This window comes from Sorex araneus, chromosome 2, assembly GCF_027595985.1.
Source record: "Sorex araneus isolate mSorAra2 chromosome 2, mSorAra2.pri, whole genome shotgun sequence".
Lineage (NCBI taxonomy): Eukaryota > Metazoa > Chordata > Mammalia > Eulipotyphla > Soricidae > Sorex > Sorex araneus.
Window position 1 is genome coordinate 328,405,549 of NC_073303.1, and position 144,179 is coordinate 328,549,727.

Below are 144,179 nucleotides of genomic sequence, written 5' to 3' on the forward strand. Positions count from 1 at the left end.
ATCCACCTAATTAGGAGCGCTTTCCACTGTTGTCTCTCTGCGGGCCGGAGAGATCTCCAGGGGAACGCGCATGAACTCACAGAAAAAAAGGGAAGTTCTTTTTTCTAAAATCGGGGGGAAATTCTCAAGACATCAGTAGAGACTTGGTAGTCTTTGCTTATTAGACTGTTAATGCTGAGGCTTATTTAATCAACATGTATTTTCTATAATCGTTGTGTTATCAGAGGGTCTGAATAACTGCCTCAGGCTTATGGTATGTGACATTAACCTTCTTCAGAGTTGGTACCATATTCATAAATGGTTGTGCTATAAAGTGGACTTGCCAGGTGCTTCCTTTACAACTGAAGGATGATTAAAAGGGGATAAGCATTCATTGTGGATAAACATTCCACAATGAATGTGGAACACCCATTTGTTGATACTTTGTATGTCCTCACTCAAAGATATCTTAAATCACTTTGCAATCAATACTTGGTGATATTAAGAAATTAAGTCACATCACATGTCTAACAAGTAAATGAACTATATCAAGATGTCCTGTCTATATGATTGTTAAGATTCTTAGATATATTTTTGAAAAATATGAAATTAAAATGAGCAATTCTAGAGTTACTAAGTCAGAAGAATGAATTTTCAAAGAATTTTCCTGAGCATCATGAGAAATAAATAAGGATAAATATCCATAGGGAAAGAGAGTGCTTCTTAATTCATACTTCTTTTATACAAGATGTTATCATCAAAAAAGCAGGGAGGATCTTCATATATCAGTTTAACCATTTTAGCATTTTAAATTGAAATAATATTTTGCATTAAAATATTCAAATAGGGTCCCACACTGGTGATGGATAACAGTGAAACAGAGGGGAGCTAACTATGCAGAACAAAAAAGGTCAATTCAACTCAAAATAAATGCCCAAGATATGGTAGTGTCCATTCTGATGTACTTGTTTTTTTAAATTCTTTTGTTATTTTCTTATTTATGTATTTGGTTCATGAACCATTTCTGGCAGTGCTCAGGGATTATTCCTTGCTCTACACTCAGTAATCACTCTTGATGGGCTCAGGGACCATATAGGGTACTGGAATAAAACTGGATCCACTACACGCAAGCAAATGCCCTATCCACTGTTTTATTGTTACTTGACACCCACCTCCTGTTGCTTCCCATCTATGTCTTCTCTCTTCACTTTATTTTTTATGCTTGTCTTTCTTTCTTTGTCTCTTTCTTTTTCTCTTTCTTTCTTTCTTTCTTTCTTTCTTTCTTTCTTTCTTTCTTTCTTTCTTTCTTTCTTTCTTTCTTTCTTTCTTTCTTTCTTTCTTTCTTTCTTTCTTCCCTTCCTTCCTTCCTTCCTTCCTTCCTTCCTTCCTTCCTTCCTTCCTTCCTTCCTTCCTTCCTTCCTTCTTTCTTTCTTTCTTTCTTTCTTTCTTTCTTTCTTTCTTTCTTTCTTTCTTTCTTTCTTTCTTTCTTTCTTTCTTTCTTTCTTTCTTTCTCTTTCTTTCTTTCTTCCTTTCCTTCCTTCCTTCCTTCCTTCCTTCCTTCCTTCCTTCCTTCCTTCCTTCCTTCCTTCCTTCCTTCCTTCCTTCCTTCCTTCTTCCTTCCTTCCTTCCTTCCTTCCTTCCTTCCTTCCTTCCTTCCTTCCTTCCTTCCTTCCTTTCTTTCTTTCTTTCTTTCTTTCTTTTCTTTCTTTCTTTCTTTCTTTCTTTCTTTCTTTCTTTCTTTCTTTCTTTCTTTCTTTCTTTCTTTCTTTCTTTCTTTCTTTCTTTCTTTCTTTCTTTCTTTCTTTCTTTCTCTTCATTTTTTTCTAAATTTTATTTTCATAAAGTTGTTCACAATAATTGATTACATTCAGTATTTCAACACCAATACCACTACCATTACACCTTCCGGCCACCATTATTTTGAAGTGTCCCTCCACCACTCAAGCCTACCCCACAGGCAGATGAAAGATAATTTATTTTGTATTGCTTGTTATGAATAGTATTAAGATGTCTGTAAGGGTCTACCTCACAGTGATTCAACAAAACAACAACAACAAAATAGTGGTATTAGATGTTGCATGGCCTGGGATTCTAAAAATTAATATAATGGGGTCTGGAGCTATCTCTGCAGTGAGTTTTGAAATTGTTCTCTGCTTTGTTCTGAAATTCATTTGTGAGTCTCTGGATCATGGCCATTAATGCACTTAAATGGCACCTGGGCCCAGGACAAGTCTGTGAAGATTGGCTGTGAGGGATGAATCTGTTGATTTCTGGAGGTTCGGGGCTGCCAGGGTTCATCTGGTGCAGGCAGAGAGAGGATATACCTGCTCCCATCTGTGGTGCCCTGGTGAGATCAGCCTGGCGTATGGTCTGGAGCCATCCCTGCAGTGAGCTGCTCGGTTCCAAGATTCATTTGTGAATCTCCCATCAGTTTCTTTTCTTCCCTTCTCCTCTTTATATTCTGGGGTCAAGGGTGATTTAGACTGTCTAGTATGAATAAAGTACATTTCCTCATCCAGTTATTCTATATACCACATCTGGGACTTTCTCTGCAGATGAGAGCCTCTTACTAGGGTGCTGTTGAGAAAAAGGATAGTTCAGGTGGTTTCCAGTCAGGCTTGTCAGACCTTTTGAGTCTGCTTTAGCACCTCCTCTTACTGGAGCCTAGACATCAATGCTTGGACTGGCATTATTCAGAGTTCTAAGTATACTTTTCTTCCCGCTGGAATTATTTCCAATGTGAGTCCAGCTTTCAAAACTTTGGGTATGGCAAAAGAGTAACTCCTTTTAAGATTGCCTTGGTTTCCAAAACCCATTGCCAAGGGGACCTCCAAAGTTGGCTACCTACTCAGTTTGATTGACCGCCTTGAAAACCGATTATTTTATTTTATTTTATTTAAAATTTTTATTAGTGAATCACTGTGAGGTACAGTTACAAACTTATGAAATTTCATGTTTGCATTTCATTTACATATGTCCACCAGTGCCCATTTTCCTCCACCAATGTTCCCAGTATCCCTCCTACCACCCCACCCTGCCTCTGCAGCAGGACGAAAACCGCGTATTTTTTATTGGCTGTATATTAGAAGTTCCTTTCTCTCTAGTCTTCCTATTGAGTTATCTTCCTACTATTTTTCTTCGGTGTAAAACTCATCTCTTTACTATCCATACACCGTTCTTGGGTAATTCCAAAGGTTAGCAATCTGATATACTTTATCTCCCATATAATAGATAGCCCATTAACTTCTATTGTATTTAATATTTAATTATTATTGTATAATTTCTGGAAAATGTATTTGATTTCTTTTAAGTTATACCAGTTGGGTAACCTTTTCATATTCTCTTGTATACCTTTTATTTCCTTTAAAATGTTAAGTATGCTTAATCATATTTTGTAATGTGGGGTTATTGTATATGTTTTGTAATACAAAGATTCCAAGTTTTCCTAGTATTGTCCTGATTTTTACACCAAAAGTTCAGTATTTTGAAAACACTTCAGTTCTGGGAACTCTGGGATTGCTGGTCACCTTACTAAGTAAAGCATATTCTAACAAATCTGTTTCTGATATATATTGTCTCTGCTGCTTTTCTCTTATGTTGACTTCTTTACTATTTTAAAAAATATTGATGACGATATTCTCATATTCTTTGACACTTTATTTGTGAGCAATTGAGAGGCTAATGCGAGCAATAATTTAATAAGAGAGTTGGAGTTTCCTTCAGCTAGCAATCTGGGGATACTACAGTTCATTTAATTATTTAATTATTTTTAAACCCTTAGTAATTTCAAATTTATGAAAATGTTTCAAAAATTATAGAAAGAATATATACACAATTACCTAGACTACTCATAACATTTTCTCACATTATTTTAATATTCAGAATTGCTTCCACTTTGCCCTTGATATTGAAAAAATCCATTTTTTAAAAATGTTTTTGTTTGTTTGGTTTTGGGTCACACCTTGTGATGCTCAGAGGTTACTAAATTATGCCTGGCTCTGCACTAGGGAATTACTCCTGGCTGTCCTTGGGGGACCATATGGGATGCTGGGGATTGAACATGGGCTGGCCATGTGCAAGGCAAGTGCCCTACCTGTTGTGCTACTACTCAAGCCCATATTCCAGTATTTTTAAAAGATCAAGGACATTTACAAAGTTTGTTAACAAATTCCCTTTGCTAGAAAAAAAATTTAATGTTGATACACAGATAATTTCTAAAATAGTCTTGAAGTTTACATTTTTCCAACAGTTACAATAATACAACATTTTAACTTTTAACTTGTTTAACTTTTTAACAAGAAAATGATCCTCATTTTTTATTAGTCTTAATGGCTTAGTAGTCCCTTAACTCTTTACACTTTTATTATATATATATTAATTTGTGGACTGGAGTGATAGATAACATAGCGGGTAGGGTGCATGCGGCAACCCGGGTTCAATTCTTCTGTCCCTCTCGGAGAGCCCGGGAAGCTTCTGAGAGTATCCTGCTCGCACGGCAGAGCCTGGCAAGCTACCCATGGGGTATTCAATATTCCAAAAACAGTAACAACAAGTCTCACAATGGAGACATTACTGGTGCTCACTTGAGCAAATCGATGAACAACGACAGTGCTACAGTGCTACTGCTAATTTATATTTATATATAAATAAAGCACATTTATATAATTATATTTATAGGTTTTGCCTATTAATATATAAATAATATATTTATTTATAATCCTTCTGTGCTCAGGACTTACTTCAGGCTCTGAACTCAAGGTTCACTACTAGCAGTACTCAGGGGACCATATGTGGTGCCAGAGGTTGAACCAAGGTCAGCTTCATGCATGACCTTGGTACCTGAACTGGATCTATAATCCTGTTTTGTTGATATTTCTAATCAACCACTTTTTGGTATTCTCAATATCTGGGTTGCTAGTGTTCTTATAATTAATTTCCAGTGTCCTGTTATAACTTTGTACATTGTGTTTTCTCTTTGATATCCAACGACCCTTTCGTGTATGTCATTTTTTGATACTATATAGCCATATGCATCCCCCCCTCCTCCTAGGCAGAAGACTGACTAGATTACTAGAAATCCAGGAGTCCTGGTATCACAGGAAGTGCTAAATCAAGATCTCTTCATCTTCTCCTATAAGGAGAATTTTTTAAAATTTTATTAGAGAATCACCGTGAGGTACAGTTATAAACTTATGAACTCTCATGTTTGCATTTCAGTCATATAGTGATCATTTATATTGCTCCACCAGTGCCCATTCTCCTCCACCAATGTTACCAGTATCCCTCCCACCACCCTCACCCCACCACCCACTACCCCATACAGCCTCTGTGGCAGGGCATTCCCTTTTGTTCTCTATCCTGTTGGATGTTGTAGTTTGCAATAGAGGTATTGAGTGGTCACCATGTTCGGTCTACAGACTACTTTTGGCATGCAGCTTTCAACCCGAGTGGATCCTCCCAACATTCCCTTCTAGGTGTTCCCTTCTCTATCTCAGATGACTTTTCCTCAACTGCATGTGAGGCCAGTTTTCAAGCCATGGGGCAGACCTCCTGGTCCTTATCTCTACTACTCTTGGGTGTTAGTCTGCTACTTTATATTCCACAGATAAGTGCGATCTTTCTATGTCTGTCTCTCTCTTTCTGACTCATTTCACTCAACATGATACTTTCCATGTTGATCCACTTATGTGCAAATTTCATGACTTCATCTTTTCTAACAGCTGCATAGTATTCCATTGTGTACCAGAGTTTTTTTTGAACTAGTCATCTGTTCTTGGGCACTCTGTTTTTTTCCAGATTTTGGCTATTGTAAACAGTGCTGCAGTGAACATACAAATGCAGATGTCATTTCTACTATAGCTTTTTGCCTCTCCAGGATATATTCCCAGGAGTGGTATTGCTGGGTCAAATGGGAGCTCAATTTCTAATTTTTTGAGAATTGTTCATATTGTTTTCCAAAAGGGCTGAACCAGTTGGCACTCCCACCAGCAGTAAAGGAGCATCCCTTTCTCCCCATATCCATGCCAACACCAGTAGCTTTTGTTCTTTTGGATATGAGCCAGTCTCTGTGGCGTGAGATGATATCTCATTGTTGTTTTAATCTGCATCTCCCTGATGATTAGTGACATAGAGAATTTTCTCATGTATCTTTTAGCCATTCAGATTTTTTCTTTGAGAAAATTTCTGTTCATTTATATCCCCTATTTTTTTTTATGGGGCTGGAAGTTTTCTTCTTGTAGAGTTCAACCAGTGCCTTGTATATCCTTGATAGCAACCCCTTATCAGATGGGTATTGGGTGAATTTTTTTATGTGCCTTTTTTTTTGTTTTTTGATTTTTGGGTCACTCTTGGCTTTGTACTCAGAAATTACTCCTAGTGGTTCCCAGGGGACCATTTGGAATGCTGGGAATTGAACCTGGGTTGGCTGCATGCAAGGCAAATGCTCTACCCGCTGTGCTATCACTCCAGCCCCTTTATCACTCTAGCCCCTTTATGTGCCTTTTGACCATTTGTATTTCTTTTTTGAGGAAGTTTTTGTTCATTTCTTCTCCCCATTTTTTGATGGTGTTGGAGGTCCTTTTCTTGTACAGTTCTACTAATGTCTTGTATATCCTGGATATTACCCCCTTATTTGATGGGTACTGGGAAAATAATTTTTCTCATTTGGTGGGCTCTCTCTGTGTCTTGGTCACTGTTTCTTTTGAGGTACAGAAGCCTCTTAGTTTAATGTAGTCCCATTTGTTTATGTTTGTTTCCACTTGCTTGGTCAGTGGTGTTTCATCCTTAAAGAAGCTTTTAGCTTCAATGTCATGCAGCGTTTTGTATGGATTCAGGTCTAATATTGTAGTCTTTAATCCACTTTGATTGCATTTTTGTGCCTGGCATTAGACAGAAGTCTGAGTTCATTTTTTTGCAAGTAGCTGTCCTGTTTTCCCAGCACCACTTGTTAAGAGGCTTTCCTTGCTCCACTTCACATTTCTTTCTCCTTTAAAAAGATTAACTGATCATATATTTGAGAGTCTGTGAAGAATATTCAACTCTGTTTCATTGGTCTGTGGGTCTGTTTCTATTCTTCAGTAGTGAGCTGTTTTTTTTTTTCCGGGTTTTTGATTTTATTTTCTGTTTGTGTGTATAATTCACTTCTATTTTCAGCACATCATGGTCTGAAAAGATCGTTGATACCATATGTATCTTCTTTATTTTATGGAAGTGTGTTCTGTGGCCCAACATATGATCTGTCTTGGAGAAATGTCCCACGCGCACTTGAGAAGAACATTATTCAGCTTTTCAGGGATGAAATATATATATATATATATATATATATGTACACTAAACTATATATCTACTATATATCGACTGTATATCTACTAAACTCCTTTCTTCCTTTTCTTCCCTTAGATAAAGAGTGTCCTTGCTAAGGTTTAGTCTGGTTGATCTATTGACAGGTGATAAAATGGTGTTGAAATCTCCCACTAGTATTGTGTTGCTATCAATGTCTTTCCAAGTCTATGAGTAGTTGTTTTAAGTATTTTGCTGGTCCCTTATTAGGTGTGTATACATTTAGGAGTGTGAGTTTTTCCTGATGTACAGATTCCCTGATCATTAAGAAATGACATTCATTGTCACTTGTGGTCTTCTTCAGTCTGAAATCAATGTGGTCTGATACCAGTATGGCCACCCCAACTTTTTTTTGTGGGTATTGTTTGCCTGTAGAATTGTTTTCTAGCCTTTGCCTTTGAATCTATGTTTGCTCTGGCTGTTCAGAAATGTTTCTTGCAGATAGCAGAATGTTGAGTTCAGTTTTCTGATCCATGCTGCAACTCTGTATCCTTTAATTGGTGTGTTTAGCCCATTGACATTGAGATATATTATTGATATGGGGTTTTGTCCCATCTTTCTGCCGAAGTTTGGTATATTTGAGGGGCTTGTCTTGTCTTAACATAGTCTGTTTAGTTGTTCTTGTAACCATGGTTTTGAGTCTATGAAGTTCCTGAGTTGTTGTTTGTCTGTGAAACTGTATTGTTCCTTCTAATATGAATGAGAGTCTAGCTGGGTAAAGTCTTTTTGTTGAGGTGTTTGTTTCAGTGAATATTTTCAGTATATCCCACCACTGTCTTTGAGCCCTTAGGGTTTCATCATTTAAGTCTGCTGTAAACCTTAACGATGCTCCTTTATAGACAATTTCTTTCTTCGATCTTGCTATTCACAGAATTTTACCTCTTCCTATGGTTTTCGTCATTTGATCAGTATGTGTTTGGAATATTTTTATTTGGATTTCTTCTAGCTGGTACCCTTCAGGCTTCCTGAAGAGAATGTGCTCTTGAGCTCTGGGAACATGTTAGCAATGATGTCTTTGACAGTTTCTTCTTCATCAGGGTTTTCTTCCTGTCCCTCTGGGACTCCAGTGATTCTTATGTTATTCCTCTTGGCCTCATTCTGATTTTGTCTTGATAATTGTTGCTTTATTTTGAGGTTCATTTCCATTTTCTACAGTTGTCTGAAGATTTTCTGCACCTCATCTTGGAGTCTCTTGCCTGTATGCCTGGCTGTCTTCACCGGGGCCCCTTGGAGGGGATGGGTTCCAGCTTCCCTCCCCACCCCGAGCAGAGCTCCCGGCGGCCGAAGACCACTGGAACCAAGTTACAGACATGCTCCAGGCCCCACTCCACATGTTCGGATGGGCCTCACGCATGAAAGTACCGGCAGAGGAACCCAGGTGTGTGTAATCCCATCAACAGCCAACATCCAGAGACTTAAAAGCAAGCTCCCAGAAATGCTCGGCCGCTTCGTGACCATGACCATGCAGTATCTTGTAGCCTACTTCTCCCTCTGGGAGAAACTGGCAAGCTTCTGAGAGTTTCCTGCCCACATGGGACAGCCTTGCAAGCTTCCCATGGTGTATTCATATGCTAAATCCAGTAACAAGCTGGATCCCATTCCCCTGACCCTGAAAGAGCCTCCAGTGCGACATCGTTGGGAGGGCCGAGTGGAGAGAGTCTTCTAAAATCTCAGGGAAAGGACGAATGGGGAGGTTACTGAGCCCACTCAAGAAATTATTAACAGGATTTCGTGATCATGATCTTGGAGTTCACTGATTCTGTCCTCAGCAGCTGTTACTCTACTGCTGAGGCCTTCCACTGAGTTTTTCATTTCAACTACCTGGTTTTTCAAATCTGTCATTTCTGTTTCTATTTGTGTTTGCATTTTCCTCCTTTCTGCTTTCAAATCCTCCAAATGCTCTTGTATTTTACTGGCAGTGCGTTTCATTGCTGCTTTCACCTTCGTATGTATCTATCCCTCATAACTCTCTCCTAAATTCTTTGTCAGAGAGGTCATATATCTCATCATTACTGACTCTGTCATCTGTGCTAGCTTTTTCACTCATGAAGCTTAGTGGGCTTCTGTGTTACTTTACCCATTGTGACTTGTGCAGTTTGGACATTCACACTCACTATTACTATTGAGTTTTTGGTGTAATATTTATTGAGGTAGGGCTAATAAATTATTGGCATAATGTGTTTTTGGAGATCAAGCTGCCCTAGTGAAAGTTCCACAAAAGAGGCTAACTTATGGTTCTTATTGGATATTGAGGGGGAGATTAACTTGCAGCTATGTTAGCAGCCCTGATTCCAGACGCCTGGCTGGACCTCTGATCTGGATTAGGACCTACTGGTTCTTGTGGCTCAAGTCCTAATGGTGGCAGTCATAATATTAAATTTAATGAAGGGATTTCTGTAACATATAAGGTAGCAACTATTGTATAAGTGTATGCATTCAGTTTCAAGAAAGGTAGATTTAATTTGTAAAAGTAAATATTTTTTTGCCATCTTTTTAAGGAACTAAAATTACGAAGTCCAGAACTGGTCCCAACATTTTCTCTCCTCATGGCTATCTCTAAGAGGGGGCTTCTTTCTATTCTTCATGTCACATAACTAGGCTGTTGGTACTCTAATTGTCTCCACCCAACATAATGCAGTGCTAGAATCTCAATTTAGGCAGTACACGTTTCTTCTGCCTATTTATTTATCTTTGTGTGACTAGCACTGGCTGCAATGAAGATTAAAAGATGTGGAATTATCCTGGGTGGTCTTACCACATAAAAATTAAGAACTCTGATGGAAGAGGGATCAGTGACTGTTGGAATAAAATTAGTAACTGCTGCTAGACCTAGTTTCAGTTTTTTCTCATTTCTAGACCAGTAAAAAGGAAGTAAATAAGGACATTACAATATTTCTTAAAATTTCCTATGTGAACCCTGGACAAGTGTTATACAATAACGACAATGTGAATATTAGTTTTTGCTCTGAGAGATTCTTAATATTAGATTCCAGGTTTCAGGGAGGGAGAGTGAATCCTCCTGGTGGAAGTGAAGCAAATGCCTTTGTTTCTTTGACAAGATATCAAGCACACAGACGTCTGAATCGCAATAATACAGAAGGTGCACAGTGGCTATAAGAAGTTTATAACAAATCATGGATAAAATTTGACTTTTTACATACTGCTAATCTCCATTACTAGGTCCTACTTAGAGTAGTATTTCAAATTCTAGTGATACTACTTTGGACCATGCATCAGTTAAGTATTATCACAGTAATGCTGTATTACAAAGCCACTTCAAAACTTAATAGCTCAAAGCAAAACCCACTCATTTATCTCACAATTTTGTGACTCACAAATGTTGGCTGGGCTCTCATCATCGGAAGTCAGATGCAGTCAGAGGAACTAGGCTGCTCTTTTGCTCTTGGCTGGGGCCCTTCCATGCCTGTGCTTGGCTGTGGAGCCCAAACCATTTGGCTATGCTCTCAGTGGACTCCCATCCTGTTGCAGGCTAGCCAGACAGAGGTCTAAATGAGAGGACTCATACAAGGAACTGGACCTGGCATATCACTTTCTGGCACATTCTCTCTGGAGAAGTGAGTTACAGTCCAGTCAACATTTGAAGTATAGAGAAATAGATTCAGTCATTTGGTTGGAGTCTGCAAAAGTCACATTGCAAAGACCTGGTACTTGGTTGGAGTGATACTACAGTGGGTAGCACTTGCCTTGCATGTAGCTGACCTGGGTTTGATTCCCAGCACCGTATAGAGTACCCCAAATCCTACCAGAAGTGATCCTTGAGTGCATAACCAGGAGTAATCCCTGAACACTGCTGTGTGTGACATACCCTATCCATCCAAAAAAGAAAAACCCAAAAAGTTATTTTACCTTAGAATGAATCATTTTCTAGCTTTTTACCGAGTAAAAGAATTCTAGGTAAAAAGGGATGTTTGCTGCCTTCTCTGGTCTACATAGAACATGTGGGAAGATAGATATTTCAGAACTATGTACTTAAGATGTATTTTATAACTTCTGATTTTTTCTTAAGGTTTAACTCTGTTAATACATGTAAAATATAAGTTTATAGAGAAAATCATTTTTGCTAATGTTATTGATCATGAATGTATATTGCTTTAAGTTGTGATAAAAGATTTATATCATTATAGTTTATTCTTGGATTCTGAAATAAAAGTACATGGATTTGAAATTTTTTCTCTGCTTCACAGTAAAATGATTTATAACACTGTTTTTTTTTGTTTCTTTTGCTTTTTGAGTCACACCCAGTGGTGCTCAGGGGTTACTTCTGGTTCTGTGCTCAGGAATTACTCCTGGCGATGCTTGGGGGACAATATGGGATGCAGGGGATCGAACTCGGGTTGGCCATGTGCAGGTCAAATGCCCTACCCTCTCCAGCCACCCAAAATAGTTATCTTGTTATGGAAGACATTATGAATGCTCATTAAAAAGACTAACAATAAAGCTACTTTCTATAAGTTTCAACAATTTTATTTCTGAGTAGCTATCCAAAATAATTGAAATCAGTATCAAAAAGAGAAATTCTCACTCCCATGTTCATTGAGGCACTACCTCAAAAACCAAGATGTGAAAAATTACCTAATAGATAAATGAAATGTAAAGCAGTAGAATTTAAAATATTCAATACGTAATAGGATGGATGAATCTGGAGTACATCATGTAAAATGAAGAATGTCAGCTATAAAAAGATAAGTACTATATTTTAGAGCAAAAGGTGTCATGGTTGGGGACAGAAAGATAACACAGGGGTTAAGGCATTTGCCTCGCACATGACTAATCCCAGTTTTATCCCCAGCACCACATAAGATCCTCTGTGCCAAAGCGTATCTTGAGCCCAGCCAGGAGTAAGCCTTGAGCATAACGAGGTGTGGCCCAACAACTGAAAAAAGAAACAGAATGATCTGATGCTTAGTTTTGCAGTTCAGTCTGGCTGTTCTCAGCATTCCTCGGATAGGTAGTAAAATATAATTTCTGGCTACATATGTGAGAGTATGTCTAGAAGAGCATTTGTGTTAGGAGATTAAGTAAACAGACTCACTTTAGCAAGTGGGTGGGTATTGATCAATTTTGGAGGGCTAAACTAGAGCAAACACATGAAACTGTGCTTACCCTTTCTTTTCTATCTGTCCTCCACTACAACATTGGGCTCTGACTTAGACAATGCCTCTCCAGTTCTTAGAAATTCAGAGTTGGACTAAAACACTAGCACTACCCTTTATTCCACAGTTTACAGACAGATACTTGTTGCATGTCTTTAGCCTCTACAACTACTGTGCACAGAACCAGAGTTATATCAATCTTTAAAGTATAAACTCTTAACCCTTGTGCTTTGATAAACATATTGAAGATTCTGCAATTAGGACATTTCATTAAGTAACTTCCAGTAATATAATCTGGCACATTTCAAAGAAGATATATAGTTTACTAAATGTGTATTTATTTTTATTAATATTTATTATTCAAAGAAGATAGTTATGTATTTATATATTAATTTCTATATGTTTTATATATCAACAATCATCATCTTGATCATCGAATTTCTCGAGTGGTTTCAGTAATGTCTCCATTCATCCTAGCCCTGAGATTTTAGAAGCCTCTCCTTACTTGTCCTTCCCAATGATGCCATTGTTGACATATATATCAACAATAAACAAACATAATTAAATTTAAGTAAATAATGCTATATTCTAGACTCTTATTTATACTTATGTCTGTGTCTGTGAGGGGAAAAGGAGAGGGAAAAAAGAAATAGAATGTGTGTGTGTGTAGAAAAGAAATATATGTGTGTATGAACACACGCACACATAATATATACATGTAGTTGGAAAAAAAAGTAAGTAACTGACTTCATTTCCAGAAAAGTGTGATGCAGGAGACTTGGAGTCAGGTTGATTAAGCAGTAGCTATACAGACTGATTATAGTTAGGAGTATATTATAAAAGGAATATAGAAGGAGTACATACAGACTTCTTCTAAAAGTGCACACAGGGCAAATTGGTTGATAGTGTACATGAAGGATAGAGAAATTTATCCCTGCCAGGTCAAATAGGCAACCCAGGAAATGTCCCAACTCAGAGTCCAAAGTATGGGAAACCCATTGAAAATTCTTTGAAATGGATCAGATTATGTTACAGAAAGTTACTTGGTGGAATGTCCTAATTGCAGAATCTTCAACAACATATTTATTAAAGCACAGGGGTTAAGAATTCATACTTTAAAGATTGATATATCTCTGGATCTGCGCACTCTCCTATACTAGTTGTATAACCTTGAGTATGTGATTGGATTTTCTGAGGATGAGTTAAGGAGTTTTTATACCATAGTGCTGCAGGTGTAAGAAGACTACAATGATGTTTAGTCATAGTCATCATTTATTTAAATTTCATGCAACCTGAGAATTGCTAGTACTTTAAATATAATCAATATTTTCATATATATTCAAAATCTAAATGTCAGTTTTCTTTTCTGTAACAATCACAAATATAATTAATTAAATATAGTCAAAGTGTATCAAATAGATATCCACTATATATTCAACATATTAATATAGTCAAAATTAAGTATGTTTAAATTTAATGTACTCTAATTTTGAATGTCAGTTTTCTCAACTGTGAATATCAATTATGTTGATAATTATTTAATTAAATATACTCAGATTTATTAAATATATATTTAGCATATATTAAACATATTTATATAGTCAAAATTAAGTACACTTAAACTTTAATTTATTCAAAATTAAATGCCATCTTTCTCATTTGTAAGTAACAATCATATTTATAGTTATTTCATAATATTTTGAGTATCATGCTTGTCATACATCACTGTATCACTGTCATCCCGTTGCTCGTCGATTTACTTGAACAGGCATCAGTAACGTCTCTATTACACTCAGCCCTGAGATTTTTTTGTTTGTTTGTTTATTATTTTTTATTAGTGAATCACCATGAGGGTGCAGTTACAGATTTAAACATTTTTGCTCATGTGTTTCCATCATACAATGTTCAAGAATTCATCCCTCCATCAGTGCCCATTCTCCACCACTGATGAACCCACTATCCTTCCCACCCCCCAGTCCCATCCCCCCACCTGGGTTCCGGAGATCCTCCCTACCTCTGTGGCAGGGCATTCTCTTTTGTTCTCTCCTCTCTTTTTGGGTGTTGTGGTTTATAATAGCAGTATTGAGTGGCGATCATGTTCAATCTATAGTCTACTTTCAGCACTTATCTCCTTTTCCGAGTGGGTCCTCCAACCACATTTTACTTGGTGTTCCCTTCTCTATCTGAGCTGCCTTTTCCCCCAGCATGTGAAGCCGGCTTCCAAGTCATGGAGCAATAAGTACTCCTGGTACTTATTTCTACTATTCTTGGGTGTTAGTCTCCTATTCTACAGATGAGTCAGCCCTGAGATTTTAGCAGCCTCTCTTTAATAGTCTTTCCCAACAATTGGAGGCTCTTTCAGGGTCAGGAGAATGAGACCTATCGTTACTGTTTTTGGCATATTGAATACACCAGGGGTAGCTTGCCAGGCTCTCCTGTGTAGGCAATAGACTCGGTAGCTTGTCAGGTTCTCCAAGAGGGAGAGGTAGGCTATTAGATGTCCAGGAGCTTGGTTTTATAGTCTCTGGATGTTGGCCATTGATGGGATTACATGATGTTGGGGGCAGTTTCTGGGTGTGACTGCCTAGCTACTGGAAAATGGGAGATCTGGGTGGAAGAGGCCCAGTACATATATAGCTCAGAACATACTTATCATACATATATAGCTCCTGGAAAATGTGGGATCTGGATGGAAGAGGCCCAGACCTGATCCAAACATCCTTGGAGATCTCAGCCCTGGGTCCCTCACACCTGGGTTCCTCTGTCGGTTCCTTCATGCATGAGGCTCATCCGAATGTGTGGAGAGTGGCCTTGAGCATGGCTGTGGCTGGGTTCTGGAGGTCTTCAACTGTTGAGGCTCTGCTCTGGGTGGGGAGGGAATTGCAAACCAGCCCCTCCGAGGGGCCCCGGTAAAGACAGACAGACGTGGGCACAAGAGACTGTTTTGCTCTCTTCTGGGAGCTTGGTTTTATAGTCTCTGGGTGTTGACCATTGATGGGATTACACGGCACTGGGGGGCAGTTTCTGGGTGTGACTGCCTAGCTACTGGAAAATGGGAGATCTGGGTGGAAGAGGCCCAGTACATATATAGTTCAGAACATACTTATCATACATATATAACTTAAAATTTTAAAGTACTTTTGATGATTTTAACAATATTACTTTTACTCAGGTGATTAATGACTATATTTAGGGGCCTTTTTTGCCAAACATTTCAACTGTAGGTTAATAATTCTGTCATTAATAAGTGGCCTTTATTTATTAAACCATTCAGAGCTTGTAGCCTCTCTGGTTGTCAAACATCTAAATTCCTTTAAGCAGTAAAATATCATTTTAAGTTATTTGACATTCAAACATATTTTTACTAGAGGGAGCTAATTATTACAATTTATTACATAAAAATTGTTATTCTAGGGCATTAAATCTGAATTACAAAAATAGGAAGAATATATACAACTCACCACCCAAGTACAAACATTATTTTTGACTTACTGCTCTCAAAGAATCATCCAATTTACTGATATATATGAGATTGAGGTGAATTTGTGTCTATGTTTTCCCCTAAGGGAAATGACTCTATCAAGGGAATATTTGTTCTTTAAATAGGACAGTAGGACTGTTGTCCCATTGTTCATCGATTTGCTCGAGTGGGCACCAGTAACATCTCCATTGTGAGACTTCTTGTTACTGTTTTTAGCATATGGAATACTCCACGGGGTCACACCTGGGGATTCTCCTGCTCTGCACACAGGAATTGCTCCTGGTGGTGCTCAAAGGACCATATAAGATGCTTGAGATAGAACCCCGGTTGGTGCCTTCAAGGCAGGCTCTCTTCCTGCTATACTATCTCTCCAGCTCAGTCTTGTAAATTTTGATTTACAGCTATGTATTTTATAGCAGAGTTGAGGGGGACACTTGCTAGGTCTTCGGAGTGGCAAGCTGAGTCTTTCAGGTAAATGATCTGACCTGGGTTTTTCTATAGTTTGTTTCCTTTAGTGCATTCTAGATTTTACTTTCCTCCACCTGGAGACTGGGGATGTGCTTTTCAGTTTGTGTCAGGAGGTCTCAGATATATAGAACTGTCATATTAGCTCCCACCTGGCATTTACAAATTAGTTGAGAGTTCAGATTACTATTTATAAATTGGCAGTTTTTTCCGCCTATGCTTTCTTTTATTTTTTAAATTTTTTAAAAAATTTTATTGAATTACTGTGAGATAGTTACAAGCTTTCATGTTTGGGTTACAATCAAACAATGATCAAATACCCATCCCTCCACCAGTGCATATTCCCCACTGTAAAAAACACGCAACCCAGAGATTCTTCTTGCAGCAATTTATTCAGAGACATTCTCATGCATTGGGAAGGAGGGGAAACCGGGAAAGAAGAGAAACGAGGAGTAGGAATGAGGGACAAACGAGAAGGAGCCTCTAGCTAGGTGACTTCCCCCCTTTAATCCCTCTCGCTGCTTGTTTATGCCCAAGTGTCTACAGCTGATAGGCTAGTTACACCTTGTGGGCGTGACAGGACATCCTGTTTCCTTATTAGGAGTTGTTTTCGAAGCACAGTGCAATTAACAAGAAACAGGTGTTGTTTACGAAAATAAAATGCTAGGCACAAAAGGTTCAATAACAATAGCAGAACACCTATTCTCTAGGACAGATACTCTTTCAGCAGGACCCATCATTGATGAAATCCCATGGTTGTGTTTCTCCTCTCCTTGTCCAACAAACATATAAGCATTCATAATATTAATCGTTTTGTATGGGCATAGCAAGAGATGCATTAAACTTTTAGAATTTCTCTCCTGGGGTCATCTCAATCTCAGACCACAGTGCCCAGGCCAGATTAGTCTTTCCTATCCCTAGCAGGGTCCTAGTCTCGTCATTACTTTAAGATCATGACAACACTTGTCCATGATCAGACTCTTAACTTATAGTCAAGAATGAGGCACTTTGGCCAGGCCCATCTTGATGCCAGGGTAGCACATAACTTACTGCTTGCCCTGGGTCCATCTCGTCCCCCGTTGGGACCCTGCCTTTTAGAGGGCTAGGAACTGAGGGCAACCAAGGCTATAGTCAAGAAAGCAGATGCCTGGGAATTAATAATATTCAAAGCCAATTAAATTCCAATTGCAAAGGCATATTAATAAATGTCTTTCTTTGTCCATACAAAAAGGACTTGCTCTGAATAAGCTATGCAAAGGACTCAAGGAGAAGAGAAAAACATTATTTACAAGTCAACAGAACACTAAGAAAGAAGCTACAAATGAACACAGAGGAATGGGAGCACTGTAACGGCAGTAACTCAATAAACCTAAACTACCTGAAGCTATGTAATCCTACATATCCCCCTTTTTCTTTTTACAAAAACACAAAAATTTGAAAATGAGGAACAATTCCAAATCACAACACAATTTGAAATCACAATACAGTCTTATAGTTGTGCCAAGATTTCAGTCCGACCCTGGGTCCAGAGCAGTGCTTGTAGTAAAGAGTCCAATTGTCCTGCACTGTCCAGGGGTGATAAGAGTCACCAATGATAAGAGTCATTTAGTCACAGTTTGAAGAAATGAAGTGTCTGGATCAAAATTGAAGAGTTGTCCTTGTAACAGCAGCAGTAGTGGTAGCAGCAATGAGTCTCTGGAACGCAGCTATTAGGAGTCCAACAAACTTCAGGAAGCACTGGATCAGTCAGGGAGCACTGGAATAGGAGCATCACAACTTCTGGCAGGAGAACTTCAGCAGGGGAATACAGCTATTCTCTGGTCTGGTTCCTCGGCAGTCCTAGGTACAACCTAGCTTATGTTTGGAAAAAACACTTTAAAGTTATTAGAGGCTTTCACAGTTGGAGTTTTGTCTCCATGCCTGTGAATAGAAAGAGTCAGAGGGAAGCTCCAATACAAATGGATATCCTAGAGGGAAATGAAAAGGTGTTCCTGTTCAATCATTCCTTTCTCCTTCAGGAACCTGTGAATTTCAAGGAAAGCGTAAAAGTAAAGTATTGTTAATTCAAATATGGAGGTCTGGCGTTGTCCAATCCACAACCTGTAAAATAAGAGTATAAGGAGGGGCTGGAGCGATAGCACAGCGGGTAGGGCGTTTGCCTTGCACGCGGCCGACCCGGGTTCGATCCCCAGCATCCCATATGGTCCCCTGAGCACCGCCAGGAGTAATTCCTGAGTGCAAAGCCAGGAGTGACACCTGTGCATCGCCGGGTGAGACCCAAAAAGCAAAAAAAAAAAAAAAAAAAAAAAAAAGAGTATAAGGAAAGGTCTTAATGTGACCTCATGAAATGTGTAAGGAGCTAGAGGCCTTTGCTCTAGGTCCTCAGATGCTGGTTCCTCTTCTTTCCTTGTGAGACTCTGTTGGTCTGAGATCCAAATCAGGTGGTTGAATTCTGCTTCTGATAAGACGTAAAGGGACCCAAAGTTTCCCAGCGGGGTTATCATCTGTTGAAACAAAAGCATACCCTTTTCCTCAAATGAGGAGTTTCTCTGCTACCCATTCTTTGTCAATTTTAATCCAAATGGGAGAGTTAATAGTTTCTTGAGTCTGTGCATCTTCCTGAAAATGCCTCTCAGCTGCTGTATAGGGTTCTCCCTGAGGTAAATTTAAAAGGTTAAAGTAAACAATGTCAAGGACAAGGAATCAAGTGGAGGCACACCTCCTTTTTTGTTTTTCAATAACTGTGTTTTGAGGGTTCTATGGGCACGTTCGACTATGCCTTGACCTTGAGGGTTGTAAGGGATTCCAGTAATGTGTTTAATCTGCCATTCATCACAGAAATCCTGAAAAGCCTTACTAGTATAGGCTGGGCCGTTGTCAGTTTTAATAGCAGAGGGAACGCCCATGACAGAAAAACATTGTAGTAGGAAGGAGCAGACTGCTTTGGTTCTCTCAGAAGTCATGGGAACAGCCCATGTGAAGTGAGAATAAGTATCTATAGTTACATGGAGAAAAGGATTCTTGGGGAAGCACGTGACGTAATACCCATTTTCCATAATTCATTGGTCTGCAGACCTCGGGGATTGGCCCCTGCCACATGGGAGGTACAGTGTAAAGGAGCACAAACGGAGCAAGCACGGACAATATGCCTGGCTTCTCGAATTGGGATACGATGATGAATATTAAGACTCCAGGCGTTTGTGTGTAAGGCCTGGTGCTCTTCTGCAGCAGAGGTAAAAATTGGTGCTGCCAAGAGATCAGCGGCTTCATTTCCCCGGGCCATAGGTCCCGGAAGACCAGAGTGAGATCTGATATGAGTAATAAAAACAGGTTCAGAGCGCTTTTGTAAAAGCACTTGTAGCTGCTCAAGCAATTGTTGGACTATAGGATTGGGGGCATTTAGAGCAGCCATCACGATGCCAGGGAAGAGACCAACCACATAAGCTGAGTCTGAGACTATATTAGCAGGTTCTGGCACATGGGAGAGTATTGGGAGAAGGTTGATGCAGATGCGGAATTTAAAGGAAGCTTTACAAAGATTGTCCAGAGAGCCTCAGAACCTTATGCAGACTTCATAGGAAGATTGATGGAAGCCATAGAAATGCAGGTTGAGGGTAAGGAGACTCATGAGCTGTTGACTAAACTATTGGCCTTTGAAAATGCTAATGAGGATTGCCAGGCCATTCTGTGCCCTCTTAAGGAGAAGGAAGACATATGGGGTACTTGGACGCATGCAGGAATGTTGGTTCTGTTAGACATAAAGTGCAGGCTAGGACTGTTGAGACTGGTACAGTACAGAGACAAGCTCAGAAAGGATATTTTAATCATAGAGGACCGAACCACTTTCGTAAAGATTACAGGGCACCTCCAGACAGTGCTACTGTGAGAACACCTCCTGGGCCCTATCCCAGGTGTGAAAAGGGAAACCACTGGGCCAAAGATTGTCCCTTCAATTTTCATGCAGCTGTTGACTCCAATTCGGGGAAACTTGCCAGGGGGCCAGCCCCAGGCCCAGCAAAATCCGGGGATGTTTCCAATTGCTGTCTCTCTCCCCAAGGTGGAGTCTCAGAACTCCAGTCAGCTGAGCTCCGATCAATAGACTCACTGCAACCAGTGACGGCAGGAAGCGCAGCCTTGAATATTTCCTGCCCTGATATGATTACTATAGCCTCTGCCCAGTGTCCCTACAAATTAAATTCTGGTATAAAGGGACCAATTCCACAAGGCACTATAGGCCTACTCTTGGGAAATAACAGTTTTATTATTAAGCGAATTATTGTTCATACCGTGGTCATTGATCCTGACCATACTGGTGAAATAACAATTGTTATCACAGTGCCTACTGTTTGGACATTTGATAAGGGACAACACATAGCTCAGCTTCTTTTGCTACCTTTTGTTGTGCCAGGTCTATCCACTCGCCCTAATGGGGGAGATTTTGGCAGCACAAATCCTATGATTGCCTGTGTTGCCCGTCTGAAGAAAGACAACCACCCACTTTTAACTATTGAGATTCACAGGAAGAAATTTACGGGAATGATTGACTCAGGAGCCGATGCCTCTGTCATTTCTTCCCAACATTGGCCCAGGAACTGGGCCGTGCAGGCAGTATCCTATGGTTTGCATGGAGTAGGCATGATGCCTTCCTCCTCTGTCCGGCAAAGTGCCAGGTGGCTAAGATGTATTGGCCCAGAGGGCATTACAGCCATTTTCCAGCCCTACAGAGCACCTGTACCTATGAATTTATGGGGACAGGATTTACTTGAGCAATGGAAAGTGGAGATTAGGATTCCCGTTCCACTTCCCACTGTGGGCTTTGATTCTGAGGCCTCTCCTTGTTTAATCGGAGCTGCGGTTTCATGCCCAGCACCCCTCTGTATTCAGTGGAAATCCCACGATCCTGTGTGGTTCTCCCAGTGGCTCCTTAATAATGAAAAACTAAGGGTGTTAGAATCCTTAGTAGAAGAACAACTGGAGTTGGGACAATTGAAACCTCATTTTCAGAATGGAATTCCCCTGTCTTTGTTATCCAAAAGAAGTCAGGCAAGTGGCGTCTGTTGATTGACCTACGAAATGTTAAGGCCACCATGGTTCCCATGGGGGCTCTCCAGCCAGGCCTTCCTTCCCCTGCTGCCATTCCTAAAGATTGGCCACTGGTTGTCATTGATTTAAAAGATTGTTTTTACAACATTCCCATCCACCCAAATGATCGTAAGCGTTTTGCATTTTCTGTCCCCTCTCTTTTTTTTTTTCTTTTTGCTTTTTGGGTCACACCCGGCAATGCACAGGGGTCACTCCTGGCTCTGCACTCAGGAATTACCCCTGGCGGTGCTCAGGGGACCATATGGGATGCTGGGAATCGAACCCGGGTCGGCCGCGTGCAAGGCAAACACCCTACCCACTGTGCTATTGTTCCAGCCCCTGTCCCCTCTCTTAATACCGTGCACCTATGCGCAGGTATCAATGGACTGTTCTACCCAGGGAATGACCAATTCCCCTACCGTGTGTCAGTATTTTGTTGACTTGGTCTTGCACCCTTCCCATGTCAAGTTTCCTCAGGCTTATGTTATTCACTATATGGATGATATCTTGCTTGCATGTTCTAATGATGGAGAACTCCAGAGATTGTATGAGAAAGTTATAACTCGTCTACCCGCAGCTGGGTTGCAAGTAGCCACAGAAAAAATTCAGGTGTTGTCTCCATATGAGTATCTGGGCTATGTTCTTGAGCATACTACCGTACAACCTCAAAAAATTTCTATTCGCCATGATACACTGAAAACCCTTAATGACTTTCAAAAACTGCTAGGAAATATTAACTGGGTTCGCCCCTCTCTGGGCATTCCCAACTCAGACCTCCGTAATCTATTCCTGACCCTTGAAGGCGACTCTGCCCTTAACAGTCCTAGGCAGTTTACCCCTGAAGCTCAGAAAGAATTAGAATTTTTTCTAGATAGACTCCAGAGATCCCATCTTTCCTGGTTTGCTCCGGGAGAAAAATTGTGGCTTTTGCTTTTTGATACCCCCCACTCGCCCACTGCTGCATTAGCACAGCTTTCAGGCCCAATAGAGTGGCTTTATTTGCACAACAAAGGGTCTCGCACTCTTGTGCCTTACCTTGAGTTAATGGCTAAACTCATAATCAAAGGAAGACTGAGAGCCCTTGCCATGCTGGGATTTGATCATCATATCATTGTTCTCCCCGTCCCTGAGAAAGAGATTGCCTCCATCCTGCCCCTCAGTGATACTTTGCAAAGAGCTGTAGCTGATTTTTCGGGAGAAATTTCCTCCCACTATCCAGCAGGAAAAACTTGGTATTTTTTCAAAAAAAACCCTACTTATCATTTCCTGCATCATTCGCCCCTCTCCCATTCCTGATGCTCCAGTATATTATATTGATGGCTCTGCCTCAGGGAAAGGCGGAATTTCTGGACCCGCCCTGACCACAACAGTAAACACTAACTATACCTCTGCCCAGCAAGTGGAACTTGCCACTTTGGTGTATCTACTCTCCCATGTGCCAGGACTGTGCCACGGACATGAGCAAGAACAGCACGAGGCAAGGTGACTTGCCATTCAGGATGGCACCATTTTCCTTCACCAATTAACATCTTATGAGTCAACTTAATCTCTGAAAAGTTTCGTCCAGCATGGCCTAGGCCTTCAAACTCTGCGTTGGCCTCCTTGCTGAGCCACATTCTCCACTGCAAGTACTGAGAAGGGCTTAAGCACATCTTAGCAACCATGTGAAAATCTTGAGGTGCCCAGTAGGCCTTTTTACTCCAGTCTGTAAGATACTCTCTACAGTACGGAGATGTAGGCCCATATGAGACACAGGCCTGTTTGAAAGGACTGAGAGAATCCATTCTTAACCTGCGAAAAGATGGAGGCCACCGCCTCTCTGCCTTGACTGGGTGATTGGGAGCACGTCCCAAGCGGCCTGGAGGCTGATTGGCTGAGTCACTCTCGGCCTCAGAATCTGAGAAGGCAGCAGCAGATTCATAATCTGCATCACTTTCATCTAATGCACTGGACGTGGAGCTATATTCATCAGTCTGAGAAATATTTATACTATGACAACCTTTTTGAGACTTAAGTGTGGGAAGAGCTGAGGCCGTATTATTCCTAATGTTCTCCACATCACTTGCACTATTCAAAAACAGGAGAATAGAATTAACAATCTCCCATGTAGTCCGGAATTCCCAGGGGATCTTAGTCCCTTTCTTAGATGCCTTATAGACATTTTTCCTAACTTGTCTCCAAATCTTGCTCTCTAGAGTTCCTTCATCTGGGAACCATGTGTTAACCTTATAAACTACTTTAAGGCAGGACCGAAGTTGGTTTCTGGAAATGTAGAGTTCCGGGTCTCCTTTTCTGTGTGCGAGAGACTGAATCAAATTCATAAATGACTTCCCTCTTCAGTCAGGCTCAAGAAAATATGAAAGCTTTTGGGAAGGCCCAGAATCTGTCCCATCTTAGTGGGGGATTGCTGCTAGGATTCTAATCCGCAGCACACTAAAAAAAAATCCTGATCTCCCGCTCACTTTCTAGAGTGGGGTGCACCGAACGCTTATTCTTACCTTTAGTTGGTAGTTCGTGCCTGCTCCAGGGACGCCAGCTGTAAAAAACACACAACCCAGAAATTCTTCTTGCAGTGATTTCTTCAGAGACCTTCTCATGCATTGGGAAAGAGGGGAAACCGGGAAAGAGGAGAAACGACGAGGAAGAACGAGGGAAGAACAAAGAGGAGCCTCTAGCTAGGTGACTTCCCCCCTTTAATCCCTCTCCCTGCTTGTTTATGCCCAAGTGTCTACAGCTGATAGGCTAGTTACACCTTGTGGGCGTGACAGGACATCCTGTTTCCTTATTAGGAGTTGTTTTCGAAGCACGGATGCAATTAACAAGAAACAGGTGTTGTTTACGAAAATAAAATGCTAGGCACAAAAGGTTCAATAACAATAGCAGAACACCTATTCTCTAGGACAGATACTCTTTCAGCAGGACCCATCAATGATGAAATCCCATGGTTGTGTTTCTCCTCTCCTTGTCCAACAAACATATGAGCATTCATAATATTAATCGTTTTGTATGGGCATAGCAAGAGATGCATTAAACTTTTAGAATTGCTCTCCTGGGGTCATCTCAATCTCAGACCACAGTGCCCAGGCCAGATTAGTCTTTCCTACACCCCACCACCAATATTCCTGGTTTACCCCCCTTTCCCACCCTCCCCCTGCCTCCATGGCAGACAATATTCCTCATACTCTCTCTCTACTTTTGGGCATTATGGCTTGCAACACAGACACTGAGAGGTCTGCCTATGCTTTCAAAGGCATGCCTGTTCATGTAATCCCAGCTTCTTAAGTGATGTTGCCAAAGCTTAAAATTCAGGGGTTGTATTTGCCTGAAACTTCAGTTCTCTGATGGACTGAAGACAAATTATGAATTAAAGTAGGCTAAATATTCTCTTGTATTTTTAAATACTAATCAGAAGTTTAACCTACTATTTTAAAGTAAAGATTGACTTTCTGTAAAGATATGGAAATGTTCCTATTTATTTGCTTCTGTGAACGATTCTCTGTGAGGACCACATATGTTTTTGTTTGTTTGTTTTTTACTATTTTTTTTTACCTGAAACTCCTTTATTTTTTTTTCCTACTAGAAATGTCTATTTATTTGGTTTTTACTATTTTCTTAGTTACTTCCTAAATATAAATGTACGAGGAAGAATTGCTGGTACAGTGTTGTAGCATCATCAATATCTTTGAAATACATTAAAACATGGAATTTCAATGTGATAATATTCTTACTGACACAGTACAGTAGTGGTAGTATATGTAATAAGAAAAGATTATATCAATCTTTTCTAATCTTATTTATATCAAAATTTTTTTCAGGGTGTCAAAGATATAACACAAGTAGTAGATTATTTGATTAGCATGTACAGGGCCCTGAGTTTAATCCACAGCACTGCACATTGCCCTTCCAGCATCACGGAGAATAACCTTGCTAACCCCTCAGCAACTTTGGGTTTGGCCGTATGGCCTCCGAGCACTGCCAAGCTTAAGCACCATGATGCAGCGTGGTCATCAAACTATTGCCCTAGACAGCTTGACCCTCAAAATTGTTTTAAGTGGCTCCTATTAAAATATTTGTTAGCATAGTAGATACAAATAATATAGACATAATTTCTCAAAAATTTAGATTTATTTTTAATGAAGTGTAATTGGTACATTCTGTGTCTTTCTACTTCTTAATTTATCACTGATGTGTGTTTCTTTTATTCATTAAGTATCAGGTTTAATAGGGATCTAGGTAATTTTAAGCTTGGTGAAACTTAAATAATAATAGGGACTAGAAAGATATTACAGGAAGAAAGTCACATACTTTGAATGTGACTAACCCTAATCCAAGCCATGGCATCACATATGGTCTCCTGAGCACTGCCTGGAGTAATTCCTGATCCCAGAGTTAGGAGTAAGCTCTGAACTCCCAGGGTGTGGCCCAACATGGCCCAAATAAAATAAACAAGAAGGGCATCTTATATATAATTCATCTATACACTGTATCACTGTCCTCAGGGGCCTAAGAAGTGGCTATTTCCTACCTAATTTCTAGGTCAGAAGTAGAGTATCAATGGTCAGTTTTTTGTTCCACTGCTTTCAAGTTCATGATGCTTTCTAAAGATCCTCAAACAATATCTGAGCATCAACTAATGTTGATTCCTGGAGGTGTTGTAATTTTGAAATTTTATGGAATATAAAAAGCATTTTCCACTGCCCTTCTGGAAGATGTGACATCAGGAAGTTGGAGGGCAGTCATCTTGGTTTTATAGTTGGCGAAGGACAGGCTTTACCCGGCTTCTGCCACATCGGCCAACACTGCTGCTCTTCTCTCTTTGAGGTCTTCCTTTATCACTTCTCTGCACAGCTTTGCGAGCTTGGACATTACCTTGTGATTGCCTGAGACTCGTGCCAAACCATGTTGGCAAATGAGTTCTAGAGTTTCCAAAGACTTCTTCCAGAAGGGCAATGGAAAAGGTTATCCACAACTTCTACTCAGTATCTCTTCGATAGCCAATGTCCACCTGCCCACATACCAAATTCTGCAAAATGGATATGTTGTTTCCAGTGTTCTCCCTTCCGAAATCTGACATGCTATTTAGTCCATAAAGAAGCATACAGCATGAGAGCCAGACAAGGTCAGACTCGAACACCTGAAGAATCTGCCACCAGTATACTTCAATACACTGGTTCGGCTCTTCATACACTACCTGTCTGAATGCAAGCTTCCATTCCAGTGGAAAAACCAGCAGGACCATTCTGTTGTATAAGAAGGGAGACATCCATGACATTGGCAACTATCGCCCAATCTGCCTGTTGTCCGTCGTCTACAAGTTATTCACTTGAGTCATCCTGAATAGGATTGGCAGAACACTAGACAAAGAACAACCATGCCAGCAAGCCGGGTTCTGAAAAGGATTCAGCACAATCTACCATATCCACATGGTGACCAAGCTCACTGAGGTTTCACGAGAGTTCAAGATGCTGCTCTGTTTAACATTCACTGATTTAAAGAAGGCCTTTGATTCTGTTGAGACCGAAGCAGTCATCGAAGCCCTAGCCAAACAGGGCGTTCAAACTCAGTCTATCAGGATCCTCCATGAGCTGTATTACAGATTCACCACCAGGATCTCACCATTCTACAGGTAAGTGATCATCGATGTAAAGAGAGGTGTTTGGCAGGGTGTCATCATTTCACCGAAACACTTCAGTGCCACCCTCAAGAAATGTTATGTGATGAATGGAATGGGAAAGAATGGGAGTGAAGATAGATGGTCAACTGTAGGATAACATAGCCTCACGTAGTTTAGGTTTATTGGGTTACTCCCATTACAGTGCTCCTATTCCTCTTTGTTTATTCGTAGCTTCTTTCTTAGTGTTCTGTTGACTTGTAAATAATGTTTTTCTCTTCTCCTTGAGTCCTTTGCATAGTTTATTCAGACCATGTCCTTTTTGTATGGACACAGGAAGACTTAGCAAATGCTATGCTTTTATAACCTGGGAGTCATTTGACTCTACATGATATTTTCCTCCTGGGCATCTGTTCTCTCGACCTAAGCCTCAGCTGCCCTTACTTCCTAGCACCCCCAAAAGCAGGGTCCCCACGAGGGACCGGACAGACCCAGGGCAAGCAGTGAGTTGTGTGCTACCCTGGCATCGAGATGGGCCTGGCCAAGGTGCCTAATACTTAACTATAAGTTAAGAGCTTGATCATGGACAAATGTTGTCATGATCCAAACAGTGATAACTAGATTTGGACCCTGCTAGGGCTAGGAGTGATTAATCTGGCCTGAGTGCTGTGGTCTGAGTCTGTGGCAAGATGTTGCCAGGAGAGCTGCCTTGCAAGCCTCAATGTATCTCTTGCTATGTCCATACAAAAATAACTAGTATTAAGATGTTAATAAGTGTTTGGACTAAGGAAAGGAAAAAATACCTTAAGAGTCAGGAAGGGCTTTGGAATGCCCTGCCCTTAGGAAGGGCTTTCTTATGTTGATTTTGCTACCTGGCTGGGTGTAGCCTAGAGGGCAAGGTGGGAGAGACAAGTAGGAGGAGAGATGAGAGAAGTGAGAGAGGCTGGCGTAGATCCAGAGAGAGGCCGGAGCTGGGAGTGCGGGAGATGAGAAAGATGGAAGATCGAATAAACGGTAACTAATCAGCAACCAGCTTGGTCCTTGTTCTTCCTTCGCCTGTCCTTGACCACCGGCCGTCCCGATCCAGTCCACACACTGCAGTTCCAGGGCACCGAACGCGGGCGGTAAGACAGAGCCGCCCGGAGAGCCCACGAGTGCACTCGCCCCTCGGCGAGCTTTAGTTTTTTACAGTCAACAACTACACCACCTCTGCTTCGATGATGACATCGTTCTAATAACACCAAATATCAGCCAAGCAGCATGAATGCTGGCCGACTTCGATTGCTCTCAACCGAACAAATATCTCCGAATGCAGTTATGTGTACCTAGGTTGAGAACTCAACATGACAAACGAACTGGCACCTGAGCTGCACAGGAGAAAGAGAGCAGTGTTGAATGACTTCAAGAGCATCAAAGAAGTTGTTAAGAGGAAGAAGACCTTCAGCTTCAGGCACATCTTTTCAACTCTGCCATATTCTTCCTGGGCTAACTTACGCCTCAGAGACCTGGGCCCTACAAAGACAGAATAAGAATGCTATTCGGGTCTCCCAAAGAGGAATCGAAAGAGCTATGCTTGGAGTATCAAGTTTCACTCAAGTGAGAGAAGGAATCTGGAGTTCTGACCTCCATCAACAATAGTGATCAGGGCCGCTGTCTTGTTTGCCAAGGTGTCAAAAATCAGATGGGCCGGACATGTGATGCAATTTTGAGATGACCGCTGGACTAGAGCTGTTACCGACTGGATTCCACAGGACGTCAATAGAACATGTGGCCGCCCACCTATGAGATGGTCAGACTTCTTCTTCAAGACCCTGAACGAACGATTTGAGGATCTTAGTGTTCCTGGAGTAAGCAGACACCACTGGGCTACACTAGCACGCGGCAGGGATGAATGGAGATGTTACTCCATTCATCGTGGAGCAAATCGATGAGCAACAGGATGACAAGTGGTACAAGTGATTAAAAAGCCATTTACTCCTCTCCTGTCATCCTAATTCAAGCAAATAAACTCCAAATAAAAATCAAGTTTGCTGAGTCCTTCTGAATCTCTGACTTTAGATTTTAAGTTTTGTTTTCAAATTTCAAATTTTGTTTTCTGTATTCCTTTATTATTTCTAGGAATAAGCTGGTTTAGACTTTATTGTTTGTTTGCTTGGTAGAATGAAAGGAACAGTGATTTCTGTTTTATAATGTAATCATGTTAAATTCACCACCAAAGCATCAGTTTCCTGTGACACTGTCCCTAGAAATTTTCTGGTCACCACCTCCTTTCTGCCCTCCCTTTCCTTATGATTTTAGTTCTGTTATCATTATCTATTTAATCGTACTTTGTCTATTCCCCTATGTTGTTTATTTATAAGCCATTTGTGAGTGAGATCATCTGAAATGTGTCCTCTGTCTGACATATTATTATGTCATTAACATGACATATTCCGGTCTATCCATGTGGTAACAAAAGACAGGATTTAATCTTTTCTTTAACTGAGTTCTAGTCCATTATTCTTAGATACCACAGTGTCTGTTGAACCTGAGCTGTTTCTAGATATCTTGTCCATTGTGGAAGGCACTGCAATGAACGTAGGTGTGCATCTATCTTTATGAATTAGTATTTTTGTGTTTTAGGGACAAATACCAAGGTGTGGACCTGCTGGAGTATATGATAGTTCTATTTTTAATTTTTTAGAAGTTATCTTACTGTTTTTCATAGAGGTTGAGCCACTTTATAAGCGTGCTATACTAAACGAGGTTTGGCCTTTTGTTTTCCTCATTCTTTCCTACCCTGCATTAGTTTTGAATAATGCAAAACATATTTTTAATATCTTTTTCCTATGCTGATGAATAACCAGGTGAATAAGCATAGACAATTTTATGAGCTACATCCACATGGTATAGAGTATTCATTATGATAATATTCTAAATAATGATTTGAATACCTTTTACAGCTACATTTTCTTCTTATTTATATCACAAGTACTGAAATAGAGGCTGGAAAAAGATAAAAAAAATCTGAGGAACAAAATTTATCTAGAGAATTTTCACATAAATTATTATTTTTGTTTTTATGCAGCTCTTATCCTTTAAGAAAGAGCTCTCACTTATTTTCTCACTTTTTAAATTTATATTTACATTCTATTTATTTTATATATAATTTACATATTCAGGTTTTTAAAAAGATAATAAAATTTATGATAAATTAATAATTTCTATTGTGATTCAATAATAAAAATTAATAAAAGTCAATGATTTCTTTTTAATGTTAGTTAAAAAACTACAATATATACAAATTAAGCCGTAGCATAGATATGCAAACATTTGAAATCCTTTAAAAAATACACACATTACAGAAATTTTGAAACAAAGTTAACTTTTTGGGTGAATACTACTTTGATCATCTAAATCTTTTCTTTTCTATATTGAGACTAATTTTACAAATATAACAGAACTCAAGAACATAACACATTCTATGTGGGTGATTTTTTGTTCCTTTAGGTTTTTTTGCATTGAAATTATTAATGAAATGTTAAGCTAATGCTTTTGCATTCAAGTTCTTTCGAGGTTTATTTTTAAATGAGAAGGTGGGATGAACAGAGTCTGTACATAGCTTTCCACCTCTGCAATAAGGGAGCAGCGTGAATCCACAGCTGCAGAACAAGGGCACGCTTTGAAAATCCTGTAGTCAGCAGCATGATTATATAATCCAGAATGTGCCTGGTATTCTAAAATTCTATGGAGAGTCCCATGTTCCAAATATGAGTATTTTTCTTCTATTCCCTAAAAGTTTTGCATGATGATCATCACATATGATGTAGTAGTAGAAGCTTAACTAGTTCAAAGTAAAACATTACTACAAGCTTATAGGTGTATGAGTTTGACTATAAGAGTTTTAAATCGTGTCAAGGGATTCTAGTAGGGAAAGTTAGAAAAATTTCTCACTTAGGGAAAAATATTTTTCTAGAAGGATTTTTCTTATTTTATACCAGAATATTGTAATTAGTATAAAGAATATGTAGAATTTTTAGTTTTCATTTTTCGTTTTTATTTCTATTAGAATTGACTGATTGTCACATTGGGGTCATAAATGAAAAATACTGTAAATATCAGGCTTTATAGGCTGCTTCCTTTCCAAAAATATTAAAGGTTATAATTTAATGCAATGTTATCAACTTTTATCTATCTGTCAGAACTTAGTACAATTTGCTCTGAACTCAAGAAGAAAAATGTTCGGAATAAAATTAAAGAGGAGAACCACAATCACGAAATAGCTGTTTCAAAATTTCTTAAAATAATGTATTAAGATAAATTTCAAGGAATTCATGTCATTTTCAGTAGGATTTGCTTCAGGAAAATGATATAGTACATGCTTTCATCCCCCTGAGAATTATAAATATAACTATTTCATTTGGAAATTTATTCAGTAAATGCATTGCAGTGGATTTTGTCTTTAGTTTTACAATACTGACTATTTGAGGGGAATGCTGCCAGCAGGTCGATCTGTACCTGTGAGGTGAGTATCAGCAGCCTGATGGTTACTTCAGGTTTCCTGATTCCCCCAAATTGCTGCTGTGCCTCTGGAAGGACCCCAACAATGCGGGACCAAGTTTCCCGAGAAATTAAATGGCAAATAGTTACATATGTGGGAGCCACACTGAAAAACCACCTCTGGTTTAGCTAAATAAGCAGTTCATTGGCCTTACTCTCGAAAGAGATCAAAAGCTGGAGTTAATCCTGGACCCACACAAAGCTGAGCAGATCGGAGTAAATCAGATGGGAGCAGTTCAACCTGGCGCCTGTCCAAGCAGAGCTCCTGGCAGCCACTTGCTCCCACAATACAAAATCGCCACCATGCCTCAAGCCAGACTCCAGTCTCAGGACAAACCTCACTGAGATAATAACATGCTGAACATTCAGATATGTGGGTTTTGTGACCAAAATCTCCAGGCTTTCTCAGAGTTGGTATGGGCTATCCCAGCTACTACCCTATACTCTTGGAAGCACTTGCAGTCACCCCCAAGGACCAATTCCAGAGCCACCATGTAAACTCTTCTACCAGCCTTGCTTCAGAGACCCATAAATAAATCTCAAAAGAGAGCAAAAGCCACAATTAATCTCAGACCTGTGAAAGACAGAATAGACCAGGGTATGTCAGGGGGTGAGGTGAGGGAGGGTCAGCCTGATGCCCACCCAAGCAGAGCCCCCAGCAGCCTCTTGCTTCCACAATTCAAAATTGCCACCATGACCTCAGTCATAATCCACCATCTGAGAATGGAACTCACTGAGATATATTCTGCTAAAAATTTAATTATGTGGATTTTGTGACTGAAATCTCCAGGCTTTCTTGGAGTTGGTATTGCCTACCTTATTGAACCTCCCTGTACTTGTAGAAGCCTCTGCAATCACCCAAAGTTACCACTCAGTTTAAAAAGCTACTCGCCTTACATTTCTGATAAAAATACTGATTGCCCTGAATAAATATGATGATCTCTTAGTAACTTCTTAGTAACTGTATCAAAACATAATGTGTGTGTGACAGAGAGAGAAAGAGAGAGAGAGATAGAAATAGAGAGAGAGAGAGAGAGAGAAAGAGAGAGAGAGAGAGAGAGAGAGAGAGAGAGAGAGAGAGAAGAGCCTGTTATAGAAGCAGGCTGGGTGGGGCAGGAGGAGATGGGGATGGTGTGAGGGAAACTGGGGAGGACATTGTTGGTGGGAAATGTACAATGGTGGAGGGATGGGTGTTGGATCATTGTATGACTGAAACCCAATCATAAGCAGCTGTGTCTTACAGATACTCGATTTTTTTTAAAAAAGTGAGGGGAATTTATGTCAGCTTCACTCAGCTTAATCAGTGGCTGAATTAAACATTCGCACTCCTACTTTTAAAAAATAGTTTCTTTTAATTAAGACCATTTCTTCTCAATGGAGAATGTAGTATTCATCCACAGTGCACTGTTAATTAGCACAAAAGAATCTTTTTTGATAGGCAGTAAAGAGAACATCACTAGTGTATGCCACAGTCTGTACAAAAGATACATCTGGGATGTCACCTTCAATTCAACTAGTTAAAGGACTAGTTATGCGTAAAAGAGGATCCTTCAGTTTGGGATGGGAAACACACCCTGAAAGCAGACTATAGACTGAACACGATGGCCACTTAACATCTCTATTGCAAACCAGAACACCCAAAAGGAGAGAGAGAGCAAAAGGGAATGCCCTACCATAGAAGAGGGGTGGGAGGAGGAGGAATGGGGTGGGGGTGGTGGGAGGGATGCTGGGACCATTGGTGGTGGAAAATGGGCACTGGAGAAGGGATGGATACTCGACAATTGTATGACTGAAATGCAAGCATGGAAGTTTGTCTGTAACTGTACCTCACGGTGATTCATTAGTTTTAAAAAAAAAAAGAGGATCCTTATTCTATTTCACTGTGTCTTACTCTTGAATCTCTTGAATACATCTGTACACATCAAACTCTATGTTCTCTAATATAATCGACACTGACACTTAAGGAGATAGTATTGCTTTATGAGCCTACATAACTCTGTCTATGCATTGACAATCACTTTGAACATCTGATCCTTGACATAGGTGAATGAGGTAACTGCCTACAGCCTTGATTCTAGCCCAGAAGCCTACTTAGGCAGACAATAAAAATAAAGTCTATCTACCATTTGTTGGGGCAGACACTTTACATATTACGATTCGTTAATGTTCAGAAGTACTCTTCCAGTAAAATTATTTCCCCTTTACAAAGAAGAAAAGTGATAATTAGAGTGGCTTAGTAATTTATCCAACTAAGTGACAGAAGTGATACTTCATTTCATTTACACCTTGTGGTTAATACTCTATATGTAGTCAAGAGTGTCCATGTTGTGTCCTTTACCTGGAAAAATAACTCTAAATAGCCTGGCAGCCCAGAAACTGCCTCTGGCACCATATAAGCTCATTAGCAGCCATGATTCAGAGACTCAGAAATAAATTTTTCAGAAGATAGCAATATGAGCAACATGCCACAAAGATGCCTCCCAACTCCACGCTAGGCTGTCTGATCAGGGGCAACTCAAAGGGGGGCGAGTGAGTCCCCCCCACCCGCCCCAGTAGAGCCTCTGCAGCCAAAAATCTCCAGAGCTTAATCACCACCGTGCTGTGGCCAAATTCCTGGAGAGACATCTCATACTCAAAACCACTGATGTACCATTAAGCAGTTAATGGCTCCAGGGTGAAATGCAACATTCTTTACACGCTTTCCTCTAAGGAAACTCTGTGTTACTTTTAGTGGATAATTCATAACAAGCAATACAAAATAAATTATTTAGGTCCTATTTTGGGGGCAGGTTTTGGGAGTGGGGTGGAAATATTTGAAATATGGTGGTGGGAAGGTAGAATGGTGGTGGGATTGGTGTTGGAATATTAAATGCAATAAATTATTGTGAAAAACTTTATAAAAAATAAATTTAAAGATAACTCTAAAAATGCTATTTCTTAAAAGCATTTGGCATTTGGAGTGTGTTTTTCCTGTTTTTTTTTCTAATAAATTTCTAAATGAATATATTTTAAATGATTTTCAGTTATCATCTAATGTTTTCACTTCCTAAGAATTGAATTTTACAAATAACTGGTACTTAATGTATCACTGTCATCCCATTGCTCACCAATTTGCTTGAGCGGGCACCAGTAACGTCTCCATTGTGAGACTTATTGGTTCTTAATGAGGAAGAGAAAATAATTTGTTATTATAGGAGCATATTTACAATTTTTACTACATGTTTTGGAATAAATTGCATACTTCCCAAATTCATGTGTTGAAACTCCAATCCTCTATACTTCTGACTGTATATGTACTTGGAGATATTGTCTTTAAGAGGTAATTAAGTTAAAAATGATGCAACTAAAGTGATGATATAATCTGATATAAGAAAAGGAAATGACACTAGGGATCTGACATAGGTTGATGACAAATGTAAGGACACTAGGAAATGGTGGCTTTACAAGGCAAGGAAGAGGCTTTCTTAGAAGCCAATTCTCTATCACCTTGACTTCCATTTATGTGAAGCACCATGCCTCTGGTATTTTTATGATAACTTGAGAAGACTGGTTCACTATTAAATATGATATTCATTTATATTATTGGTATACTCTTAGTAGAAAGGTAGAAATAACATCTTAATTCAAAGGATGCACTTGGAATCTAGTTTCTTTTCAATTGGTCTATTAGACTTCCTATTATGGGTGTTGAATTTCTTTTATTCTAGAGAAAGGAAGAATACAAGAGCTTAACATACTTGCTAAAGATGAATAATACATTAGAATATAACCTATAGAACATATTATGTTGTAAGTGAACCCTCTGTCAACTATAAACATTGAATGAGTATTTATAAAGTTTAGTTCATGGCTTGTAACCTGTGTAGGAGATGCGGTTTATGAAAACTTTATATCCCTTTCACTCAGTCTTTCTGAGTCTAAAATAAAGTCTTTCTTTTAAAAAAAATTTGGATTACACCCAGCAGTGCTCAAGGGTCTGCACTGAGCAATTACTCCTCAGGAGTAATTGTTAGGGGAACCATATGGGACTTCAGGAGGACCATATGGGATGCCAGGGATAGAGCCTGGGTCAGGTGTGTGTAAGGCCTTACCCACTATTGCAGCTTCCCGTTTCCCCACGTCCCCATAGTCTTTTAATAAAAATAAATAAAAGGGAAAATTCCATACAAAGGGCTAGAATCCATATACTTTCCTTCCTTGAAAAATAGATAAAAGGCTGGCGAGAGAACAGAGGGAAGGTGCTTGCCTTGAGAGCAGTCCCTGTTTCCAAACATGGTCTCCAAGCCCAGCAGTAGTGATTCCTGATTGTAAAGCCAGGAGGAACCCAGGATCATCGACAGGTGTGGCCCCAAACCACTGACTTTTTAAAATAAATGAACACAAAAAATTAATTGCTTAAGTCTTGTGAAGAAGAAAGCAAACAGTAATTTTGCATTATTCCTATTTTTTATGTTGCATCCCAATTTTTTCTCAATGCTTTTTTTATGTCTTAAGATTCTCCCTTGAGTGCTTTCTGTGATGGACTTCTTTAGCTTTCCAGGTAATAAAGTAATTCTTGAGACTGCTGAAGTTCCACTTATGAAAAAACAAGATTTAATGTTTGGGGAGGGAGTGCCAAAGCCAGCACTGCTCAGATATTACTACTGGCACAGTGCTCAGGGATTATTACTGAAAGTGCTTGGTAGGTTATATTGCAGGGCTGGGGATTGAATGCAGGCCATCTGCAAGTAATGTGTGTTTACCATCTAATTGAGTATCTCTCTGATCCCAGTTTTCAAATCTTTTTTTTAAAGTTAAGTATATGGCATTTCTTGTTGTCCTGTGTCCCACTTCAGTAGCATGTGAAGTGAGAACATTCATTCTCTACTCAGAGACCATTGCCAAGAGTAGATGATCTCAACCAGTGTTTTAGAGTATATGCAGTTAGCTGTTATGGAAGGGATTCATAGACAAAAGTGGGAAGGAAGAATTCTTATAAATTTGGTTCATGATGCTCTCTTCCCTTTGCTTCAGGGGAATTATCTTGTCTAGGTTTATAGAAATCTAGAGCCATGATGCACAAATTTCCAATTCCTAATTTTTTTCCATTTTCTTTGTAACAGAGGTGGGGAAGAGAAAGGGAGCGGGAAGATTCTTCACAGAACAAGTTCCTTATCTGCTTGTTAAGGTCTATCTTGAGGTCAAATATGTCTCTAGCTGCAAGTAATTTTTTTCATCTTCTGGACTTCTATGTATTTCAAAAGGTAAATACTCCTATGGTTCTTATTACTTTTGTTTTAGAGCAGCCTGTAATGTCTCTTAGAAAGTTATTGCCTATCAATTTCACATTGGTCCTCCAATCCTTTTTGTTTGGATGTTGACTCGGGTTACTAGTCTACCAACCTAATTTCTGCTTTGCCAGTTGCTCCCATAGGTTCTCTCAACAATCACCATAGGCAGGATTGCTAGAGTAGAGAGAAGAAATTACTCATCTTGCTGGTGTCCTTACTTTGTGTCTTGGGGTGAGCTCAGCAGAATTTCCATCCAGTTCCAGTGTTGAATTCAGTTTTCAGTCTCCTTTGTATTAGCAGAATCAATCTCATGATGCCTGCATCAGAGACACCAATCACGTAGCATTTCCTCCTTAGAAGTCAGACATCTAGTTTTAAAACTTTTCTACATGCTTTTATATTTTGTATTTTGTGTGTGTGTGTGTCTTTTGGTTTTTTTGCTACAACTATCAGTGCTCATAGCTTACTTCTAGCTCTGTGCTCAGGTTTTCACTCTTTGTAGGTTCGGGTACCATATGGGATGCCACGGATTGAACATGGGTTGTTCACATGCAAGACAAGAGTCCTACCCACAGTACTTTCTTTTGGTCCATTCATGCTTTTGTATTTTAATCAGTCCATTCTTTGCTTATTGTTGAAATCATCATCCTGTTTTCTATAGCTATTAGCTCTGGGGTAAACTCAAATCCTCTTTTTGCCTTTTCTGTTCTTATATGAAGTCTCATATGAAATCACAAAAACCCCGTTAATCGTCGATTTCTTGAGCGGGCTCAGTAACCTCTCCATCTGTCCTTTCCCTGAGATCTTAGAAGTCTCTCTTAGCTCAGCCCTCTCAACGATGTCACACTGGAGGCTCTTTCAGGGTTAGGGGAATGAGATCCAGCTTGTTACTGGATTTAGCATATGAATACACCATGGGAAGCTTGCAAGGCTGTACCATGTGGGCAGGAAATCTCAGAAGCTTGCCAGTTTCTCCCAGAGGGAGAAATAGGCTATAAGATATCATGCGGCCGCAAAGTGGCCATGCGCTTCTGGGAGCTTGCTTTTACGTCTCTGGGTGCTGACCATTGATGGAATTACACACACCTGGGTTCCTCTGCCAGTACCTTCATGCATGAGGTTTGTCTGAACGCGTGGAGAGGGGCCTTGAGCATGGCTGTAGCTAGGTTCCAGTGGTCTTCGGCTGCTGGGAGCTCTGCTCGGGGTGGGAGGGAAGCTGGAGCCCATCCCCTCCGAGGGTCCCCAGGGAAGACAGCCAGGCGTTCGGGCAAGAGACTGCAGTCTCATACAGTGTTTCATAATGTAGATTTCTTTTGAAAAAGCATGTTATCCTGGCATATGCATTAAAATTTATGACATGTGAAGTATATGGATTCATTTTTCATAAATCACTAAATTCATAATAATTTTATTCTGTGTTATAAAATTTAATTTCACTAATTTTATAGCATAGATGCCTATACATGTGCTCTATATAGTATGCCTTATTGGGACCATTATTGTACAGGTTGTCTACCATTAAGCAAAAATTTGATTTCTAGATCATGGGAAGTTGTACTTAGTTAACAGTTAATTTTAGCAAATCCTCTTTGTTAAAATAACCTATGCATATAATTTTACACTCCTCTTGGGACACTGAATTACTTTGATAATATTTTTTCATTGTTACCATACCAAATAATAATGTAAGTAGTACTTTGCTTATTGATCATTATCATGTGTCTTGCTTAGGGATAAACTTCACAGTGCTTTCAGTTGTTTTTCACAAATGTACAAAACAAGTTCTATTGGATTTATTTGATAGGTTCAGAATTAATGATGAAGGGATTTGAGATAGTACTAGAAACTGAATTTAATTTCAAAGTCTGTACTCTGAGACATTCAATTAATTTGTCTACTTCTTATTTGCACCCAAATTATTTTCTTTATCCTCTGACTAGCTACCCAGTGTATTGTCTTTTTAGGTTAGGATTGATGACAACAACTGATAAATAATAAGTATGTGAACTAATTAAATTGACTAAACCTATGGTAATTTATCTGAGGAAATAAAGATTCACCTACTAGAATAGAAGAAAAATTCTGTCACGTAGGTTTTATCAATACATGCAAATACTTTAAAAGCATCTAATTTTTAATCTCATATTACAAAATAACCTGTGGAAATATATATTTTTTAGAATGAACTCTTTGTAGTCTGTTACCTTTCCATCATTAGGGAGGCATATCGCTAAGATCTCCAAATTTTAATAGGCAAAAAGACCACCTGAGAATTTTGCTCTATTTAAATATTTAAATAATTTTGCAATATTTATTGGCCACTTTCTATGTGCCAATTGTATTATTTCAAACCAGAGACAAATCTCCAAAGGTTGTTATAAGAACTCTGATTTTTTTCCAATAAAGAAACGAAGACCTTGTATAAATGCAGTAACTTAGTGATGGTCTCACAACTGAAAAGTAGTAAGTTTGGAATTTAAACACTTGTCTTCCACATTGAGAGTCTTTTGGTTATTTGCTCAATGGTGTGCCATTGCAACCAGCTGAGTGCTTAAGAATAAAAATGAGGTATGAGTAGTATTGTAAAATATCAGAAAAGTTTTAGCAAATGTTTTAGTGCTTTGATGTGATGCCATTTGGGAGTATTCTGTAGAATTTTTAACAAATTTTGAAGTTCTTGTTTTGACCTTGTCAAAAAATATCACAATTATTTTTAGAAGTGTTATATAGTGTGGGTGTTCATTGTAACTGAGAAATTAATTTAAACAAAATTGGGTTTAGGCACAGAATATACATACATATTTCTCTATCACACTTAATAGCAACAATGGAAATATAGTGAGAGAATAAATATACTTGGTTGACTAAAAAGATAAATCTATTTTAGGATGAGGCACCATTCTAAACTGCTCCATTATTCATGGACCACAGATTAAAGTGAGATTAAGGCAAAAAAATTATTTTACCAGAAATCCCCCCACTAAATTCACCTATAGATGTAGCTAATGAGTGTTGCCATGGATACAGTATAATTATATCACCTGAATAGTATCTAAGGGAATTGGAAAACAAGAGACAAAGAAATAAGCATAATTATTCATTTTTAAAAAAAATCTCCACAGGCAATTTAACAGTAAAGCAGGGTGACTAAAGAACACATACATTTTATGCCCATATGCTACAGAAATAACTAATTAGGTACAATGTGCCAGTACTAATTATAGAAATGATTGCTGGAAGAAAGAAAGCTGAATATAGAGTAGCTGGCAACTTTGTGGTCCTCTTTCCATGTTGATGATGCTGAATTTGCAACTGGTTGATTGGTCATTTTTCCTTATCTTTTTATTATTATTATGAGAATTGAGGTTGTAACTGGTTTAATTCCCCCCCCCCCATTACTAAAGAGGATGCCAATACAAAAAGCAAGATAAACATCTGAGAACTGGAAAAGATGAAAAATAAACTGGCTTAGTTATTCTCACTCTTTGATGATTCATTCTACTTCTCTAGACCTTAGCTTTTTCATTTGTAAAATAAACAGATGAACTAGTCTAGGTTCTTGAGTCCCTTCCAGCTCTAACACTTAGTAATCAGAAACAATCATCGTTGCCTTGAGCTGGCCTTTCTGCCTTTTTATTCTCATAGATTTGATAAAATCATTCCTTAGATAAGTAACTTTATGGTTTAAACTCCTTTGGATGCTCCTCATTGTAAACTTGATAGTGAAGTGACATTTTAATGTAAAAGATTGCTACTAAGTCTCAAAGCATAATAATTTTTATGCAGTGTAAACATTTTACTATTCCCAGGCATAATTCCAGGATTCCTGTCTCCAAGCATTACTAACTTCTCTTTCAGAATGAAATACTCCTTCACTTGAGTGTAGTGGTCAAGCTTAAGAGTTCATTAATATTGAGTTCAGAGGACATAACTTTTTTTTTAATCGAATCACCGTGAGATACAGTTACAAAGCTTTCATTTTTGGGTTTCAGCCATGCAATGATGAAACACCCATCCCTCCACCAGTGCACATTTTCCACCACCAACGTCCCCGGTATACCTCCCCACCTCTGTCCCACCCCTCCCCTGCCTCTATAGAAGAAAATTGCCCTCTTACTTTCTCTCTACTTTTGGGAATTATGGTTTGCAATACAAATGCTAAGAAGCTATCATGCTTGGTGCTTTATCTACTCTCAGCACACATCTCCCATCCTGAGTCATCCCTCCAACCATCATTGACTTATTGATCCCTTCTCTATCCTAGCGGCCTCTCCCCCAGCACATGAGGCAGGCTTCTAACCGTGGAGCTATCTTCTAACCATGGCCCTGTGTCTATTCTCCTTGGGTGTTGTCTCATATTATGTTATTTTATATACCACAAATGAATGCAGTCATTCTGTCTGTCCCTCTCTTTCTGACTTGTTTCACTTAGCATGATACTCTCCATGTCCATCCACTTATAAGCACATTTCATGACTTCATCTTTCATAACAGCTACATAGTATTCCATTGTGTAGATGTACCAGAGTTTCTTTAACCAGTCATTTGTTCTCAGACACTCGGGTTATTTCCAGATCATGGCTATTGTGAACAGTGCTGCAGTGAACATACAAGTGTAGATGTCATTCCTACTGTGATTTTTTGGACCCTTGGGATATATTCCCAGAAGTGGTATTGCTGGGTCATATGGAAACTCAATTTCTAGTTTTTGAAGGACTGTCCATATTGTTTTCCAGAAAGGGTAAACCAGTTGGCATTCCCACCAACAATGAAAGAGAGTCCCTTTCTCCCCACATTTGCACCAACACTGGTTGTTCTTGTTCTTTTTGGTGTGTGCCAGTCTCTGTGGTATGAAATGATATCCCATTGTTGTTTTGATTTGTATAATCTGATAATTAGTGACGTAGAACATTTTTTCATGTGCATTTGGCCATTTGTATTTCTTTTTTTTGAGAAAGTTTCTGGTCATTTCTTTTCCCCATTTTTTGATGGGGTTGGAGGTTTTTTCTTGTACGATTCTACTAATTCAGAGGACATAACTTTTAAGCAGCATTTTCTCACCCTCCAACTGGGAATCATAATTTTGAATACTTCTTCATATCTTAGATTGTATCCTTTACTGAAGCATTAATCCTTTAAAATAGTATTCAATAGTAAATATATGTTATAACATGGTTTTAACATTGGTTTAGTATGATAATGTATAGTTTATAGCTTTATTAGTCATATAAAGTAAAATTAAATTAAACTATAGTTAAAAAATCAACTCTGATTTTTCTTCATGTTTATATTTCTACTATTAATCTTGCCCCAAATTCTATTCCTAAGAGGTAACAACTTTTCGTAATAGCACAGCAGGTAGGTACGCGGTCAACCCAGGTTCGATTCCTTCGTCCCTCTCAGAGAGCCCAGCAAGCTACCGAGAGTATCCCGCCTGCATGGCAGAGCTTAGAAAGCTACATGTGGAGTATTCGATATACCACAAAACAGTAACAACAAGTCTCAAAATGGAAACGTAACTGGTGCCCGCTCGAGCAAATCCATGAATAAGGGATGACAGTGCTACAGTGCTATATATATGTACATATTCCCACATGTAATGCAAATGTATATCTTGTATTGCATCATCTAAAAGTGGTTACAAGCTGTTTGATGCTGAAAAATTACTTCTTTACCTGGTCTCTGTATTTTCAACAGTAATGGGAAGCAGAACCTTATTTAGTTAATGGTTAAGTTAAAAAAAATAGTAACCTTTATAACTAGGTTGCATCTGCTCTAATTGTTAGTGAACTTAAAGGGCTTTGGTGTTTCTGATGTTTATCTCTGAGATGAGAAGTTTACCCCTATATTTTGAATTTTTCTTCTATAGTTGTAGACATGCACATATATACATATGTACATTATTAATATATCCATTAGAATTTAGTGCTATAATAAGGTTATCTCAGAGAACATATATCTTAGATTTATTATTATGCAAGTACAAAATCCAGACTCCATTTTATTTATCCTATTTTTTAATTTTCAACCTCAAGTCATACAACATATAATCCCAGCATCCTTATTCTATTTCTATCACAAACTTCATGATATAGAAATTTTCATTATGTTTCTGACTCCATTATTGTACATCCGGGTGCAAATTTTCATATAATATTTCTTTTCTCTTGGTTTTTTCATTTTACCTTTGCAGTTCTATTTATGACCTGTTTGGAAATTGAAAAGATGTATTTTTTTTCAAGATACACAGTTATAATTATAAAGCCATCCTGTTATCAAGGGTCAGTAGAGTCACTGAATAAATCTCTGCTGAAAATTCTGTGAAAATGACAAGATATTAAGTAAACATTTTATAGAGAATCAAAAAAGACCAGTTTTCAGGCAATCCAGTCAGTTCTTCAATAACTTCTCCACGTGGCACACCAGTAAACAGCTTGAAATTTGGCAACACAGCTGTCTGTAATGGATGCCAAGGAAACAGATGGTGATAATGCAGGAAGAATGCTTTCCATCACTTGGCATTAGGCTCTTTTGATTGTGCACTGAAAATTGAGATGGAATTTATAGGCACTGGTGTTTCTAAAGCAGGTTTATCACCATCACATGTCAGCCGGAATAGTTTAAACTCATATTGATGAAGGACCCTTTGTGCTCATTCTTCTAAGTTCTCAAGGGAAGGTCTCAAAGGGCTGTCTTAGAAAAAAAAGCCCTAGTGATAACATATCGCACCCAGATCACAAAGAAATATGATTACTTAGGACTGATTCCAGATAATTTCAAGATCAGGCCTCTAGAACCTAAGTTTTCAGTTTTCTTCCATTCTAAAAGCTCACAGAAATAGCTATACTGCCCGACTAACAGAATAACAGACTGCATTCTATCTGTTTCTGTGCAGTGATTTTAAAAACAGAAACTATATGGAAGTGTAAATAGGTAGATCAAGCAGATGTTAGAGAGGTACTATTTTACTCTGGGGTTTAAAAGACTGTCTGTGATTGCAACCAAATTATTTCAAAGCATCTGATCTATCAGTCATATTCTCAACTAGCTGAATTGCACAAGGAAACAGGTGCTGCTGTGAGGAGGAGAATCCAGAGTAGAATACTCACTAATTTGTACTACCAGTGTTTTGCTTTTCCATGCTGCCTGTGTAGGATATAGCTTAACATTCATTGTTCAGCCTGGTAACTGCAGATGGAGTAAAAATTCATTTTCATTTGGCTTCATTTTGTATAGCAAGATTTAGAATATGTCATATTTCCATGATGAAAAGATTATTTGTATTTATTCTGCAGCGGTTTTATAGAAAAAAGGATAAATAGTAGGTGTTATAGATTTTTAAATCAGTTCCCAACGTCACCCTTTTCTTGTTTGTGTGACTGAGGTTGGGCCTCTGCAAACCATTTTCTTCTTCCTGATTCTGACTAACATCTTGCCAATAGAAGGAACTAGTAGGAAATTAGGAAGTAAAAGAAGTGACCTGCCTCTGGATTTTTTCCTTTTCTCCAGCAGTGGCAGTTTTTGGCTCAGACAGCCATTTGGTTTGGGCTCTTTTATAAATATATATTTTTAGTAGCACTGTACCACTTTTGTCCCATTGTTCATGGATTTGCTCGAGCGGGCACCAGTAATGTCTCCATTGTGAGACTTGTTGCTGTTTTTGGCATATTGAATACACCATGGGTAGCTTGCCAGGCTCTGCTGTGTGGGTGGGATATTCTTCAGTAACTGAGATATTTTATTATACAGAACATTATACCACAGTCCAAGTATATTATGATTACAAGTAGTAAAAGGAATTTGTAAGAAAAAACAAAAAGGGAAACATTAAATGTTAATCAAGGCTGCATTTGGATGATAGAATAATATGTGATTTTTTCCCTCATTTGCAAAGGTTTATTACTGCATTATTTACTTCTAATTAACCATATATCAATTAGATACAATGTAAATTATAAATATCTACATGCTGATATATAATTATATTATTTCCATAAACTTATCTGAAGCAGTTGTTAGCTACTTAATAATCCTGGAGTTCAGCAGGAGAGAATAGAGACCATTTTGAGAATCGGTGAAAATGAAGTTCAATGCTGAAGATGAATCTTTCCTTTTTCATATCCATGTGGATTTGAGAGACACACAGAGGTGACATCCCCTCACAAATAAATCCTACATTGACTCCCAAGTTTTCTCAAGAAACTTGGTACAAATTCTCCAGTTAACTTGTTCACATTCTCAAGCTTTCTAAACCCTGCAGTTAATAAGAGACCTTGATTACAAGGAGTAAGTAAACTTTCTTTTATTTCAAAAATACAGATTCACACCAGGACTTGTTACTTTTGAGAAGAAGAAATTCAATCTACCTAAAGATGTATAACAATGTGACATGAGGGATAGAATTAGAGTCATTAAGCCTGTGCTATCTCTCTGGACCCAGAATATATTTTGTTAACATGTTTGAAAATTTTCTTCTTTTCTTCGTTATATAAACTATTCTAATTTCTCATATCACCTTTTTTATCACCCCATCTATATTAAAAAATAACTGAAACAAGAAATAGAGTCATTAAGTTTATTCCTATGCTAACTCCCTTAGTTAGGACTCTATAATGTAGGTTGGGGATGTAGCTCAGCAGTGGAACATTTGCTCCATGTGTGTAAATACCTGGTTTTAGTGCTAATTCAGCACAGTTAAAACCTCAACACAGGAGCCAGATTTGATTGCACAGCGGGTAGGGTACTTGCCTTGCATGCAGCTGACCTGGGCTCAATCACGGGCGCCCCATATGGTCCCCTGTGCATCACCAGGAGCAATTCCTGAGTACAGATTAGAAATAATCCCTGAGACTGCTGGGTGTGACCCCAAAATTAAAACCAGAACCGAACCCAACCAAACCCAACCCAACCAAACCCATCCAGGAAGTCCAGCCCCCACACAAAGGGAAGGCTGGACCCTCAGTGTTTTGCCCAGGAACCGCCTTCCCTGCCAGGCTCTACTCCTAACATATCTATCTAACATCCAAACTCGGGTGTGTGAACCGAGTGGGTACTTCACGCTCCCCCAGCCTGAAGTTCAGCCCCTACACAAAGGAAAGGCTGGACCCTCAGCATTTCACCCCCCTGGGAACTACCCCTAATGGAGTCTGCTTAAAAATCTCTAACCCCAAAACCACGCGGTCATGCTAGTGAATCCTGTGTGAAGAAGTTACTTCGTCTATATCCTATATGAGAGGTGCCGGTGAACCCAGACCTCGCATTTCATCTCCTCTCCATTATTCACTGTAATACACAAAGACAGCTTAACTGCAGGTTCCTAACCACACAACAGTACACAGAAAACAACTCCAAGCCGCAAAGGTCACAATGGTAAAACAACGCTGAAACTCATCAGGCTTAGTGAGTGAAAATGCTAGCCCAGATGAACTAAACAGTAGTAATGAACTATATAAATTTTCAGATAAGGAATTTAGAGTGGATTTTTAAAGATGCATAAAGACCTTAAAGAAGCAATGGAATGCACTGCCAATAAAATACAGAGGAGATAAGAGCAGAGATGAGGAATAATCAAAAGAATATACAAACAGAAATGACAGACCTGAAAACCTTGGAAGGTGAAATGAAAAACTTAGTGGAAAGCCTCAGCAGCAGAGTAACAGCTATGGAGGACAGAATTATTGAGCTCCAAAAATGAGGTGCAGAGAATCTCCAGACAAGATAAGAAGATGAAAAAGAGCCTCAAAATAAATAAACTAATATCAAGACAAAATTGGGATGAAGCCAAGAGGAATAATATAAAAAGTAATGGAGTCCCAGAGGGACAGGAAGAAAATCCTGATGAAGAAGCAATTGTCAAAGATGCCATTGCTGAGACATTTTCACAGCTGAAGACTGCATGAATCCAGATTCACGAGCCCTGAAGGGTACCAGGTAAAAGAAATCCAAATAAAATAAAATCCAAATAAACCAGATAAAATAAATCCAATAAAACTTCAAAACACATCCTGATCATAATGATGAAAACAGACAGAAAGTTCTGAGAACAGCAAGATCAAAGAAAGAAATTGCTTATAAAGGAGCATCCTTAAGATTTGCAGCAAACTTATATGATGAAACCCTCAGGGCCAGAAGACAGTGGTGGGGTATATTGAAAAATCTCAATGGAATAAGCGCCTCACCCACCTAGACTTTCATTCATATCAGAAAGAATAACACACAATTTCACAGACAGACAACAACTCAGGAACGTCATGGACTCAAAACCAAGGTTACAGAAAAAACTAAACAAGATACTTTAAGACAAGGCAAGGCTCTAAAACACATCAAACTCCAGCAGAAATATGGGATGAAGTCCCAATAACAATAGTCTCTCTCAATGTCAGTGGGCTAAATGACCCAATTAAGAGGCACAGAATAGAAGGATGGGTCAGAAAAGTGAATCCAATATTCTGCTGCCTGCAAAAAACACATCTGAACAGCCAGAGCAAACACAGACTCAAAGTCAAAGACTAGAAAAGAATTTTATAAGCAAGCAACTCCTTTAACAAAGCTGGAGTGGCCATACTAACATCAGACTGAATAAAGTTATAAGAGACAGTGAAGGTCATTTGTTAATGATCAAGGGATCGGTACATCAGGAAGAACTCATACTTCTAAATGTATATGCAACTAATGTGGAACCAGCAAAGAACTTGAAACAACTGCTCATAAACTTAAAGAAAGACATTGATAGCGGTAATTACTGTTCTCCAACAAAGTAATAGTTGGAGATTTCAACATCGCTTTATTGTTTCTCAATTGATCAACCAAACTAAAGCTCAGCAAGGACATACTTTACTTGAGGGGAGAAATGGGAGAGAGGGGTTTAATTGGCGTATATAGAACTTTTTGTTCCCCCCACCAAATGAATACACATGGTTCTCTATTGCATATGGGATGTTCTCCAAGATAGACCACATGTTGGGCCACAAAACATACCTCCATATGAGAACGAAGACATGAGTTATCAGAACCTATGGGATGCAGCTAGAGCTGTATTAAAAGGAAAATATGTGATCCTCTGTGCCTAAAGACTCTGATTCCAGAGACCTAACACATTTGGGCATCCAGAGCAGCTTCTTACAGCAATGCACTGGGACTGTGAGCTGGGCTACAACTCCGCACTGCCCGGGAATGGATCTTTCCTCTCCACCCTGTCTTTCTGCATGGAAAATGGCGGCAGCAGCAACATCCACATGGCAGGAGCCACCTTCTAAGACTCCTAATCCAGAGGTATACCTTTTTTACTCTTGGGGCTCCTAGGGAATCATGGGAAGTGGGTGTAACCGGCACGCCCTCGGCCCAGATAAATCTGGAGCTGCTGAGAGTGAAACGGACCCTCTGCGCCTAAAGACTCTGATTCCAGAGACCAAACACATTTGGGCATCCAGCGCAGTTTCTTACAGCAATGCACTGGGACTGTGAGATGGGCTATGCAATTTCTGGCAGAATTTTCCCTGGACTTTATACAGAAATCCAAAGAGACTTAACATCTCTTAATTGTCAGCAATGTGAAACGGTTCCTTTTTAGCAGGTCTGACTTGGAGGGGGGGGGAACTCCAAATAATAACAGTGAGTTTTTTGTTGAAACATTGAAGGTAATCAAAGTAGCAGCCATTTCTCTGGACTGTGAACTAAGCAACAGCCCCACGCCGGCCGAGAAGAGGAAATATTCCTCTTTCCCGGTTGTTTCCCATTTTCGGGGAGAAATGCAGCATGGCTTCCACCATACTATGAGGTGCGGGAAGGGGGATGAGGAAAAAAAAGGAAAAGGAAAAAGGGGGAAAAAAGTGTTATGTACTACTAGCAAAACTCACAAATAAAGAGAGAGAGAGAACCCTAATAAACCAAATCAGAAATGAAAAGGGGGACATCACAACAGACACCAAAGAAATTCAAAAGATCATCAGAGACTACTTCAAAAGGCTGTATGCCACAAAACAAGAGAACCTACAAGAAATGGATAAATTCCTGGACTCCTATAATCTCCCAACACTGAACCAAGAAGACTTGAAATACCTGAACAGACCTATTACTATCAAGGAAATTGAAACAGTAATCAAAAGTCTTCCCCCAAACAAATGCCCAGGCCCAGATGGATTCACTAGCAAATTCTTCCAGATATTTAAAGAGAACCTATTGCCAGATCTTTTCAAGCTTTTCCAGGAAATTGGAGAAACAGAAACTCTCGCAAACAGTTTCTACGAGTTACATATCTCTGTAATGCCAAAAGCAACACAAAGACACCAGTAAGAAAGAAAACTACAGGATGATATCCCTGATGAACACAGATGTGAAGATCCTAAACAAAATATTAGCAAATAAACTCCAACAACTCATCAAAAAGATCATACAACACGACCAAGTGGGATTCATCCTTGGGATGCAAGGATGGTTTAACATTCAGAAATCAATCAACATAATCCATCATATCAACAAAAGAAATTATAAAAACCATATGATCATATCAAAAGATGTAGAGAAAGCATTTGACAAGATCCAGCACTCGTTTATGATGAAAACTCTCACAAAAATGGGTTTTGAAGGAACTTTCCTCAATATAGTCAATGTATCTAACACAAGCCTATGGCAAGCATTATCCTCAATGGTGAAAACCTACAAGTCTTCCCACTAAGATCAGGGATGAGACAAGGATGGCCACTCTCTCTACTTCTGTTCAATATAGTACTGGAAGTGCTAGCAATGGTGGTTAGGCAAGAAAATGATATTAAGGGTATCCTAAATATTAAGATATTAAGGGCATATTAAGGTAGGAAAGGAAGAAATTAAGCTCTCACTATTCGCAGATGATATGATACTATATTTAGAGAACACTAAAGCCTCTATCAAGAAACTCCTAGAAACTATAGACTTGCATAGTAAAGTCACAGGCTATAAAATAAATACCCAAAAGTTCATGGCTTTCCTATACACAAATAACGAGAAAGAGCAAAGCAACATAAAAAAAATCAACTGCATTCACAATCACTTGTATCACTTGTTGTCCTGTTGCTCATCGATTTGCTTGAGTAGGCACCAGTAACGTCTCCATTTGTCCCTGTTGTGTGCCAGTGTAGCCTGATGGTGTTTGCTTGCTCTAGGAACACAAAGAGCCTCAAACTGTTCATTCAGGGTCTTGATGAAGAAGTCTGACCATCTCGTAGGTGGGCAGCCATGTGTTCTTTGGACATACCATGGAATCTAGTCAGTAACAGCTCTAGTCCCACAGTCATCTCCAAATTGCATTATGTGTCCGGCCCATCTGATTTTTGACACCTTGGCAAACAAGACAGCTGATTCTTGATTGTCGACGGAGGTCAGAACTCCGATTTCTTGAGTGAAACATGATACTCCAAGCATAGCTTTCTATTCCTTTTTTGGTGACTCGAATAGTGTTCTTATCCTGTTTTTGTAGGGCCCAGGTCTCTGAGACATATGTTAGTGTAGGAAGAATGGTGGAGTCGAAAAGATGTGCCGGAAGCCAGGGGTTCTTCATCCTCGAAACAATTTCTTCAACGCTCCTGAAGACATTCCACACTGCTATCTTCTTCCTGCGAAGCTCAGGTGCCAGGTCATTCATCATGTTGAGTTCTCGATCTAAGTGCACATACATAAATGCTGCATTTAGAGATGTTTGTTCCATTTAGAGCAAATGGAATGTCAGGAACTAGTCCATTTCTCATGAACATTGTCTTTGTGAGATTTAGCTGAAGTCCGACCTTTCCACAATCATGGTTGAAGTCAGCCAGCATTTGTACCACTTGGCTAATGTTTGTTGCTATTAGAACAATGTCATCAGTGAAGCAGAGGGGGTGTAGTTGCCGACTGTCTATTTTTACTCCCATTCCTTCCCAATCCAGTTGTCGCATGACGTTCTTGAGGGTGACACTGAGGAGTTTCAGTGAAATGGTATCTCCCTGCTGAATCCTTCTCTCAATGTCAATTGTCACTTCCTTGTAGAATGGTGAGATCCCGGTGATAAATCTGTAATAGAGCTGATATACTGAGTTTGAATGTCCTGTTTGGCTAGGGCTTTGATGACTCCTTCAGTCTCAACAGAATCAAAGGCCCTCTTTAAATCAATGAACATTAGACAGAGTGGCATCTTGACTCTTGTGAAACCTCAATGAGCTTGGTCAATGTGCAGATATGGTCGATCATGCTGAATCCTTTTTGGAACCCAGCTTGCTCACATGGTTGTCCTTCATCTAGTGTATTCCCAATCCTTTTCAGGATGACTTGAGTGAACAACTTGTAGACAACAGATAACAGGCAAATGGGGCGATAATTGCTGATGTCGTGGATGTTTCCCTTCTTGTACAACAGAAAGGTCTTGCTGGTTTTCCATTGAGATGGAACCTTGCATCCATACAGGTAGTGTGTGAAGAGCCAAGCCAGTATATTGACGAGTACTAGCGGCAGATTTCAGGTGTTTGGGTCTGACCTTGTCTGGAACATGTGCTGCATTCTTCTTTACTGATGATATGGCATGTAGGATTTTGGAAGGGAGCATTCTGGGAACGATATATCTATCCTGTGGAATTTGGTATGTGGTCAAGTAAACGTGACTATTGAAGAGATCCGTTCACAACCATGCCTAAGAAAATCAAGTACCTCGAAATCAGCTTAACTAAGGTTTTAAAAGACGCATAGAAAGAAAACTACAAAACTCTACTTCAGAAAATAAAAGAGGACACAAGGAAATTGAAACATATCCCCTGTACATGGATTGGGAGAATTATCATTGTCAAAATGGCAATACTTCCCAAAGCATTATACAAATTCAATGCGATCCTTATAAGGATACCATGACATTTTTCAAAGAAATAAACCAAACACTACTGAAGTTCATATGGAACAATAAACCCCCACATATAGCCAAAGAAATTCTTGGGAAAAAGAATATGGGAGGTATCACCTTCCCCAACCTTAAACTATATTACAAAGTGGTTATAATTAAAACAGCATGATGCTGGAACAAAAGCAGAGCTGCAGACCAATGGAACAGGGTCAAACATTCTTACACACACCCTCAAGTAAATGATCATCTAATCTTTTATAAAGGAGCAATAAATGTAAAGTGGAGCAAGGAAATCTTCTTTAATAAATGGTGTTGGCAAAACTGGACAGCTACATGCAAAAAATGGACCTCTACCTAACACAATGCACAAAAGTCAGATAAAAATGGATTAAAGACCTCAACATCAGATCAGAATCCATAAGATACATGGAAGACAAGGTTGGCAAAACCCTCCATGACACTGAAGGTAAAGGTATCTTCAAAGATGACATGTCTCTGTCCAAGGAAGTGAAAACAGAGATAAACAAATGGGACTATCTCAAACTAAGAAGCTTCTGCACCTCAGAAGATACCTTGACCAGAATACAAAAACAACTTACAGAATGGGAAAGTATATTCACTCAATACCCATCTGATAAGAGGCTGATATCAAGGATATACAAGGTATTTGTTGAACTTTCCAAGAAGAAAACATCCAAGCCCATGAGAAAAAGGGGCGATGAAATGAACAAAAACTTTCTCAATTAAGAAATACGAATGGCCAAAAGACACTTGAAAAAATGCTCTTTTGCTCTTTATCACTAATCATCAGGGAGAGGCAGATCAAAACAACAATGAGATACCACCTCACACCACAGAGACTGGCACATATCCAAAAGAACAAAAGCAACCAGTGGTGGTGAGGATGTGGGGATAAAGGGACGCTCCTTCACTGCTGATGGGAATGCCGACTGGTTCAACCCTTTTGGAAAACTATGGACGTTTCTCAAAAAATTAAAAGTTGAGCTCCCATTTGACCCAGCAATACAACTTCTGGGAATATATCCCAGAGATGCAAAAAAGTATAGTAGAAATGACATCTGCACTTGTATGTTCATTGCAGCACTGTTTACAATAGCCAGAATGTGGAAAAAAACCAAATGACCGAGAACAGATGGCTGGTTAAAGAAATTTTGGTACATCTACATGATAGAATACTATGCAACTGTTCGAAAGTATGAAGTCATGAAATTTGCCTATAAGTGGATCAACATGGAAAGTATCATATTAAGTGAAATGAGTCAGAAAGAGAGGGACAGACATAGGACGATTTAACTCATTTGTGGAATATAAAGTAACAGAATGGGAGACTTACCACCCAAGAATAGTAGAGATGAGTGCCAGAAGGATTGATGTATGTCTTGGAAGCTGGCCTCACATGCTGGAGAAAAATGCAGCTCAGATAGAGAAGTGACCACCAAGTAAATGGTGCTTGGAGGGTCCGCTTGGGATGGGAGATGCATGCTGAAAGTAGACACTAGACTGAGTGATGGCCACTCAATACCTCTATTGGAAACCACAACACCCAAGAGGAGTGAGAGAGAGCAAAAGCAAATGCCCTGCCACAGAGGTAGGGTGGGATTGGAGGGATGGGGTGTGGGTAATAGGAGGGATACTAGGATCAGTGGTGGTGTAGAATTGGGCATTGGTGGAGGAATGGGAACTCGAACATTGTATGACTGAAATATAAGCACAAAAGTTTGCAAATCTGCAACTATATCTCACGTGATTCATTAAAATAAATAAACAAAAAGAAAAACAAACAACAACCAGAACATACCTCCATAAAATTAAGGGGATAGAAATTGTTATCAAAGATATTTTGAGACCATGATGCACTGAAAGTAAAAGTGAGTCACATACAGAAATGGGGAATTAAATCAAACACCTGGAACTTAAACAATTCACTACTAAACAACCAATGGTAGAGAGGAAATCAAAAGATTCTTGTAAACAAACGAGAATTAAGACACGAGTTAGCAGAACTTATGGGACATGGAAAAAGCAGTCTTAAGAGAAGAGTTTATAGCTTTGCAATCATTGCTCCAGAAGAAAGTGAGGCAACATAAGTAATTTAACCTCACAGTTTAAGATCTTGGAAAATGAAGGACAAAAAAAGCCCATTTTAGGCAGGAGATAGGAAATAATAAAACTTTAAGCAGAAATTAATGAGCTGGAAACCAAAAGCAATCTGAAAGATCAATGAAACCAACAGCTTGTTCTTCGAGAAAATAAACAAGATCCATAAACCACTAGCAAGACTCTCAAGGAAAGAGAGAAGGAACCCTAATAAACAGGATCAGAAATGAAAAAGGAGAAATTACGACAGAAACCACAGAAATTCAAATCACCATAAGAGATTACTTTCAGAATATGTATGTAATGAAAGAAGAGAAACTTGAAAAAAATGGATAGATTCCTGTACTAAAATTTTGCAAGACTTAACCAAGAAGATTTGGAATATCTCAACATAAATATTGCTATTGAGAAAATTGTAATAGTAATCAAAAGTCTTCCCCTCCCAAAAATAAAAAGGCCTGACTCATATGAATTCACCAGTGAATTCTTCTAAACTTTTGAAGAGGACAAACTACCAATCCTGTCCAAGCTTTTCCAGGAAATTGAAGAAACAGAAACATTTCCAAACTGTTTCTATGAGGCAAATATCACCCTGATACCAAAAGCAGACAGAAACATCACAAAAAAGAGTATTACAGGCCGATATCCCTAATGAACACAAATGCAAATAGCTTCTATAAAATGCTAAAATTTTATATTCAATAAAATATTATCCAATGACTCATCAAAAAGATTATACATCACAACCAAGTAATATTCATCCCAGGAATGCAAGGATGACTTAACACTCACAAGACAATCTCAGCATAATACACCATATAAATAAAAGAAAAGATAAAAACCATATAACCATATCAATAGATGAAAAGAAAGCATTTGACAAGATCCAGCACCCATTTATGATAAAAACACTAAACAAAATGGGAGTTGAAGGAACTTTCTTCACTAGTGTCAAGGCTATCTACCACAAGCCCACAGCAAGCATTATTCTCAATGAGGATAAACTAAAAACCTTTTCTCTAAGATCAGGGACAAGACAAGGTTGCCCACTCTTTCCACTTCTATCCAATATAGTACTGGAAGTACTTGCCATAGCAGTTAGACAAGAAAAAGATATCAAGGGCATCCAGATTGGAAAGGAAGAAGTCAAGCTATCACTATTACAAATGACATCATGCTGTACTTAGAGAATCCTAAAGTCTCTACCCAAAGCTCCTAGAAACAATCGATTTGTATAGTAGAGTGGCAGATTACAAAATCAATACCCCAAAGTACATGGTTTTCCTATACATAACTAGTAAACTAGAAGATAGTGATATTTCAAAAACAATCCTATTCACAATTTTGCCTCAAAAAATCAAGTATCTTGGAATCAGCTTAACTAAAGAGGTGAAGCACTTGTACAAAAAAAACTACAAAACACTACTTCAGGAAATAAAATGATTTCATTAGGAAATGGAGAAGCATCCCTGCACGTGGATTGGAAGGATTAGCATCGTCAAAATGGCAGTATTCCCAAAGCATTAGCTGTTAGTAAATTAAATAATGAAATTTGCTTATGAATGAATGAACATGGAGAGTATCATGCTGAGTAAACTAAGTCAGAAGGAGGACAGACATAGAATTATTGCATTAATTTGTGGGGCATAAAAAAAACACATGCTATGAGACTCACATCCAATGACAGTAGAAACAAGGGCCAGGACAATGGTCTACTGTTGGAAGCCTGCCTCACAGGCTGGGGTGAAGGCAGTTGGGACAGAGAAGGAACCATTATGACAGTGATGGTTGGAAGGGATTGCTCTGGATGGGAAATGTGTTTTAGAAGTGTGTAAAGGACCAAACGTGATGGCCTGTCAATTGTAAACTATAATGCCCAAAACGAGAGAGACAGAATTGACAGAAAGAGAGACAGAGAAGAAAAATACCTGCCATAGAGGCAGTCTGGGAGGGGTAGGGGCAGGAGGGATATGGGGGATACTGGTGGAGGGAAATGTACACTGGTGAAGGGATGGGTGTCAGAACATTGTATGACTGAAACCTGTTCAAGAAAGCTTTGTAACTGTATGTCACAGTGATTCACTGAAAAAACAAAACAAAACAAAACAAAACAAAACAAAACAAACAGGACTTTAGTTCAGTGTAGTTTGTTCACTCTTAGTTTTGGCCTCATTCCTATCCCCCAGAGCAGAGAAGAGAGAAATAATTTTGGCAAATTGGAGAAATTCTTCAACTTGTTTCAAGAAATAGGATCACTGTATCATATGAAAGTTATATTCTTACATTTTTGAAGAATCTTCATACTATTTTTCATAGAATCTATAACAGGTGACAATCCTACCAGCCATTAATGAGGATTCCTGAATGAGGAAAAAGAACTTGTTATTTACCAGTTATTTTTGATTTATGCCAGTCTCCCTGGTGTGAGATGATGTCTCATTGTTTTGACTTGCGTTTCCCTTTATATGAAAACACTATATATTACAATACCTTTATATATATTCATTAGCCATTCTTGTGTCTTCTATGAAGGAGTTTCTATTTAATTTAATTTTCTCATTTTTATGTAATTATTGGATTTTTTGTTATCATGCCTTGTGAGTGATTTATATATCTTATACATTAGAAGTTTAATTTATGTATTGTGCACAAAGATTTTTTCTTAAGGCATCTACACAATGTAACAATATTAATTTGAAAATATATATGCACATCCATGTTCATTGCAGCACTTAATACAATATCCAGAATGTTGAACAACACAAATGTCCAAAGACAGGGGAGTGAATAAAGAAATTTGCATATACATGTATACATATATATGTATGTGTGTAATATTATACAATGTAATGCTGTGCAGCTGTAAAAAAAGGAAAAAAATTATATGGTTTCCTTCAATGTGGATAAAACTAGATATTGTATTAACATAAATAAGAAGGGAAAAAATACTGGGTGATCTCATTCATCTGTGATATATGGAGGACCCAAACAAGGAAATAGTATAGAACAATTACAAGTCATTGGCCTTGTATTATAAAACTCAATTGCTGAGCAGTGTGAGCAAAGTGTGAAAAATTGAGAGAAGGACTAGATGTAACAAAGAGTAAATAAAGTAAGTGGAGTAAGTTGATCCTGAGGTACAGTAATTTTGTACTTTAATACCATAAACATTAACAAAATTTTAACCCATGTTACCTAAACTATAATAAAACAAATTAACAAAAAAGCTATTAGATTCCATTAGAAGAGAAATCATAAGGATAATCAATACACCTGGAGGGGAAGAGAGAGTGATAGGGGAGAACATAGTCTAGTTAAAGAAATCTCTGAGAATTTTCATAATATAGAAATGAAAGAAATTGGCTTCTCAGGAAAAAATATGTATCCTTATCAGGCTACCATCAAAGTTCTAATCAGAAACTGTACATACTAGGGGAAATTTGTATCACACTTATAGTCCTCAAATGAGAACTTCAAAGCAAGAATTGTTCAATGTGAAAAATTGGTATTCAAATGTAATTGAACTTGACTGGAGCGATAGTACAGCAGAGCACTTGCCTTGTATATAGTCAATCTGGGTTTAGTCCCCCTTTCTTCCCCCTACTAGCACCAAGCCCTAACAGGAATGATCTCTAAGCACGGAGCCAGGAATAAGTCCTGAACACAGCTAGGCATGTGCTACACCCCACTGAAATAATGAGAAATAAAGATTTGCATGGATTAAAATTAAAACTAAACCAGAACTACAAGAATTATTGTGTCATTTTCCCCTCTCCCACAGGATATAAAACAACACAAAAACTTGAACATAGTAATAAAGAGTAATGTATAGTCAGAAGCATAATAAATAAATCAAGGATAAAAGTCCAAATAGGAAGAAGAATAGGGTAGAATTTCCTTAGCCAAAAGATACCACCACCAAAAAAAGATCTAGGAAGACTGATAAAATTGTTGTGGTAACTACAAAGCAAAAATCTGGAGTACATAAAACATTTGAACTAATTGAATCACAAGCCCAAAAAAAAAATCCAAATTAAAGGACAGATAGAAACAAAAAAAAAACCACATACACAAAAGTGTAGATATAACACAATCAGATATCAAAAGCTAAAGTGGTAGTAATTAAATTCCACATATCAATGATCAGTAAATGGTCTAAATTTACTGATCAAAAACCATAGGTTGGCTGTATGTATATAAAAGTTGAAACCAGTATTCACGGAAAGTATGGTTAACAGTATTGTAAATCCTGTAAATAAAAATGGTTCTTTTAAAAATTTTTTTAAAGAATTTTATTTTATTGAATCACCATGTGGAAAATTACAATGCTTTCAGGCTTAAGTCTCAGTTATACAATGCTGAAACAACCATCCCTTCACCAGTGCCCATATTCCACCACCAAAAAAAGAAAACCAGCACACCTCCCAACCCGCCCCCAAGTATCCCCCCCACCATGTAACTGATAATTTTCACTTTACTTTCTATTTACTGTGGTTACATTCAATATTTCAACACAAACCTCACTATTATTGTTAGGAGTACCCCACTAGTCAGACCTATTGTGAAGAGATATGAGTAGCGGCCACGTGGTTTTGGATTTCTGTACTTTAGCAACTAAGTCCAGGGAGATTTCTTCCAGATATTAGATCATTTTATGACAACCACAGACAACCATCTGTGGTTGTCATAAAATGGCAGTCACCACGCCCTTCACTCCTGGCAAGGAAGAGGCGAGAGAGAGAAATACCTTTCCCCTCCTGGGTGGACATGGGGCCTCGGCTTAGTTCTCAGTCTGGAGACATTCTGTGAGGAGCTGCCCATGCCAAAAAATTTAGCTGGTGTCTGGAGTCACGCTCATGCAGCTGCGAGAGGCCGCACACATGTGTGGCCCCCGGGATCACATCTTGGTGGCAGGGACAATAAAAATGGTTCTTAAATACCCCTGTAGCACTGCAGTCCCATTGTTCATCTATTTTCTCCAGCGGGTATCGGTAACGTCTCCACTGTGAGACTTGTTACTGTTTTTGGCATATGGAATATGCCACTGGTAGCTTGCTAGGCTCTGCCTTGAGGGTGGAATACTCTCTGTAGCTTGCTGGGCTCTCCGAGAGGGATGGAGAAATTGAACCTGGGTCAGCTGCGTGCAAAGCAAATACAATGCCCTCTGTGCTATCGCCGCTCCAGTCCTAAACTGATTAAAAACCCCTAAAAATATATTTTTTAAAGTTGGATCTGTCTGGAGAGATAATATATAATGATGGGGGACATTTCAATTGGAATATATAACTCATATGTTTGCACGCAGAACATATGCATCTGCATCTAATTCTATAAAATTCTATAAAATATAGAAACAAACCTAATGCAAGACATGGACAGTAACACTAAAAGTAGGTAATCTTATTTTGCCCCTACCAATTGATTAATTATCTAGACAAAGAGTTAACAAGGAGACAAAGTCCATGAATAAAATAATTTACCCACTCAATTTAATAGACATATATAAAAATTTCCTCAATTAAATGCTATCCTGCAGTGGCGTATTTGATACTCCAAAAAAAGTGACAACAAGTCTCACAATGGAGATATTACTGGTGCCCGCTCGAGCAAATCCATGAACGACAGTGCTACAGTAAAAAAAAAATTGCTAACCATTCTTCACAATGTGAAGTACACATTGTACATTCACAGAATAGACCCTAAATTGGGCAAAAACAGCCTAATAACTACAGGCAGATAGGAATCATGCCAAATATCTCTTTTGCACAGAGTAATATAAGTCTAACATTAACTATCTCTTCTGCACACAGTAATATAAATCTAACATTAACATTAACTACATGATGAATAATTTAAAAAAACATCCCAAATGTGTGAAGAATAAGTAAGCAATATATTTCTTAATAATTATTGAATAAATAAGGAAATCAAAGAAGAAATAAAGAATTATTCGGACACCAGTAAAAATGAAGAGATTGGTGATAGGTGTCCTAGCCCATTAACACAGTCTATGTGACCCTATGTGATTTAACCAAAGTAACATTTGGGGAAAAATTCAGTTATAAAAGAGAAAAATCAAAACCAAGAGTCTGTCAAAGGAATAGAATAGAATAGAATAGTAAAAATTGTAGTGGAAATGAAATAGAAACCAATAAAATGAAGATCAGCAAAGTCAACAGTTGAGTATTTCAAAGAAAAAACAAAATCTATCAATCCTTAACCTAAGTAAATGAATCATAAATAAACATGGTGAAATTACAACCAAAATTAAAAAGTTAAAAGAAGGTCACACTTATTTTTTGAGATATAAAAAACACATAGTAGGAGGCTAATACCCAAGAACAGTAGCAGGAGTATAAATCTAACATTAACCACATGATGAAAAATTAAAAAAATGTGGGAAGGAAACTAATGGTCCATGGTTGGTAGCTTGCTAACAAATGGTGAAGTATGGAAGGGAAGTTAGAATAGAGAAGTTCACTATGACAGTGGTAGCTGGAAATGATCACTCTGAACAAGAACTGATGCTGAAAGTAGATGAACAGATAAACATGATACCATTTCAGTGTCTGTATTGCAAATTATAATGCCCAAAAGGCAAGGGAGAAACAAAACAGAGAGAGAGAGAGAGAGAGAGAGAGAGAGAGAGAAAGGGTCGTGGAACAATGTATGACTGAAACTCAATAGTGAACAAACTTTGTAACTCTGTATCTCATGGTGATTAAATTTTTTTTTAAAAAGACCAAAAATCCAGTTAATTTCATGAGGCTTTGTAACTTTGACAAGAAAATTGACAGGAATCTTAAAAGAAATAAATCTCTAATATGATCATAACAAAAAAAGAGAGACTTTTTATAAAAAAAAAAAACTCTGAACAAACTAAAAGAATAGACAATTTTTTTTTTTTTTTTTAGTGCGGCCGCTTGACCTCATATCTCTTCATTCTCAGCAATGGGAAACAAATTATCAAATGCTTCCTTTTCAACAGGTCCGACTTTAGGGGGGAGAAACTCCAAATAATAATAGTTAGTTTTTTTGTTGAAATATTGAATGTAATCAAAGTAAAGTGAAAGTAAAATGAAATTTATCAGTTACACAGGCAGGGTGGGGGGCTGGGGAGGTGGGGGGTGGGGGGAAGGTTTACTGTGGTTCTTGGTGGTGGAATATGTACACTGATGAAGGATGGGTGTTCGAGCATTGTATAACTGGGACTTAAACCTGAAAGCTTTGTGACTTTCCACATGGTCATTCAATAAAAGAATAAATTAAAATAAAAAAATAGATAAAATTTTTATAATCAGGCAGATCTCCAAGTCTGGCAAGCAAGAATAGATGGCTTAATTAGACCAAAACCAAAAAAAATTAATTAAAAAGTATTAGAAATTTCCCTAAGCAGATAAGCACGGGACCAAATGGCTTTATTAGTAGTCACTGTCACTGTCATCACTGTCATCCCATTGCTCATCGATTTGCTCAAGCGGGCACCAGTAACATCTCCATTGTGAGACTTGTTGTTACTGTTTTTGGCATATTGAATACATCTTGCCAGGCTCTGCCATGCGGGCGATATACTCTCGGTAGCTTGCCAGGCTCTCCAAGAGGGGTGGAGGAATCGAACCGGGTCAGTCTCGTGCAAGGCAAACTGCCCTACCCACTGTGCTATCACTCCAGCACAGAATTTTAATATATATAATTAGAATTTTAAAATATAATTCTAAAATATAAGAAATCTACTATATCAAGTATCACCATTTTATAAAAATAAGAAATGCTACTTTAACATTTTTACTTAGCTCATTTTTTAAATAAAAAATTCCAAAAAATATAATGAGACTCTGATAACACATTTTTATAATTCCTAGCTCTGCTAACATCCTTAATAATGCACCCTTCATAACAGTTTCATCAGTGGATGAGAAGTTGGGGGGAACATGATCTCACTGAGACAGTGAAAGCAGCAGGACAGAGCCACACCTCAGTGCTGGGAGTCACCAGGAGAACCTGCTCCTCTGCTACAGGCCTCGCTGCTCACATTTTTCCTTCCATCTCTTACCGAAAGTCATTATCTCTGGCTCCTGCACAAATCCTAATCCCAAACCCGTTTACTTTGCTTTTCATTCTCTTTAATCCCACCAGTATAAGAGATTGTGCTTCAATAAACTATCTTAAACTTTTGGAGAAGGAGAAACAAACTGTGATCAAAGATGAAATTTTCACCAATGTTAGCTCTCTAAAATCTTATGTAATTCTAAAAGCTTTATGTAATTTAATCATTGGTTGCCCAATCTACTAGTAAATACTACTTTTCTTCTGTGTTTTGCATTTTTTGATCCATACCCAGCTGTGTTTAGGACTTCCTTCGGGTGTCCAAGGAACCATATGTGGTGCTGGGTACTGAACCAAGGTCAGCTGCATGTAAGTCAAGTGACCTACCCACTGTATGATCTTTCTGGCCTGTACCAAATTTTCAATGGAGACAATAATATCTATTCTTTTAAATATTCCAAAATGTCAAAGAAAAAAATGCTTCCCAACATATCAGGAAAAGTAAACTTCTTTGTTAAATGTAGGCACAAAAATCTTCAACAAAATGTTAGGAAAACAAATCATGCAATCACAAAAAGAATCAAATGCCATGGTCAAGTAAAATTCATTCTAGGGATTCAAGGGTGGTTAAATATGTGGAAAAATAATATAACATATTTTATTATTTAATATGCCACCTAGAGTCAATAGCCCTGCCTTCAGTAAAAAATCTGCTATGATAGGTGTCACTGAAATACATGGAAAAATGATAAAATATAAGTCATGGAAATGTCTGACAGTAAGATTATAACTTGGAAAATTTCAGACCAGAAGGTAGAACAGATAGTGGAGGGTGGAAGTGGATGTGGGAAGGGAACTAATGACAAATCATATTTCAAAATCCTGGTGTTATTATTTGAGCCACGACTGCTGTAATAAGCACTCAGGGAACTTTGTGACTTACTCACCTAAAACACATTATTAAAACCAATTAGCTTTCATGACTTATGTTGTTGAAAACACAGTGAATATGCCTGTACTTTGCCCATGTTGAAAAAACATTTTTCATGAGGGAGTCTTGATTTTAAAGATTTGCATTCCAACAGTAAAGACAAACTTCAATATAAATGGGTTGTGAAGAAAGGAAGTTTTAGTTTATACAAGTCAATATGCAAAAATACATATTTCAGTCATTTCTAAACAATGGCCTATTACGATTAATCACCTATTTAGTTGTTCATTCAATAGAATTCTAAGATCCATTCATAGCTTTCATTCCTGCTAAGTTCCTTTAGATTTTCTTGAATCAATGCTATAATTGTTGAGTGCTCACTTTGTGTAGGCACGGGACCAGGAGGTGGGAACACAAAGCATTGTTACCACTTCATTTCTGTCCCACTATGTTTACACTTGGGTAGAGAGAATTGGGAGACAAACTGCTCCCCCAAATCTAAATGGCCAGACATGGCTTCTGTAACATTGGACTTTACGTTTTTGAAAACCATGCTTAGCCCCTGTCCTTACCGTTATACATTTTTGTATGTGTTTTTTTTTGTAGGTGTGAATGTGACCATTTTTATTTTTTTGATTAGGAATTTGAACTCAGAGAGTTCATTGTCAGTAGTTGTAACATTCATAGGTGGTAGACCGATGCTTGTTACACATACACATACACATACACACAGGATAAGGTGGAACTGTAGGACTTTGAATCACGCATTAAAAGTGTGCTGAATGTTTGTGTCCCTCACATCATTCATACTCTATTTGACTGCAGATTCGCACAGATTTTTCTGCCAAATTTGTCAAAAAGTGTGCTTAGACAATAAGGTGAAACTTTTAGAATGTTTGGACTTGTTTGTGGGATATAACAAAACATAGTATGAGACTAATACCCAAGGACAATAGAAACAAGGGCCAGGAGGGTTGGTCCAGGGTTGGAAGCCTGCCTCAAGTGCTGGGGGTGAAGGCAGTTGGGATAGAAAATGGACCGACCACTATGACAAAGATAGTTGGAATTGATCACTCTGGATAAGAACTGCATGCTGAAAATAGGTAAAGTAACAAACATGATAATCTCTTGGTATCTGTCTTGCAAACCGTAATGCCCAAGAGGAGGGAGGGAGGGGGGAGATAGAGAAAAGGAAAGTACCTGTCATAGAGACAGGCTTGTAGAAGGGTGGCAGAAAGGAAATTGAGGACTTTGGTGGTGGGAAATGTACATTGGTGGAAGGATGGGTGTTGGAACATTGTATGACTGAAACCTGATCATGAACAGTTCTGTCACTCTGACTCATGGTGATTTAATAATTTAAAAATATATGGTGCTAGTACTACTTAAGACAGATTTATGTCTCTACTTTTCTTTTTTGTTTTTTATTTTTTAATATAGTGATGTGTCTTGCTGACATTTAGCACGAAGAAGCATTTTGCCAACTTTTCTGATATCACTGGAAGTCTTGTTAATCATACTTGGAAAAGATTATTTTTCAACACCCTCCTTCGTTTGGGGGAACAGGATTGTTTTGAGAAAACATGTATAGTACTTATTTTAGATGCTGAATTATGATTTAATTTTTGATCCTACTCTCAAGAGAAATGCATTAAAAAAATAACACTGAGTCAGAGCACACACAAAAAAATACAACTTTTGATAACATATGCAAAGTGAAAGTTTGAAGCAGAAGTTTCCTGGAGGCAGATCCATAAATAGATAAGGGTTCTCCCTCTAGAGGGAATACAGCTATGTGATATTATGCTAGGGTAACAAAGTAACAGGAAGGTGGTCTTAGCATATTACTTAATAAGCCCTCAGGAAAAACCTAAAACTATATTGCATAGCAATACAAATTCACATTAAGACTTTTAGTGGATAATTCATACCAGGGAGAGAAAAAGGGTTTTGTTTGTTTGTTTGTTTTATCAAGTTCAAGATAATTTTTGGTAGTTCTGGTCATCACTGTTCAGTTTGAAATTGGGGACATTAAGCTTGTTTCTACATGCAATTGACCCAATACAGATGTTAGAAAAGAAATCATGCCAATCTATCACAGTTGACCCTTGAATAACATAGGTCTGAAATGTAAATTACATTTATTCACTTGTACTTGGATTTTCTGTTGACCTATGACTTAAACTCACAGTGTGTGTCTATATATATTATATGATATGTACATATTATGATATATCATAAGAAAATACATTTATGATATATATCAGAATATAAGTTAAGAAAAGTTAAAATCATAAAAGAATACATTTAACATGTTACAACATTGTAATTATATTCTCTTATGATTTTCATAACTTTTAAAATCTCTCAATTGTAAGAATGTAGCACATAATATAAAGCATACAAATTAGGTGTTGATAAATTGTTTATGATATTGGTATGGATTACAATCAACAGTAGCCTTGTAGTAGTAAAGCTGAGGGGCAAAAATCCTATGACTAGTTGGGTATCTGTGTCCTTAAGCCCTGCAATATTCAAGGGTCAACTGAAATTTAAAATGAAATATAAAACTTGTAGATTGGTTAGAAAATCCAGTTGACTTATCCCTGCATACCCTCCCATATAGAAAGGTATAGCCATTAAAACCTCCCATTGTTTTGGATAGAGAATTGATGCCATATTCAGCCTTATGCCCTTAGTTACTTAGGATTATACCTAACAGAGATTTATATCTTTATTAAGTCAGTGTTGAGCCTGGTGAGGAATACAGACCCCATATTTTGGTCACTGTCACTGCCACTGTCATCCTGTTGCTCATCGATTTGCTCAAGAGGAGACCAGCAACATCTCCATTGTGAGACTTGTTGTTACTGTTTTTGGCATATCGGATACACCATGGGTAGCTTGCCAGGCTCTGCCGTGTGGGCAAGATACTCTCAGTAGCTAACTGGGCTCTCCAAGAGGCAAGCTACTGAGAGTATCTTGCCTGCATGGCAGAGCCTTGGCATTTGACCTATTTTGCTTAGTAACCATTTGACTTACCTTCCATTGCTTGCTATTTCTTGTTTTTAATGTATATTAAAAATTTCAGCATCCCATGAAATTCTGAAGGCACAGCCAGAAGTGATTTCTAAGTGCAGAGCCAGGAGTAACTATTGAGCATTGTCAGATGTGACCCCAAAACAAAACAAAGTGTGTTTATGTAATAACATTTGGGTTTCTTTTAATCACAAGTACCTGGCTTGTGATTCTCACTGAGGAATTGTAACTAATTAGAAGCTTTGTTCTGGTTACTGGGAGAGTTATAGAATGGGATGAAGATGGCAGAGCAGCACTGGGGTGGGGTAAGAGTGTGCTGTATATATGAGACACACTTCCCACCCGCACTTGGCTGTCTTTCTCAATTTTATGACTTTGTGGAGAGAAGGAAGAAGCCTTATGGTTTGAATTGAAAAACAAGAAAAATCCCATTTTTTTTGCCCCATTCTTATTAAATCTTCCTTTTTATCGATGTTTTGTATTGTTCCTTTCATCAGTTTTCCACGAGATATCTAGTTAATAAATTTACCTTTGAGATATCTAACGAGTCTTAGTCATTCCCTTTAAAATATGCTTGAGATCAGTTGCTCCAACTAACTGATTACAGATTGACCTGAGATCGTCTTCTAAGGGGAAGGAAAAGATCTCCTTCTAATTTGGGCAATTTGGGCGGGTACTAGATCATGGAAAAAGCATCCAAGAAGGTGGATGCAAAAAAATATTTTCTTCTGTTCTCTAAAATTTTACTTTAAAAAGCTCCCACATGTTTAGCTCACTGTTTTTAATATGTGCTTAGCAAATAGCCATGGGCTAGGATGGATTCTGAGAGCTAAAACTGTATTTGGTGTGTGTTTAAACACTGGACTGGAGCGCTAGCACAGTGGGTAGGGCATTCGCCTTGAACGCGGAGGACCTGGGTTCAATTCGTCTATCCCTCTCAGAGAGCCCGGTGAGCTACCAAGAGTATCCTGCCCACACAGCAGAGGCTGGCAAGCTCCCCCAGGTGTATTCAATATGCCAAAAACAGTAACAAGTCTCACAATGGAGACGTTACTGGTGCCTGCTCGAGCAAATCGATGAACAACGGGACTACAGTGCTCCAGTGTAAATTAGAGAGCAATTAATAGGTCTCTTTCTTCTTTTTGCTCTCCAAAATGTGTCTAAGGCTGGAGAGTTCTTATAGAGATATAGGTCAACCTGGGTTCAATCTCCAGCATGGTTCCAGGAGTGATATTTGAACACAGAGCCAGGAGTAAGTCATGAGCACTGTTGTATGTGACCCCTAAACAAAAAAAAAATACTATGTGTCTAAAGCTGTGTCAAAACCAAAAATTCAATTAAAAATTCAATTAAAATTCAATAAACACCTGTAATTTGGAAAATATAGTTATCTTTACGTCATAAATCTTTTGGCCAGGGTCTAATAAATGATGTGTCTTTGGTACATTAGTTATAGGAAGAAATTTGCTTTTCTGACATCCTTTATTATACAAAATAAAATTGTAGCTAAAGCATTTAAAATGTTCATTTGGGTGTTTGTAAAACATAAAAGAAACAATGAAAATATATCAGTATGTAGTAATCACCCAATAATAACCATGCAAACTCACAGAAGCTTATGTTAAAAACAGGATAAGTAAAGGCAGTTCCATATGTAGGAGGACTCATGATATGACTGTGGATGATGTCTCACACACTTTGTTCAGCCATTTGGCAAGTTCACTCTAGGTACTCACTGGATGTCCCAGAGGATGACTAAAGGAACAAATAGAGGATATTGCTCAAGACATTACTAGTCATTACTACTGGAAATTTCAGTCCTCATGGGAATTCTTTGGCATTTCTTACTCTCCTGGGGTCTAAAGATTTTCCTGGAGTTCATTCTTTGCTATGTACTCTAGCAAAGTGTCGGAGGTTTAGAGCAGACCAGGTTTAGACCTAGACCAGGTAAGCTGCCCTGTGTGAGTGACACACTGACTAAAGTGCTTATCTGGCACACATTTTCCTTGCAAGTGATGCCAAAAATATCACAGCAACAGAAGGGCAAGTTCTGCCTGTTGCCAAGTTTATTGGGTATTTTCTGCGTATTCAAAATGAAAATCCACACAACCAAGAGCACTCATTCTTTTGACAGACAGTGTTGAGGTCAAAAGGGGCTTGTTTGGGGGGTACATTTGTTTTATTCCCAAAGGCAGAATGGATATAAATTTTAGCATTGTCCTTACGCCTGATATAGGAATACCTGCCCAATCTGACTTTAGTGGACCCCACGATATATCATTGCCAGAAACAGTTTTTCTCCATAGGCCAATAATATTTATTTCCTTTCTTTTATACTACATCCTGAATTTCCCTCGTGGTCCCTGCCTGTATAATTTCTCCTTAGAAATTATCCTCTTCAGGGATCTGCTGTTTTTGTGTATACTTCCATATCTGAAGGCAGGAGGTACAGGTGGCTGTAAGAATTGACAGTGGCTATACTCTGGGTCCCTGCAGCTGTCTACAAATTTTTTTGCCACCTGTAGTGTAGGGAGGGTAGCATGAATCTGGGCTGGGCAAAGAACCTTAGTTGTCTTTTGGCTAGCTTTTCTAAGTTACTTTTTCTCTCAGGATGAGCACTTGGGTTATAAGAAAAAAGTGCATAATATTCTTTGCTTTAAAAAGCAGAACTGAAGAATATGATGTTTGTAATTTTTAGAGAGAGTTAAACTTTTTATAATATAGGTTTGAGCCATCAGATCAAATATATAGTGATTATTTTCATGATGAGTATTCTAGATGGAGCTATACTGTAGCCATTTGCATTTGTCATTTACTTTCTTCTTGGCTTCTCCTGTCAACAGTTCTCTGAACTCTGAACAAATACATGCACTCTTATGTGAATTTGTTGTGCGTCACATAAGCCAGAAAGTCCCAAACTTTCTTGATTTATACCATGATCTACCACTTTTTCATGGATTCTTTAAGCAAATCCCCTCTCCACAAAACATATTATCTGACAGTTCCAATTATCTTTGCAACTTTGTGATTTTTTTTAAAGTTGAAAACAGAAAACTATACCTAAAAATAGTACTTTTAAAAAGTAACCAAAATTTATAAAGTTAAATAGATTTCAGAGGTGCTGTATTTTAAACCTGTATCTGTATACATTATATTAAGTTCACCAGTACAAATCTAGTTTTATTCTTCAATATAGAATAAAACATGTATATCTTATTTTCCTACCCCATTTCTCGTCTAGTAACCAGTAAAAGGATACTACTGTCTGAAAGTTTTTTTAAATTAGTTAGTTCCCTTGTACAATATTGTGAGGTAGAGAAAATTTATGTATTTGGTCAGCTATATGTTTCAGTATATATTTGATATCCATCTGGAGTTCCTAACTCTTAGAATTTACTCAGTGCTAAAGAATTTACTCAGTGTTAAAGACATGCATTATTAGTAGAGGTAATTTTGTGTGGGTTGAGGGTATGTTGAGCCACATTTACCTGTGATTAAGGCTTACTCCAGATTCTTCTCAGAGATAACTCCCGCTAGAACTTGACGGAACAGCAGAGGCAGGAATTAAACCAGAGTCAACCAGAGTCGTGCAAGGCAAGCAGCTTAACCTCTGTACTCTTTATTTCTGCAGCCCTAGTGAAAGTAACTTTTAGAAGACACAAAGAAGGGGACTGGATATCAGGGAAAGCATGACTCATGATTTTCAGAAATGACTGGGAAATAATTTCCTGAGTGGGAGGAGTGCAAGAAGTTGGGTTTAACTGTCAATGGCCAATGATCTAATCAACTATGCCTATATAGATAAGCTTTATAATAACCCATGAAGAGGAGACTTCCTGGCACTCCCAGGTGGTTCTCCAGCATCTAAAGTGGACATTTGTCTTGGGAGACAGATCCCTTTATATGTGGATTCTGACAATATTTCCAGTTATTATCAGAACTGAGTTGAATAGTCAGGTGCTCTTCTTGTATCATAAAACTGCTTGCTGGTGAGGGGAAGCCTCTCTCTCTCTACTCCATATTGAAATGTTGAAATTGGTTCCAGGAAATCATGAAACTCTGTTTTGTTATCTAACACATAGGAGTTATGTGTTAGAAACCTATGGTGTTCGTATTTCTCCTTCTAACTTATTTACCTAGTCATAATTTCCTCTGGTTTTACTCATGTCACTTCAGGATAGATTTTTTTTTTAATTTTTTTTTGTTTTTTGGTCACACCTGGTGATGCACAGGGGTCACTCCTGGCTCATGCACTCAGAAATTACCCCTGACGGTGCTCTGGGGACTGTATGGGATGCTGGGATTCGAACCCGGGTCGGCCACGTGCAAAGCAAAAGCCCAACCCGCTGTGCTATCACTCCAGCCTGGATTTTTCTTTTTTTTTTTTAATTTTTAAGAGGGCACTCCGAGCTGTACTCAGGAGCCACACAGGTCATACCTGGAGGTATGCAGAGCATTATACAATATTATAGCACAAACCTAGAGGTATACATGCAAAGCATGTGCTTTACCCTGTAAGCTACATTCCCTGGTCACAGAATTCAGCTTTTCTTTTTTTTATTGACTGACTAGTATTACTTTGTATATCTGACTAGTATTACTATGTATTTATATGCCACATCTTCTTTGTCCATGCATCAGCTGCTGGACACTCAAGTGTTTCCATTTCTTTTCTTTTTTTTTATTGAATCACTGTGAGAACAGTTACAAAGCTGTCATGTTTAAGTCTCACTCATACAATAATAAAACACCCATCCCTTCACCAATGCCCATGTTCCACCACCAAGAACCCCAGCATACCATCCCTTCCCACCACTACCCTGCCTATGTGGCAGATGATTTTCACTTTACTCTCTTTTTACTTTGTTTACATTCAATTTTCGACAGAAAACCTACTATTATTATTTGGAATATTCCCCCAACAATCAGACCTGCCAAAAAGGCATCATTAAATCATTTGTTTTCTATTGCTGATAATGAAGAGCTTGTGATGTTGCATGGCTGCGATAGCAGCCTCATGGTTTTGGAATTCTGGTATTTTAGTAATTAAGTCCAGAGGTATTTCTGCCAGCAGCTGCTGCATTCTGAGATTGGTTTGTGTGCCTCTGGGATCATGGCTGTTCAGGAGCGGAGGAGCTGTTCGTGTGCAGCTGCTCCGGGTCCCGTTTGGGCGGGGGTGGGAGGGACAGGGCCTGTTCTGCCCCTCCCCATCACGAGATTTCCTGTGCACCCAATCACTGCAGTCTCCTACCTCTCTGTCCAATTGGCTCTGAAAGGTGACGGTCCCCATGCTGCTGCAAAGGGGAAAAGGCTGAGGGACAAAAACCCTTCCCCTCCTGGGGTATACTGGGCCATAGCTTGGCTCACAGCCCAGGAGCATTTCTGCCAGCAGCCGCTGTGTTCCGAGATTGGTTTGTGTGCCTCTGGGGTCATGGCTGTTAAAGGGCGGAGGAGCCGCTCCCAAACATTTTTTTGTACATCAGGAAAGGGTTTGGAGAAATATTCCTGGTCCCCACATACTAGAGTCATGTTAGTAGAAGCTTAGTGTCGCCAGGATTCCATCTGGAGAAAGCAGGGAGACTGCACCTTCTCCATCTGGGGCACCCCGTGTTAGTGGACCCAGAGAAGACTGGACCCACTTATGAGTGCAGCTCCATCAGGAACAAAGGCTTGCAATAAAGACTCGACTGATGGACTCTGAGGCATTTACAGAAACCTCTGGAAGATATCGAGGAGCAGGAAGAACTGTTCCAAGTTTTTTTGACAGCACCATAGCAACAATCTCTTACTTTGGTAGAAAGTCCTGTGTGGAGTAGTTTGGGAAAAGTGTATCTAAACTAAGTTGGACAAAGGAAGGGCATGCATGTGTTGCCAGCTCTCACTGCCCACGCCCATGCTGCTGGACACGTGTTGTCTGAGTACATGCCACCTTCATCTCCCTTCTTGAGATGTGGACTCTCCATTCTCTGCCACTGGAGAAGCCCCATTTTCTCTCTTGAATGCATTACAGACTTCTCTCTCTCTCTCTCTCTCTCTCTCTCTCTCTCTCTCTCTCTCTTTCTCTCTCTCTTTCTCTCTTTCTCTCTCCCATATCTCAATAAAACTTGTTTTCATTTTTACTTCACTGTTTGCTACTGAAATACTTTTTTGTGAAGGCAAAAAAAATAGGAACGAAATCCTGGCAAGGGCCAGGACTTACTTTTCCTTCCTGCAGAGAAATTCTGTTGTTCCTGCTTGAGTCCCTGGCAGGGATCGTCTCCCACCCTGGGCAAAATAAGTGGACTTCAGGTGCGGTTTGAAAACTGCCTCAGGGGCTGGTGAGTCCTGAGGTCTGTCATTTGCAGGGGCTTATTGAGCATTTTTATGAGTTCTAGTTGTTCCTGCTGGGCTGGAGCCATAGCACAGCAGGTAGGGTGTTTGCTTTGCACAAGGCTGACCGGGTTTGATTCTTCTGTCCCTCTCGGAGAGCCCGGCAAGCTACCGAGAGTATCCTGCCCACACAGCAGAGACTGGAAAGCTATCTGTTGGCGTATTCCATATGCCAAAAACAGTAACAACAAGTCTCACAATGGAGATGTTACTGGTGCCCGCTAGAGCAAATCGATGAGCAACGGGATGACAATGCTACAGTGTTACTTTGTCAGCTTTTTAAAGTAGACAGCAATTGATTTTCCTCATGTAATGGAGCAATTAAATCTATTTCCCTCTAAACATTACTTTAGTTACAGCCTATAAAACTGAATTGCTATATTTTCTTTATTATTCCATTTAATGCATTTCCTTAATCTTCCTCTGACTGCTTCTTTAACTTATGGCCTACTTGAAAGTTTCTTTAATTTTCAAATTTGGAGGTTTTTGTTATTTTTGTTATTTATATCTAATTGAAGTCCATTTTGTCACAGAATGTGCTTAAGTATGTTTTATTCTTTTTATATTCATCCAGATTTGATTTATGGTCTCATCCATCTCTATTTACATTTTAAAGATATTTGAAAGTAATGTATATTCAGACTGTTGAATATCATGTTCTATAAATTGTAGTAAAGTCTGTTAATTGTACAGTTCAAGTTTTGTGTACTTACCTGTTTCTTACCTCTTGTTTTGTGAATTACTAAGAGAAAAATGTTAAAAATGTCTCAAATTAATTATAATAAATACCTTCTGTGGTGCTTTTAAGTGCTACTGTACAAAATGTTTTTGTCAGACTTTTAATTTGTTTTAAACATTGGTAAGTTAGTGGGACATAGCTACTTTACCAATTACCGGAACAGAATTCTTGAGTAAAACATTCAGTATTTTATACAGAAGACAGTCAACATTTTTTGTGTATAATAGAGACTAAAGGTATTGACTACTTTGGTAGAGGCATCCTGAAAAAGGCAGGAAAGCTTAATATTGAAGCAAGTGTCTGAGGCAAAAATTAATTAGAAAGTGTTCTACTAGCTCCTGAGAAGCAGGGGATAATAATTTTATTTAATAGCCTTGAGGTCTGGGGAGTAAGTAGCACAGTGAGTAGGGCATTTGCCTTGCATGCTGCCGACCCGGGTTCAATTCCTCCATCCCTCTCAGAGAGCCCGGCAAGCTACTGAGAGGATCTTGCCTGCAAGGCAGAGCCTGGCAAGCTACCCGGGGTGTATTCAATATGCCCAAAACAAGTCCCACAATGGAGATGTTTCTGGTGCCCGCTCAAGCAAATTGATGAGCAACGGGATGACAGTGATGCAGTGATACAGAGGTCTGGGGGGGCGGGGGATAGTAGATTTTTTATCTGTGTGTCTTATTTACTGGCAGGATGGAATTGATACAGGGTTAGTGCAGCGTATAAGACCACAATTGCATATAAGACCATAGGTTTGAGTCCTTTGCTTCTGAGAACTTTTCTTTTGGTTTGTTTTTTGGCCACACCCACTGGTGTTCAGGGCTTACTCCTACCTCTGTACTCAGGGATCTCACCTGCCTGGCACCCACCCTGCCCTCTGTAATATTTTTACTTTCCTTTACTTCTGACATCAAAGAATATTGGGGGAAGTTTAAGTAACAGTAAAATTTATATAAAAATTAACAGACTGTAATCAAATTATTTTTTGTGTTCCAATAAAATGTTAACCCACATTGTATTAGGTATAGTGTCAAGATCTGTCTTTGAGATGTGCATCAAATGTAATAGAGAAATTAAAAGTACTTGCCAGAGTGTATATGATTGGGCATCTAATGGAATCCTTTAGAAGTACAGAAGTAATCTGTTATACATTTAATATTATAATCATCTTTCAAATTAAGCCCATATTAAATTTGCAGAAGTGGTATAATGGAGCAGAAAGAAATGTTTTTAGATAAATGTCCAAGAGTTACAGTTAAGGACTTGGGCTTAGAGGAAACATGTGAGTTATTTAAAATATCGACCATCTGTGTTGTATATTTATTCTAAGGATAATAAAGAGCTGAGCCAAGATAGCAGGCATTAATGTAGAAAGGACATTGTAAGTGCCAGGAATTGAGGCTTATCATCTATGTTTATAGTAAATTTATCTTGAGTGTTTTTAGAGTAAGGTTGGCAAGATAGTACAAGTATTAAGGTCTTTGCTTTGCATGCAAATGACCCCAGTTTGGTCCCTGAATATGGTCCCCTAAGGAGGTGAATATGAATATGGTCCCTTAAGAACCTCCAGGGTCTTTCCTGAGCAAAGAGCCAGGAATAACCACTAAACACCAGTGGCTCCCAGACCAAATACCAAACAGAGTAAGACTCCTATTTCTTCCCCAGAGAATCCTCATTCTTCTGGATTTGGGATATTTCTATGTTTGGTATTACTTTCTTAAGATGGGACAATATTTCTTCCAGTTTCTCTCCTACTTGTAATATCTATAAATGTTTTTGTCAAAAGATGATCAGTTGGGAAGTTGTTTGATTTGTAGATTGCTAGTCTTATTCGGGATCCTGACTAATTTTGTCCTAACACTCTTTCAAAATGCTATAATAGTGCAGTTGTTATTAGTTTTGTAATTCAAGCAAAGGCCTCATTTCCTATTTTAGCTTCTATTGTTAATTAAATCTTCAATTTCAGGTATAACTCCATGGATAAAATGGGATGATATGAAAACAATTAAATAGTTATCTTCTTTAACTTACATGTTAAAGAAGTTAAAGTTGTTCTCTATGTGCAGAGAAATAACTCCTCATTTAATTCTTATTAAAAAATATTGTGGACAGGGCAGGAGTGATAGTACAGTGGGTAGGGCATCCGTCTTGCATGTGGCCAACCTGGGTTCAATTTCCAGCATCCTATATGGTCCCCTGAGCACTACCAGAATTATTTCCTGAGTGCAGAGCCAGGAGTAACCCCTGTGCATTGACTGGTGTGACCCAAACACCCCAAAAAATATTGTAGGGGACAAAGAGATAGAGAACTGAGTATCTCTTTGTCTCTATGTTTGACTCCCTGGCAGCCTGTGTGTTCCTTAAACACATTCAGAAGTATATCCCTGAGCACAGAGCCAGGAGTAAACTCTGAGTACAACTGAATCTGGCCCAAATTCTCTCCCTTTTCCCACCAAAAAAAATAGGAAAACTATTTGGGCTATAATTTTTGTGTGTGTGGAAAAAAATGGCTATACAACAACATTTCCCTTTATATTCATTAGTCAACTTTGGACAATCAGAGTTCAGCATCCATGGCTTCAGCCAACCTGTATAAAAGTTTATATAAATCAGGCAACCCGCTTGGTATTCTCCAAGTCCTAAACTTTTCTATGAGTAACTGCTAATCTTGTTTTAGTTTAAGGAATGTCTTAGTCTAAGGTTTAGTCGAGTATCAGTTATATAGCTGATTATATTCCTGGATCATAGGAGAAATATATTTTAGAGTAATATAGAATGAGCAACGAAATGAGAGTGATACAGTAAATATAGAGTAATAGGAATTTCGAACTAATAAGGAAATTTTAGGGACTCTTGCTATAGACTGGAGCAACAGCACAATGGGAAGGGCATTTGCCTTACACATGGCCCACCAATATTCTTTTCCTTCGTCCCTCTCGGAAAGTCCGGCAAGCTACGGAGAGTATCCCGCCCACATGGCAGAGCCTGGCAAGCTTAACCGTGGTGTATTTGATATGCCAAAAAAAAGTAACAACAAGTCTCACAATGGAGATGTTACTGGTGTCCACTCAGCAAATCGATGAGCAACGGGATGACAGTGACAGTGATACAGGGATCTTTTCTGTAATGCTCTGCTATGCATCCTCTCTCCAAGGGATGTCCTCCTTCTCTGTTCATGTGTGCAGTGGGTGGGGTAGGTTGAACTGCCACAGCCAGCTCTCTTGCCAGCCCCGTGGACCCAACGTGTTCAAATGACACCAAATCACTTCTAGTGAAGTTGGAACATTTAAAAATGTTAAGCGACAAAATTCTGATTGCAATATAAGTACATAATAGAAGCAAAGGTTTTTGTAGGCAAAGGAGAGGATTTATAAAGACTAACATGAACCAAGAATGCTTATGATGCTAATGTACCTCCTATCCACCCACCTCTGACAAGAACATAACAATTTATTCCCTCTAACAGGCAGAAAATCAGAGACTGCTCTCTCTGGATCCAAACCAAGCTCTTGGGATTAAAACTTGAAAAAGTAAGAAGACTTTTAAAATAAGCGACAACAAAATTTACCTAAGTAAATTCAGGCTCTCTGGAAAAAACAAAGTGAAAAAAAGCAAAACACAAACTCACCTATCTGTAAGGCCAGCTTGAAGAATAGAGTTTATGAAACCTATTCCTGTGTCTGCCCTTCGATTTCTCTTCTAACAAAGAATTTAGACAAGAAGACATGAGAGAAGCAAGTAAAAGCAGGATGAAAATGAGGGACTGATTTCCACTAAGTATTTATAATATGGTGCATGAGAAATAAATGAGAATTAGTAACAAAATCCTATTAGCAAACAAAATAAATAGTGGAGGATGGTAACACAAGGGGAATGAAGTTTAACTTAGTTGGACAACTTCAGCACAGCATCCTACAGCCTCAAGCAGCAGAAGTGAGGGGATGTATGGAGTTCAACACCTAAGGCAGACTGTCCTAGTGACCCCTGTAAGAAATTAGCAATGATCACCCATACAAGGACAAATGGAGGCTATTTGATGTTGGTGATCCCCACGGGTGACTTATGTGAAGTGGGGAGGAGAAAGATAGTCAGTTTCTTTCATCCACCTCTGCCACCCTGTACCCAGGATTACTGGGTTCTTGTCTCACCTCACAAAAAGGAATTTCAGGAGTAGACAAGCAGTGAAGGGTTTTTGAAGGCCTGGAGGGGGAGAGAGAGAGAGTGAGAGAAAGAGACTAACACGCTCAAGAGAGAACACGGACTTCTCCAAAGGCTGAGAGAACCCCTAGACACATCCCAAGAATGAAAGTACACATCTCAAGAGGGGAGATGCCGTGACACATGTGCTCAGTTACGTGGGCGGCAGCAGCACACGGACTCAGGCAGCACATGCACACCTTTCCCTTATTCAAGGTGGCTTTTGTAGAGTATCTTTCGGGATGTCTTTGTCTGGAATGTTCTGAAGTCTTCTCTGGGCTGATTCACTACAGTTAGGGTATTCAAGAAATTTCCTTCATAAGGAGGGGTCCAATCTTCTCAGATGAGGGTCTTATCAGACCTTAGTTCCTGTTTTCTGCAAGGTTGGCCTTTTGTAACTTCAGAGCTATTACTTCCCAGGAAATTTACTGCCACTGCCTGGGGAGGGACCTTCCCTATCTCCTGCCTGCCTCCATCATATTTACCTAGCATTTCTGGCAGAAAGGATGTCAGTTACTGGCAGTTGTTTTTCACTGGGACTCACAAAAATAAGCAGTAGAGTGGGAAGGTCTGTTGTGGAAAGAGTTCTCATGTCTGGTCTGATGGGAGGTTGCTGACTCATGATACTGGAAGCAGGCTAACTGGATGTGGGCATCTTCTGGGATTGGTTTGGATGTATGTTTATCTTTCTCTGCTTGATTCAGACTTGGAAACAGGGACCCAGAATAGAACATCTCGAAGTCTTTGATAAAGTACTGATTGTCTCATTGAGTGACAGACATTGAGGATCAGGCTTATATTGTCATATATAATCTGCCCGTTATTCATTTGTATGTTCTGCTCTTATATCAATGTAAGAATTAAAAATATTATTTTATGTCTATCTTGTGCAGCTGAAGTAAATTTGGTCTCATGATTAAGTAAATGGCCACAATAAATTGCTTCAAATAGATAAGGAGTATATAAAATACTTAAAAATTGCTCATATTTATAAATGAGTAAAACAAAATAATAGAAACCCAAATGAATTTTTATCCAGAGAGTAACAATCTCAAAGTAATTCTTTTTCTTTTTTTTTATTTGGGGCATGGGAAGGGTGGAGGCGGGCACACCCAGCAATGCTCAAGAGTTATTCTTCACTCTGCATTCAGGGAATACCCCTGGCAGTGTGTGGGGACCATAGGGGATGGTAAGGAAGAAATTCTTAAAGAAAAATACATTTCTGTACCCCCCAATTACTAGGAGATCATTTTCTCACTGTCAAGACTACTTCTCCTGACGCAGTTTAAAAATGAATAAGTGATTTTTACCAGGTATGAACTAAACCTCTTTACAGAAAGGTGTCTGATCTATTTTAGACTTTTACACTCTGATAAGTGTTGCACCGTGTGACTAAGGAAACCTAGAAGGTACAAACTAGAGGAAACCTTTGTCATAGTCACTGCTTCTCTGTACCCAGTTACCAAAAAATTTAAACTGGATTAGATCTTTGCACCCTCAATATTCTGGCTGAACAAAGTGTAGCCTCTTCAATTCAGTGCCAAAACAAGCTTGCCTATCAGGGTAACAATGCATTGAGGAACATGCTGTACTACTTTAGTTGTTACTTTCAGTAATAGCTGCCCTGTTTCCTCCACGTCTTGCTAGAGTCTTTCACACACACCTCCTCTAACACCTCCATTTTCATTTAAAATTCTTGAGGGCAATGCAAATCAGGATTACCCTCCCCCCCACCCTCAAGCTTGACATAGAAAAAGATAGTTCACCTTATCTGGCTCAGAGCCTACAATGAGTGACTAATTTTAGATTCCATGCATTTGACTTATTCAAAATCCATTTCATCTTTTTATAAAAGTTTTCTCATGTGAAAGTGAATTTTAAGCACTATACAAGAAAAAAGTGTTATTAGTTTTTGAGTGAGCTGTTATATATTTGACTTGGGAAGACATTTCTTACTGAAGACACAAGGAACATGAAAAGCCTCTTGGGCTTCTGTCTTCTTAGAGAGAGTAATGTGGTGTTCGTATCATTTTCACATATAAATATACATCTTCAAAATGCCCTAAACACATACAATTGGAAATGCATCATTTCCTCATCAAAAAGACACACATTAAATATAGTCTGTGTAGTTACCATGGTAAGCTGTAAATTCCATGACCTTTATGTTCCATGCCCAAGACATGTAGCTTCTGTTATCCAAAGAGCATAGTAACAATTAAACAGAAAAAAGGAAACTTATTGGGAGGAAAATAACCAATGTTGGGGATCATGCTTATTCAGCACAGGTTGCAGAGCTTGCTTCAATGAGAAGTAGTGGAAATTTGGTTTTGTGCCAGCTAGAGTTAAGGTGAAACACTAGTTTATATATACTAGTAACAGTGCAAGGACATTTATACACATATTTGAAGTGGAAATGGTGAGTGTGGCAGTTGAGGAACATAAACACACACTGGATGTACAGAAAATTGTGGTGAAGGATTATCAGGAGTATGTTTTTGGTATATAATGAGGAGAAAGGTAACTACAAATCCGGAGGGTGTTCTAGTACATTTTCCATTGCCCAGTAGAGTCCAGCTAGAGCCTAGAATTCTTACCAGTTCAAAGGTTTCCATAAAGCTCTGTCCTAGGCTAATCAAAGCCAAAAGAATGTTGCAAGGTAATTTATTCCATAGCAGGGGTGCCATATCCTTTAAACTACAACCTTCAGGTTAGTCTTCTGCTTTCTTAACTAGAGAGTCCTAAGTTTTTTTCTTTTTTTTGAGGGGGAGTAGAAAAGAAGGTGCAATGTTGCAAAGAAATGTGACTATTTCATTATACTTCTTATGAAACATGGTTTCTGGTATTGGTTTTAAAATACTGTAACAAACAGAATGAGGCAAAGAGGAAAATTGCTTTAATGTTTTAAGTAAATCAATAGATCATAATATAATAACTAATCAATATAGTAATTGTTAATAAGGCATTCCAGATTCCTTTAGTTTTCAAAATACAAGGTATTAGTTTCAAGTCATTAAAATTCAAACATCACATGCCAATGTTACTAGTGACATTTGAAGTGCTGAATGGATCATGTGAGTACAGTTGTCATATTGGACCTTGTTGTCTAAGGTCTTGACTTCCTTTAGGAAGGATATTTCAGAAGTAATTATTCATGACTGGTACTGGGTATTACTTTGCATATCCTCTCGGATGGTAGATAACAATGATTTACTCTAAATTTAAGAAAATATTAATTTAATCTCTTATCATAAAACTGCTTATTGTATAACAACTATAAGGAAGATAGAACCCTGTGTGACAACAAGAAATATTCAATTAGGAAAACACTTTAACTGGATATAACAAACCACAGAGCATATGTCAAAAAGGGCTGTCTTTAAAGACACAGTTCTTCATATGCCTAAATAAATTTGAGGGATTTTTATTTTTTTTGTAGTTTTGGGGGTTTGGGGGGAGGTGTTCAGGGCTTACTCCTGGCCCTATACTTGGGGATCATTCCTGACTAGGCTCAGGGGTGTCAATTGAACCCAGGTTGACTTTATGTGAGGTAAGTGCCCTGTCTGCTGTACTACTTCTCTGGCCCCTGAGGAATTTTTAAATGCAATAACATGGCACAGAGTTGTCCAAACACTTATGTCTCATAATCGTCTCATTGTAATTTCTATTATACATGTTTAATGTAATGATTTGATCTTGTTATGCCACAGGCAGACTATATTATAGATAATAATTAACATTGTTAGAAAGGCCTGCAGTTCTAAGCAGAATGTTGCAAATTTTTTAAGTCTTTCACAAACTAAACTTTTATTCACTGTCTACAATTAAAAAAGAAAGACATAACCAAATCATCTGAAAGATGATTTAGAAAAAAAAGGTTACTTTCTCACAACGAATGCATTAATCATGTAGCAATATCCAAAGTATTTTTAGTACCAATTTGCTGAGCAATTCCACATGAGGCATGTAGGGCCAAGTCACGATGAACTATCCACTTGTTTCAAGTGGATCTTTGTGAGACTAAACAAAGAACTAAACAGAACTGCACACTTTGATTTCCTTGAGCGCATTCTGCCTGGAATTGGACTGTCTTTTTGCTTCTTTGGGGGACTGTCTTTCTTCTACATCACCGGACCCTGAGGAGAGCGTGCAGGACAAGTTTACCAAAGCCTCTGAGCAGCTCTTAGTAAAAGGGGAAGGGAGACCAAGAAGAGGAACCCCTGGAGATGGAGGGGGCCTCAGTGCTTAACTCAGGCTCCATGTCTAGTCTCATCTCTCATGGTCTCCTGGAGATGAGGCCATGTGGAGGTCCTGACAGAAGGAATTAGTAAATTTCCTTTCAAAAATTACTGGATTTATTGTGCCTCCTCCTCCAAGATTCCACACCACAGCTTTATGTCTCTTTGGAGCAGGTCAGACTCTCTGGGTGCTGGACACTGCTGAGCATTTTATTGAGCACCTCAGAAATAGAAGATGAGGAGCTGCCATCTGCCTTTGTTGAGTCTCCTACCTGTCAAGTGGGCATTAAAGCAGCCCTGTTAAAGTAATGTCAATTCCTCTGCTACAATCTCAAGTCTAATTGATGTAGGCAGGTAGATAGGGAAAGGCCCTTGGCAATGAAAATTGAGATTTAACAGAGTCTCTGGGAAGGGGACTCTTAAGATGTGCAGATTCAAGAAAACAAAAGACCCTGAAGAAACCATCAGCAGACCCTGAGGATAATGGATCCCTGCCCAGGAGGTTCCCCAAAGAAGGCCATCACCACTCCCAACCTCCCATGTAACCTTAGCAATGAACTTTTACCTGGAAAGAAACCCCATGTAGGTGGGGGCAGGTTGAAGAAACCCTATAAAAGACACCTTGAACAATGGAAGGGCGCGCATATGCTGCCTGAGCCCATGTGCTGCTTGTGCCATGTGGCCGAGCACATGTGTCGCCCGCATCTCCCCTCCCTTGAGATGTGTACTCTCATACTTTCGTGTCCAGTGCTAGGATGTGTGTAGAGCTCTCTCCATCTTTGGAGGAGCCTGCGTTCTTTCTTGAGCGCGTTACTCCTACTGTCTTTTCTTTTCCACTTATCCCTTCCTCCTTCCCTCAGAAACCTCTAAATAAAACCTATTTACTTCACTGCTTGTCTACTCCTGAAATTCTTTTCCGCGAGCGAGACAAGAACCCAGTAACTCTGGGTCCCGGGTGGTAGAGGTGGTTGGGGAGAAAGTGACCGTCTTTCTCCTCCCCACTTAACGTAAGTCACCCGTGGGGCCCACCGACATCATAATCACAAAATATTACTTTGCCTTCTTTGCAACGTGTTGGAAATCACTTCAGTTCAATGGCATAAATTGCCACCAATGGCATGAGGAAATGAAATCTTCAGTCCAAGGAGTATGTGATTCTGGTTTACAGCTTCTGCTGTAAAGCCTTATAGCACCATCATTGAGACCATTTCTCATTTCCCAGCACACAGCATCTGCTGCTGAAGCAAGGAAAAATCAATTGGCACAAAAGGGAAAACAGAGGTTGAGTTTTAATAATCATGCATCTTAAGTGAGTATATCATTGTGTGAACATTGCTCTGAGCAATTTGATACAACATTTATGTGCCCTCTAAATGAGCGTTACACTTTTCTTCCAGGGGCTAAAATGTTCTGCATGTGTAACCTGGTTTTCTATTAGAGAATGGGAACGGAGGTGTCCTAGAATAGGAATGGAGTAAAGCACTAAAACTATCTTTAAGTGCCAGGGCTCAGTTCTTAGCACAGTTCCAGGAATAGCATCCAAGCATCTCCAGGTGTGGCCTCAAACCCAAAACCAGAGAAAAAATAAGCAAAACCAAACAAAAATGACCTAAGTTAGTACATGTGGCTTATGAGAGGTTACTTAAGTATTGCAGTCACAGCTACATGCAAAAAAAATGGGCTCAGATCTCTACCTAACCCCATGTACAAAAGTCAGGTCAAAGTGGATTTAAGACCTCAATATCAGACCAGACCAGATACATGGAAGACAAAGTTGGCAAAACCCTCCAAAACATTGAAGCTAAAGGTATCTTCAAAGATGACATGCCTCTGGTCAAGCAAGTGAAAACAGAGATAAACAAATGGGACTATCTTAAACTGAGAAGATTCTGCACCTCAGAAGAAACAATGACCAAAATATAAAGACAGTCTACAGAATGGGAAAGGATATACACCCAATTTCCATCTGATCCTAATGATCCAGCTAAGTTTTCTTACCTCAACAGGTTGATTCTCACTTGTGAAACAGGGCAGGAAAAAAAAACCAGCTATGAACAATGGTGTTAACCTCTACGTACCTTCTATGTACAATGGCAGCAAGGATTTTTTGGATTTTTTTTTTTTTGCAGTGATATGAGAATTTGGTGAAATGAGGTACTATACCTTCTTTCTTTACTCAGTTTCCTTCCATGACACTGGCTCAAAAAATGCCTAGCTTGAGATCAGCCTGATAGCCAGATTTCCCATTATGTAGATGTCTCCTTCTGAGGAGACCTAGTAGAGAATGCTTAAAACTCAGTGATGGTGAATTTCTCATGCCCTCCCAACCAGTCTGCATCCCTGCCAATCTTTCTGCTTTCCAAAGCAATTTTCTCATTTCTTGCTCACACAATCTGAATATGTTATGTGCCATATACTTACACACTTATGTCTATAGATTTACTTTGAACATTCTATCTCAATTTCAATTATCAGAAAATTAATTTTGCTCTAACCTGAGACAAGAGATGAAGAGGATGAGAAAAAAAATTCTGTGAATTCTTACAACTTTGTACTGTCCTATGCTTAAACCTAGCACTTGCCTATGTCTTTCTCCTTTTCTTTGTTCTCACTCTGGGAGAATGAAGCCCTCCTGTTCAAAGTTCACTCTCCTCCTTACAGCTGAGTACCATTCATTTGCACTGCCAGTAGATTAGTTAATTCATTCTTATTCCATGTCATTTTCCTCTTCAATGGCATCTTTGCTGTGCCACCTAATTGCACTCGGTATTTCCATTGTAACAAAGATGGAACCCTGGGTCTGGGTTTGAGGTTGACATGATGAGAAGCCTATATTCTTACTTTTTTTTTTTCTCTAAGCTTCTGGAAAAAAGAGATGTTTTCTGATTCAGTTTTATTTAATCTTCAACCCACTACATTTTGACTGTCACTCTACATCTTCAATTAAAGTACGTTTGCCAAGACCATTTTGACTTATATTGTATAAAAATTAGTGGTCATTTTCACACCTTTGTTGACTCATTCTGAAACATGTATATTCTTTTTTTTTTTTTTTTTTGCTTTTTGGGTCACACCTGGCGATGCACAGGGGTTACTCCTGGCTCTGCACTCAGGAATTACCCCTGGCGGTGCTCAGGGGACCATATGGGATGCTGGGATTTGAACCCGGGTCGGCCGCGTGCAAGGCAAACGCCCTACCCGCTGTGCTATCGCTCCAGCCCCTGAAACATGTATATTCTTAAGCATGGTTTCCTATTCAAATTATTATTTCTCTGTTTTTTAATTCGCATCTACTTCTTTGCCGAATATTCCCAGTGACATTTGATAGTTCTTCTTAATAGTATAGTCCTTTAATTTGGTACTTTCTTAGTTTTCATTCTGGGATTTTATCCCATTTAGTTCTGCATCATTTTTCTGAATGACTGCAATAACTCGAAAGGTTTGAGTTAAGAATGGTAAGGCTGAAGCTTGAATCTAGTCCAAATTTCACCTTGAAATCTAAGCCTCAGCAGATTTCTTCCCAGCAAATATCTTCTACTAAATGCCTTAGTCTTGGGACTGGAGCGATAGTACAGTGGGTAGGGCATTTGCCTTGCACGGGGCCGACCCGGGTTCGAATCCCAGCATCCCATATGGTCCCCTGAACACCGCCAGTAGTAATTCTCTGAATGAAGAGCCAGGAGTAACCCCAGTGCATCGCCAGGTGTGACCCAAAAAGCAAAACAAACAAACAAATAAATAAAAAAATAAATGGATGTCTCAGTCTTCCAAGCTCATGTGTTTATATATTAAAAAAACTCATTTCTCCCACTGTTTTCTTTCCTTGTCTATCCTATCACAGTGAGGATTTATATTTTTCCTCTTAATTGCCAAAATTTGAAAAACAAACTGCAAAAAACTGGGTATTGAAATTGTATTATCTCATCTCAAAAGAGTATGTGCATTCATTGTATCAAGCCAATATCTGAGTCACAGAGATGTCTTCATCTCCATGTCTATGTTTTGTCTTGAGATTGCTGTTACAACTGCCTTTAACCTACTTTTTTTTTTTAGCTCAGACCTGATGATCCTGCAATCTAATTTTTTGAGCACTGTTTCTTTGTTTGCTTGCTGTATGTTTCAAGGTCAGTCCAGGTCATTGAACCTCGAGTTCACACATGGAAAACATATATTCTACTGCTGCTACTGCTGAACCACAGCCCCAGCCCTCCCTTTGGACCCTGAAAACAAGCTTCCTATAACCCAACACCAGTGTGAATGACTTCACTCTTCAAGATAAAATTCTTCATTCTATGTTATTTTAGTGATATGAACCAAGTACTTCATAATATTGTTTCCATTTTGCTTTCTATATTAATGATTTTTTTCTTATTACAAACTTTTTAGATTCAGACAAACTGAGCAATGTTGTGCCCTGTACTGCATCATGCTTACTACAACATATTGCATGTGCATTTTCTTCCTTTGGTAGCCCTTTTTGCCTTGTCCATCCCAAATTTATTTCACTACCGTACTCAACAGAACTCAACTTCTACTTTACACTCTAGAAAGATTTCTTTGGCCCTTTCTCTCTCTCGGGCACTAACTGGCTGGACACACATGGGTGTTTTCTAGCATCTGATATACTTGATATAATATACTTAACTCCATGACTGCAGCCACTGCTACTTCCACTACTATGATGATGACAGTTGCTATTTAGAACTTGATTAAAGCTTTTGGGTTCCAAATTCAGCATGATTTTCATAAAGTATTATATCATTGCTTTTTGTATCTACTTCTTAAAAAGTACTGGCTGTTATTAATTATGAATAATAATTATGATATTTAAGATTTAATCATCTTTGAGCAGGGTCATTGATACTCCAAGTGCTAAGCATTAATTTTAGTTCTATGGCAAGTGAACAAAGATATTGTTATTACAAAATGGACATCAATTCCTATGTGTTAACATTCACTTTCACTATTGCTCCATATAGGCTAATAATATGTGATTGTATGGCTTTTAATAGTAGTAGGGCAGTAATCTACAGGGTCATACCTATGAAGGAAAATTCTCTTTGGTGACTGAAACAGGTTCTATAGAAAGAGAAGAGGAAAGTAAATGCTAAGTCAGAGACCACACAAAATCAAATCTAAAATTCACTGGAATTACTCAGACTTCTTCTAAGACTTACTATTCACAAAATTAATTACTTTATCAAAATATATAGTATGATTTTGTGAACATATTCAGGTAAACTTCACTAAATGGAATATATTTTCCCTCTATTTTTAAGGTCGAATGTTTATAGATTCTAATTTTTATGTAAAATTTATATCCTTCACTTGTGAGAAGATTGCAAAACTCTTCATTTTATTAACACTCCATAATATTCTTTTTTACCTTGTCAGGACTGCAAATATTTAAATGAGAGAAGTCATTATGCTTTAGTGGCATGTACACTCTTTGTTCTGGATAATGAGCACAAATATAAAAGCCTACTTATCACTGCTGTTTTACGCTTCCAGGAGTGTTGACAGCATGTAAGACACCTTATAGTGTAGGAAAATTACATTAGTCTCTGACTTGAATGAAGATTGATAGTTCTTAAAAAGAACTAATATATTTTAATCAATCTCCAAATATTAAACATTATATCTTCTAATATTGTTATAAAGAAATTTTCATCATTTTCCTATTATTGGTAAAGATAAATTATAGTTTACATTATGATAGATTAGTTTTTTCTAAAAAATATAAATACATGACACTATGAATTGTATTTTAACTTCTCTTGGTAAATAGAAATATGTAATTGGATTGATATACTACCTGGAAGTGTGGTCTTCTAAACTACCCCCAAGCATTACAATGATTTTATCTCTTGAGCTTCTATATCTCATTTTTCTGTCGGGGTTCTGGAGATTAGAGATAGCCTGAGTCTGCCTCACCACTCCTACCATAACAACATAACTAATCCACATATAGCAACAGAACCATAGACGTAATTATTCTGGATCAACATATTATTGGGAGCCAGTTGTCAACGGTGGGTAAACAAGGATAGAAAATCAACTTACTTATGTAGCTGAATGGTTTTGTTACATACCTGACTAATGAGTTAATATTCACCTTCACTATTGTTCCATATAGGCTAATAATTTGTTACTGTATGGCCAGTGATGTGGATAAATTTTCATTTTTAAAGGTCGTCTTTTGTTGGCACTCTAATGAGATAACTAAGATTATAGAACAACCAACTTATGGTTGTTGTCAGAGTTCTTTTCCTTGAATTTACAGAACTCAATTTTATGTGATCATCAAGAGAAAAATTTTTGACTGCTTTGAGTCTGAACTCTGGCAAGACCTAGACCCACTTTTGAAGCATTCCATAGATTAGGACAGTCTGATCAAGAGCAATCTTTCTTTTAACTAATTTAAAGCCAGATGATTTAGGATCTAATGACTTGTAGAAAGTCCACTATTTTGTTAAATAACAGCACAGGTACAAGAGTGATAGACCATGAAGTTTGTCATATCAATTGATTAGGAACTGGTTACAGTTTCTACTTATTCTCAGGGAGTTAAAATTAAAGAATGTGATTATTTTCTATAAATAGAAATAGATACCTGATTCTGTCCATTAGAACATTTACTAGTCACACAGGATACAACAGCTGTAGTATTGAGATCCTGTGATGAGTAGGTTATGTTCTTCATTGACAATTATGTGATATATAGTTTGAAGAAGGTCACAGCTTTGGGACCAATAAAGAGAAAACAAATTTATTGACTTCTTATAAAAATACTGTAAAGTCTTACATTCTTCAAACTAAAAAAAAAGCAAATAAAGAAGAGGAAATGGAGAGACTAGGTGGGTGAGGGAATAGCATAGAAGTACTTAACTACTCTGAATGTATAAATGACTCTTGTCTGATAAATATTGTTGATGGAAGAAAATTTACAAGGATGCTGAATTGCTGTCAGTGATCTTTGAGCAATAAAGGAGAATAATGCTAGAACTCTGATTCAGGAAAATATTCAAGTGAAGATGTGTGGAGTGAATATCATCTGAAGAACTCTATTTGCAGGACCCACACTCAAGCTCCGTGTATCTTCTGGGTGGCCAGGAGGTCTCTTTTGTCAATTTTACCAACCCACTATTCTGTGTTAGTTGACCCTGTAGTCTTTCAGACCTCAGGAGATGCAAATAGAGCCCTTTGTGAGGGTTAAGGGATAACACAAAACAGGAAGTAAAATTAGATTAAAAAAAACCTGAATTATTTCACTGAGGGAGACCTATTATATGCACTGATGCCCGTTTGTCCTTTTTACTTGTTTGGATTATAGTAAAGAAAGCAGACTGGAGGAAAAAGAGAGAGAACTATTAAAAGTTGAGTAACCAGAGTTTCTTTTTTCCTTTTTCTCACAGAGAAAAAAGGAGTGTAAGTGAGCTTTTTGGCCAGACAGGCATTTAGAAAATTTTTTCTGTTCTTTGACCCATATATTAGTTGAAAGGAGCACAGCTGAAATAGTAACCAAACGAGACATTACACTTCCTGAAAAATCTCAAGGAAAATTGTTGCAAGCTATAATGGCTGCTAAGGATCCTAAGGTTGATCAGGCTCCTAAGAAGGATGCAGAGATGAAACCAGGTAGGATAAAAGTGGGATATAGAGTTCTACCAGAAGGAGGCACCAAAGTGATTACAGATGACTGGGATTATTTGTTGTTTAAAGAGTAACATTCTTAGAAAGTATATAGATTAAAATATAAATTGCTAGTGAAATGTCATTCCATGAAGCTGCCCATTCCACTGAAGTCGTGAAATCTTAGGAAGCAGATATATGTCCTTCTGTCATCTTAAGAAATCTGCATTTTCAGGGGTCAGAGTAGGGTCAGAGTACAATGGGTAGGACACTTGCCATGCACATGGCCAAACTGGGTTCAATCCCCTGCATCCCCTATGAGCACAGGATTATATGCCTAAATGCAGAGCCAGGAGTAATCTCGGAACACCTCCCCCCAAACCAAACCAAACAAACAAAAGAAGAAGTAAACAAAGAAAAAGGCATTTTCAGGCTCCACATTTCTAGGTTAGCATTTCTCCTAAAATAATCTAATAGAGCCCTCTAGATAATCCCTCAATGGCTAGGGACCTAGCTGCGTGTTCTCTGTTTATTCCCCATGCAATCAGGGATCACTCTTTGGAGGCACAGGTAAGAGTGTTTACTTTGTCACTGCTTTGCAGGCAACACAGGTGACAGCACAGCTATGCCCACACCCACACACCATGGCCTCTGTGCTAATCCACCCAACTTCCTGTTTGGTAGTCAGCTTTCATGCCCCATTGCTTCACAATCCACAGAATTTGTTTCAATTAGTAAGATTTTCAACAATGTGTCCCTTGAGTGTCCTTGTCCAGACTTTTTTTTTCTCATAGAGCCTCCCTCAGTCAGGTTCCTTTGCGTTGGAAATGTGGAGCATGCATCACCTCAAAATCTGACAATGGCCTGGATACCTGGTATGTCCCTGAGCTCGTAGACACTGCATGAGACCGATATTGACCTCTTGTGAGTCAGAATCTTTGACTATCCTAAATCATATCTCCTCTTCTCTATCTTAAACCACTACAGCTTCAAGCAACACAAGAGAAAATGATATATACCTACCAATTTCTTCTCCATTAAATGAACTAATTTCCTTCCCTTTAGCTAATACAGATAAAGTTTGAATATTGTAATCCCAGTGTTGAAAGCCGGTTCAACTTTCAGCCTCATCCATTCTCTCTTCAAACAGAACCAGAGCTGTTCAAAACTTATAGATCTCAAATACATCTGTTCTTTTATGTCTGTGAAAAAGTTTTGGATTTTTTAGATATGTATTCCCTGCTTGCCTCCACTCCATTTCTAGTCATGCCTCCAAACTGACTTCTACTTTTTCATCATGGATGACTCCTTCTCTCTCCTTCTCAACTACCCGGAACCCTGGTGTTTGCCCTGGTCTCTGCCCTAACACCGGTCATGTTGGATTGTAAAGTTTTCATTTCCTGCTTGTCTTTTCCACTCCATCTAACCACAATGACAAATGGAATCATATTTTATTTTTATGACACCACCATTAGCATGGTGCTTTAAATAGCAATCAATGTTCGTTAAATGCTTGATGAATGATGTTGACTTCATATATACACATGTAATGGGAATTTTATATGATACATGAAGTCTTAGCACCAAGTATTTCACTTTCTAGTAGATCTACGATAAGGTTAACTCAATATACTGATGAATATTGTATTAAGAAAAACAATCCTCCAAGATCTTAATTGTTCTTTGAATTTATGAGATAACCCCAATACCCCTGCATACTGCTAAGTTATGAAACAGAGTTTATTGTTTTAAAGATATATTCTGTAATTTGTGAGGTAAATGATTCACTCTCATTGACAGTCAGGCAAACAATGTATAATAGACTTGTTAAGCATGGATCCAGGCAATGTTTTATACATTGGTACCTGCCAGTCAAAGTTGTGCTTGTGATATAATTTGAAAATAGGTTTGGAAAGTGGTTTGTTCCAAAGACATCTCCTATCCCTACATACTCACCATGCAAACTGAGTTATATAGACCTACTGTCTAGTTCAAATAGCCTTTGGCCAAAGTCTTTAAATGTTTATAAATAAGATGAATGTGGAAATAACTCCAGAGGTTTAACACATGTTTGAGTTGAACCCCCGAACTTTTACAACCCCCAGCACCACTGGATATAACCCTATTTCCCATCCCACCTTCACCCCAGTTAAGGTATGCTAACAGAACAGTTTTGTATAATTAGGATGGAGCACAGACCTGCTGAATGGAGCACCACCAGGATAGCCTAAAGCCTTCTGACCACCATTAAGTATAGCCCCTGTAAAAGAAAACTTACAAATTAATACTTTGCTTGAGATATGGATTAAACTATGTAGAATTAAGTTAACTTCTCCTTACTATTAACTTAAAGTGTGCATTTATTAAAGTTAGGTATAAAGTCTACTTACATGTAATGATTATGTTATTTTTTCTGTGTCACATTAAAAAATTCAAAATAATTTGAATGGAGGCACCGCGATTTGTATTTTTGAAATTCAGACTTGTAACTTTATCTCCTTTGATATATATTTTGCTAGTTTCATTGTAGTGATTCTATCAAAATAAGTTTGAAAACTGATTATCAACCTTTGTTTAAACTTTGTGTTACCCTTTTGTCTGATACATGAATTTGGTAAAAATACTTTCCAATCATTTATCATTCACTAAGCATTTTAAATGTTCATATAAATCATGTACTTTAAAAGGTGAAATTGAAATGAATGGGAGAGATATAAATCTAAATATTTTTCTAAGAAAAAAGTCACTTATGTGGTTATCTATATGGTATCCAAATATCCTAAGTAACCAATATTGCCCATGAATACCTAGGTAGAGCATAAACAAAGTCTAAGAGTGTAGAGAAGGCAGAATTTCATTTCCACCTAGTACTGGGGAAAGAATCATAAACATTGTGGCATTTGAAATTTAAGGTAGTGAATGAAGAACAGAATTTCCCCACTATGTACTTGTAGTTTAAAGATTTTGCAGGCCAATATTAGATAATCAAGATGCAATGGTAGATCAGTTCAGTGACGTTTTCTGAGGGAAACTTAGGGCCACTGGAAATAAATATTAAAGAGTATATATACTAGATCAAAATTGTTGGAATCCTAAATGCACAAGAGTTTAGGGTTATCCTAATGAACTGGGACTCCATCCAAGACTGTAATGTGGTGAATTGATATGATTAGACTTAAGTTACACGGAGAAAGAATCATGTGTACTACATGATCTAGGAAAAGAAGAAAAAAGGAATCCAGAAGCTAAATTTTATGATATTTGCTACTTTAAGAAGTATAAATGCATCACCAGAGACACAGTAGAGTTGTAGGGTGCTTTCCTTGCACTAGAACAAACCAGGTTTGACCCTCTCTGATATTATTTATTAACTACACTAGAATGATCCGTGAGCACAAAGCCAGGAGTAAACTCTGTGCATTGTCAGATGGATGTGACCTTGTCACCGTCCCGTGGTGACTGTGCCTCCTGGATACATTCAGAACTAAAAGTTGTTCCCCGTATGACGGACAGAAGAATGGGTCAACAGGCTGATGGCCGATGATGAGTTTATTGAAATCAAACAGTGCTATTATAGGAAAAGAGAAACTGTGCTCCATGCAGGATTGGGGGACAAGGTTAGAACAGAAAACAAGAACAATGATGATTAACAAACAGGGGAAAGTAAGGCATGAAGGAGAAGTTAAACTAAGCACAGAGAATTGGAAGTGCCCCTGAGGAACTGGGAATGCCTCAGGAGCACTATAGTGGGTAGTAACAATGGTTACCAGGTGATAGGCAACTCAATTAACATGAACTCTCTTCGAGGAAGAAAGATGACCCCAAATTAAGTCTGTGCTGCTCGTAACTGTGGAGGAACAAATGATTCAGCAAATTCCGTTAACAGAAGTACAACAATTACAAATTATGGAGAGACTGCACCCCTTTTGGTGATGTCCTTCCCCATCTCTGGAGTGGTTTCTCCCAAGACCTCTTGCCTCAAGGACAATCCAGGAGGGTAGCTCAACAGGGTGGCACCAGCCAAGCAGTTTGGGAGCAGTGCCAGTATGGATTCAAGAGGACCCTGAGACCAAATAAAAGAAAGAAATTTAAAAAGGGGCATAGAGATAGTTCAAAAGGATGGAGCACATACCTGGATTGTGCAAGGCTCTAGATGCCCTTAGATGGCCTTTTCACTATATGGACCTTAAGTATCACTGAGAGGGGGGTCTCAGTGGCCCTCAGCACTGCCAGACCTGCGCACAGGTTGAATGTCTAGGAATACTAAAGTGATTGCAGATATGCAATCTTGGATCAAAAATTCCAAATAATTACTAAAATGACATTTTAATTTATTCTGTGTTTTTATAGATATCTTTCTCATCAAGCATGCACATATCATTTTATTTATTTTGGGGTCCACACCCAGGGATGCTCATGGGTTACTCCTGGATCTGCACTCTAGAATAACTCCTGGCACGGCTTTGGGGATCCTATAGGATGCTGGAAATTGAACCCACATTGCAGTGTGCAAAGCAAGCACACTACTCATTGTACTATCCCTCCAGCCCCACCATATATCTCTTTTAATGTCAAAGTAAGTATAAACTAAAATGTCATTAAAAGCTCTAGGAAGTAGAAGATAGAGTTAATGTTATGGTGAGTGAAATAAAGAACGCTTGACAGCAGCTATTTAAAACACAAAGAAGAGAGGAAGCTTTGGGTTACTCTGGGTTACTTTAAACAGGAAGCTTCAGAGAGCAATGCATCAATTGGGATCTTGGATCCTGACAGGGAGAAGTTGATGCAATAGCGAAATTTCTGAGAGAAGTTCAACAAAGGAACTTTTGCATTGACGAGGGTAGGAATAAGTGACCCTATAAGGGTTTTTGTTCACTAGACAGGCAATAGTTGATGTTAAAGACATTACCTTGAATAGGTTTATGAAGAAGTAAGGTAATTCCATCACCTCACTGGAATCAAAATCAGTAACAGTCCAGGTTTATGAATGAACATTCCAAATTCGGTGTTGTCTCCTTGTAGTTGATTCTAACCAGAACTCGGAGGTCAAAGGATTGAGGATTCCACTGACTTGGCCATTAAAAGTAACTTCCTCATTATTATATGAAGGAAAATGGAAAATAACATTTTTTAAATAAACAATACCTTAAAAATATTCAAATAATGTGAATGGCCTCCAAATATCTGTATTTAATGATTTTTATTGATCCATATGTGCTCCAGTCTATTTAGAAATAACTACATTTAATAAATGCAAAATAGTTTTAAATACTGTTGTTGCTTTATGTCTCATGAATTTCCATGATATGGTCACCATTTCATTAAAATTCCCATGAAGAAGTAATGGTATAAGTAGTGTATTTAATATAATCTTTTATTATCTATGGGTTGTACTGGTTTTCTTGCTATATTGCAGGATCTTTGTAAAAAAATAGGTGATGTCGTTACTTCAGTTGGCATTTAGTTCATAGTTTTTGAGTTTGTGAATGAACGAAAAGATAAAAGAATGGAGGAAGTGATGAGTATTAGAACAAATGGTACAAGATGATATTAGTTTTATTTCTCTGTGTATCCTTAAAACTAATTTCCTTCTTCCATTTATAATAACGTATTTTCATCTGTCATTCACATCTTTTCATAGCTACTCTGTGGTAAATGAGATTTTCTTAGAGGCCATAAAACAGTTCAAAACTGCAATTTCATTAGCCATTCAAATTCCACTATAAAACTTAATGACTAAGCAGATGAACATTGAGATGATTTTGTAAGAATAAAGCGCACAGGCATACACATAATTGCAAGGCTACTGTACTGCTTAAGTAATTCAGACAAGCCAGCTGCTCTGAAAAGAAACACAACTGCCTTCCTGACAGCTTTTATCAGCTGAATTGTGCTCACAACTGTTTTTCAATGCATACTTGATTTTGATTGGGACATTCTGAATATAACATGTGGTTAAAATCACATGGCCCCATAGATTTTCTCTTTTTTAAAGCACTATGCTTGTTGATATGTCAAATTCTTTATCTCCCTTTGCTATTCACAAAATTTTCTCCATCTCATAGAGAGAGAAACTAAGACAAAATCAATGTAAGTCATGTTGGCACTATTGCTAATATTATAGCTGACTTTTTTGCTAATTAAATTTATATAAAGTGAAAATAGTTCTTGTGAAAGTGTTACATATCAGGTACTCATAATTTATCAGCTTTTCTTAAAGACAAGAAATATGTTCATGCATATTGACATTCTGCATTTGATTCAAAAATTCATGCCAAGCAAAGAATTGAGAATGCATTGTATGAACTCATAAACAAATACAGGAATAATAGTCACTAGTTATTAAGCACACAATAAATGTTGACATATTATAAATGTATTGCATCTATTTCCTTAGCCTACATTTCTTCCATATGAGAGATAATGTCTCTCCATCATCAAGATAAAGTGAAGACAAGAAAAAGATGAGGCAACAACAATTATAGCAATAGGAAATATCAAGTCCATTGCTACCTGATTGACAGAATTGAAATCTGGTATCATTTATTGAACAGAATTTAGATGCTGAGTTATCAATTTTAATGACAAATTGGAACATTTGATGATAATGAAAATCTGCTTGAAATGTGTACTTTAAATTAATTCAGTGATGTGTGTTACTTAGATGTGTAACAAATATAGAGTGAAAGCTAACATCTGATGGATATTTCTAGTTCTTTGGAGCATATACAAGAATCTAGATATTACATAAGAGGTCAGAACTAAAGAAAAAATACTTTAGAGTCAATAGTGTAGTATATGAAAGCCAAGACATTTAAGGATATCACTTAAAAAGTGAGTGGGATAAAGAAGAGACATAAAAGTGACACCTCAGACTTTTTAGAAGATACTGAAGAGATGATAGAAACTAGAAAAGGAGATGAACAAGTTTCTGTTGCAGAAGTGGAAGTGAATGAGAAGGAGTTAAAAGAAAATCCTTCACAAAGGAGGACATAGTCAACCAGATTGAATGCCATTGAAAAGCTTAGTAAAATACAAATAGAAGCCAGAATTTGGCAATGTAAAGATCATTTCTGACCTAAAATCTGGCATTGGAAATGTTGACTGAAAAATCTAATTGAAATAGTCTAGGGTTAGCAGACAAAGAAAATTATAATATTGGAGGAAACATACTCTTCCTCTGAGTTTGGTGGTAAAGGATATCGTGTGTAATAATAAATCAAAGAAAGCATTATAGAATGTTAGTTGATAGGATTCTTGCTGTAGATAATGGGCATTAGTATCAGGAAGAGAAATTAGTTGTAAAAGTTCTATCATCTAGTATGTTAGAAAAGATGGGGATAGACTGTTGTTGACCACAAATTGTTTCCTAGTTAGTGGATATATTATAATAAAAGAAAGATAATGTATATTGAATTTATATGTCTGCTAAATTTAATGATGGTAAATATGAATGTATCTTCTTTAGCAGGGTGGTTATTAATGTATTAATACATTAATAAAACAGCAGTACTTAGGGCTTACTCTTAGTCCTGTGCTCAGTGATCACTCCTGGCAATGCTTAGGAAAGTATATGGTGCTGGAAGTCAAACAAGTCAGCCATTGCAAGGCAAACACCTTCCCACCTGTACTATCTCTCTGGCTCCTGATTGTCTTTCTTTTGTTGTTTCTATTCATTTATGAGAAAACAAATAAGATTGCCACCTAAATATGTGGAAATGAAAAGAGTATTGATGAGTTGAGGAGAGACATTAAATAGTTTTTCTGAAGAGTGGACAAGTGGAAAGACTAGATATGATGACCAGAGATTTTTAAAGTCGAATTGGTCAACAGATAACTGCAGTGCAGAGAGATAGGTGGTAGAATTTGCCGATAAAATCCTCAAAGGAGGAAGCATTTATTTCTATTGGTCTCGATATAAAATGAAACCACAATAGCCCAGTACTCTGTAGGATTATAGGAAAAAAATGGGCTTTGCTTGAAACTAATGTTGGAGTATTGTCCTAAGAGGTGAGTTCAGGATAAATTAAAGTGAAAAGGTTTAGAGAACATCCAAAGAGTACAATGTGTTGGTGATGACAGACAATGAGCTTCAAAATTGATAGGAAGATATTTAGGATTTAGTTGGAAAACATGTACAGAAATAAAACTTGCCCATTACGAGGTGCCTAAGACTAGTGGGTATATAGGGAATTCTCCAGTGTATCCTGAGAGTTTCCTAAAGAATGGTATTTGTATTTCTAGTCTGGTTGTTGTAAGTGGATTCCTGGTCAGTTGATTTTATTGAATTTGAGAGAATATATCAAGGAATAGATTGGCGATTTCACCAGAATTATCTATAGTGCTTAGGGCCCCTACATACTATTTTTTGTGTTGTTTGTTGGTTTTGAAAGGTCCTTCTAAAGAGTGCTCAGGGGGCTCAGAGATCTCTTGCTATGGCACTTGTACATCTGGGTACATATAGTTCAATATGCACCCTGGTCATGGCATAATCCTCAGTTTGATAGTTCTCAGGTTGGAGGGGCACCAGGAAATCTCAGTGCATGTATCTGGGGTTACACCCAGTGGTGCTCAGGAGGTCATTGTGGTGTCTGTATTTTGTTTCCTTGTACATGCATTATGCTCCCAACCATTCAGATCTCTGCTGAAACCCCCTCATTTTTACTATGATTTAAGTAGTAATACATTAATAATTCATGTGATTGTGAGTAATATTGCTAATGTCTATAATTTATAGTGAATACAGCAGCACTCATCAAAATTTAATATTAACAATAAATCATAAAATACAAATTACAATGTGTTTAGATGTAATAGTGTGCTGATAGTTTATACAAGATTCTTATTTCATTGATTTTTCTACAATGACATGAATATATTTAGAGTATGTGACAAACATGCATCATTGAAATAATTCACATAGATATATTACCAATTCTTTTGCTTTTCTGTCATTATGAAATTCTAAGTTGTAAAAATCACAACCCAGGTAAAGCTAACTTTGAGCAAGTTTTACACCTTTATTCTTTTTTTTTATATGATAGGCTGTTCTATTTTATTTTTTTATTGAATCACCATGTAGAAAGTTACAAAGCTTTCAGGTTTAAGTCTCAGTTATACAATGCTCGAACACCCATCCCTTCACCAGTGCACATATCCCACCACCAAGAATCACAGTATACCTCTCCCCACCCCACCTGTGTAACTGATAAATTTCAATTTACTTTCACTTTACTTTGATTACATTCAATATTTCAACAACAAACTCACTATTATTGTTTGGAGTTTCTCCCCGCAAAGTCAGACCTGCTGAAAAGGAAGCATTTGATAATTTGTTTTCCATTGCTGAGAATGAAGAGATATGAGGTTGAGAGGTCGCAATAGCAGCTGCACGGTTTTGGATTTCTGTATTTCAGTAACTAAGTCCAGAGAAATTTCTGCCAGAAATTGCATCATTGCAAGCTTTTTCCTCTCTGCTACTTTATATTCCACATATGAGTGCAATCTTTCTATGTCTGTCTCCTTCTTTCTGACTCATTTCACTCAACATGATACTTTCCATGTTGATCCAGTTATATGGAAATTTCATGACTTCATCTTTTCTGACAGCTGCATAATATTCCATTGTGTAGATGTACCAAAGTTTCTTTAACCAGTCATCTGTTTTGGGGCACTCTGTTTTTATTCAGATTGTGGCTATTGTAAACAGTGCTGCAATGAACATAGAAATGCAGATGTCATTTCTACTATACCTTTTTCCTCTCTGGGATATATTCCCAGGAGTGGTATTGCTGGGACAAATGGGAGCTCAATTTCTAATTTTTTGAGAATCGTCCATACTGTTTTATAAAAGGGTTGAACCGGTCGGTATTCTGACTAGCAGTGAAGGAAAGTCCCTTTCTCCCCACATCCATGCCAACACCGGTTGCTTTTGTTTTTTGGGATGTGGGCCAGTCTCTTTAGTATGGGATGATATCTCATTGTTGTTTTGTTCTGTATTTCCCTGATGATTAGTGATGTTGAACATTTCCTCATGTGCCTCTCAGCCATTTGGATTTCTTCTTTGGAAAAGTTTCTGTTCATTTCATCAGTAATCATCAGGGAGATACAGAACAAAACAACAATGAGATATCATCTCATACTACAGAGACTGGCCCACATCCCAAAAAACAAAAGCAACCGGTGTTGGCGTGGATGTGGGGAGAAAAGGACTCTCCTTCACTGCTGGTGGGAATGCTGACCGGTTCAGCCCTTTTGGAAAACAATATGGACAATTCTCAAAAAATTAGAAATTTAGCTTCCATTTGACCCAGCAATACCACTCCTGGGAATATATCCCGGAGAGGCAAAAAGATATAGTAGAAATGACATCTGCATTTCTATGTTCATCTACACAATGGAATACTACACACCTTTATTCCTGTATCTAAAAATGGTATAGAAAAAAAATGCCATCAAACTGGGTGTTCTTTTCATGAACACAAGTCTTCAATAGGCCTTTTATCCTTAGCAATGAAACTGCTTCCTGCATTCTTTCATTATTATTTGGTACCATCTCCACTTTTTTAGAACCTTATACCACCTTTTCCAAATACCTGCATAATTATAAACCTTATTATTTCCCCCTACTTTTTAGTTATTAAGTAAGCAGATAAATTAAAGGAAAAATCCCACACCAAGCAGCTACATTTCCTTCATATATTCTACCTGCTTCTACTTGTCCTTTGCCTTAAGTTTTTTCTCTCTCATTTACTCCAGTATATCTCTCCACTAAGTCTCACTCACATATCACCAATTTCTTTCTATTATCTATTTTTGGTGTATAAGTATATATTTGTACAAGTGTACAAATATATATTTCCCTTTAACTTTAAAAAATAAAGTAATCCTCTTAAATTAATTTATTTCATTTCAAACCCACTTATACCTGATGCATTTTAATCCTTTGTAATTATTTTGGAGCTCTATCTGTGTACTTGTATGGAATAATAGAAGTAAAGACAATGTGATGATTTAAAAATACATATGTACTATTATGCTGAAAAAATCAGCAAATAATATGTGTACCATTTACATAAAAGAGTCTTATAAGAGAGTCTTTCTATAAGAGAGTCTCTTGCCTATGCACCTGGCTGTCTTCCCCGGGACCCCTCAGAGGGGATGGGCTCCAGCTTCCCTCCCTGCCTCCAGCAGAGCTCCCGGCAGCGGAAGACCTCTGGAACCTAGCCACAGCCATGTTCAAGGCCCCTCTCCACACTTTCAGACAAGCGTCATGCATGAAGGTACCGGAGAGGAATCCAGGTGTATATAATCCCATCAATGGCCGACATCCAGAGACTTAAAAGCAAGCTCCCAGAAGCTATATTTTAAAACCTACTTCTCCCTCTGGGAGAAACTGGCAAGCTACTGAGAGTTTCCTGCCCACCTGGGAAGGCTCACAAGCTTCCCATGGTGTATTCATATGCAAAACCAATAACAAACTGGGTCTCATTCCCCTGACTTTGAAAGAGCCTCCAATGCGGCATCGCTGGGAAGTCTGAGTAGACAGAGGCTTCTAAAATCTCAGGGATAGGATGAATGGAGAGGTTGCTGAGACCGCTCGAGAAATTCGATGATCAAAGGGATGATGATGATGATGATGATGATTTTTTAAAGGTTCTTTAGATAATTCGATTATAATATAATTAAATATCAATCTGAATATAAATTAAAATGTGGTAATATAAAAGCCATAATCTAGTTTGTGGAATTTATTTATGCATATGCATTATTAGAATAGTCATCTCCAGTTTACTCATATTCAAATAGAATGACAGATATAAGTAAATGTCTCTGTTTGGGGAAATGTTGAGACATATCAAGTGGTACCATGTAACATGTAAGATATCTATATGAACATCAATGCATGTGTTGCCAACTCAGTATATGCTAGTTACTCTGCATGCACACTGTCTTTTAATCCTTTTCTTAAATGTCCACACCCCTAGCATTTGAGATCTATTTTAACTGTATTTTCTAGGTGAGTTATTTGAGACTAGAGTGATCAAGTAAGTTCCCTTAGCCATAGTCAGTAAGTGGTGGAACTTGATTTTGAGTGAAGCCTGTTTGTTTTGGAAGCTCCATATTCCTCACTACTGCTCGTCTCTGGGACTAGCCACAGCTGGTTTCACTTGTATTTTAGTCCTACCTTCCATACATAACAAAATGTATCTTGAGTTTTTAAAGGTGAATCTCTTGGGTATCCCATTTTATTGCCCATATTTATTTCTTTATTCTGGTCTCTATTTTTGCCTAGAACTACTCTTTTACTTCTGTTCAAACTCTCTTCTTTAGCTATTTTTCTTGTACCGAATCACCATGAAATACAGTTACAAAGCTTTCATGATTGAGTTTCAGTCATACGATGATCGAACACCCATCCCTCCACCAGTGTGTATTTTCCACCACCAATATCCCCCACATCCCTCCCGCCACCCCCACCCACCCCCTGCCTTTGTGTCAAGCACCTTACTTCCGACACTCTCTCTACTTTGAGCCATTATGGTTTCCAATACAGATACAGAGAGGCCATCATGTTTGGTCCTTAGTCTACATTCAGCACATATTTCCCATCCTGAGCGATCCCTCCAACCATCATAGACTTAGTGATCCCTTCTCTATTCCAATTGCCCTCTCCCCAAGCACATGAGGCAGGCTTTCAAACTGTGGAGCAAACTTCTTGACCCCTGTCTCTACTGTTCTTGGGTGTTAGTCTCATATTATGTTATTTTATATTCCACAAATCAGTGCAGTCACTCTATGTCCCTCTCTTTCTGACTCATTTCACTTAGCATGATACTCTTCATGCCCATCCACTTATAAGCAAATTTCATGACTTTTATCTTTTATAACAGCTGCATAGTATCCCATTGTGTAGATGTACCACAGTTTCTTTAACCAGTCAGATTGGTTCTGGATTCTGGCTACATTGTGAGCAGTGCTGTAACAAACATACAAGTGCAGATATCATTTCTACTGTGCTTTTTTTGTACTCTTGGTATATATTCCCAGAAGTAGTATGGCAGGGTCATATAAAACTCAATTTCCTATTTTTTGAGGAATGTCCATGTTGTTTTCCAAAAAGGCTGGACCAATCTGCATCTCCATCTGTATTGAATCAAGCATTTCATCTGCTGCCATTGTGATCTCTGCACAAGTGTTCTTACTCTCCTCACTTTCCCATAAGTCACCAACTCCAGTTGGTGACTCCTAAACTCTCTAGTTAACCGGGACTCTAAGTTATGGAAGAACCTGTGGTCAGGCCCATAGGGACCTTTAGATCTGAGATAGAGAGATCCAATGCTGAGACCCATATATGCCCTTAGAATATCTCCTTTGAGGACTTTTGTCTCACAGAGAAATATCTATCCCACATTTAGTTTGGGGGGAATATAATGTTATTTTGTTTAATTTAACAACATACCTGATAGATTGCCAGAATCAACTTCCTTTATTCTCTATTTTTTTCTCAACCATTGTAATGCGTTGGACTCGGTTACAGAATTATTCCTCTAAAAGTCTGCTCTTTCCTCATTCCATGGCATAAATCTATCCTGGATTTATTTTTGTTTTATTTTTATTCTTTCTTTGTTTTTTTTTTTTGAGAGGGGGGCACACACGAGTTCAAGGTCTGTGCTTGGTGACCCATAGGTAGTGCTGGAGACCAAATCAGTGTGGGCTGCATGAAAGGCTTTACCTTACCTCCTGTATATATTTCCAGCCTATTTTCTCCTTTATATATTGAAAAGGGTCTTTCCTTAAAGTGTTCCTTAAAGGTGTGCCAGTGTTCATTTCAGCAATATTCCAGTAGTGTAAGCTTGAAGGTTTGGGGCTTGGGGACTCCTGGAACTACAGCTAGGGGTGCTTTGGGAAGGGACACAGTGCTGCAGGTTCCCTTTAGAGACGCACTTGCAGATGTGTGGTGCTCTGTCACTTGAACTGTCTCTGACTTACCTGCTTCCCTTCTTTCCTTGCTTTGCCTTTATATTTTATGTTTCCCAGTGTTAAGTTTTTGTTTTACTCTCTATTCCCCAAGTGCCCATCTCTTTACCAACTTCCAAATGTAACTTTATGGGGATGAAGAACAAATGTTGACATTATGCATTTCATTGAAAAAACTTCTTGGTCCAACTTTCTGGAGGACTTGTTTTTCACATCAGATTTGTGCCTTATGACAGATTCCCTCTGATGTTTTCTTTGTTTTTAAAGTTGCCAACCACTCCCACAACAAGACCACAGCCAATTGTCACCTTCCTGGTGACTACCAAATCCTCCCTTTGGCTGTGTAGTTGAAGGTTGAAGGCCTGGAATTTGGGGCTTATCTACCCCATGTCAAATCTTGAAAGAAACCCCATACAGTAATTTATGATTTACATCATGGGAATAATTTTTGACTAATGAGTGTCAAGAGTCTAAGGAAGCACATAAGAGCAATTACCTTTCTTCCTATCATGACTGGCCAATCTAAAGCATGTGGTTTCTTCCTAGTCAGTAGGGAACAGTCCTGTGAGCTGAGAGAGGACCTGGTAAGCTAGCTGTTGAATTTCTCTAGGGCTCATTGTCAGAGGGTGATTGGATCACAAAAGATTTCTGGCATAAATCCTATTGTTCCTCACCTCATTTTCCTGCATTTTCACCTTCACTGCTCAAAGGGTGCACCTCCAAAAAATGTATCAGCATGCTAATCATCACCTCAGGATATGTTTTCTCAAGAAACAAGCTCAAAGAGCTCTTCAAACTCAATGATTTTACATAGAAAAAGGACATTTACCCCTCAGCAATCCATTTACCTGCTGTGCTAGTTTTAAAAAAATCATAGCACTTTTATTCTATCATGCAGCATAAAAAAAAAAAACTATGGTGATGTAGTATTGCTCATATTTTTGTTGTTGCTGATCAAAATCAAACTCTCAAAAATTCACGCAGTTCGTATTTCAGGCCTCTGTTCTTCAAAGCTTATCACTGACACTAGCCTGGCCCAGGTTTCTACCATTGCTCCTCAGTAAGTGATACTTTTTCTTTGGGGGCCACACCCAGCTGTGTACTCAGGGCTGACCCCTGGCTCTGTGCTCAGGGATCACTCTTGGTGTGGCTCAGAGGACTAAATGAGGTGCCTAGGGTCAAACCTGGATTAGCTGTGTGCAAGGCAAAATAGCTTCAGCTGCTGTACTATCCCTCTGGCCCTGATTCCCTTTTCCTTAACGAGATTCTTTGACTATTCTCCTCTTTCCATACTCCACCTTTCACACTCTGCTAGTCTGGAAGGTTGATATTTTTGAAATATCACCTTCACAGTCTTTTTACAGAAAGACCAGTAGACAAATGCAAACTAAACTTTAATAATGTTCCATATCCTATTTTGAGTATTTGAAACTCTCTTTGGACTTAACATTATTTTAATTGCCGAGTATTCCATCCTTCTTATCTTTCCAGAGTATCCAATCAGGTAGTTTTGTTGTTTGTTGTTGCTCTTGTAATTGTTGTTGTTTTAGGTACTGTATTCAGTTTGGGGGGCTCAAATTCCAGATTGGTCACTTGCAAAGTAGGTGCCCTATCAGCAATGTCTCTCTGGCTCTACAGCTAGATTGCTTTTAACCTCAGTACTACTTTTTTGTTTTACTGACTTTTTTTTTGTTTTACTAGCACTTTTTTTGCTTTGCCTTCCTAACCTCAACTTAACAGAGGTTTATCATAAAGACTCTAAAACACACTGCCCTTGAATTTCTTTAGCATTCATTATCTGTACATTTTAATTGCTAAATTGCATATTTCTTAATGCTGTTCATAAATTGCTTGTTTTTTGTACTGTTTTCTGAACTAAATGACATTTTTTCTGATGACAGAAAAAGGTATCATTCTATTTTTGTTTGTTTTATGTGGACTTAATTATACTAGACCCAAAAATAGATGCTGCAAACATTTTTATTGATTGTGTCTTTGAAAATAAATAGCCCAAATAACTGGATGTGTGTTGGTTAATTGAAGGATAATGATCAGTTACAGGGACAGTTTAAATTTAAGAAACAGGTACCCACCATATCAGATGCCCACCGTATACTTATGTGAATGTCATTTTTAGGTGATCCAATGATTACTATGCTCATTGCTGTCATAAAAAACTATTTTCCTCTAATCAGGAAAATTGTTTTTTTATGTTTTTATTGTTTTATTGGTTTCCTCTAGCCAGAAAAAGTCAGCCTGTCTGCGTTAGGTAACAATTGCATTTTCTATTGGCAGTGAATTTGGAGACACAAGTTATATCCCAGGCTTTTATCTTCAGTGCCATTTTAGACACAGATCACAGTTTTGTTGTTATTGCTGTTTTTGGACCACATCCACTGGTGCTCATATACTGACTTATATACTGGCAGGAAGAAAGTGGTGCAGGATGAGTGCAGAGTATGAGATCACTATTGGATATATGGCAATCAGGTGTATGTTTGAGCCCTTTCTTTGTTTCTGAGAACTTTTTGTTGTTTTGGGGCCACAACCAGTTCTCAAGCCTTACTCTTGCCTCTGTACTCAGGAATCCCTCCTAGCCAGGTTCAGGGGACCTTATAGGACATATAGGATGCTGGAGTTAGACCTGGATTGGTTGCGTGCTAGGCAATTTCTCTATCCTCTACTATCGCTCTAGATCACAGTCTCATTGGTCAAAAATACTGAAACGTATCAATAAGTGATAGGAAAGTAGATGGTGAGACTGCTAGAATGTGGTTGAAGTGTGAACCGAGGTATAATGAATGATGTAATAGGTACCCAGGTTGTTAAAAGTTGACATTCTAAGTAGCTTGTATTTTTTTCTGTAGTGGGTGGCACATCTCCAAAGCTTTTAAATTTTTTTCAGTTTTATTTTGGGCACTGTGTGGTTTACAAAATGATTAATGGTAGATTTCATGCACGATACATCCCAGCATCGCACCCTCTGTCAGAATGTCTGCTTTCCTCTACTGTAGTTCCAAACACACCCACTGCCCCATGTGAGGCTTCTTACTCAAAAACCAGTTCTTCATTTCTATTGTCTTTGGACATTTGTTATTTCCCTGCTATGTTTCTTTATATTCCACACAAGAGAGAATAATTCTGTGTCTGTCCCTCTCCTGATTAACTTGACTCACCATGATGCAGTCCAAATCCATCCATGGATCAGCAAATTTCATGGTTTCATCTTTTCTTGATATCTTTATCCAGTCGTCTGTCTTGGGGCATTTGGGTTGTTTCCAGATTTTGCCTATTATAAGATGTATTGCAATAAACATGGAAGAGTTTTTCTGAATAGATTTTTGAGCTCTTGGAATGGATTCCAAAAAATGGAATTGCTGGGTCATATGGAAGTGAAAGTTTCTTTCTTTCTTTTTTTAGAAGTGTGCATATTATTTTCCCCAAAATTGGAAATTTCCCAAAAAATTGGACCAGTTCAAATTCTCACCAGTAATGGGTGGAGGGTTCTTTTCCCCCCAAATCTCTGCCAATGCTGCTTGTTTTTGTTTGTTCTGACATGTGCCTGTCTCACTGGTGTGATATATCTCATTGTTGTTGTGATTTGCCTTTCCCTGATGGTAAATTATGCAGAGCATTTTTCTTATGTATTTTGGCTTTTTTATGTCTTCTTTGAGGAAGGGCTGTTCATTTCTTTCCTTCATTTTTATGGGGTTGATTGTCTTTTCTTGTAATTTCCTACCAATGCTTTGTTTATCTTGAATTTAACCCTGAGATAGGCAAATATTCTTTTCCAGTCTGTGAGTATCTCATGGACCACTTCTAAGGGCAATGAAAGTTAGTTGTGTGAGAATCTAGTCATTCCGTTCAATGTTAAACTGACAGTATCTGTTTATATTTGTTGAACCTGGACTTCTAATTAAAGTTTTATTTAAAAAATCTTTCATATCCTAAACAAATGAAAAAAAATTGGGTTGGAGATATGGCTTAAGTGGTAAGGTTCAGGAATTTCTGTGCAACCTATGAGTTTGAACCACAACCACATTTCCTTCCCCTTTCTTCAGCACAATAAAGAGTGGCCCCCATTAGAAAAATGAAACAACTACCTGCCAACTTGCTTAAACTAATATATGTATAAAAGTTATCAGAGAGATTTTAGAAACATATTAAGGAAGATTCAACTTAATTTTCTTTAAATAACATCTGTAACAATTGAAAAATAATAAGAACTAAAAGACTATTGGGTAATCCTAGTAAATATCTACATTAATCAAAAACTTTATCATTCCAGGTGAGGCTATTATCATGGGAATATTCCCATGGGGAGATTCTTATATCTACTCATTGGATATGATGAGTTTTGGGATAAGAATTTGCCTAAGAAGTGATTAGAATTTGGGATCTTATCTTTGGAGTAGTAAGAGTATATCTAGGTTTGAGAACCATAAATATTAGATCAGAAGAGCCTGGCAAGCTCCCTGGGCATATTTGATATGTCAAAAAACAGTAACAATGATGGATCTTATTCCCCTGACTCTAAAAGAGCTTCCAATACGGCACCGTTGGGAAGGATAAGTAAAGAGAGGCTGCTAAAATCTCAGGGCTAGGATAAATGGAGACGTTACTGGTGTCCACTTAAGCAAATCGATGAGCAACGGGATAACAGTGACAGTGATACAGTGAAATATTAGATGGGCTTTGAAGGCCAAGGTGATGTCAGACAGCAAAAAATTATGAGAGCAGAATTGAAGACCAGGAGGCATGTATACAATGAATATCAGTTGTTGGACTTTACACATGGATTTCTCAGTATTTCTATATAAAAACTGTGTATCGTGTATGTGTAACATGTACAGATATATTCCTTATATCTTTAAATACTTAAATATATTTATATATGTAATGTATTATTTTATGTGTTCAATTTGTTTTCAATTTTTTAATTTATTATTTAAAATTGATTATTTTGGCTCCTCTGGACAAATTAGTGGGTCTGATAATGTTGGACTACAGTTCTCATATAAGGATCAGGGCAGAAGATAGTCTTCTCAAAGGAGGACCTTTGATTCTCACAACCTGTGTGAGCTGTTTCATTAGGTACAGTTTCTCCAAACATTTAAGTCTTTACCCAAGTCTTTAAGTCTTTACCCAAGAGAAAAGAACACAGACTATGGGATGCAAGTCACTGACACCTATCATCAGGCATGTCGTTTGTTTTATTTTATTTTGAGTTACTCACTTTATTATTTTGTTTGCTTTGTGTGAAGATTCTAAAATGGGCTATGCATTCTAGTTAAGGGGAAAACAAGATTTTCTCAGAACAATAAACCTAAAATTATAATTACTGTTTCTCAAGTACCACCATCACATGTAATATAACATCAAATGAAGACATAAGATGGGACATATTTTCTATTTATTTAGTGGAGGAAACATGGTAATATTTAAAATAATCTGATAAAACATAATAAAACAAATGTTAGATTTGGAGTCATGTAGGATATTTCAAGGTTAAAGAAATGGACTCTGAAGTCACACAGTTTGGATTGTTCTTTATTCATGGTGGTTTATCTCCTACCATTTGTAAATCTATAAATTCCTCTGAGTTATTGTCAACTCATAATCGAGCATGTAAGAATGAATGAGAAGTTAGTTCCAAGCATTGAAATATTACATATTATTACTGCAACCATAAGTCTTAATTTCTGCTGGAAATGGCTGAACATTTCAGGGTTAATTATCTGTTGTTCAGAACATAAGGATATTAACATGTTTCTTTTTTCTGAGAGGAAGAACATTTATTTCTCTTTGGAAGCTGTTAATGAATTCTTAAAAGAATTATTCTGTAAATTTGTCATTTTGTGTGATTGATTGACTATGAAACAATGACTCAGAATTTTGGATACCAGCTCATCAAGATCTATGTTTAGAAAATTATGTAAAATTAACAAGAAAATCTTTATTTGTAGAAAGCTTTTTCTCCTGTGCTAAGAAGTTCTTTTGCACAGCCATACAAATTTTAATTCAGAATCTAAATTTTTTGTTTAGTATCATTTTATTTTTTATTTATTTTTTTATTTAACTTTTTATTAAATCACCATGTGGAAAGTTACAAAGTTCTCAGGTTTATGTCTCAGTTATACAATATTCAAACACCCATCCCTTCACTAGTGCCCATATTCCACTACCAAAAACCCCAATATCCTTCCCGCCCCCACTCCCTACCCCCTACTGTATAACTAATGAATTTCACTTCATTTTCTCTTTACCTTGATTACGTTCCATATTTCAACACAAAACTCACTATTGTTGTTGGAGTTTCCACCCAAGAGAGACAGACCTATTACCAAAAAAGCACTTGATAGTTAGTTGTCCATTGCTGGGAATGAAGAGATATGTAGCCCCACTACTCCAAGTACATAACTCTTTTTTTTTTCCTTTTTCCTTTTCCCTTTTGTTTCCCCCCTCATCCCCCTTCCCGCGCCTCATAGTATGGTGTATGCCACGCCGTGTTTCTCCCTGAAAATGGGAAACAACCTGGAAAGAGGGATATTTCCTCTTCTCGGCCGGTGTGGGGCTTTTGCTTAGTTCACAGTCCAGAGAGGTGGCTGCTACATTAATAACCTTCAATATTTCAACAAAAACTTACTGTTATTATTTGGAGTTTCCCCCCCAAGTCAGACCTGTTCAAAAGGAACCGTTTCACATTGCTGACAATTATGGTTGTTAAGTCACGCGTCTGCGAGGTATTGGATTTCTGTATAAAGTCCAGGGAAAATTCTGCCAGAAATTGCATAGCCAGCTCACAGTCCCAGTGCATTGCTGTAAGAAGTCTCTGGAATCAAAGTCTTTAGGCGCAGAGGGTCCGCTTCACTCTCAGCAGCTCCGAATTTATCTGGGCCGAGGGCATGCCGGTTACACCCCCTTCCCATGAGTCCTGGGAGCCCCAAGTGTAAAAATCGAATACCTCTGGGTTAGGATTCTTAGAAGATGGCGCCTGCCATGTGGGTGCCGCCAAGCCGCCGTTTTCCGTGCAGGAAGACAGGGTGGGGAGGAAAAATCCACCCCCGGGCAGCACAGAGTTGTAGCCCAGTTCGCAGTCCCAGTGCATTGCTATTAGATGCTGCGCTGGATGCCCGAATGTGTTAGGTCTCTGGAATCAAAGTCTTTAGGCGCAGAGGGTCCCTGTTTAGTATCATTTTAAAATCAATCTAAAAACCCTGGAGTTTTATGTAGGGACCAAATCTCATGCATATTTATCTTTAGGAAATTGGAAGGTATGAGGCAGTTGCAAAGAGATAAATAATTGAAATGAGAGAAGGTGAGATTAAACATAAAAATAATTTGTATAAAGATATTTGTCCAAATACTCTGAACTTTTTAGACTGATTTCTGTTGGGATGAGGAAGAGAATTTAGGAGGTCTTTTAGGTTTATTTGCCTTTCAAATGGAATCATCTAAAGGAAGCTGTTAAGAGGAAACATTAAATTGTGTTTCCCTACATTTTTATATTTAATTATAAATGCTTTGGTCTGAGGAATGATCAAATTACAATCACAGGACTTTAGGATTGGAAGAACTAGGGAGATAATTTAAAGCAATCCTTCATTTTATATATATATATATATATATGCATATATATAAAAAACTACAGCAAGATGCTTGGGTTTAAAAGAGAATGGTTTGATAACCTAAATTAATCATATTTTGACTTTTCAAGGAAAATGTCAGGGTGGATGTTATCTTTATGTAATAGATGAGGAAGCCAAAGTATAGGTTGCTAATCAATTTGTTAGTGTGAAAGTCAGATGTATAAGCCAGTTTTTCAGGTTTGTGCCTTGTTCTTAAAGTTATGTTATGAACTTAAACAAACTCAGATGTGTTGGCATGTTTCTAGAATACCATTTTAAAATGCATACCCTAATTTCATAGGTACAAGATGGGAGACCAGAGATTCTCCTTTGTGATAAGTGTCCTGGTGAGTCTGATGCTGTTGAACCTAGTGATTGTGAGTAACAAGGAATTATATTCTACGTAATTAATGTGGACCAAAATATTGAAACAAGTTAAGAAATGTTTATTTTTCATCAGATTGACATTGGTTTGCAAGAGTATGTATGTATAAATGTTTTAGGGGTATAGTGTTACCATACCATACCTACTATCAAGGTGCCAATCCCTCCATCACATTTTTTTCCCTAATTTAGGGGAATTTATTTTTTTTCCTTCTTTACTTTTTAAAAAAATTATTTTATTGAATCACCGTGACAAAAGTTACAAAGCTTTCAGGTTTAAGTCTCAGTCATATAATGATCAACCCCCCCATCCCTTCACCAGTGCACATGTTCCACCACCATGAACCCCAATATACCCCCCTCCCACCTCCATCCTTCCACCTGAGTGGCTAATGATCTTCACTTTATTCTCTCTATACTTTGAATATATTCAATATTTTAACATAGAAATCATTATTATTATTTGGAATTTTTCCCCAACAATCAAACCTGCTGAAAAGGCATCATTTGATAATTTGTTTTCCATTGCTGAGAATGAAGATTATATGAGCTCACGCGGCCGTGTGGTTTTGGATTTCTGTTATTTTAGCTCAGTTCACAGTCTAGATGCATTTCTATCTGAAGTCGTGGGGTGCCAAAAAGGGTTAGTAGACCTCCTGGATCATAGTCTTTAAGGAGCAGAGGGGCAGTGCCGTGAGCGGCTGCTCCGGATCTCATCTGGGAGGAGAGTGTGCCGGTAACACCCCCACCCCATGATCTCTTGTGCACCATGTCACTGCAAGCTCATGCCTCTGGGTTGTGAGTTCTAAGAGATGGTGGACGCGGCGTGTCGTTGCTACTGCCACTGCTGTTGCTGCTATCTTCCCCATAGAAAGAAAGCGTTGAGAGAGAAAATCCTTCCCCCTCCCCGGGCGGCATGGGATTGTAGCTCAGTTCACAGTCTAGATACATTTCTATCAGAAGCCACGGGTGCCAAAAAGAGTTAGTAGACCTCCCGGATCATAGTCTTTAAGGAGCAGAGGGGCCATGCCGTGCGCTGCTGCTCCGGTTCTCATTTCTCCCTCTATCACATTCTAAAGGACACTTCCCATCCACTCCTCTGCAGAAATGAAAAAGCTTGATTTGGAAAAGCTGTGAAGTTATACAAATTTGAAACTTCACTTTGTCTCTAACCCTCATGGGTCCTGAGGGAACCAGTTTTAGTTTGGCTCTTAGAAAATTTCAGAAAGTTGTTCACAGTCGGTGCTTTATACCAACCTATAATTCATGCCCTGGAGTATACTAATTGTGTCAATATTAAATAAGTTGAGGAATGTTGACTTTGTGTTAATGAGATAAATGCTGTGGTCCACCAGTGACCCTACAGCCTTCCATACCAGGAAATCTTGATATATATTTAACTAGCATAACTTTCTATCCTACAAGTTTCTGAGTTTCTGCTTTTTTTCCTCCTACTCCTTCTTATTAAAGACTAACCCTGGAGTTTTAGAGATTTGAATCTTTTTCAAAAGCTAAAGACATATTCCTTTTCCCAACAGCTTAACTGGTGAATATGTAAGAAATGTCTGTGAACTTTTCTCTACCTGGGAATAAAAGCATGAGAGTCTTGGACAGATAATAAGTATTGCATCCATTTAGCATCTATACAAGGAAAAGAATTTTGTATAAGGCTAGTTCTCTAACACATTCAAAACTACATTGAATAAATGAGACTATTAGTAAGTGAGTTATTTTGTAGTTGAGAGAAACAGACCTAAGCTATGGTAATTCCAACTAGTGTTCTTCCATTTTATTTAACTGATGCCATAAAAATGTGGTGACAGGGAAGTGTCAAAAATAGCAGTTTTAGGAAATAAGAGAGGGGAAGCAGAGAAAAGGGGGGAATATCTCTCAATTGTTCTTCTTTTGTTTCCTTCTATTTATTTACTTCTGCTCCCTGTCACATCTTGGTCCTTTTTTCCTGTAAATTTATCTGAAACATTGTTTTTATTTTTCTATATTTGGGTTTCTGAATGTTTTTTAAAAATATGTATTTAGGGGGACAATACACTTACATGGAGAAAAATGGGCTCCTTCCTTTGCTGGTATAAATTATATATACTGATGTAAACACAGCATGAAGTGTATAGGTAAATGTGTTCAAATCTGCTTGATAGAAATAATTTCTTTTCTTGGAACAAAGAATGTATGAAATGGAAGTGCATATGCAGTATATTGCTATCTTCTTGAGCAAAAAAGAATTCTGCATATCCCTGACTTTATCACTGTCATCTTTGAAAAAGCAGATGCCAACAGTTGATTAGATTAGGTTTCCAGAAGTTATTGGAGAAATGCCTGTGTATGATGGAGGGGGAATGTGTGGAAATGCATACAGAACCTTCAGACTGGTACATACCTCATACATACAAAAAGGGGAGAAGAAAAGAAGGACAATTGAACTAGAAAAAAAAAATCAGACTGCAGGGCACTTCTAAGAAAATTTCAGCATACTAATGGAGAATACTTAAGGTAAAGCCACTCACCAAGGTGCTCCTCCATCCCAGAGAATGGGTGCATTGTATGTTCCTTGTTATGCTCATTACAGACTACAGCATTCAAAATTTTTGTTTCAGAGAGTAAGTGGTGGTACAACCAGAGGCATAATACTTGCTTCAGTTTTACAAATTTCTTCCTATTGGTGAATTCCATGTCTGGCAAGGGATTATCACATTTACTGGGGTCTTTCCTCAGTCTCTTGCTACTTGATTCTGCTTTCTCTAACTGGACACCAGGAAGCATCCTTATTGACTGCCTGTGTCTTTTGCCTCTGGGGAAGCTCTGCTCTATTAACTCTCTCCACATCTTCGCCAGTCACACTCTCCCATTGTTCCAGTAATGTTAGTTACCTGCCTTTTTATTCTGTCTTTAAAAAAAATTTTTGTTGAATCATATACCTGCCTTTTGGAAGGTAAGCTGTGTGATGTGATGCTTGCTGCTTTACACTCTGCCTATCTCTTGCCTGCTAATGAAGCATGCTGGCACAACCTTGCTTGCTGTTGGCCCTTGCCTCAGAGGCTAAGGCTACCTCTTACTTCCCACCTACTCTCCCATTTCATGATTCTGGTGTGTCTCCCTAGACACCTGCATCAGCACCCGCAAGCAACTCTTCCCTAGGACTCTGCCTTGGTTATTGTTGCTATGTGCAAATTATTTTTTTTCAATTCTTTCTGTGTTTCATGTTTTTCCTATTCTAACAGAACTATCTTATATGCAACTGGTTTCAACTGTGTCTTCTTATCAGTCTGGTACCCTGGAGAGGAAAGGGAACCTCTCTTTAAGGAGATAACATCTTCCTCACCAGAGAAAAGCTTTAGAGCATTCTCCTACCGGAGGGGATGCCCTTTTCGAGTTGACAGGGGTACGCCAAATCTGAGAGCTCTGAGGACAAGGGTCACTGAGCCAAAGTCTATTAGAGCATCCAACCATATATCCCCGTCCGTGTTCCCGAGTCAGACAACATTGGCTGAACAGTTAAAATTCCCTAAGCCCCATGTCTTAGTCAAGTGAGCCTGCTTTTTGACTGTATTAGATCTCTCACTAAAGGACAAGAGGCCTCTTTGAAAATGACCAAAGTGGCTTTCTGGCTCTTCCTTATTTATAATTGTATATTCATGGTCTTTGGTTTCTCATCATGCTTCTGTTGAGTCCCAGTACAATTTAGCAATAACCAGCCAACTCTGCTGTCCCTGTGGTGATAAGTCCATTCTAGTGCTCAAGTGCTGACCTTGGAGGGGCATCCACCTTACAAGGAGGATTTTTCAGGTTATGCCAGCTGCTCGGTCAGAACCAATCACATCTCTTACACTCAGGTCAGTACCCCACCTACTACTCCAGATGGTGTCTTCCTTGTTTGCCAGGTATTCTGCATAGACAGCTCCAGACTCTTCTTGAATCCTTGTCCCCTAACATAAACCTTTATATCCTGCCATTAGTTGGAATCCCCTAAAAGGCAACACTGATACTGAATCAGATGGAACAGCAGTCTGGAGGAATATCAGGCATGCATCATGGGAAGAACCAGTGAAACACAGGGAGTGACTGGGACTAATCTCTGAGAAAAGAGATGGAGGTGAAGAAGAGGGAATGAGGGGAAGGGTAGAAAGAGACTTTTTTTTAAAATTTATTTATTTTTAATTAGAGAATCACTGTGAGGGTACAGTTACAGATTTATACACTTTTGTGCTTATACTTCCCTCATACAAAGTTTGGGAACCCATCCCTTCACCAGTGCCCATTCTCCACCACCCGTAAACCCAGTGTCCCTCCCACCCTCCCCAATCCCATCTCCCCCCCACCCCACCCTGCCACTGTGGCAAGGCATTCCCTTCTGTTCTCTCTCTCTAATTAGCTGTTGTGGTTTGCAATAAAGGTGTTGAGTGGTCTCTGTGCTCAGTCTCTAGCCCTCATTCAGCCCGCAACTCCCTTCCCCCACATGGCCTTCGACTACAATGTAGTTGGTGATCGCTTCTCTGAGTTGACCTTTCCCCGGAACGTGAGGCCAGCCTCGAAGCCATGGAGTCAACCTCCTGGTACTTATTTCTACAGTTCTTGGGTGTTAGTCTCCCACTCTGTTAGGGTAGAAAGAGACTTTGACCACAGAGAAGGGCTAAGAAGTTAAGTCCTACAAAATGGCTCCTCTGCTCCTTAAAGACTATGATCCGGGAGAGCTACTAATCACTTTGGGCACCCAGCGGCTTCTTATAGAAATGCATCTAGACTATGAACTGAGCTACAACCCCATGCCACCCCGGGAGGAGAAAGGTTTTTCTCTCTCGACCATTTCTTTTGGTGGGGGTGGCAGCAATGGCAGCGGCAGCACCCATGTGGCGACCGCCATCTTCTAGAACCCACTACCCAGAGGTATGAGTTTGCAGTGACGGTGTGCAGGAAATCTTGGGATGAGGGTGTTACAAGCACCCTTTCTGCCTAGACGAGATCTGGAGCAGCCACACACGAAACTGTGTACTGAGTTAAAATATCAGAAATCCAAAACCTCACATATTCTTCATTCTCAGCAATGGAAAATAAATTATCAAATGATACCTTTTCAGCAGGTTTGTTTGTTGGGAGAAAATTCTAAATAATAAAGTATTCTGTTGAAATATTGAATGTATTCAAAGTATAGAGAGAATAAAGTGAAGATCATTAGCCACTCAGGTGGGGGGTGGGTGGGAGGGGGTATATTTGGCTTCTTGGTGGTGGAACATGTACACTGGTGAAGAGATGGGGGTCTGATCATTGAGTGACTGAGACTAGAACCTGAAAGCTTTGTAACTTTTTTCATGGTGATTCAATAAAAAAAAAAGAAGAAGAAGAAGTTAAATCCTCCTAGCAAATGGCATAGTAGAGCAGTTCCTCAACTTGAGGTCTTGTGCTCTGTCCACTCTCTGTCCACTTCACTGATTAGGGACAGCTTGGAATATTAGAGGTCTGGAGGTGGGCAACGCGGAAGTGGTGGTTGACTAGATGCAGTTCCATTTGCAGGAAATGAGGATGTAAAACCCCCTGATTGATGGTTAACATGAGCTGATCACTCGTTATATGCCAAGAACTGTGTAAGAACTTTTGTGGGGTTTTGTTTGTTTGTACCCCACCTGTCTATGGGCTCTATTTCAAGCTTAGTGTTTGGGGAAATGATGCAGTGCCAGGAACCAAACCCACAGCCTCACACATGCAAAGCAACTACTACTAAGACATGTCACATAACTTTCTTTTTTGAGGGGTAAAGGAGATGTGGGGGCCATTCTATGTAGGGATCAGACTCAGCACCTCCAACATGCAAAATATGCACTCCAGTCCTTTAAGCAATCCCTCTGGGCTGAAAGAAATTCACATGGCCTTTTTCCACTGTATCTTCACAGGTGATGATTATCTCCAGCTTTCAAAATTGAACTGAGACTGAGACAGATAGTCATCTATCAAAGGTCATAAAAATCTTACACAACTTCTCGTGAAAGCAGTTTTATATGCATCGACAAAACACATATAGAATTTGTGAAGTTTCACTAAGTTCTTAGAATAGGAACTGGACCCACATAGGCCCTATCCTTTTATGATTTAAATCAAATGAAGAAAAAATTTTGATAGCAGTCCTGAATTTGTACAATTGATTGAGGAAAACATAAGCAGAAAATTACATGACATTGAATCTGGAGGCACTTTCAGTAATTCAATGCCATTGGCCAATCAAACAGAAGCAAAGATAAATGAATGGAACTTATATTAAACTAGAAATCTCTTGCACCACATAAGAAGCAATATTTACAATAAAAAATATACTTCACAAACTGGAAGAAATGTTTTACTCATCACTCACCTGATGAAGGACTAATACAAAAAATGTATAAAACTCTTATAAAACTTGATAAAGGAAAGCAATAAACACCATTTAAAAATGGGGAGAAGAGATGAAAAGTGACTTCTTACCAATGGCTAGTGTGTATACGAAAAATGCTCTGCATCCCTTATCATCACAAAAATGCAAATTAAAAAACAAATGATATATTATCTCATATTCAATTAAGCATGAAAGTGAATTTCATGATTTTATGAACCTTAGTATAATGAAACTTGGTTAGCTTCTCATCCTGGATGATTCCTGATAGCAGCTTCTCCCCTGTCACCACACCACAGGCAGCGCTGAAGTACATCAGCTGCTTCACTCCAGAAGCCTAATGGTTTCCTACAGATTCATAGGAATCGCAACGAGTCTCACAGTGGAGACCTTACTGGTGTCCGCTTGAGCTAATGGATGAGCAACGGGATGACAGTGATACAGTGATACAGTGACAGTAGCCATTTTACTATTCTGTATGATTATGTAACTGACAGCTGAACTGGACATGAATCCAAGACCACATCTTGGGAGAGGGAACAGAACGAACAAAATTTACAATGCTTTGCAGATACTGCCAGCCCATCAGTAATTTGGTGGTCAGCCAGGTATGAAAACATTAGAACAAAGGGGCACCCACAGGCGGCACTTACCAATCAGCTGGTAAGTGAGTTGGGGAGAAATAACAATGTGGTTTTAGGGTACTTAAACCATTCCATGTAGTTGGTGGTCATGGTACCCTGACCATTTCTCTGTGGAGTTTGTCTGTAACACTCTCTCTCTCTCTCTCTCTCTCCCCCCCCCCCCCTCTCTCTCTCTCTCCTTCTCTCTTTCTCTCCCTCTCTCCCTTTCTTCCTCTCCCTCTGTCTGTAATGAATCTCTAATAAAATCTTTGAAAATCTTTGAACTCATCACAGGTCTTTGAATCACGTACCCTAGCAAACATAATACAATATCACTATATCACTGTCATCCCGTTGTTCATCAATTTACTCGAGCAGGCACTAGTAATGTCTCTATTCCTCCCAACCCTGAGATTTTAGCGGTCTCTCCTTACTCAATTTCCCAATGACTGGAGGCTCTTTCAGGGTCAGGGCAATGAGACCTATCATTACTGTTTTTGGCATATTGAATATGCCATGGTAGCTTGCCAGGCTCTGCCCATGCAGGCAGGATATTCTTGGTAGCTTGCTAGGCTTTCCGATATACATATGTCATGAATCGTTGATCGTCGATTTCTCGAGCGGGCTCAGTAACCTCTCCATTCATCCTATTCTGAGATTTTAGAAGCTTCTCTCCACTTGGCCTTCCCAATGATGCCATATTGGAGGCTCTTTCAGGGTCAGGGGAATGAGATCCAGCTTGTTACTGCCTTTAGCATATGAATACACCATGGGAAGCTTGTGAGGCTGTCCCATGTGGGCAGGAAACTCTCAGAAGCTTGCCAGTTTCTCCCAGAGGGAGAAGTAGGTTATAAGATATCACTTCTTGGAGCTTGCTTTTAAGTCTCTGGATGTTGGCTGTTGATGGGATTACACACACCTGTATTCCTCTGCTGGTACCTTCATGCGTGAGGCTTGTTCGAACGTGTGGAGAGGGGCCTTGAGCATGACTATAGCTAGGCTCTGGTGGTCTTCAGCTGCCAGGAGCTCTGCTCGGGGTGGGGAGGGAAGCTGGAGCCCATCCCCTCTGAGGGGCCCCGGGGAAGACAGCCAGGTGTGCGGGCATGTACACACACACACACATATATATATATATATATATATATATATATATATATAATTTGTTTTGCCTACTGTCTGAACTCTATCAAATATGGTGTGGTAATTATAGAAAATTGTTAAGTAGTGTCTTATAATTTCCAAGTCCGGAAAGTGGCCTGGAGCATGGTGGCGGGTTGGGTAGTAGAGGTCGGCTGCCAGGGGTGTGTCCCTTGGGGCAGGGAGGGTTTTCACCCGCCCTCTTCTGGGGCACCCCAAGTGAAAACAGCCTGGCACGCCAACCTGCGCCATAGTCTTGCAGTAATACAATATATGTAAGAGATTTTGCACACAGTTGAAATGTTTCTCAATGACATAATGGACCAGACCAGTGATACATGCTGAAATTTACAAAGCATTTATAAATATGAAAGAAGCCAAGAGTCTAATTATGTAAAATTTTCCCGAAAGGTAGAACTACCAGAGACAGAAACAGGTCACCTGGTTGTCTGGGGTGAAGGCAGGGCTGACTACAAATAGACATGATGGAACATTTGGGATGGATGGTAGAGGTGATATAACACTACATTGTGGGAATCCTTATAAATTTTATAACTGATTCTGTGACCAAACTTTGCATTTAAAATGGAAGCATTGTGTGGTCTTTAGAGTCTGCCTTAAGGAAGCAGTCTTACACCATCTTATTCAGAACATCACACCATGTGTGTACACTCCCAGGTACTGAATGGCTACGGTGCATCTGACATCTCACAGGTGTTTTGTGTTCATCTGCCCCAGTTGATTGTAGTCACACATTCATAAGCAAGAGCTGTTCATCCATGGGCTTGCAGTGAACAGCAGAACTGAATATGGGCAATAATTGATAGCCTTAAAACTGGTAATTTGATTCAAGGAATTGTCTATTATTCCAAGTCTGTTGAGGGGATATAATAACCTTTCTTAGGGGTCACCCCAGCCTGTGCTGGAGGGTCCTGGAGGCCACTCCCAGTGATGCTTGGCACTGCAGGCCAATTGTATGAGTCCTCTACCTAGACCAACTGACTCAGCTGTTTTGCAGGAGGTGCCAATAAGGGAGGAGCTTTGGGGAACACGATGTGCCAAGGATCTAATTCAGAGTTTCATGGTGTTAGAAAAGTGCATTATCATTTGAACTATCTCTGTGGCCCTGTGATCACTTTATTTTCACATTCTTCTTGTGAAAACTTTAGGTAATAAGATCTAAGTCTCATCTTATTCAGAAAATCTTCCCTGTCTATTCAATTTCAAAGTGTTATACAACTTAAAAATTAGCATTTCTCTAGACATCTAATTCAACCAAATAGGGGAGATTGGGCCTCACCAGGTAGTACTGAGGAAATACTCCTGACTGTCTGTGCTCAGTGATAATGTCTGGTGGTGCTGAGGGAATTATATGTGGTGCTGGGAATCACCAAAGATCAGCTGTTTGGAGGCAATTGCCTCAACACCGCAACCATCACTGTCACTGTTATCCCATTGATCATCGATTTGCTTAAGTGGGCCCAATAACATCTCCATTCATCCTAGCCCTGAGATTTTAACAGCCTCTCTTTACTTGTCCTTTCCAATGGTGCCACATTAGAGGCTCTTCAGGGTCAGGGGAATGAGACCCATCATTGTTACTGTAATTGACATATGAACACGCCATGGGGAGCTTGCCAGGCTCTTCCCCATGCAGGCAGTAAACTCTCAGTAGCTTGCCAGGTTCTCCAAGAGGGAGAACTAGGCTATCAGGTGTTGCAGGCCATATCACGACTACGTGCTTTCAGAAGCTTGGTTTTATAGTCTCTGGATGTTGGCCATTGATGGGATGACATGCCGCCGGGGGCAGTTTCTGGGTATGACTGCCTAGCTACTGGAAAATGAGGAATCTGGGTGGAAGAGGCCCAGTCCTGATCCGAGCAGCCTTGGAGATCTCGGCCCCATGTCCCGCACACCTGGGTTCCTTTCTGGGTTCCTTTTTGCTGGTTATATTTATGTATATAAATCATAATAAATGATTAATATAATATATATTATTGTAAATGATTCAGAATTAGATACCATTAAGCTGCTAGAAAACCATAAAGTTCTTATTTTCAGGAAACATGTATTTCAGCAATTATAGATACTGAACCCATGTAATAAAATTTGTGTTAATGTTGTTGCCTTTGTTATAGTATAATTTGTTCTTTGAGGGTAGGTAATATATTATACCACTTTCCATAATCTGACACCATGTTTAGTGCAATGTAAACCATGTAGTAAAATGAATGTGTTGTCTCCTCAGGGATATTTGCATTTTAACTTTTAATTTGGCTTTATAGGGAAAGAGACCTATCAGTAGCAATTTGAGAATGTTTAATAAAAGGGAGGGTAGACACTTATTTGTACCAAGTACTTCAGAGCATGCTATTTTTCCCTATACTTATTAAATTGACACAACATAGTCAGAGATTTTCAGGTCTGCATATATTTAAGGAATATTTTGGATTTACTTCAAGCTTCAATCGACAGTTTTTTTAAGACTGTTTAAAATGACATGAAATGTGGTGGCTAATTTCAAAATAAGCTTCATGACTTCAGTAACTTTAATACCTTATTCATGTCAAGTTAAATGTATGCTTCGCATATGACCTACCTGATAGTCAAGGTTTTCAATTTATAAACATTTTCATGTACTGGTAGAGATGTGGAGATTCCACAGAAAAGTTATACCCAGTTGAACCATCTCCTTCTGGAATGAAGACATGGCTTCCACTCATATTCTATAGGCTAAGCCCACATGACCACATCTAAATGTAAGGGGGTGAGTAAAACAGCTTTGTACATGCTCAAGTGGAACAGGAAGCAAATTTTACTGAACATATAGCTGTCTCTGCCTCAGAATTTTTACCCTGTAGTTCCATAATAGTCAGTAACCTTAGATATTTCTGAAAGAAGTTTATAAATAATTCACTTCCACATGGTGGAGAAATGCCATATGCTGACTCTATTTGTACTATCTTCTACTTTCATCTGGATCACTTTCTTTTTTATAGTAAAAATTCAAGATAGTACTAATGTAAATTCTAGAGTAAATGAGACACAAAATGAAGCCTTTTTAAAATTTTTGAATGGAATTGGAGCTTGGGGCTTTAAGGAAAAGAGAGGAAAACTCAGTGACAAAGAGACAAGGACTGAGATGATGAAGATGATGAAAACCAGATTTTCTGTAGTTTGTCCTGCAATGTAGACTGTTTTCTAGGATAAAAATATTATTTCTGGCGATAACCTGAAATTCCCAATCTTCATTCTCCTAGATAGTCAATGGTAAAAAATTCTCATGAATCTGTAGAACCTTTATTGTCCTAAGCTCAAAATAATCTGCATATTAAATTGACAAGTCTGGTGAATTTTGTTTTTAATCACAGGCATGGGGTATGCACTCAATGTCTGAAGAGAAAGACCCTAAAATAGTAGTGCTTGTCCTTTGGAAATATAAAATATTTTCACTGTTTTCTATTTCCCTATATTTTCTAAACATTTTCAAAATAAGTAAATAAAATTTACAATCACAACAGTTTTTATTTGAAATAAAAGAGACCAACTTGCAGGGGATAGCTGATAGCATAGGCCATGACCACATGCTTTCTTTTATTGCTCTTGTGGGCCAGTAATCTAGGAAATTGTGATATGCCCATTTTTCAGGTGACCAAACTTAGAAAGATGAAGTGGCTTACTGGGACATATAGCTGGAAGTAGCTAATCTAGGACTTGAATTTAGATCATATCTTTTCAAACTATGAGTTCTTTAGATAGTTGCAAGTTGATTTGAGAAGTCCAGAATAAAATTTTGTGCTACTGAGTGTTTGGGTTACTAATATTAGCAATGAAAATACAGAAATTTTATTTGAGGGATCCTTCTAGATTGTCTCTTAGACAGGCATAGTAGAAGTTTCATTGCCATGCAAAATTAGTCAAGGGAAGTTCTGGGCACTTTTAGGTATTTTTAGGAGAAAACTTTCTGGCAGAAATGACAGTATAGAATCACCTCTAACACTTCTGTCCAGTTGGACAGAATTTGTGTCTGGGCCTTTGGCAGTTCTTGTTTTAAAATCAGGGTTGGAAAAGTTTCCAGGCCATTTTGTCTGCACCACATCTGATCCAGATGGCTTTGCACACTCCAATTTTAGTTTCTATTTTGTTTTCACCTCTCCGGGTAAAAAAGAACAGCCTGTAACATCACTGGAGAAATTTCTGGAGCAAACACTGCATGATGACTGCACAGGAAAGGCAAGGTTGCCGCTGTTCTGCTGTGCTAATTAGCCTCATAATTGTCACAGACATCAGAGTCCCCAGTCTGGTTTCCGGCGGTGGTCTATTTCAGTGGCATCTGGTAGGCGCTAGAGGTGTGTGGACTGTTAAAGGTGGACAAGACAGGGAATCTCATTAAGCAAGCTTGCTAGCATGTTGAAGGGCAGAGGGAAAGGCAGAATGGCTTCCTAAGAATCTGTGTTGAGAGTGTGCTGAAACTTGCAATTATGTCACCCAAATGGCATGTGCAATTTGAAGATAGTGACAGGTAGGCTCCAAATCAGCAAATCCAGACACTAAAGGTTTTCTCTTTTAACTTCCCTTAACTTAACTTCCTCCCTTTCATTTTCCTCTTCACATGCTGCAGTTTTGTGGTTTCCCTTTAGCCTTTCCAACAGAGCAAGCTTTAAATATCCATTATGGTGATTGGAGATGTGGGGGTATTATTTTAGGCACAGAATTATTTTGATCATGAAAGAGCTTTCTCTGATGTTCTAGCAGAGCTGCCCATGAGCTTGATATAATGTACAGCAATAAGAAAATCAGCGTTTGGCTTTCATGTGTTCAAATTCTGTGACTGAGAAGACAGTCTGAGTGTAAATCTTCTGTGTCATAGATACAAGTTTCACCAAGGGCAAAAAGAGAATATCTCGTCTTCCTTGCTAAATCATGCTATTTCTGACTCTATTTTTGAAACCAGAAAATTGTTGATGATTTTCAAAACCAACAAAATTCTTCTAAGTCAAAAACTTAAATAAGTCACAATAGAAATTATTTCCCACAGGGAAATGAAATAAAACACATACATACAAAGCCAAGAATGGTGCAAACTCCATGGCAGTAGCCACTTGAATTGTTAGGTAATTTGTTTCCTTAATGACGTTCAGATCTGTCATTAAGTCAGAATTCAAGGGAGAGAGATGAGCCACGATGCACTTTAAGTTCTAGAAGAGAAATTTAAGGCAGATGTGCACACCAGATGTTATGAAACAGTAACAGTTTGCATGCATATTTATGTGAGACTGTTAAGATTTTTTATCATAAAATCTGTTTACAGAGAAAAGATGATATGACCTGAATCTGAGGAAAAGAAGACTCGAGAAAGAGCTTCAAAAGTGGTGCTGAGGTAGAGAACTTGCATACAAGTAAATGTTAAAAATGTTGTCCTCCAGATATAGAATGATAACTCTCATATGTGGATATAAAGAGAGTAAGGGAATAACAAATGGCCAAAAGCAACAGAACCTGAAAATTGATCTACAGAATTAAGCTTATGAGGGCTGGGATGAGAGGGGTAAAGGGGAAGATATGAGGGGACTTTGGGTCATTGGTGAGGTACAGAAACACTCTGATGGAAGGCGTGGGCTTGGAATATTGCTTTTATGAAACTGTTACTAGCAGGATTGTAAATCATGGTGCTTTGATAAAAAGTGTTTGGAGAGGAAATTAGCTTGAGAACAAACAAACAAAAAAACAAACAAGAACCAAAAATTGTCCTCAGTCCTAATTTGAAGTATGAAGATCAGAGATTTCCTAATCCAACACTATCTTCTGGCAATTAGTGGCATTTGTAATGAGAGGGTGTGATGGGATGAATAAAGGCACAGCAAAGAAGGTTGGTATCTTGGGAACAAACTGAATCCTTACACAATTGAGAGAGCTGTGTACTTTCAATGAAAATGTATCTAGAGGGGAATCTAGACACTTGAGTAGTGTGGTTCTATCACACACTAAGAGATGTGTGACACTGTGGCATCCTAAGTCTCCTCTCTGTCCATGAGAAATGTATAGCATACGCCTGACCTTGTTATTAAACCTACATTTTATCTATATACTTTAAGTGATTATAGAGTCAATATTCAGCACACTAAAAATAGACAAACATCCCAGATTCTTAGGTATTGCCAGGAAAATATAAGCATATACAAATCTATGAATACAACTACCATTTGGATTATGATTTACAAAATGAAAAAAACTGAGTCAGAAACTCAGAGTATATGAATTCCTAACATGGGCTCCCTGAAGCAAGATATTCAGGGACCAGGATGCTTGACTTCTCTTGGTAGGTAACACTGTGTATGTCATTTCCATGAAAGCCAGTAGGCCTCACTTAGGAAGAACTGCTGACATATTTTTCTGTTGATTTTCATGTGGCATTGCTTTTATTAATGTTCATTCTTAAGCACTAGTACATATAAGGACCTTAGAAATGATGCTGTTAAAAATATGTAATTTGAGGCTAGAGCGATAGCACAGTGGGAGGTCCTTTGCCTTGCACTCGGCCGACCTGGGTTTGATTCTCAGCATCCCATAGGTCCCCCGTGCACCTCCAGGAGTAATTTCTGAGTGCATGAGCCAGGAGTAAACCCTGAGCATCACCATATGTGACCCCCCCAAAATTGTAGTTTATAAATATTTTCTCATCTGCTACTTCCCTTCTAATAACTAGCTGAGACCAAAACCCTATATTGGGAGAAAGATAGGCATCAGAAGCATACTCTGTAAAGAAGACATCATGTAAATCTTAAGGCTATAAAAAAGGAAAAAATATAGGAAAGTAGGACAGAAGGTGACAGAGGAATTGTGAACTGAGATCAAACATTAAATTTACCTGTTTTTCAGGAGGCTTGAATTGCAGTGCTCTATGAAATTATACCTTATTTTAAATTTATTTCACGAATAATGCTTCTAATAATTCCCTAAAATTTCCATGCTTGTTTTGTTTCTTTGACATTTAACCTCATCAATTTTCTGTTCAATTTTTATTTATTTAATGCCTGTATTTTGATAGTTCATTGACCCCACTTGCCCTTCACTCATATGTCTTTACACTTTCACCTTTTATGATAACTTTTTCAAATTGCCACTTCTTGTTTGTTTCCTTAGAAATAATTTACTATTTGACTGTAACTGTGAACGGAACTATTTTCATATTACTTGGGAACAACTTTGCACTTTAGGATGTGTAAAGGTTTCAGAATGAAAATGCCAACTTTTGTCCTATCTTAAACGTCCTCATAATCCTTATTTTACTCTTTAATGCAATGCAGGGGAATTTGTTGAAGTATCATTAGCCTTCTGTAAACATTTTGCCGATTGCTCTGTATATCTTAAGGGTTTGTTGTCTCGCCTCCTGTTTTAATTCAGTTTTCCTGTGTTGACTCTTTTTATAAGCCCACTGCTCAACTATTTCCCAAGTGTGGGTGGTTGTAGCTTCTAAGAGATAGAGACTCTGCTATTTTGCACTGCAGAATCAGCATGAAAGTTGGCATACAGGGCCCCTAAGGACTGAGTGTTTGAGTACCTGCATAGCATATGTAATGCATCTCTATACCATCTGCCATTATATAGACAATATCTGGCACGACAAGTCTGATCCTGATGTGCTATAATCAAATGTGTGCAAGAGTTAAAACTGGGTGTGGTTTTAATTGTCTCCTGAATTTTTAGGTTGAGTTTTTAAGTTGCCCACCCTTGCAATGTCTAGGATTAAGGATAAATCTATTTTAATACGAACTAGCATGCACAGAGCCCAGAGTGAGAGTGTAACAGGTACGGTGCTTGCCTTGTACATAACTGACCAGGTTCGATACCCCACACCCTGAGACCACTAGGAGTGATCCTTGAGTGAGAGCTAGTAGTAAGCACAGACATGTATGCCCCCCCTAAAAAAAACGAAACAAAACAAAAACTGAGGTCCAAGTGGCATAAGAAACCTACCAAAGTCTTAAAGCTAATAGATAGAATTTGGCACTGGATAGAAAAGGTTTGGTCTTTTAATTTGTGAACCAGAATTGATGATCACAGGGAGGGCCTTTGGCCTCACTCAGATGTGTAGTCAGTCTTGGACTCCGTACTCCTGGATAACTTCTGGGGGTGCTTACAAAAACATTTGTGATCATGAGAATGGATTTGAATAAGTCAGTCCTGGCAGTGCTTCCGTAATTGGGGTTCCTGCATCAAGGCAAATGCTTTGCCTCTCTGTATTATCTCTCTGGACATCTCACACCAGGAGTTTGTTTTTTTTGCACATCTTTATTATCTCTCTTTATTTTTTTTACTTTTTTTTTTTATTGAATCACCATGTGGAAAGTTACAAAGGTTTAAGTCTCAGTTATACAATGCTCAAACACCCATCCCTTCACCAGTGCACATATTCCACCCCCAAGAATCACAGTATACCTCCCCCAACCCCCCACCTCCCCAGCCCCCACCCTGCCTGTGTAACTGATAAATTTCATTTTACTTTCACTTTACTTTGATTACATTCAATATTTCAACAACAAACTCACTATTATTGTTTGGAGCTGAAAAGGAAGCATTTGATAATTTGTTTTCCATTGCTGAGAATGAAGAGATATGAGATTGAGCGGCCTCAATAGCAGCTGCATGGTTTTGGATTTCTGTATTTTAGATTTTAGTAACTAAGTCCAGAGAAATTTCTGCCAGAAATTGCATCATTGCAAGCTTGTACCTCTGCTACTTTATATTCCACATATGAGTGCAATATTTCTATGTCTGTCTCTCTTTCTGACTCATTTCACTTAGTATGATACTTTCCATGTTGATCCACCGATATGCAAATTTCATGACTTCATCTTTTCTGACAGCTGCATAGTATTCCATTGCGTAGATGTACCAAAGTTTCTTTAACCAGTCATCTGTTTTTGGGCACTCTGTTTTTTTCCAGATTGTGGCTATTGTAAACAGTGCTGCAATGAACATAGAAATGCAGATGTCATTTCTACTATTCCTTTTTGCCTCTCCGGGATATAGTCCCAGGAGTGGTATTGCTGGGTCAAATGGGAGCTCAATTTCTAATGTTTTGAGAATCGTTAATATTGTTTTCCAAAAGGGCTGAATCAGGCAGCATTTCCACCAGCAGTGAAGGAGAGTCCCTTTCTCCCCACATCCATGCCAACATCAGTTGCTTTTGTTTTTTGGGATGTGTGCCAGTCTCTGCGGTATGAGATGATATATCATTGTTGTTTTGATCTGCATCTCCCTGATGATTAATGATGTTGAACATTTTCTCATGTACCTCTCAGTCATTCGGATTTCTTCTTTGGGAAAGTTTCTATTCATTTCATCACCCCATTTTTTTTTTATCAGATCGGCAGTTTTCTTCTTGTGGAGTTCAACCAGTGCATTGTATATCCTTGTTATCAACCCTTTATCGGATGGGTACTGCATAAATATCCTTTCCCATTCTGTAGATTGTCTTTGTATTTTGGTCACTGTTTCTTTTGAGGTGCAGAAGCTTCTTAGTTTGAGATAGTCCCATTTATTTATCTCTGTTTTCACTTGCTTGGCCAGTGGCGTGTCATCTTTGAAGATACCGTTGGCTTCAATGTCGAGGAGGGTTTTGCTGGCTTTGTCTTCAATGTACCTTAGGGATTCTGGTCTGATGTTGAGGTCTTTAATCCATTTTGATCTGACTTTTGTACATAGTGATAGGTGGAGATCTAAGCCCATTTTTTTGCATGCAGCTGTCCAGTTTTGCCAGCACAATTTGTTAAACATGCTTTCCTTGCTCCATTTTACATTTCTTGCTCCCTTATCAAAGATTAGATGATCATATATTTGGGGGAGATATCAGAGTATTTAACCCTGTTCCATTGGTCTGCAGCTCTGCCTTTGTTTCAGTACGATGCTGTTTTAATTACTACCGCTTTGTAGTAGAGTTTCAGTCACAATAGGAGTTTTAACTGTCACATTTTCATGCGCTGCATTGCAATCTTCAACCATTGGTTGTTGCCCTGAACTTACAACTGGTTTGCATATCATGTTGACATGATCTTGATTTTTCAGAAAGACTTTGACTTACAATGGCAAGAACACAAAAATAAAATGTTTGTCTAACAGCTGAAGGTAGAGCAAATATCAAGATAATGAAACCAGGGGCTGTACCGATATTACAGCAGGTAGGGCGTTTGTCTTGCACACAGCTGACCCATATTCGATTCCCAACATCCCATAGTCCCCTGAGCATCACCAGGAGTAATTCCTGAGTACAGAGCCAGGAGTAACCCCTGTGCATCGCTGGTGTGACCCAACACCCCCTCCCAAAAGAATAATGAAACCAGAGAGCTAATTATTTAAAGAGAAACTTGAGATCTTATATCTGTATAAAAGGAATATGTTCTTTATTATTATATTATTATTATTATTTTATTGAATCACCATGAGATAGACCCCCCACAAAGATGTAAAGATGTTCTTGATTGGATTTCAGCCATATAATGTTCCAACACCCAGTCCTCCACCATTTACATATTTCCCTTCACCAGTGTCCCCAGTTTCCCTCCCACTATCTCTCCAATGCCTTTCTTTTTTTTCTCTCTCTCCCTCTCTCCTTCTATCTATTTCTCTATCTTTTTCTCTCCTTTTATGCATTATGGTTTGCAGTACAGGTGTCAAAAGGTCAGTGTGTTTGTCCAGGGAATTCAGCATTCTTATTGAGAAGGTGCATCTGGAGTAGTATCTTATTTAACTGGGTGGCAGCTTTGGGGTGTGGACATTATTGCCAGGGCCTCTGGAGATACAGAGAGGTGAGGGAAGGTACCCCATCTTGACCCCAAGAAAATCTGGATATCTCAGTTACAAAACCTGCATACCCAAATTTTCAGCAGGTTAATAATTCGGTGAGGTCTGTTCCAAGATGGTAAAGTCTGTCCAGGAGCATGATGGAAATTTTGGATTTTGGGAGCAAGGGACTGCTGAGGGCTCTGTTTAAGCAGGCACCAGGCAAAACCACCCCCCTCCTGTCTACCTTGTTCTGCTCAGCCTTTTGCGGGCCCGAGATTAATTGAGGTGCTTGATCTCTTTTGAGATTTATTTATGAGTTTCTGAAGCAAGTCTGGTAGAAAGCTAAGCTTTTCTCATGGCTGCAGCAGAGTTGGTTTGTGGGGTGATTGCCAGTGCTTCCAGGAGAATAGGAAAGTAGTGGCGGGGGCGAGGTAGCCTATCCCAACTCTAAGAAAGCCCGGAGATTTCAGTCACAAAACCTGCATGCCAGAGTTTCCAGCAGATTAATATCTGGGTGAGATTTGTCCCAAGATGTTGGAGTCTAGCTGGAAACATGGTGGTAATTTGGCTTATGGGGGGGAAGGACTGCTGGGGGCTCTGCTTGGGCGAGCATCAGGCAAATTTGCCCCTTCCTATCTATGCTGGCCTGTTCAGACTTGTGCAGACCCAAGATTAACTGCGGCTTTTGATATCTTTTGAGATTTATTTATGGGATTTCTGAAGCAAGGCTGATACATGAACTTGTACTGCCGAGCCAGAAAGGTTGGAGGGCCTGGCTCTCACAAACCTGACTTTTTGCAGTTTCTTAGAAAATTTAATCCTTATTGTTGGAGTCTGGCCAGAAGCAAAGTGGCAATTTTGGTGTGTCAAGAAGGCCGAGGGCACCATCAGTTCGCTGATGCCCTTGACCCCCATGTCCAGGTTGACCTGCGTGTTGCACTGCACCCTCTGGGCCTTAGTGGCAGTGGTAGCAGCATCCTGGCAGGGATCAAGACTGAAGCAGGGGCTGCTACTATTTGTGGCTGGGGAGCTTTGGGTTGGACTAGCCACCAGTACAGCAGAACCTGGTCAGGGGGCACACACCATCCTCCTTGGTCTCCAGAGAGTTGGCACTCAGGGAGGCCCTCCTCCATAATATGCTCTGGTTGCCACTGGTGACACGGGCTGGTCCTAGAAAAAATTGGTGGCAGGCATGGCTTGTTGGAGGTGAGCTGCCTAAGCCAGTCTCCCTTTGTAGGAACCTGTGTTCCCTTTCAATTCTGGGACCCGCGTTCCATGGTAGTGCCAAGTTGGACCCAAAGAGTCCCATTCATTCACACTGAACTGCCACCCAGGCAGCCAACCGCCCATAGCGCCAAGAACAGTGGTAACTGGTCAGCTTCAGAGCCCACGCCGATATCACCACCATCTTCATGAGGCCCACTCTGGCTGATGCTCCGCCGCGGCTGCCAGTTTTGTCCCACTTAAAGCCACTCTATTTGAGAGAGAATATTTAAAGGGCACTTGCAGTCACTCTTGCAGAAATGTCATGACCCATCAGCCTGCCTGTCAGAGTGCCAAGACCTGCTGCTGCTCTGCCAGCTCTCCCACCTGCTGCCACGGTGCCACCATCGTTGTGTCACCTGCTCTTGATTTTAATCACCAATTAAAAGATAATTAGACAATAAATAGTGAGTATTATCAGATCAGACAGAGTGAAGAGGTAACAAAGAAAGCTAACAGAGAAAGATAAGTGATAACACAAAGAACAAACTCTGTTATGCTCTATTGAGTCCAGTCACTTAACAAATACGCTGTTCCAGGAAAAACTAGACAGAGAAAAGCAATAGTCAAGATGGAGAAACTCTCTGCATTCAGTAAATTTACATTCTAGTTGGAAAGCAGATAAAGATGAGTTGAATAATATGGAGTATGTTTGATGCCAATAATAGTGCAAAGAAAGAAAAAATAGGCAATGATAAGGGCGTGACAATTTAACAAAGCAGTGAAAGAAGCTTCACTGAGAAGGTGACATTTGAGTGAAGACCTTAATGAACTGAGAAAATGAGATCTATGGGGAACTGGTAGGTAATTTCTGGCAGGTGTACTATCAATGAGTCAGTATGGCTGCAGCAGAGAAAGCAAAGAGGAAAATTACAATAGCTCAATTCAAAAATGGTAACAAGTTCTCCTGTTATGATGAGGACTTTGATGAAAATGGCTCTCTTAGTTGTGTGGCTGAAAAAAATTATTGTGGGTGCCCTTTTGAAGAGAGAATATAATACCAGTTTCTGTGTAGGGTGTTCGCCGTGCATGTGGCCGACCTGGGTTCAATTCCTTCACCCATATGCATTTATTCTTTTGAAAATAGTCATTCAATTCCTCATTTCATTTTTAATTGAATCTTTTAAATGAAGTTCTGAATTCTTGTATATTTTGTGCAACCGTATATAAAATATATGACTTAGAGATAATTTCTCCCATTAGTGACTTTTGTTTTATTAACTTTTTTGTTTGATGTAGTCCCATTTGATAGTCCCATTTGATTATTTTTCTTTGATTTATTATACCTTTGGGATCAAACACAAAAAAGCAATAATAAGTTTTTGTTGATGAACTTACACCCTAAGAAATTTTATTGTTTTAGGTACTATATTCAAACTTTTAATCCACTTTGAGTTAATTTTTGTGTTTGGTGAAAGGTAGTCAAATAGCTTCTCTTTTGCATATATACATTCAGTTTTCTTACACCAATTATTAAATAGATTTAGTTTTCCCCATTGTATTTTCTTGCTTCCTTTAATTTATCATAAATAAATTGAATATATCAACATGTGTTTGTTCTAGGATCTATGTGTGTGCTTAGTGCTTAAATAAAAAAGAATAAAAGATACTTGACAATTGAGAAGTATGCTGCAGATGAAGGTATAAGTTCAAAATTGCCATGACAGGAGAACTTCTGAAGTTTTAAGAAGTGCCAGAGTGACTTGAGTAGTATGTGAGTAGAGTACAGCTTAAGAAAAGATTAGTCTAACAAAAATGAAGAAGGCCAATCATGCAAAAGCTTAGGAGGTTACTGTTCCTAATTTTATTGTGATTCTACTGAAACTGTAGAGGAAAGAGAAATTCAGGGGAAGGAGAGGATATCAGATTTGGTCAAATCGTCACCTTCCTCCTTTGTGGAGAAGGATCCTATTTGGAGTTGAGTGGAGAGAGAACCTAGTTTTATGACAGAATGTGAAAGAATATGGTGGTTATAGCTAGAAAAGAAGCTGTGAATAATGGAAAAAGGTACATGCCTTGAAAATGAACAGAATTTATCAGTGAATTGAATATGAATGTGTGTGTGATTCAGAAGTTAGGATAATTTTTGACATGCTCTGGTTGAAAATATTCACTTCAGCAGCTTGAAGCTAACTACAATGGTAGGATTTCACTATTCGTAACACTCCTTAAGGTGGAAAAAATAGTAGTGGATGCACTAAAATATACAAAAGAGACAATATATTCCATCAGATAGGCTAATGTGGCTTTCAAAAAGAATGTTAGTAGGCTGCATATAGCCGAAGCAAGCAGTCAATCATATAGGAGAGGTAAAACAACTTAAGTGGATTATTGCAGTCGGTGACTAAAGCTGAGCTTATTAGTGCCAAGGAACTAGACAACATAACTAGAGTTATGGAGGCAGCCAAGAATAGGCTCGAGGCAGCCAAGAATAGGCTCAAGGCAGAGTTCTTTGGGTATATAACTAACAGAAGGAACTAGAGCTACAGCACTACAGGTCTGAGGTAACAGGTAAGTGAGCACTCATAGAGAGCAACCAGAGTTGTTAACCACTTTGGAAAATAAGGGGAGCATTCTTCTAGGGAAAGAAAAATCCACTAATGCACCTGAGGCACCTTATGACACTGGAATAATCAGAAAATAGTGCTTCGGGTGAATTAATGAAACATTGTACTCTAACTTTTTACTGTATGTGTATGTGCATGGTATAGAGCTTAGAGTATCATACATGCAAGTAAATTTGTGTTCTTCATGGTGTCACATGACAGCCCCTTAACTAAAATTCTTTTAGTGCCCTATCAGGATAGAGCAGGACAGACTATAGTGTTCTTGGTAGCAGGTCACATGCTTGTGACCTCTAGCATGAGAATTAAGGAAAGCAAGGAGACCACGGAATCTAGGAAACCCTAGCATTCTTTCTCCCATGGTAGAAAACTGTGAAGAAATGAGCAGAGTCTAAGCAGGCAAAGGTCAGCTGTTGGTTCTGGAAGGGAAGGTCACTTCCTTTCTCTCCTTGGCTTTCAACACCTCACGTCTTTATTTCTTTATTCACAAGGGCGTCTGGTTTCCTTCGCCTCATGCCTGTGGTGTCTAAAATGCTTGAAAATGTGCCTTCCCTACTGTGAATTAGTCACACTGAACTGAAGAATATCTTTCAAAATGTATGATGTTTACTTTTTTTTTAGAGTAATTTACGCAGCTTGACCAACACTTCATGTTTGATTTTGAGAATTGCTAGAAAATAGTAAACTAAAAGATATTCTAAGAGTTAAGAGTTCTCAAAATTAAAGCTACAGAATGGTTGGGAATTTGATCAATGCTGAATTTGGAGTTGGATGAAGTGAGGATAGAGGCAAACATTTTACCAAAAAATTGAGGGAACAGGTATTTACAATTTACAATACTGTAGGTCAGGTATTTACAATGCATGTGGCTCACTCAGGTTTGATCATAGGCATCCTTCTGGTCCCTCCCCCCCCCCAAACCGTCAGATATGATCTCTGAATGCAGAGGCAGGAATAAGCCTTAAGCATCACTGGCTGTGGCCCCCAAACCAAAACCAGAATAAAACAAAATAAAAAACTGAAAGGTTGCTTCTGTCAAGTTTCATTGACTTAAAAGAATTCTTATGATAACATAAATTGAAATTTCTGTCTTTGATAATTTATGAGATCTTAGAAACCAGGAATTTTTTTTCTGTTTCATCTCCTGTATAATCTCTGGGCAGCTCGGGAAAGCCCCAGTGACTCTCCCTCTCGCCACCCCAGTTCTGTGGACTCGGGCCACTCTTCCAGCCAGGACAGCCCAAGTCATGGGTGGATGAGGGAGGAAATGAGGACCAAGCTGGCTGGTTGATCAGTTGCTATTTTATTCCTTTCTCCCCACACGCCTATTCTAGTCTCACTGAGCTCCCCATTCCAATCTCACACTGCCCCTCATTCCTTTCGCTTCCTGTCTCTTCTGCTCATCTCTCCGTGCTCCATCTTGCAGCCTGGACTCTCTCTCTTCACATGCCTGCTCCTGTATTCTTCTTCTATATTCTTTTCCCTCTGTCTCCATTGCTAGTCTCACTGCACTCCATCTCGCTGCCTTGCTCTCTCTCTCTCATCTCCCCAACTCTCTCATCTCTCCAACTCCCTCACACTGGTGGCAGAGCTACACCCAGTCAGGTAACATAATTACAAAATTAACATAAGAAAGCCCTTCCTGACCCGCCCATTAGGCTCAAGGGCAGAAACACCACCTAGGGGTGTTCCTCTTCTCGCAAAACCTCAATGAGCTTGGTCTTCATGCTTGAATGGTTGTCCTTCATCTAGTGTTCTGCTAATCTTATTCTGGATGACTCTAGTGAACAACTTGTAGACGATGGACAACTGGCAGATGGGACAATAGTTGCCGATGTTGTGGATGTCTCCCTTCTTCTACAACAGAATGGTCTTGTTGGTTTTCCACTGGAACAGAACCTTGCATTCAGACAGGTAGCGTGTGAAGATCCGAGCCAGTGTATTGATGAGTACTGGCAGCAGATTCTTCAGGTGTTCGGGTCTGACCTTGTCTGGATTGGGTGCTGTATACTTTTCTTTTTTTTTTGCTTTTTGGGTCACACCCAGCGATGCTCAGGGGTTACTCCTGGCTTTGCACTCAGGAATTACTCCTGGTGGTGCTTGGGGGACCATATGGGATGCCGGGGATCGAACCCGGGTCGGCCACGTGCAAGGCAAACGCCCTACCCGCTGTGCTATCGCTCCGGCCCAGGTGCTGTATACTTCTTTAAGAATGAAATAACGTGTCAGATTTCAGAAGGGAGAATGCTGGGAATGACATAGTCATATTCATCCTATGGAATTTGGTAAGTGGGCAGGTGGACTTGGCTATCAAAGAGATTCGAGTAGAAGTCATGGATAACCTTTTCCGTTGCCCTTCTGGGTGATGTGATAGATCCATTAGATTTATTTGCAAATACACTGACAGAGGTCTCACTACTTTGACAGATAGAATATTCCTTCTTTGGAAAACTGTAATATAATGAATTTGTCTTTAAAATTCTAACTAAAATTTACTTCATCAAATTTTGATTTTAGGCTCCCTATTCTAAACATCAGGCCATATGATGAACTCAATTCTTATTTTTCACCTCTGCTGTCTGCTAATAGACATTATATTTCAATGTTTCATATTGAAATATTGAATGTTTCATATTTAAGTCTATCATCTATCCAGTTACTTTTTATAAGTATAAGGTCTCTTAATTTATTTGTTTGTAAACCAGTCTGAAACAACTGTGTGGCAGTCTGTTTATTCCAGCATTGCTTCTTGAAAAAGCAATCTTTTCTCCATTGTATCATCTTTACTCTTTGTCAAATATATGCTGAGTATATTTATGATGGAGATCGATTTCTAGATTTGCTATTACATTCCATCAATCTCTTTCTGTATTCTTTAGCCAATAACAACTGTCTTGGTTCCTGTAGTTTTACAGTAAGTCTTAAAGTCAGTGTCAGTTCTCCACCTTGTTCATTTCCTTCAATATTGTGTTAACTGTTTAGGATTTCTGCTTCCCCATACAGTTTTAGAGTTAATTCAACAATAATCACACAGTAATTACTGAAGTTTTGGCTAGAATTGTATTGAATCTAGTTAACTAGAATTTGACTAGAAGTGTAGATCAAGTTGGGAAAAATTGACATCTTGGTAATATTGAATCTTTCAATGAAGTGAAATCTTTCTAATACAAATGGCATTGCTTTTAATTTCAAATTCCCTTTATTTATTGTTGGTATACAGCAAAGAAATTGTCTTTTTGGTTAGTTCTTTTTTTTAATTTATTATACAAATGACTATGTCATCTTTAAACAGAATTATTTTTTCCTTCTCAGTCTGCAAATCTTTTATTTTTATTCTTAATATGTTACTGAGGACTTAAGATAATTTTTAATTTAGAAAGTAAGTTGGGAAAGGAGAATTCTTGCTTTGTCCTGATGTTAGCAGGAATGTTTCTAGTTTATTATTGTTAAAACCATTAGCTACAGGTTTTTTTTTTTTAGAACACCCTCAACAACTTGAAGGATCTGACTTACTTTCCTAGTTTTCTGAAATTGTTTTCCATAAATGAATGTTATATTTTAGCAAATGCTTTTTCTGGATTTATTAATACAATTTCAAGCTTTCTCTTATTTTTGTCTGTATCACATTGATTTCTAAATGTTTCATCATCTTGTTGTATACCTGAGATATACAACACTTATAGAAAGAGATTCTTTTTGCACATTGTTGAATATTATTTGCTAATATTTTATTGGGAATTTTACATCCATATGAGAGATTTTGGTCTGTACTTTGCTTGTGATATCTGCCTGGTTAAAGTAATGCTGATTTTGCGGAATGACATATTCTTTGTTTATATATTATAATGAAACTTGAATAATTTTTGCTTTAAATATTTGGTAGATAAAAATACCAAAAATCCAAATATGGTCCTGATGCTTTCTATTTTAGGTAATTAATTATTGATTATTAATTTAAATTTTATATACTCAGATTTTTCTATTTGAACTTATTAAAAATACCATCTTAATTCGTCACAGCTGACATATATCTTTTGACTTTGTGCTGTTCTTCAACTAAATTTCTAAGTCTTTAAATAGTTTTTAATCATTTTATTCTGGTGGACAAAAACTAATCATCACCCTGTTCTAGGGACCAGTGATTTAAATTTGCTACAGAGGGCAGTGGTTTAAAACATTTTTTTTAAATCTGTGGACCTCCAGTGGTCTGTGGACTAGTAACTAAAAAAAAAATTCTGTATGATCTTGCTTCTTATACCTTGCTGGCATCTTGGTAATATTGAATTTATTCAGTATTCAGACTCTACCTGAAGTCTACTTTCTATGTCACAACTACCTAAACCAGTTTGTTAGTTTCTTGATAATTTTATCTTTAGGAGCTATAGGTTTGATCTTTTATCTGTCCATAAAACCCTTCTCCTAGGTTCTTTTACCTAACTAATAAAAATATTATATTTTATTTCTTAAAACTCATTCTTCACATCTATGCTGAACCCCTATCATATTCCCTGCCAAAATCCAATTATGTATTTTGATATTATGTATTTTGTTACTGCTTGTCTTCTAAGTTCATTGAAGACTAGACTATTTGTCTTATTCATTCTTACATGCTTACCTACATCTAAAACAAGGATCATTGTACTTTAGTTATGCAACAGATGTTGAAAGAATAATTCTTACACTACTTCTATGGAGGAGTAATATTATCTTCCTTTTAAGGGTAAGGGAACAGTATGGGGAAAGAAGGTGATTCATTTGAATGTAAGTAAATTATTAGATGAGCAGATTTTAAGCCACCACCATGACTCTGATACTTGTTATAAAAAAGATATCTAAACAGTGCCTTCAACAGGAGTTTCACATAATTTCAAGATATTCCATCTATCAGGGAATTTATAAAACTCCTAAATTCCTCTATTCCTCTTTCTTTCTTCCTTTCTTTCTTTCTTCCTTTCTTTCTTTCTTTCTTTCTTTCTTTCTTTCTTTCTTTCTTTCTTTCTTTCTTTCTTTCTTTCTTTCTTTCTTTCTTTCTTTCTTTCTTTCTTTCTTTCTTTCTTTCTTTCTTTCTTTCTTTCTTTCTTTCCTTTTGCTTTTTGGGTCACAACCAGCAATGCACAGGGGTTACTCCTGGCTCTACTCTCAGGAATTACCCCTGGTGGTGCTCATATGAGATGCTGGAAACAGAACCTGGGTTACCATGTGCAAGGCAAACGCCCTATCCGCTGTGCTATTTCTCCAGCCCCCAAACTCCTAAATTCGTTAAAATTATTTTGCATTGATACTTTTTGAGAAAACCAAGTATTCATAAATATTATTACTTCTTAAAACCTACTAAGTCACACATACCTTAGAAATTGTTCTCATAGAGAATAATTTAAAAATATCAACTTTTGCTTTATGATCTTTTTACATAGGACTGACAGTATTGTACTTAGCATGTTGTAAAAACTGAAATCTTCCTCTAAAAAATTGAGACAATGTTTTTGACTTTTTGAGAATATTAGTGCAAACATTATTTTGCTGAAAAATCAAATTATAAATGTTGCTTAAAAAGGTAGTAAATTTTCATAAAATCTTTAAAAAAAAATTTTTTTTGAGTCACACCTGGCGATGCACAGGGGTTACTCCTGGCTCTGCACTCAGGAATTACTCCTGGCAGTGCTCAGGGGACCATATGGGATGCTGGGAATGGAATCTGGGCCAGCCACGTACAAGGCAAATGCCCTACCTGCTGCGCTATTGCTCCAGCCCCAAGACTTGCTATTTTTTAGAGAGAACTGACATTTTATGTAGAGAAAGGTCAAAGACAGCAAAGTTTCCTCAAAAATTTAAATGCACCAGCATTTTAATATCTTGTAATTGCATTATAATGTTTGGATTTCTTATACAAGTTCTAGTTAAAGCCTTGCCAGAAGGAAAATTGTTTGGTGATCATAGTACTTAGACCAAACACAAAACTCAGGACCAAATTTGGTCAAGAACTAAGAAGCTGACAATTGGAAAGTAGATCCCTGGACCCCCTGGGAACAAGTCAGACATTTAAGAGCAGACTCTGACTTCCCTCAGTGACAATAGGTTGATGGTTAAATTTAAATTCCATCAGAACCAGAGTCTGACACACATTAGCAACCTCTCAAGAGGAATTGCATTTTAAGATGAAAACAAAAACTCGTGGCATCATAATTCTGTTGTACTTAAAATGATTTGGTGGTTTTCTCAGCTCTGTCATGGTATTGCTTCTATTGAGAACATTCCCTAAAATGTATTCTATAGGGCAAAACCCTACTGAGACACGAATAATGCACATTTATACAATAGGAAATGAGTCATTTACAGCATAAGTTACAATTAACACATCTGTCTGTGCTCTTGTAAGGATTACAGTTCTGCAACTGAAATTCTGAATAGTTTGATAGTATCACAGAAAAGTTTATAACTTTTTGTGATAGTTTATAATTCAAAATAGTTAATGAGTGAAGAATGATGCTAGAAAGGTTTTAATATGGGGGATTTGATGCTCCCCAAATCCTGATATTGGGGAATGAACTAAAAGAGTCAGAGGTAGCATGGAAAGTCTCAGTATGGACTGACTGACAACGCAAAGCTGCGTAAAAGGAGGAATCAGATAGAGCCGATATCTGAAAAGTAGTAAAAATCTATTTGTATGAATGACTTTTGAGACAATGTTTTTCTAAAAATTGATTTCTGAAATAATACTGCAAATACAATTCACTAAATATTTAAGATCTATATTGTCCAGGTAAATGCTCAGCAAAGTAGTAAGACGAATTTTAGGAAAAATGTCATGTCTCAACAATATGAAATCAATCATTTAAAAAACATCAAAAATAGTACATTTTAGCTCTTTTTTTGAAAATAGATATGATTTTAAAGAAATCATTAACCTTGATTCTCTAATGCGGAATAATATCTCTTTTCTAAGTTTTTCCTTCTAACAGGATTATAGCATGCATATTTGGCTAAGTACAAGAAAAATACCATGTTCAGAAATTAGATTTTAGGACTGGAGAGGTAATATACGGGATCAAGGCTCTTGCATTGTGTTTCATTGACCACCAGGTACCAAATTCTTTGTATCATGTGTCACCCCCCTGAGCACTGCCAAAGGTCATTCCTGAGTCTAGAGCCAGGAATTGCCCATCAACATCTCAGTTGTGACTCACCCCTCAAAAATATTCTCAGTAAATTGAACTAGTACATAGTAGTAGTATATTAAAATATCTTGAAGTAATTTAAGTCATCTTGTATGCTCATGCTATTAAGAATACATATGAAAGGGGCTGGAGCGATAGCACAGCGGGTAGGGCATTTGCCTTGCACGCAGCCGACCCGGGTTCGATTCCCAGCATCCCATATGGTCCCCTGAACACCGCCAGGGAGTGATTCCTGAGTGCAGAGCCAGGAGTAACCCCTATGCACCGCCAGGTGTGACCCAAAAAGCAAAAAAACAAAACAAAAAGAATACATATGAAAAAAGATTGGGACAATTGAGAATACCATTTTTTTCTTTTTTTTTTTTTTGCTTTTTGGGTCACACCCCGCAATGCACAGGGGTTATTCCTGGCTCATGCACTCAGGAATTACTCCTGGCGGTGCTCAGGGGACCATATGGGATGCTGGGATTCGAACCCGGGTCGGCCGCGTGCAAGGCAAACGCCCTACCCGCTGTGCTATCACTCCAGCCCCCCATTTTTTTCTTATTAACATTTAATAGCATAGAATATTAATAAAATTTGTTGGGTTTCTCTGCTGTGTCTTTTTTCAAAATTGAATCACTGTGAGGTACAGTTATAAAGCTTTTATGTTTGGGTTTTAGTTAAACAATATTCCAATATCCATCCCTCCACAAATACATATTTTTCACCACCAATGTCCCCAGTATCCTTCCTTCCACCACCACCACCACCATCCAGCCTGTCTCTGTGGCAGGCACTTTTCTTCTTTGTCTCTACTTTTGGGCATTATGGCTTGCAATACAGATACTGAGAGGCCATCATGTTTTGTCTTTTACCCGCTTTCAGCACACATCTCCCATCCAGAGCAATACCTTCCAAACATCATTGTAAAATGGTCCTTTCTCGGTCTCAACTGCCCTCTTTCTCATCCCCTGAGGCAGGCTTCCAACCATGGACCAGTCCTCCTGGCTCTTGTTCTACTGTCATTGGGTGGTTAGTCTCATACTAGTTTTTTATATCCCAAAAATGAGTGCAGTCATTCTATGTCTGTGCCTTTCCTTCTGACTTTAAATGTTACTCAGCATGGTAACTTCCATTTCCATCATTTATAAGAGAAATTCATGGCTTCATTTTTTTTTCTAACAGCTGTATAGTATTCCATTGTGCAGATGTACCATAGTTTCTTTAACCAGTCATTTGTTCTCAGCACTTAAGGTGTCTCCAGATTCTGACTATTGTGAACAGTGCTGCAATGAACAAGCAAGTGGTCCCTAACCACACAACAATACACAAGAATCAGCTCCAAATCGCAAAGATGGCAATGGTAAAGCAACGCAGAAACTCACCAGGCTTAGTGAGTGATATGGAACCAATCAGTAATAATGAGCTATATAACCTTTTGAATAAGGAATTTGGAATGGAACTGTTAAGGATGCATAAGGCATGCTCTGCTGCACCTGTTGGGTGAACCAGCTCAATCCTTACCAAATCCTTAATTGAAATATAATTCTGACTCTGTTTATACTGTGGTTGCCCTCACATTTTTAAATTAAAATGGTGGGGGAGTAATTCAAAATTGGAAAAGTTTGCAAACATAAAAATACTAAGGGCCAGAGATACAGTACAGTTTTTATGACATTTGTCTCACTCTCAGCTGACCCTAGTTCAATCTTTGGCACTGCATATGGTCCTGCTCACCCTCAAGAGTGGTTCCTGAGCATGTAACTGCAAACAAGCCCTGAGCACTATGGGTGTTGCCAAACCACCCTCTCACCAAGTACTAATACAAGGAGCATTCAAATAGCATTTATCCAGATTCATATATTGTTTACATACCCATTTACTTTATTGTTTTTCCTTTGATCCTCTCTGTCCCCCCTTTCCCCCCCTCTTTGGGTCATTTATTTATGTTTGATATGCTCATAAATAATTATATCCTTGAAAAATTAGAGAATAAATTGCATAAATTAGCATTCTTTATCTAGAAATATTTCAATAATAAGGGACATTCATTTAAATAAAAGTATAATTCTCAACTAAATAAATTTACATAGAAATAATTTGATTTATATTTGTGTCCATAGTTTAAATTCATCAGTCAGCTTAATGAGGTCTGTTATGACATAATTATTTGCTTCAATAAAGCATTCAGTCTAGTCGGTTTTGTTTTTTAGCTGTCATGATTTCTTAGCCTTATTTATTTAAATAAAAATAATATCACATGCACTTATTATCCAAGTTTCAGGAATGCATCATTGAAGATCAGCATTTGTATATACCACATTAAGTTCACAATGAAATTTCAATTATATCATTCACCATACTTAGCCTTCATTAATCAGAATATTTTTATAGGTCCAGAAACATACTATGGTTCTTGCATGCAGTTTGCTTTATATACAATTACCCTGGATTTGATCCATAGCCTTTGTTTCCTTTTATAACATTGACTTTCTTTTGTTTTGTTCATATTGTTTTGTCTTGGGTCCACATCTGGCTTTGCTCAGGACTTCCTCTTAAGATTGCATTCAGAAATGACTCATGGATGTGCTCTGGGAATCACAGGCTGTATAGAGATCAGGCCTATATAGGCCACATGCAAGGCAGGGGCCCTACCTGCTCTACTGTTTCTCCAGTCCAGCAATGACATTTTTAAAGAAGGCATTACAAAGCTCAAATGGGGGAGAGGGAAGTGAAGGCTGGGGCCACATCTGTGCTGTTTGGAGAAATACTCCCAGGGAGGTGCCGGGAGGTCACGTCCCGGTGATACTGGAGAACTTTGCAGTTCCAGGGAAGGAACACAGGACTCCACTATACAAGCTTGGGTTTCAGTCTTTGAGCCATCTCTACAGCCCACCCTGCCTTCTTGGTGATAAACATTCAGCAATTAGTTTTCATAATATTTTATTATAACTAGTTTAAATTATCAATATTTACACAGAAAAATGCATAATTTTTTTATTTGGGTGGTGGGTCAGTCTTGAACAAGGTAAACATTCCCTCTAAAAAATATCCTATCTCTATGGTCTCTTTACTTTAAATGTTTTAGTTTAATCACTGTGAGATATAAAATTTGTTTATGATTGAGTTTCAGTCATACAATATTCCAGCACCTATCCCTTCACCAGTGCACATTTCTCTCCATCAGTGTCCCCTGTTTCCCTTCCGCCCCTGCTGCCTGCAGCTATGGCAGATACTTCTTTCTCTCTCTCTCTCTCTCTCTCTCTC

The 144,179-nt window shown here is 38.5% G+C and overlaps 1 pseudogene; it reads left to right on the plus strand.

The window, feature by feature from the left end:
• The first annotated feature begins 21,464 nt into the window (after positions 1-21,464).
• On the plus strand, positions 21,465-89,924 carry LOC129401877 (uncharacterized; annotated as a pseudogene).
• Positions 89,925-144,179: the final 54,255 nt, after the last annotated feature.